We start from the raw sequence: 101,060 nt of genomic DNA, 5'->3' as shown, positions 1-101,060 counted from the left end.
CCGTCGTCCTCAGGGGCATGAGGACGACGGGGGAAACACGTCGAAACGTTGCATAAAACTTTAACCAGTGATTGTTGTTCCATAAAGCTGTGTCTATATAACATATTAGACATATCGTAACTATAATGGTGGTGCAAGGTGTGCTCTAAATTGGTGATGAGTACAAATCAGCTTGCCTTGGCATTTCCATGATTGTCACTAAAATAATTAACATAGAGTAAAGCAAACGAAACGAAAAACACAGTAATATTTTGATCAAATTGAAATAACCTAGCATATATCATAGATGTATAGTATTTTTCAAGCCACTGTGGTGTTATTGTGTTATTTTATATCAAGTAATGTGTTTACAATCAATGTGTTATTTATAATAATAGTTAATCAATAACGACTGATCATTATACCTTTATAATGATCTGATTCTCTCTACTCCCTAGTGCATTATAATAAATAGCACATTATTATTTGACGTTTTCGAAAAATAAAACAAAAACAATTTAAATGTTTGTAACATTGGCCACAATATGCACGAACGGTGGAATTATTGGTTAACTAACATGAATTAAAGATGATATAGAAATCAGTTCAACGGAAAAATATTCTGGCAAACTTTGGGGAATATATTTCTGGAAAATTGACTAATTGAAGTTTTTTTTTATCTTGCTAGATGTACCATTTTTATCGAAAAGTACTACTGCTGCTTACTAACACTAGGTCAAGGTCATATGTTATGTACTCGTGGCAAACGTAACAACAACGGAGACGGAATCTATTTCTGATGAAAGAAATCTTATAAATAACTTTGTCGCTTACTATGTTATTATTTCACTGACAAGACGATGTCACAGCTGGTGAGCAAGGTGGGCTGAAAGGTCAATGGCTTCGTTAAATATTCATTTTGCCCACACAATATAGACTACCAGATGCTTGTCGATATTGAATCAGATCAAACGTGTTTTTTATTATGTTTTTTCTGATGTCAATTAGTGAGTGCATCTATTTCTCCATAGAATCATGAATAATATAAGCATGGCATTTGTCATATCACGAATAATACGACAATTCAGACAAGTTTGATGCTGTGTCTGGTTGCAACTTCCCGTACATCAACGACAGACACAGACAATATCCTGATATCACAAGTACAATCCAGTGAAAGGATTTGGTTAAAAGTACAACAAAAAGCAAAGATAGAGGTTATTCAAAGCTTATAAAGAGTCTCAAATGAGCAGATGTTGCTTTACCTAGAATCAAGTGAGATAATTAATGTCTGCACCCACATATATCTGGACAAAGAACCCAAGTCTGAGATCAGATCCACTGTGTTGCAATTAAGGACACGAGTCTGGATTGCCTTATTGATCATTTTGTCTGGAGTGGAATATATTTCCGACAGATCTTGCCAAGAGCACTATTGAAGACCTATATGGAGGAAAAGCTCATAAAAGCGCGGTCTCTGACTAGCTCCAATGTTTTGTACTGCACAGATGTTAAGCAAGAGTGTAATATATAGAATAGTTTAACCTAGAATAGAATACAATAGACTAGGGTAGATATTGTCGATATAAACCAGGTTTCATTACAATATATCTACCAATACCTTTATAATCAATTGTTTATTACATTACGTCAATCACGCCCTCGGAAAGAATTCCAGAACAATATCATTTCCCTTCCAATCTTTTCGCTATATCTATCTTACTGACATATGTTGAATATTTCACTAGAGTAGATTGGATGTGTTTTTAATTGAATTTCTTCAGAATTAACACGCTCCTCGTTATTGTATATCGGTTGATGTAACACTCAATTTAGCTCATAAACAAGTCTGAGTATATCACAAGTTACAGGTACATACAAACAACATAATAATAACACCACAGGTATTGGTTAATGTGGTATCTGTTCAATGCACGAATGCTCTCGTTTCGTCTTTCGGGTGGTTTAAAATGTAGATATGGTCTTGCCATCACTCTAATGTAATCATCAGTTTATTGTGGTGAACCACCAAGAGCCACAGACGTACAGTTTGACGAGTGGCCAATTTTTTGTATGTGTATGTCTTCATTTTAGCACAATGATGATCTTGGTAATCGAACTATAGTTCTGTTTTGGTTGGTATATCTTGAGCTCCAGACTCAAGAGACTCATTATACAATGATCTAGTTGTTCTTGTGCTGGTTTACTCTGTTCTTTACGTCTGAAACACGTCTGAGTAGCATGAGATGAGCTCTTGACAAATGTCACCAGGAGAGAAAGCCATGACCTAGAGTAATTATGGAATATTGGTGTGATATTATTAAGTCTATTGATATTGACCTGGCCTGAACATATTCTATCATACCAGATTTACAATAAATCTATTGACCTCTATCACTAATTACTCTTTTCTTATAAACCTCTTATAAACACGAACATTAGGTGTGAATAGACCAATAACACGAAGTGGTCAATCATCAACAACCTTCAAAACAATTGAGACTCTCGTATAAATGGCATAGTAAACGAACGTATCGATAATAATTTAGCCTGAATAGAAACTGAAAAGTCTTCCGTTCTACACTTGTGACGATGAATAACATCATACAGCTTGCCAAGACAGCACCAGTTTTACACTATTGTCAAAGGTCTTTGCATCTTCAACGGGCCTAGTCTGTTGCATTTATTGTTCAATCTGAAAGATTTGACGTTTTATCAACAAATGCAGAAAAATATAGAGCTTACAGTATAAGTAAATGAATAAGAAAAGAGTTGTATATGTAGTAAAATATACATCTTACAGTCTCTCTACAAGATATTGATGTACACTGAAGTTAAACTTCCCAGGAATTATAAAACTGAGATTTTATGAACTAGACAGAATTCGATATCTGAAACGGTACTTATGAGGTAATAGGTCAAACGGATGTATTTAGTAGTATACTATTAAGTTCAAATCAAATTAGATTAAATTATATTGAACGTTTGGAAACAATCATAACTTTCAACTCACTTAAAACGTGCCAAGAACAGAAAATTACTCTCTAATTATAATCAATTTAAAACAGATTCAAGTTTAAATTTAGTCTATTTTTAAACTCGGTTAATGTAGACCGTCTGACACAGATTTAAGCCCGCATCCCGCGGCATAACTCTTCAATTATAAAGTGAAAGAAGCATAGCCATTCATGACCAGACTGACTCGTATAGTTCAACTTCAATCAGTAGGGATCAAACAGAACGAAAGAACATGCATCCTTTTCATTAACTTATGAAATAACCTCAGACGATTGAACTAGAGTTGGTCGTATATAAATACAGGTGTATTGACCATTGGGGTGTATGTTAGAAGGAAGTTGCATTCAATAGAGGAAATGCAAAATAGCAACTAATTAAAATAATCCAGAATTCCGAACTTTCAAAGATAATTCTCAATATCAAAAAGTGAGATAAAAAAAAAACAAAAAGTAAGTCTATAATACAGCTCTAGGCATAACATGATGTAAAATCTATCTTTTTATAAAGCTTTACGTAAACTGATGTCTGTCTGAACAAACCATATCTCATTAATTCACTCTCCCCTTAAGACATAATTTGATTTCGTTTGACCTATTCACAAAATACTAAAACTTTCACAAATAAGACATTAAAACATCAAAGTAAACACCGTGTCCAATGCTTTGATTTAATTATTTGATTTTAACACTAACTGAATGAGAAATAGAGTCAATATATTTGATATTAAAATACAGTTCGTCTACTGTTAGACTGTTCACACTATTTCAATGTTGTCAAACTCAAAATAAGTAAATAAACCATTATGTGACATGAATAGGTAGGGCTGCCTCATTAAAAACTGTCTGGTTCGATAACAAACAGTCGCCATTTTCCAACGTGCTGTCTAACAAGCATTAAAAAAACATGGAAGGATAACAGACATACCTTTCAGAGAAATTATATGACATAAACTTGGCTTATAAATAACATAATCAAAATGGCCACGAATCCAAGAGGCGTCTGTCACATACAAAAATGAAACAAAAAATTCTCCACTCGAAAAAAGATCTAATTTACCGATACACAAAGCCAGTTAATGTTTATGTACCATCAGACAAAGCAGTACAAGATTCACCACAAGAGAAAAATGCACCACTGGCAACAATACGACCACGTCTTCCATCTCGAAACTAAGGTGATGCTTATTATTCTTATAGTTAGAGTATGATAAGGTTTGATTTGTGATTACACAAACCAATATCACAGCAACCGGGTTACCGAGAACTTTTGTACTGTTGTTTCCGTGTTCAGAATGACTTGACATAATGACGACCTACTGGGTTAATTTGAATCGTAGCTAGACATAAACTGAGATCATTTTTAACCTACTGAAGAAACGAGAGTGTCATTGTATTAAATAAAGTCAACTTATCATGGCTCTATATGTAATTAACCTCGCCCAAAGGTTTGGTAAATAACAGAATGACCTCATTTTGATAATGTTGAGGTAAAAACAGAACTCGATCAGATCACCTTCATAATATTCAATCAACAATTAAGAGTTTATATATACAAATTTAAAGACTAGGCTACACCCGGAATATTCATTTGATCTGGAAATATAATTGTCAACACACCTTCCTGATGTAAACCTTTACGACATCGTCAAACCGTTCAACCTTGACCGAAATTTTACACATTATATTATATTACATTAGTTGTTTATTAACATATTATAATCAATCATATGTATGCAAATTTCTTTACACACTGAATACCGATTTTTAAATACATGTATAGATCTTCTTAAACTACATTTCAGCATCGCTTCGTAAGAGATAAAATGTTACCCCCTCCAGAAATTCAAAACTTTTTCTGCGCAATTCAAATTCATAAAAATTATTTACATTTGGTTTTACATTGATCACGCCATTTCCACATTTCTACAGTTCGAAATAAAATATATAACGCTTCTTGCTGATCTCACATTTTCTATGAATTCTATCACCCATTGAACTTTAGAACGCAGTCCTTTTGTCGGGCATAATTTATAAATCTTATACATGCAATATTATGCAAGAACTATAATTGGTCGATGTTGTAGTATTGACCAATCAAATTTTCATAACAAAGATTCTTACTCCAGGACCTATTTCATAAATTTTGAAATAGAATTATTCACACATTCTGGTAAAACTTTCCCTAGGGGACTTTCAATGAATTGTGGTTTTCTATTCATCAATTTCGATTAATAAATTCTATATGAGCCAATTCATCGACTTTAACACTGATTTAAACATTTACCTTATTCTCTTAGACTGCCACAATCCACTTAACCTTCTATTATTCCCACAAATACAGCCACCGACAACAGAATGATTTAAATTCACATTAGATGAATATCACACTGTAGCTAGAGATGGTGTTATGTTCAATATAATGGGTTTAGAAATTGACTATTACAGATAATGATTATTATGCATATAACTATATCATGAGTCACTGTCGAGAGAATATTGACAACTTGCTGTGGTAATCTATTCTATTTGTCCATATACGGCTAGTTATTCAGTGCCAGAAAAATGGCTTTATATCTAAATTCGTATTGTTTCTGTTTGTATCTGTTTACATATACTCATCTCTCGTAGAAAACGTTGCGTTGAAAAGAAATTGTACACAGGGACAAGCGAACGTTATTTTTTGGACAGGGGAGATATTTTGAACACTTTACAGACATTGAGACAGCAAATAAGTGGCTGATACTAAAGGAAATCAAGACCTATTTAATTCTGGATCGGTTCCATTAAGACGTATATTAATAGTCATCTGTATATGTACTTTTTGAGCTGGTCAGCTATCCGTGTAAGAAAGGAAATCTAAAGTGAGGTTTGTCTACAATTACACAAGAACTTCCCTTTAAGCCCTCTTGTCATTATATCCAGGAAGTATGATTACTATAATCACTACATCAATTATGTGCTATATGAAGACAATCACTCGATCACTTGTAAGTTCCCACCAGACAATGCTACCAAATGATACAAATCTAAACTCAATTATACATTGATCTTATTGACCTCTAGTGGACAATCTTCTACACGGAACCTTGAGTTATTGACATGTTTTTGAGAGTAATTTCACCTTCCTTGACGAATCAGTTGGATGTCGCTGAAGTTAATTAATATATATTTGACTATCAGAACGACCTGGTGGAGAAATCGAAATTAGTTAGCTTATACCAATAATGGTAGTAGGAATCAATTTGAAAGGGGAAATATTATCATTATGTACCAGACAGAAGTTAATTTGTCAACCGGAATTATCCACCATCCACTGACTTGCACACAAAATAAACAGTTTTTATCAATTTACATAGTGAAAGCAAAGCCTGTGGCCCCTGCTTGCCCTCCTCCTCTAATATTTCCTAGAAACGCTACTGAAGAGAAATGATTTTAGAAAGTTAAGCAACCAGCACTGAACTGTTGCGAACAGTCAGAAAATAAAGGCTTAGGCATGTTTAACCCAGACCATATCAGTGTGTAATTGAACTAGGCTACCCAACTTCGTACGACCTAAAATTGTCATAATATCCTTTAAAAGCATTATTTTTTTAAAATCAAACCACCTATGACGTGGCGTGTCTATAGATGTTTACGCACAAATCAGGTGCGTGTCCAAGCTTGGCAGAATTTAATTACCTAACTTTTTGAAGCCCCAAACAATTATACAAGCCGTATGAAAATATGATGAAAAACTAGCGTCTTCTAAATTCAAGGAAAAAGAATTTAATCTTGACATTGGGAACACCCTAAAGAATACAACTGACGGGATCTGGTATTAAATCAAAGCACTGGGAGTACATAATTCATGATAGAGTTGTAAAGTGTTTCATAGCGTTTCATAGCGTCAATACTTCTACTGTTAAAATATTGATTTACATCTTCAGTTTGTCCTTAACAGTTGGAATTAGGTCACATTAAGACAATGGTGTTTGATTATAAGATCTCAGCATTTCCAACTGTCAGTGCAGTTTTCAATCCAACTATTCTTTGCATACATGGCTACATGGCTGAACGCATTTTGCTGAAGATGAGACAGTCGTTGGTATCAGGGTACCCTTTTTATATAAGAATGCTGGCATTGGTTCTTATCTGAATTCGGAAGCATCATAACCTGGCTTATATAAGAATTAACTTTCAATTAGCAAAAAGAAGTTTACATACACGAAAGCCTTTCCCCAGACATGAAAACCATGATATCGTTTTGTAAATGAGTATTAAAGTATTGCCATGGTTAATATTTCCTTTAAAAGATGACCTTGCACAATTTCGCTTTTGGTTGAAAACATCTTTGAAAGAGACACCGAAGTATTAAAAATAGCTTCAAAAAGAACCCTTGGTGAATTCCATAGTAAGTGAAGTTAAACATGTAAAATCGAAGTGGAAAGATTAGCCTGGTATCTCAAAAGCCAGACATCAGATCAATAAGTAGTTGATCAATTAATAAAATGAAAGTAAAGTGATATTATACAGTAGATATAACACGGTGGTTATTAAAAATTAAAATTTAATATCGGTAATAACTGGTCTAATTATTTGTGATATAAACTAAGAGATTCTAATTCATGATAATTGATATATGATATGACTATTATTACACGTGTTAGCATTATTCAATTCAGTAATCAATATTTAGAGGCGTGGGTGGATGGTGCTTGAGGAGTGTCATTTACAATAATTCTAATATAATCGTCAAGGTTCACAAAGAAAAAATAACAATCCATACCTCAACAATAATGAACTACAGCATACTGAGCTATCCCGAGAGCGTTGATAAATACGATCTGATACGGAAAACCTCTCCAATATTGATCTCCACCCTGAATTTACTTGCTTCCTACTTACCTTAACTTACTACTAGAATGACATATTAGGCTGCGATATAAATGGAGTATTTACCTCCTTAAAAATACAACATAAAATATGCATAGTGATTACCAGATAAAACACACTTGAGTGGGTGAACTTAATAGGTTATGCCAACATTTAAATGGTAATTTCAAAAGATTACACCGGAATAGCATTCTAACATTTCAGAATAGCAGGTGTATTTTTTGGCACCATTTAAAACGCAGTTTACTTGTTTGTAATGATAGCAACCATGTGTGTAATTTAAATCAAAAAAACGTTTTAAAAGAGCACAGACAGTGGTCGTATCAAAAACAAGACTTATACTTAACACAGAAACATAGAAAATACCATAAAAATGCAATTGAAATGATTATAAGAATGAGCCTGAATCAGGTACAAATACTCTCATACCAAGAAAATTTATAGATGACTAAAAAGTGCTTTCATGAATAAAGATGATGCTGGTCTCATTATTATTATCTGTGTATACATATGATATGTATATTATCTAAAACTTATATTATAAATGCATTGAGAAGATGCGATGAGTCATCAGACTCTAGTAGCCCCATACAATATTTTTTAAATCATTTTAATGATGAAAGATGTAGTGTATGTTCTTTACATGTTTGAAATGCGTGATTTGAATGTGTTAACTAAAATTGATGTATTCCCAAGCCAAGAGAACTTCTTTGTATGTTTCTAACAATATGGTGATAAGGCAAGTGTCAGAGATTAGCATAAGTACTGCCAGTATATTTCTGATAATTACCTTCATTATGACAATTAAAGAAAAATCAACTCTTATTTCCATAGTTTTATATCAGGCCTGACTGGCTCCAGTAATGATTATAAAAATATACAAAAGTATAGTCGTCGACAATGTTCATCAATTGACTCAATTTCAGATTAGCAACGTCCAACAAATTGAATTATAAAGAGAAATTCCATTAAAACGTTACGTGGGAATATTTGCAGAATGAAATTTATTTCTGCAGATACAAGTGTTTTTTACCGAAAACTTGTCGAGCTTCTCCCCTTTATCTCATATAAATTGGTGATGGGGTCACTCCCCATATGCCACAGCATAAAAACGTTCAACTTACGTTTGGAAGCTCCAAATATAATCTGCTCCGAAAACAACTTTCGGGAAATCACAATCTTCTGACTGAGATGTCGTTCATAATTTATAGATTCACCACAGTCAAAATGTATGCCATTATTGTAATGTGGTGACTGGAATCAAAGCAGTTATTTTAACTTAAAAATGCTCCACAAGAAACGCAGTCGGGGAGCTAACACAAGTACAATAGTAGAAAAACTTTCTTTCATTTCGCACCTACCTCGTTTGTAAATGCGAAAACTGTCTCTGTAAAGATTATCATATACAAAAGGTTGGCGTCAATCAGGAGAAACCTTTTTATATAAAAGATCTCACATTCAATGTTATAAAATTTCTAGAAAGAAACCAACTATCCTACCTTTACTGACCTAGTCACTATTGTGTTTTGTGACAAGACGAATCAAGAGGGTTGATCTAATTGACCATTGAACCTTTGTTTGACCAAATGTCCCCACTTACAACTAAATACTAAGAACATTGTCGTAACAAGCCATTGAAGCAGTTTAAATACTATAATGTACCATGGCTAAAGTTGAAATTAACTCGAGAATGAAAACAAGGTCTTACCGTGTCAGTGCGAGGTATTGTCCAGTCTTGTTGAAAGCAGGCCAATAATAACTGGGTAGATATTGTACCGTTTTAACACCTTGTCCGTACATACCATCTCTAGATGATCTTACTAATCTTTCAATGTACACAAAAATCACATAATATACGCTCTAATTCATTTCAATATACTATATTGCTTCATTGCGTCTTACTGAACTATACTGTAACTTTATTATTTTCAAATCCTGTTTCCAACTCGTACGTCATAAAATTTACTCAAACACTTTCCTTTATATATACTCGTCGCTCCATTGTCAACTAACCTCTTATCCATAATTTGTTATAAAACATGTAAGAAAAGGTTACAAGATATATTTAAAAGTAAGACACCGTGGGTGTTTGAGATCCAAGGTTAAAGCGACCTAGTCACTATTGTTAAAACTAAATTACTTCAAACTGATTCAAAATTGAGGTTAGGCATAAATATATAAGTAAAAATCTATATTATGCAAATAATAATGTATACCTGATATTATTGGGCAGATCTATAATTTGAATTCCTCGTGTGTTCATTCATTACTTTACACAATTGGTTAGAACTGACTGTTAACCTTTGGCGGGAAGTGTTGTATTTAAAAAAGAGCAGTTGATTATTAATTGCTGTGAAAACCATTTTAGAGCATTGCAGTATAAAAACAGTATTTTGGTTACTGAAAGCACACAATAAAGATGTAAATATTTCTTCTAAATAACGATTTCAGCTTTGAGATCACGATTTTAGCTTTTTTGAACCAAGTCACTCAAATAGCGATAAAATACAACACCAGCTGTAGCTGACATTATCATTGTCAACATCTATATTAACATTTACATATTTCACTGAATAACCCCTGTTTTAAGTAAATATTGCTGTCAAAAGCACTATTGGTATGTATTGGTGTTTGTCAAAAGTTCCTGTGGTATGTATTGACATTTATCGATAGTCCCTGATACATATATTGGTATACTATAAAAGGTAACTTTGTCAATAAACTGGTTTGATTAGATTCAAATTTATTCAATTTATAATAGTTTCACCTTCCAGTAAAACGCCTACTCTCAGGTCAAGGTTATTAAGACCTTTCTACTGCCTATGGTATCTTATTCATGTTTCTTAAATGTAGGAATTAAAAAACGATTCCATTTGCATCTGTAATGGTCCGATGTTAAGTTTTGATTCAAACTTGTTTGTTGTTTGCTATGCCCTGGGGGGTAGATTTTAAATTTTGCAGTACGCTTACAAATAAATCAAATGAATAACAGTGAACCTCACATTTTCAGAAAAATTTATAAATCATACTTGCAAACAAGACATTTTGTTCATACAAATCAAAATCTCACAAAATGAAAGTTATAAGTCACAATTTAACAGCTTTCAAAGTGTCAAGCCTGTCGGTCATATATAACAAGTCAGTAGCCTACCCCTATCTGATTTCAGTAATAATTTAAATGAATATGATTCAGAATGAATCACCGTGAAGCCAATCTGTGCTGGGATTATTTTCTTACTCTCTATCAATATTCAGTAGAGTGCCTCTCTATTAACTTGGGACTGTGCGTCTCGATAAAATTCTACGAGTAGCTCTCATCATCACCTGAGTTCTTGGGTATAGGCTTCATATAATGTGAATCACAAAAAATACATTATTATGCACAGCAACATAGTTTTACTCTGGTACTGCATACGAAATGGTACAAAACGTCGATTTTACTTAACCCAAATTGAATCACTAAATTCAATCCAAGTTAAAATGTATAAGAGGGTACGTTTCGGTCTTTGAGTGCAGTTGATGACATAAACCATATTTAAAGAAGCTTATCACCTCTTCAACGAATGCAGCAAGCCAATTAATTCTACCAGGGCGTGATAATGCAAGGTTTTTAATTGAAGGAAATCGGTTTGAAATCTATTCACGTTTCAGTCACAAAACGACGGATATACAATTGTAGCTGACAGGAACGTGTCAAGTCGCCCAACTGCCTTTTACATGTTTCATTAAAATTATTTCTCTTTCTCGACTTGTTACATCTGGTATCAAATATCATAGAGAACACTTGAAAGAACTACTTTGTTTATTTTTAGAAAGTTCTCTAAACAATAATTAATATCATGTTTTAAAGAATATTTTCAAGTTTTACCAAGTGAATCATCAGTTACAAGGTTAGAAGTAATAGTGTTAATCATTCTCACAGACCCAAAGAAAACTCCTGTATTTCCGTAGGAGACGGATGGAGGGGGGGGGGGGGGGGATATTATCTTTTTCAGCTAGCGACTGGCAACAACCCGAAAACAAAGAAAATACAGGGAAACGTGGGTACAGGTAAATTTCGAACAAACCAGGCTTTTGCATGTATGCCTCACCTAGAGTAGCATGTATATAACTAACATTATTTTAGCAATATTACTAAGTATTTTATGGTTAAGTATATCAGTAATCCACGAACAAATTAAAGCTTCTGTCGCGGTGTTTTCCAAAAGGTTAATGTTTTGGTTGTTCAGATGGTAGAAACTGAACACAGTAACTCATTCCCATGTCTTTTTATGGCCGATTTACAAAAATATGTTTTAGAATATAGACGTTTGTACGCATGATATGAAAATTGATACAATACAAGCAATATAAATTTGCCTACTTTTTTGTCGGCACTTGTATTCATAGCTAGCAGGTGTTGTTATAACTGTTATAAACGTTGAAACGCATCAATTACTTCCACCAATTTTACAATAATGAAATTGTTTTATATTAGCGCGAGGAGAGGAAGTTTTCAAATCGGACAGGACATTGTTTTACTTGTTCTAAAGTAAGCACAAAAACAACTCAAATAGTATGCCATCCACAAAAAACATGTGTTAATTTAAAATCGTAATATAAAAATACATATTTATACCATATTTTATACCATTAACATTTTAACCAAAGAAATCAAAGAACCTGTTCCAAATTTAGACGAAATAGACAATTTAATAAGTGAGTAAAAGACAAATATGGTTATCCCATGTAGAAAGAATTGCGCTCGCATATCTACAACTCTTTAAAAAAATAATTCAGAGATATGATAGAGCGATTTTATTAATTAAATTAATCATATGTTGTCTACAGACGATAATTCATTAGGGATATCAGTAGTCTATCTAACTGGGATATCAGTTAATTTATTACATAACTGATCTATATTGCTTTAGACTTTTATCATTATTAATATGTCTATACCGGATAGAACAGTTATCATGCACCGATGCCTTAAAGAGGGGGAATAGACCAATAGTCATAAATAAACCACAAACTCGTTTTTAATGGTCGAAAAGGAACTCGAATCACCGAACTGTGATGTCTATATTCTACTTATGCAAGACAACCACTATGTAATTGACAAAAACTCGAGTTGGTAATACATTTCATCATCTCAATAACTGGTTAGGATGTGAGATGTCGACCCTGACTGAAAGGGGCAACAAAACAATAGTATGTGGGGTGGGGGTTTCGGGAATATAATGGCAAAAAGACAAGCAACCATGGCGTCCATTCATAACACAGGGCAACATGATTTCCAGAAAAGTCTAGGAGCTGAAATAAACCGTCACTCAAGGATGCAGAAGGACTGTTATACGACGAAGACAACATGATTTGACTAAAACAAAAGACTCTCCATTGCAAAGCAGAAAAGTGATTAACCATTAAGAAATACAGAATGGGATATGGAAAACGCCTAGTTTCATATAATAACGTGATCACGATTTCCACAAGTTTTTACGTCCGATCAGTTGGAACAGAACAATAGCGAACCACAACAAGACTTGGCCAAATTTTCGTTTCGTTCAATCAAAACAGGACACTGATTAAGTCAATTAAGACAAGCCTCCACAAATTCTTATTTCACACAAATAAAACCGGAAACACCTTATAAGAGCAATGCGTTTGTTTTGAACTATATTATATATTTGGTAAATAATTGATATTATGTGAAGAGAATATATTGTAGGTTACCTGGTTTAATCAATACCTTGTAATATATACTACCATTATTTTAATCAGAATATAGATTTATTTTTATCTTAGCCCAAGGTTTAATTGCCTCATGCAGTAAAAAATACTAAAATAAAATCATATGAGTGGTTTCCGAAATGAAATCCAAGAAAACATAAGCAGTGAAGAAAAGGTGTTTCTGAAGGATTACACTTTGAGCGTTTTGGGTGCCGATCTAGGATCTGTTGGCAATAAGTGAATGCCGATTGTTGGTCATACAAGATCGATCTCAACCGTTGCCCGGTAGGACAAATGTCATTGAATGACCAATATTAAGGACAACAATGATCTGTGGAGTGGCCACCGACCAGCTGCAAGATCTTTATGACATCAATTGTAGGACTCATTCTCTGGTTTTATTCCCTGGTTTCGTTAAAACTATCACAATTCATTTCCTGTTAATGATTTGCCATAAAAAGCAAGGTCTTAAATCGATGTATAAAGTATTGAAATAAATATAGTCCCTGCTAATCAATGGTCTAGCGTATTGTACACTATTTATGATTGGTTTAAAATCAATTGATCAGTGACCGAGATCAACAAAGCTTAATAATAAATTACCTTCACCTTGGCATATAAGTTGTTTTGTTGGAAGTAACGCCATCCGGAAACTATATAATATAGTTGCTTTCTCGGCACAAAACACTGAGTTTTATGATGATCTGCCAGGAATAAAATATTAATGAACAATCAAACCTGGTTTATATGGAATTCTATACCAGAGACTGGAACTCTCCTACGTTTCATACAATTCTGACCGTGTGGCAAATCGAAGTCTTTATGCATTTAGGCCATTGTGCTAGGATTGTACTATAAACCGCAAATCTTTTTTCGGTCCGTAAAATACAACCACAAAGTCATTATGGACCACACCTATTTTAGGTGTAAGTCAAGGTTTGGTGGAAAACATTTGCTATGTTTGTTCTGTCTTTAGATTTGTGGCAATGTGCAATTAGAAGAAATAGATAATGTATATTCAATAAAATGTGAAGCCATGTGGATATTTGGTGCATACTTTTGCCTTTTTACCTTTAGTACTTATATGGATATTTTTAATCTTTAGAACTCCAAACTTGTGGGTTCATAAAAAGTAGATTCATAGCGTCGACTCTCTGCTTGAATTTCAATTTTCTTTTAAGTTATATCATCTGAACTCAAGTACAAGCATCTCTAGTTCGAGATGACCCATTATACAATTACCCACATGTCGGGATACCCTATTTATGATTATAATAGGGTACATGACTTATATAAAGTAATATTAAAGAATGTACCTACCATACCCCTCCCCCACTGTTACCTATTATACTAATTTCTGAGTGTAATATGAATCGAGTACAAGATAAACTATATGATATATGATATATATAATAATATTGTTATTCAAGGAAACGTGTTAACATATTGTTATAACCTATCCTAATACTGAACCGACGTAGAACGTTTATAACCATCCCGGTACTTATATATGTTTTCAAATAAAGATGACAGGGACGCACATCTCACTGACGCAAATCATTACCAAAAAAAAAATCAATTTATGGGATTGTGATGAGGTTTTCTAAAAAACGTAATGACCGTTTTATTCTTTATGTCATTTCCGATAGTGCTTCTGGTACATCTTAGCGACAATTTCAATGAAATTCAAAATTCCTGATATAAACACAGAAAGTAACACATTACCTGCAGAAAATATTGAGAGTTTGCAGTTTTCAAAAAGTCAATGGTAATTATAAGAGAATCCCAGATTTATATAATTCAATTTAAACTCAAAATACCATAAGATCTTACCGTTTTAAATTAGCTTAACGTTGGAATAATGAAATAGTAACACTATTACGGAAAACCTGAAAGGAAATACTACTTAACTACTTATAACTGTCACTAATATTACACAAACTACTGTGTCATATTGATGTAATAGTATCAAATCAAACCTGGACTTACCCTAAGGCTAGTGTATTATATCCTTATTAAATTCTTTCAATAAAAAAAACATCTGTTGAATAGATGAAATATTGCAACAGTGTGTTCATTCACTTTATCATTCCGTCATTTGACAGTATCCACGTTGACTGGCTGCTTCAATCAATAGTCAACGTAGTCCCGATTTTTTAGGAAATCTATTGCTTGGATATTGTTTTGATACTTAATACAGCTGGAATAATCAAGTCTACACTTATTTGCCATGCTTTACCGGTATCTTCAAAACTAGTCGCTTATAGTCATAAAAAGGCCATTTGAAATGTAAAGTAATTTTATGCAGTATGCGTTCCTTTACGTTTCGTGAACACATGCAGTGTTATTGTTGTGTTTACGGCAGTGTCAAAAGGCGGGATACTGTGTTGATTTGAAATAAACGACAGATTTGATAGTCCTGTGGACATATTGCCTGTATGATGATGATGAAACTATAGCAACTGAGGAATTTCAGGCAGATGACTCACGCAACATGACAAAATCATTGGCCGTATTCACTTGTTGGTTGTTATTTTATTATTCTAGTACAGAACAAAAAATCGATAAAAAGATACAATTTCTGTGTGAAAATTAGTAGGTCAACTCGAGCAGCAATTTGTATAGTTTGACTACTTGATGCTCTCTCGTTCTGGTCACACGACATGAAAAAGAGCAATTCATCATTCTGATAGTTACAGAATCTCCTCATTGACAAAGTTTACACTGGTGAATGTGAAGGCGGTTTACTTCTCCAGGGAAATAGGCCTACTCATTCCGTTTCTTTGAAGGTCAAACATTATTTTTTTTTCTCATATTTGTAACGTATCTTGATGTTTTACTTAAAGAAAATCCAACCGTTAATTTTTTAACGTCGAAACTATTTAGGTTTACGTCAGACTGCTTTCTTTTAGTCTTTGAACTAACTATATATTGTTGGCTGCTTGTCTAATTGTATTTTCCGTAGTGTAGGTGCATTGTAAAAATATAGTTACAATCTCCGTAGAAAGTTGTACAATGGTTATTGAGCGTGACTGAGTAATAGCCCTGGCGATGTTCATATTGCTAGAATAATGCAAGTTTAACTTTTTAATTCTGTTTTTTAATATATTATCTCCCTTGAACTTGAGACATTTCTATCATTTTAGTGTTTCGACAAATATTAAATCTAAATAGAAAGCATAAGACACTTAAATTGTTGATATATTGCAATCTATGAAATAAACGATTGAAATAACAGTTTTTTAACATAATGTGCTGATTAAAAACAAAAAGATACCAACTGTTAACATCCTATATTCAGGTGACGGGAGATAACTACAATATAAATCCTTGGAAAACTACAACAAATAAACTGTTTGGGGCTGTGTGGACTCGTTGAAATAACACACTTAAAAACTGACAAATTATTGATAAGCTTTGAAAAAGATGATGAAAACAGTCGTGGCAGAATGGTGTAAGGTAGTAATTATTGGTTAAATTCAATTTTGATATCTCTATATGTCCTAGAATTTTCATTTTTTGAGTTCGTTCCCTTTAATAAGAAAGTGAATGAGCCTCACTGAGAATCTTCTTAGTCTTGTTTCTCAACCTTTATACCATTAACATGTTCGATGAAGCTTCTTGTTAAAGAAGTAAGAAATCCACGAAACTTTGGAAAGGGAAGAGAACTACATTTGCTGTATGTGTATGTAGATAAGACCATGGTCAAGTTTGATATTAGCTATATTTCGTTGAAGGGTGGCCTTCACAATGGTCAATTTAGAGACGTTTACTCGCACGCCCAGAGGAGCAGGCTTCAATCCCTGGTAAAACAGGTGAAAATTGGAAAAAGTTAAACCATTGCCTCTATCCTGACAACACTCCCTTCATGTACAGACGTCCAATCAGTAGGACGTACAGATCCATTGTAATTAAATGATTGTTTAATACCACAATATCTGGTTACTGAATTTCTCTTCATTTCACAACCTTCGTGCTTTAATTACAAAGTAATTGTTTGAGTTCAGGTGATGTTGATAATGTCCAAAAAAGGTCATCTTTATTCTATCTTCATGACAGTGTTATTGTGAAATTAAAGGTTTAGGTTATGTATATATATGTAATATATGTAATATTCTGAAGTCTACATCCAAAATTCATTTAAGGCTGCCACTGCGACATTTACATGTAATAAACTTGTAGTGTTGATGGTAATTGAACACGACAATTTCTAGATTTTCAACCTCTACTTTTCGTTTCCATTCATTTTCGTCTATACTATAGAGCTATAGTTCATTTCAGAATAATTATTTTGCTTTTCGAATCTAAAATTTGAGCCATTTAACACGTCGGTCAATCCCATGACATTATATCGATTATAAGAGTCTATAAGGTACAGATAAACTATTTATTATGTTATTACAGGAATCCAGTCGTCATATTATCGTCCTAATAACTGTAACAGATTTAAGTTAATGTCGACATTCTGAAGAACCATTTTCAAACCTTTTCATTATTCAAACAAAATGTCTGGAAAATCATGTAACAACTGTCTGATAGTTCAATGATACTTCGATCAATCACTGTGGATTAAAATTAGAGAACTTCATCCCTTTAAATGGTACTGTTGACTGTGTTATTAAATTTGTATTGATGAAATACTGGTTTGAGTCTGTAATATATTAAATCAGTCGACTCGCCTTTTTTATATCTTGGTTAATACACCATACCGATTGTTTTATTCTAATTTCTAGTTTAGGAAGACTGGACTTGTAGTCTATTGATTTTTATTTCATTTTCTTCGGATTGTTCTTTTTCTATTATTTATTATTTAAAGCATGCAGACAGTAAGATAAATAATTCGTGATTGGCTCTTTATCTTTGATGCACTCGTCAATGAAATGAAGGTGGATCATATCACAAGGAGATAACCATCTCTTACCAAAATCTCATTTTCAAATATTGGTCTAAAACCTATCAATTTTACCGAAATAAGGTGTAAAAGGCTATCTGAGCATCCAGATTAAAAAAATAAATTAATATAGTTTAAAAAATAGATAATAATAGGCTATATCTATGATACAAACTGATGGTATGTGATGTACAACGGAGACAAAGAAATACTTTTCTTGAAATTCCAAGATGAAACCAGTGGGAGTACGACAAACACAACCGAAACATCCGTGGCAATGAACATAATATCTTGAGAAGTTTCTTTAGAAAGTATCACTGGAATTCGCGAAACTGTATACTATTCCAGTTTCCAGCATACAAAAGCCGATTGCAAATTGAAGAGCACAACCTGGTTACTACAAGAGTTTAAATCTATAAATCGAAATGAAACAAAGCACATTCTGTAAGTCAAGGGTGCCAATGTAAAATTGAACATGATATTTGATAGAACTTGTAAATCATGAAATTATACAGGGTAAATCTCTCCAAGGTATTGTTATAATTATTTTGAAGCAAATTATGTCTTCAATTCAGCAATTGATTTTTTTTCTCTCAGGAATTCAAATTCCGCCTCTTGGCCATTAGTACTTCATCATTGTATTATTACCAATCTGTTTACTGTTGACTGGTACCAATCTTGAACAGTCTTAATCCGGTATATCTTGCTATAAGGTTGAATCTACACAGTTTCTAAAGATACTCACATCTTAATGATATACATGATGGCGAGGTTGCAGGATTAATCATGTATAATCTAGTCAGACAATTCGTGGAAGAGACTGAATTTAAATGTTAATGTTATTCATTTATTGTCACAGATCAAAACTGATGATGCCAGATTACGTATCACACTCATATCTTTCCTTGTAGCTATGTTCCTCTTAAACGGCTAACATGGATTAGGCCTAATGAAAAATTTCCGTGGCTTGTTTTCGACTAACGGTCTTTTGACTGTGATAAAACGTATCTACATTATTGATTTTAAGTCTTGGAGTTTAGACCACTAATAACTCATACCATTAAAGTATATTTACCAGTGGAACTTCGATTGTGTGTCGGACTGAAAGTTTTTATTATCGACTTTGTGGATATGGTACTAGCGCCGGTTGGAGAAAAGTGATCATTGTTGGTCTTCCGGTTAGTGATCAAGAATTCTGTTAATTCACAAGTGTAATGTATTTCAATTATTATTTCATTACAGAAAATACAAACGATTCTTAGATTTTTCGGTAAGGGAATCTTACTGTCGGCAACGAGTGCTATTTCAACTTGCAAAGTTTTTTTTTTTGAGTGTTTACTTAAAAGTCAAATCAATTGTGTACGAAATTCAGATTCAGCAGTTTCCAACAGATCGCTAGAAGAATCAATGGACCTCCGATAAGGTCTGTGATATCATTTTAACATACTTCGGTATTTTCCACTTGTTTTCGTTTTCACTTTTCTTATCAATAATTTAGATGAATTGTTATAAGTTTCCAGCAAGCAAGAGTTATTTTATGTGTATCGGATATAAAGTATCGGTATACGAGTTACTGACGGATCGTTTGAACCGTAATGGTTGGATAAGCATCTAATAATGATAAATAGGTTCAAGTTGTTTAACATGAAATGGATTAATATTCCTCGTGTACCGGAATATTCAGACAAGTAAATACAGTTTTGTTCAAGATTAACGAAAATGCTACAAATCTCAAATGATATCAAAATGGACGTGTAAATTCTGCTTTTGTTGACATTTTGAGAGGGTACCTCAAATTACGATTACTTCATAACATTTTGATTCCTGTTAAAAAGTTTGGCAAACCACTGACAGATTAGTAGCATTGCAAAGCTGTTTAAAATGTTTTTGTGGTTAGATGACATTCAGATCTGAACTAAGGTATTGTAGCCATAACAGGGCCTGCCATTTCAACTTAACAAACCAAAAATAACAGAATTATGAAATATGAGATTTCAAATGACATCAAAGTGCTGCAATTGGATATTCTGCTATCAATGTCTTATGATGCTGGTAATTGGATTTGACAAGTCATAACCCGAAGGGAAACAACCAATAGTGTATTGTACCAATAACATTAATGGTCTAACAGTGCTGTAGAATCACATCGTGGAGAAGTTTGAAGCAAATGGAGATCAATTGAGCGATACATGTTATACTGGAATTAAATAGATCTAAGAGATAGATTTCAGTATTTCGTGTTGCTTTATAGTGCTACTATCTATACACCCTTGAATGAAATAAACTGGAGATATTAGATAAAAACTTGATGAGTTTAGTTTTATTAGATATAAATTGAATTCTGGATTAAATAATGTCTTTGAACTGAAAAAATGGTGACGGTTAATGTTTGATCAAAGACTTATAGCGACACCTTGGTTTATATCTTTCGTTTTATTTTCTCTCTCAGAATGTGCTAATGTCGCGATAATCAGACTACTCAAAGATGGATATAATTGGATTTTTCCTTTCAATTTATGTGTTGATGTTGAATGGACTTTCTGTGGATGGCCAATTGATAAGTACTAAACTTTTTGCGGTCATACATCTACGAAGTGATCGCGACTACACCAAATATCTTCAAGGAATGGTTTTCAAGACGGTCAACAATAATCGGAGATTGAGTACTATCAGAACAGTGTTTCAACCATCGTCTAAAGTGGTGTTGTTAAAATACGAGGATAAAACTGATGTGATATTAAAGTTAATGTGTAATGAAATATTAAATAATCAGTTTCCTGTTTTATTACATATCAATAATCCCTATTATCATTTAAATAACCCGTCACAGAATACTTATATTAATATACTAACTAACTATCTAGGTGTTCCCTTACTTTCCTGGGATCCCGATATTACATCATTGGTAAGTAGATTAATTCATTTTAACCCCTGTACTGTTATTTCGCTCACTTAAAATTCAAGAGGAAATCAAATATACTCACGATACGTTTAATATTCGAAACACTTGCCTATATCATTAGATGAACTCCTGTCATGCTGTCAATATTCTCGTTTCATAAATCATGAAAATCTGCCATTAGGATATGTTGGACTTTTCACACTGGAACAAAAAAAATGTGAAAACATAGAACTGTTGGCGGTATTCTTTAAAATATGAGCCTGGCGCCACTAAGTCGAGTATTATGTTTTATATAACTAAATATACAAAAGATATCGTATTAACTTTATTGTGCAACATTATAGTTGCTTTCAGACAACTTCCTAAACATTCCGATTCACTGTCATAAGCCACTTCCGGTTCCAAAGACTACAAAGGAAATTACTATATCTTTTATTTTAATGTTGATGTTAGAACTTTGCTGTTGGTTTTCTCACGGCTGGTGCTTCACAGGGTTAATATAACCGCAGTGGACTTTTAATACACCACTGTACTTCACTTGCAAAGTCATCTTCCTTTTTCATTTCTGTTCCCCAGCTGTAGATGGATTCAAATTATGCAGGAGAATTAATTTTCAAAACAGCAGCTTGTACACTAAACCTGTGTAATTATTTTTGGAGAAAGCCATCAAAACGTCAAAAGTTACCATTATGTGGCAACAGTAATTATCTTCTGGAACACAATTTAGATTTGATGTTTCTGTTGTTGCAGGATGAAGATGGCAACATGTTATTATTATCACCTAGTATATCACTCCAGACTCAAGCAATATTTAGTATTTTACAACGGTATAACTGGTCCGATATCTCAATTGTAACAACTCAACATACTGGTTCTATAGACTTTATTACTTCTATCAGACAGTTAGTCAGACAGAGTCGATCATCAAAATTCAGGTAACATTCAGGGTTATTCCCTTACATAATATAACTTCTGTACAGTAATTATACAATATACTCTCTACAGTCATTATGTAAATAGACAATTTTAAACAAGGAAAAGATATCGGATCCCTTGTCGAAGCCCGACGATGCTTGGAGTATTAGTCTGTTCAATGATAACTGATGTACTGTTATGTTGGTCGTTCTTGTAGTGAACGCTGATTACCTTAATCCCATCAAGGTATCATACACATGAAAGCGACGAGTGAGTTGGCTCAAGATGGCCCAAAACCTTTATGGACCTACCTTCTCCCCTTAATCACATGTACGCAATTATCAAGGCCAAATTAATACGAGGTGGAGATCTCTTATATTGCAATTATTCTGTAACATGTGTGGAGAACTACTGGATCAGAAATTATCTAGTTGAATTTAGGACATTTTGATTCTGGTAAAAGAACATGTAATTTTCTTACATCATCTTGTATTGTTTAAAGAAGATTAATGATGTCTAGGAGACTACAATCAATGTTTTCTCTGATTAATCAGTGGATAGACTTCTATCTCGGGTTAGGCACAGATGAGTTGAGTCACGTCATAATGCATTCTGTGTTTCATGGACCAGAAAGACTATGGCAAAATGGACTTGTAGTTTTTTTTTTCTCAGATAAATAAAAATAATATACCAAATAAAAAATATCGCTTTGTGACTCTTCGAAAGAGATGTCGAGATGACGTGCTCAGTCGCAGAACGGTATAAGTGATCCAGAATAGTGAGCATGTCGTATCCCTCAATTATATATTATAGTGGGGCTTAAATTCAATAACGCACATGGACAAGGACTCAAGAGCTCGAAGCTAAAATAACATTCGTAAACGTTGCATTTATAACGGTCCACATATTTTCAAATCTAGTTTCAGAATTTCCCGGTAAACTTTATTTTGGATTATTTAAATTCATATGAGATTACAGTTGGCATCTAGAACTTGAAACGGATATATATCAACCGATCACAATTCAATACAACTAGCCATTCAACACTTTCGAGAATATTATATATTTTTATAACGGAACATTGTTTTAACGATGATTTACAATATTATTTTTCGTGTACTTTCTTTGAAAAAAACTCTTTTCCAATTTGTGCTAAAAAGGTTTTGTGAGAATAATTAGCATAGAAAGGATGACATTTACTCTAAGTTCTTTGTTGTAGCATAAACCAATTAGGTTTTTTCACGATTTTCAATATGAAATACATTGTGTTCCAAGCTATTTCAACATGGCAGTCATCTCTATAATTTCACATGACGCTTTGACAGCCAAACTGTAGTTTTATAGTGTTAATTTAAAAGCTCTAAAATTGAAGCCTTATGGATGTTTTCAATGAGTAATATTTTTTGTATATTTCAGATATAGAATTATCTGTGAAGTTAAAATAAACAATATGACGACGAGTGCTATTAAAGCCAAACTATCTGACTTAAAGGAAACAGATACCAGAATAATATTGTTTCATGGTAAAAGGTAAAAGTATATTACATGTATTGAATTTCATGTTTTAACAATGGTGTCATAGTTTCCCATTAAGTTTCACTTGCTTGAAGCACAAATTCCTAACAACTGGTAGTTCTAAAATAGAAATAATAGTTGGCCACAAATGAAATTACCGCACGTCGGAACGTTACTGGTTTTTAACAGCAGATCGAGTTTGCGTTTTCACGACTTCTACATGGCGGTCATCTTAGTTAGTGCTGTGATTCTAGTTTCGTATGCGAAACACCCAAAAGCCAAACATTACTCGATTATCTCTCTTATCAATATGTTTTAACTATATCTACTGTTTATTATTACAGCAAAGAAACATCCACAATCTTGGAAATAGCCGATGAATTGGGATTGGTAAGCGAGGAATATGCTTGGATTCTGACCCTTGAATCAATACCCAAAAACAGTGGAATGATTGCTCCTAGAGGATATCCACTGGGACTACTGGGTAAGTAAAATCCATCTTCCATCTGATTTTATCCAGTATCTAGATTATATCTATATAATAGTTTCGTTTTAACATGCCTGTCATGTAAGACATTGGTATCTGAAAGCACCCGTAATCAAAACAACTGAGACAAGAAATCACACACTGGATGTTGATCAGAAAACAATTTTGTCTTTTAGTGTCTTTAAAATATACAGTATATCAACATATTTTTCTTACAAAAGTGAAGAAACTTGAACTGTTCTATAATAAAAAGTTAGTGTGAAAGATTAGAATATAATTTGTTTTTATTGTCTGAAATAATCGATAACATATTCTATATAAGATTCCAAAACCTTAGGTGTAGATATTTTCAGCAAATCTATTTTGGTTGGAAGCTTTGGACAGAGTTGGAAACAGAAAGATAGTTGGAGTTGTTCGAGGTGTGAATTAAAATCTGTAGATGTTATAAGGAGAGTAAAACTACGAGATGTCAGAAGCGTTAGGAGATGTCAGAAGGGTTAGGAGATGTCAGAAGCGTTGGGAGATATCAGAAGCGTTGGGAGGTGCCAGAAGCGTTTGGAGGTGTCAGAAGCGTTTGGAGATGTCAGAAGCGTTGGGAGATGTCAGAAGCGTTTGCAGATGTCAGAAGCATTGGGAGATGTCAGAAGCATTGGGAGATGTCAGAAGCATTGGGAGATGTCAGAAGCCTTGGAAGGTGTCAGAACCGTTGGGAGATGTCAGAAGCGTTAGGAGATGTCAGAAGCATTTGGATATGTCAGAAACGTTGGGAGGTGCCAGAAGCGTTTGGAGGTGCCAGAAGCGTTTGGAGATGTCAGAAGCGTTGGGAGATGTCAGAGGCATTGGGAGATGTCAGAAGCGTTAGGAGATGTCAGAAGCGTTTGGAGATGTCAGAAGCGTTGGGAGGTGCCAGAAGCGTCTGGAGGTGCCAGAAGCGTTTGGGGATGTCAGAAGCGTTGGGAGATGTCAGAGGCATTGGGAGATGTCAGAAGCATTGAGAGGTGTCAGAAGCATTGGGAGATGTCAGAAGCGTTGGGAGATGTCAGAAGCATTGGGAGGTGCCAGAAGCGTTGAGCGGTATCAGAAGCGCTGGGAGATGTCAGATGCATTGGGAGATGTCAGAAGCGTTGGGAGATGTCAGAGGCATTGGGAGATGTCAGAAGCGTTAGGAGGTGCCAGAAGCGTTTGGAGATGTCAGAAGCGTTGGGAGGTGTCAGAAGCGCTGGGAGATGTCAGAAACATTGAGAGATGTCAGAAGCATTGGGAGGTGTCAGAAGCCTTGAGGGGTGTCAGAAGCATTGGGAGATGTCAGAATCCTTGGGAGGTGTCAGAAGCCTTGGAAGGTGTCAGAAGCATTGGGAGGTGTCAGAAGCATTGAGAGATGTCAGAAGCATTGGGAGGTGTCAGAAGCATTGAGAGGTGTCAGAAGCATTGGGAGGTGTCAGAAGCATTGAGAGATGTCAGAAGCATTGGGAGGTGTCAGAAGCATTGTGAGGTGTCAGAACCGTTTGGAGGTGTCAGAAGCCTTGGGAGATGTCAGAAGCATTGGGAGGTGTCAGAAGCATTGAGAGGAGTCAGAAGCATTGGGAGGTGTCAGAAGCATTGAGAGATGTCAGAAGCATTGGGAGGTGTCAGAAGCATTGGGAGGTGTCAGAAGCATTGAGAGATGTCAGAAGCATTGGGAGGTGTCAGAAGCATTGAGAGATGTCAGAAGCCTTGGGAGTTGTCAGAAGCATTGGGGGGTGTCAGAAGCCTTGGGAGGTGTCAGAAGCATTGAGATATGTCAGAAGCATTGGGAGGTGTCAGAAGCATTGAGAGGTGCCAGAAGCATTGAGAGGTGTCAGAAGCATTGAGAGATGTCAGAAGCATTTGGAGGTGTCAGAAGCATTGAGATATGTCAGAAGCCTTGGGAGGTGTCAGAAGCATTGAGAGATGTCAGAAGCCTTGGGAGGTGTCAGAAGCCTTGGGAGGTGTCAGAAGCATTGAGATATGTCAGAAGCATTGGGAGGTGTCAGAAGCATTGAGAGGTGCCAGAAGCATTGAGAAGTGTCAGAAGCATTGAGAGATGTCAGAAGCATTGAGATATGTCAGAAGCCTTGGGAGGTGTCAGAAGCATTGAGAGATGTCAGAAGCATTGGGAGGTGTCAGAAGCATTGGGAGATGTCAGAAGCATTGGGAGGTGTCAGAAGCGTTGAAAGGTGGAAGGCAGAGAGTGAGTTGGTAGAGTGTGAAAGCGGTGGGAGGTGCTAAAGGATAGGGTGATAAATGTTTTGTGAGACATTTGGTGAGAAATTTTTTACACCAAAAAACTACTTGAATTAACTAAGAATAGGCTACTTGATGTTTGTCCGTTAGAAAATTGTATTCATTATGATTTCCATGTAATTGGTAGTGGAAGTACTTCCACGCAATTTTCTTTTTTGTGTCAATTACTGTAACAAAAATGATTGTCAGTAGAATTTTAAGTGGAATTTTCTATAGTTTTTTTTTTCATTTTATGACATGAAACTAACCTGATACACAATTTGCATTCATTATGTCGTAAAGTAATTAAATTTATATAGTTGTATTTTAACACTTCTCATTTTCTCGTGATATCTTCTTACTAACAAGAAATGTGTTAATATAATATCATCTTTACATGGTTCTATCAATTTTTCTGTTGTTGTTTTTTTTCATGTGAGGTCCAGGGCCCTAACTACAAACTAGGGTCTTTTTTCTAAGGGCAAAAATCATGTTGTCTTTGCAGTCAGTTGGTCTTACATCTCAATGTTTCTGGTAGACTTGAAACATTAACCATAGCCATCAATTAAATAAAACGATGTTTTAGCAGATATCATATTCATATTTTTAGTTTTTGTTAAAAAAAAAGGATTTATTTTAAAATATTGCATGAGGCATTTGTCACATTGCCTTAATGCAGTAACGGCTCTGAAATTAATAGAAAAAGCCTTATTTTATGAATAATGTTTAGTTATAATTGTGTCCAAGACAGTCTGATCTTAATTGCAAAACAGCATTCAGTTTAAATCCTTCCTTCCATGATATTAATATTTCAAAATATGGAATAGAAATCTGCAAAAAAACAACATTTCCCCAGTTATTTATGATAGGAAAATAACTATCTCCTTTTAAAAATGATGAATATAATGATATAGGAAGTGATATGTGTATGAGATGAAGCTATAGAAGTAGCATATATAATAGTTTATAATGCCTGTTATTGACATGAATAATGGTAAAACAGATCATTGGTGAAATCTGGTGTCTCTTTGACTAATAGTTTATCTCTTGATTGATCCTTTTGATGATATAATACCACGGTTATAGCATATATCAACCATTATCGGGTTAATCCATATTGCCTTGGTTCGGTTATTGACACATATTGATGTGATTGGTTTATTTTATGCTGGAAGTGATCAATATGGTAAAAAAATGAAAAAATTTCACTGATTCATGAGAGTTAGCAGTGTGCATATTTTAACCTTTAAAGGGATTGTAAAGAGGTATTCAAAGGAAATTATTAAAAAATATACTTTATCACTTTAAGGAACCACAGGAGCCACAGACGTCTGATTAAAAATTGGAATGATGCAAATTGATGATCGGTGTTCTTTATAGAAATCAAAAATTTAGAAAGCCTCTGTACAATCCTTTTAATTAGACTTCAGCTTAATATAGACGTTTTTAACATAAATATGTAATATTTGGTAGGAATATTCTATGAAGATGGGTATGGTAAAACAGCTATGGAGTCAGTATTGAAGATGTCTGTTGATGTTTGGGCTCAGGCTTTAAACAATCTAGCTAGAGACGTGGTGAAAACTCAACTACAGTTACAACCTTTACAGCATTCCTGTAATACAACTGGTAGTTTATACTGGAAAGGTGGTGATGTGCTGTATAGGTAGGGTTGAAAACTGAATATAAAATTTTATTATTGAAGTTGACTGTGGCCATTACTTTCGATTTCTCGTCCATTACGAAGCGAGGGGAAAGGAGAAAGTTAAGATCCGAGAAAGTGAAGATTAATTGAGAGAGTAAAAACAGGTCACGTTTATATTTAGTATTGGCGCCTTGTTGAAAAAAGATATACGACTGAGACACAACTTATATTTCAAATCTCATCACAGCTTTATACAAATTATACGATAGCCACGATACGACATGGTTGTTTTTTAAATTTATGATTTCAGGTATCTAAAAAGAGTGAACATCCGCTTCCCTAAGCCAATCAAGTTCAATGACAAAGGAGTTCTACAGCAATCAGCCTTCAAAATTATTAACTTACAAAAACAGGAGAAGGTTGCCAATCATAAATGGATAGAGGTAAGAGAAGTCAGATTCTTTCATTGGAATATTAAACCTTAAATGGATTTCAAAAATATTTTGTAGTTTTTTTTTATAAAATGGGATGTACCTGTTATTAAAAATATTCTTTTATTCTTCCATTCCTTCATTTTGAGAATTGATTATCATATAGAGTCTACATAGCTCATGAGGTATTTTTTTTTACATCGATACCTACAGAAGCATGATCTATACTTATATAAACGTTTATTTTTAAAACGTTTTGGATACTTAAAGTGCACGTTTATTACTTTCAAGGTATAGATAATATGTCATGGGTCCATAGCATAGAGAATATATGATGAGTCCAAAGCATAGAGAATATGCGATAGGTTCAAAGAAACGAGTGCTTTGGATCTCGGAACATGTAGTAGTATATGGCCACTTCATGCATGCTGTACTTTTAAGGTGGGAAAGTGGAGCAGCTCAACAGGGTTAACTATGAGAAGTATTACATGGATGGGAGAAGCTCTATCACCACCACTGGGTAAACCTTCCAGAGCGTATCTTAGAATAGCAACGTTGAAAGAAGAACCATATGTAAATTACAATAAGATGCCCGAGGAAGGATGTGGTCCTCACGCTGTTACTTGTAGAATTTATCCACGAGATGCCTTTAAACACAGGTAAGCAGATATCGGAATGGCTGCTTCTTCAGATATTGCATGTTAAGTTGGATAGAAGATACAGATGATCCGATTGATAGATGATAGTGTAAAGCTAACAGTACAAGAGACAAATAGTCTTTTATTGGATTGTTTGATTGTGAAGTGCACGTTCCAAGTTATATTGCTGTTATTTTATATAGGTTTGCATTCGGCATGAGTTGCTGATATTGATAAAGGATCAACGAGAAGGTTTAAAGAGCATTTCGATGGTTTTCGGTTTCAAAATAAAGGATTGCGTTTCACGGAATACAAATATATATCTGAATGTGATATTGTTTTTTGAAAAACAGATAGGAAGAAAAAAGAATGGACTCGTTGATGTGTCAAGATGAATCATTTCAGCAATCGGATTCTGTTTCATCTTGAAATTTTTTTTCAGATTCGGATAAGGCTTCCTATACAAATCATTTACTTTGTTCTGATGTTTCAGAGTAGGTGATGGAACTATTAATGTTTGTTGTTCTGGTCTGTCTATAGATCTACTGGTCAGATTGAGCCAAGATCTTAACTTTGATTTTGATTTATTCGAGGTAGAGGACGGAGAATGGGGAGCAGAGGTAAGCATTATTATAACTTTATTGTCATGTAAAGCATGTATGTATATCGAAAAAACGTTGTTGACAGATTCAGAGTGGGTCAGTTATAATGACCAATCAAATGTCTTCATTCTTCATGACTCCGAGGCTGAGATTTTGTGGCAAAATCTCAATACGTAAAGCAGAGGTTAACAGGTTAGGTCAAAGGGTTATTAGAATGAATGTTTAAGACGGTCGTCATTGGAAGTGGTTACATTAAAAGTAAAAGCTAAAAAATACAAAAGTGGATTCACTGGGTGGTTAGTATGGTCTGTATCAACAGCGGTACCTTCCACGTTCATTATTGTATTTCTTTGGTCGGCTATTGTCAGCTTCAGAGTAGGGGTTTTGTAAATTGGTTATCATTCAAAAACACAACCACAATACTAACTGATACACATATATCCATGACCAATTCTGCAATTAATATCCCAAAATTGTTTATATCATTTTATTTCCTTTGTTTATTAAATTTAAATTTAATTCGGTTCTTTTTGTTCGGCTCTTTACTTTAAATTGATAAAGATATTGACTCAATAGCATCAACTAGAATAAGACTAACTGAATTACCATCATATTATACAAGCGAATATGAAAGTTTTATTTGGGATGCATTGAACAAAATCAAATTATACCTGATAGCATTAGACACATATGGACAAATATCCTTTAAACTAATACATTCTACCCTGAATTGAGACTGTAATAATAAACTAATGTGTTACTTTATTGATGTATAATTTCGACTAGCGCATCCCTCGTGTATTTTCCATATTTTATACTCCATGAAATAAGCCATCAATATTGTCTCTTCTGGTAATACAAAATACAGCTGATAACTTATATGAATATAGGAAATAATAGTTCGGAACATTTAATTCGAAATCAGTAAAATAGATCCAAAATTCATCACTATCATCTCCAGCTTTCAGCATCCACATAGTTAATATTGACATTTCCATCAAAATAGCTCAATCTTTCTTTTTGTTTATGTTCTGCTATATTGATGGTAAGAGCGAAATATCTACAACTGTGCTTTAATTAGATTAGTCATTAAATAACGTTTTAGTTTTGCGGGAAGGAGATCTCATGTGTAGTTGTTTCTGTCACCTTTTGGATACATTATATGGGTTTTAATGCTAAATCACCATCAACTTTTTTCTTGTTCGGCAAAAAACCACTGGATTATAATACGTGGTTAGAATTACCTTAAAAATCCTATATAGGCTTTTTCATCTTTCATCATGTTTGAACATACTGCACTATATTACCCAAAGGCTATTATTATGTGTTACAGGATGTGAATAAAGAATGGAACGGATTAGTGAAGGTTTTAACGGATCAGAAAGCTGATATGGTCGTCACTGCCTTTAAGATCTCCCCCGATAGGAATACTCAAGTAGCTTTCTCTGTTCCATATTTAGAAACCGGTATAACTATAATAGTTTCTATTAGAGAAGGCGCTATTTCACCTAAAGCCTTTCTTGGTAAGAACATAATTTTGTGGCCTTCCTAATCCCGGGATTAATCTTGAAAGGGATTAAATGAAGGACAGAGGCTTATAACTACGGTTTTGGAAACACAACCTTTTTTCGTTTCAAGATGAATAGATCTATTTGGTGAAATTATAAAGCTTTATTCGGTCAGGGTTTTATCTGATCGTTCTCTCTGTGAGGAAATTGACACACTGTCCTGAATTTCGGTATAGTCTGTGAGAAATTATTCGGTATACATTAAAGTTAATTGTCTATGGTGGCAATTATTGAATAATATATGGATTTATTTTTTTGATTCAAAAGCACCACTGCGATGATGTAACATTGATTTTCCTGCGATAATTATAGACACGGTCGCATTTCATATTTAAAAGTTTTATCAATCTGAATATCGCTAATTGGTTATGACTTTTTTTATTCAGTACATATTGGCAACATTTATTTCATTAGTTATAGAATGTACATGTACATAACATTTTTAAAGAGATTATCAATACTTTTTATTTTGCCCTGTCGATCCTGACGAGCCCTACTAAAATCAACGCAAGTCCTAGTGAATGTCTTTTGCATCATCTTCACAATGCCAAGCTATTACTAACTTTGTCTTATACCTTGACTGCAATAGTCTTCTTTCTTGATTGAATTGTACACTACCGAATACAGCCAATGAGAGCCCCCGACAGAAAGTCTGCAAACCATAAGCCATAATATTGAAAGTATTTATGTCGAGGGTTCCCATTGACTGTATTCTCAAGAGTGCAATCAAATCAAATCACTGCATTCCGTAATACACGAAAGGTGGCTATTACAGTCAAGGTATAAGACGAAACTCGTAATATCTTGACATTGTGAAGACGTTGTTTAATGTGCCACAAGCAAACTGGTTGTTGATTAAAATCATAGCTATAAAGCTGCTATGGGATGATGAATCCCTCGGAGATGGAACTATCTAACACCAGAAAGCTCCATCATAGAAGTGATACCTCTTTTTACTAGCAGAAAATTGTATTAACTTTTAAATCATTATATTTCAGAACCTTATGACTACCCATCATGGGGATTGATTTTAGTATTCAGTGTACATGCTACTGGTATCAGTATATTTGTCTTTGAATGGTTGAGTCCCAATGGTTTAGATAGAGGACGGGTATCGTCTAGAGGTTTGTTCTGTATTATTATTTTTTAACATATCTGGAAGCTAATGTCCTTATATATTCTGGTGGGAGTTTAGTTCAACAATTATTGACATAATCTATACTGGAGACGTGGATACGCCGACATGGATTTATTGATCAAAATCTTTTTAAAATACAAGTTTTAGAAGCTACTTATCTTGCAAGACTAATCGCATTCCATTTGTGTGACATGCTCCTTTTGCACGATATACTGCGCTTATCACATCTAAGTCGTTGTATGACTTCACCTCGTGGTGCGTTAAGGGGTAGTTAAATTTATAGGTTAGATGGGTGCGATTTTCATGGTGTAACAGACTCACGTAATCGTTCTGGTAGTAATTTGTGCGGAGATCACAAAGTTGAAATAAGGAGATAGACAAGCACCTCAACTAAACAATATAATAAAAGTGAGTCAGTGACTATATAACTCTAGAGAATTCAGTCTAACTAGTAATAATGAGATTATTTTACTGTCACAAATAATACTTGTGGTACTACATTAATACAAATAGATACATTGCTCTTAGCAGAACATATATTTCTCTACGTTAACCATCGGTGGAATTACATAATATACAGTTTGTCTGCATACCATTCAATATAAAAGGAACCATCCACCTAAATAGCACGGTTAAACATCTTTATACCATATCAGATATATCTACTATACTTTAATTTGTAGAAATATGGCGAGTATTGCAGGACATGCTTACCCCGATGGAACACCTGACTGTGACTGAGAGTATTTCGAAAATCATTATTCATTTTCTTTTTCAGATCATAAATTTTCCCTGTTTCGTTCATTTTGGTTAATATGGGCAATGTTATTAAGTGCGGCTGTTTCTACAGATACTCCGCGAAGTGTTTCCAGTCGATTTTTAGCCAATTTGTGGGCGCTATTTGCCTTGGTGTTTCTAGCCAGTTACACTGCTAATCTAGCTGCCTTTATGATAACCAAGGAAGAATTTTATGATTTGTCAGGAATAGGAGATTGGAGGGTAAGTATTTTCTTGCTTATGTATTTCCTTATGCAATGTTAACTATACTTAGTTAAACCGAGTCGAGGATTGATTGTGAAACTCAATATAGACAAAAGTTTTTCTTCGATACAAAGTATGAGCATATGTTACATTGTCTGGCAAGCGATGATGTATATTTATGCAGTATTGCAAAAAAATATTAATGGTGGATACGTGTCAGTCTACTTGAAATTTCTTGATTGGTTTACAACGGGAAGACAATATTTTGAAAGAAAGCCAGTTTGTATATCATATGGATTAAGTCAATATCTATATGGTGGTTTATAAATTTAATATAAAGTGTCATCTGGAGTTTTCAAAGTTTCAACACATTATTGACGACTACTAAAGAAGAGAGACAATTAGTCTCTGTAGAAATTTGATATTTTGAAGAAAATTTGATCAAAAATAAATTAATCAGTAGATCGTACCTGATATAACGAGAAAGAAATGTTGGTAATCAGTCAAACATGTCTCCAAGGAACAAGAAAGCAAATTGGCTAGTTAGTTTGATTAATGTGTTTTATGATTTTAAGGAACGTGGAACCATTGTTAAAGTTTATTAGTGGAGCTATTTTTCAGTAGAATAATTCCAATTACTGATTTCATATCATATTATCTGCTAATTGGAGTTGAAGTGTTTCTTTGCTTCAAAATAGAAATCAAACATATTAGGTTTTTAAACTGCTGTTGTCTAACACGAATTAGTATCTTTGTTTTGAGTTATTGTTATGACAGCTGATGATAATGTTTTTGTCATTGATGTTCTCGGGAGGAATATGGTAGTCTGTCCCATTTCAGTAAGGAATTGACTATTTCTGCTCATTTTTTAGCGTCATCAGATGTTGAATGGATATCAGTTAACGTACAATTTTGGAATTGAGTAGCCTTGTTTTAGATTAAAATTTGTACTTACGGCTTTGAATTTCTTTACTTTGTGTTTCAGCTTCAGAACCCTCAATCATTAAAACCACCGTTTAAATTTGGTACCATATCACAAGGTATAACTGATAGTAATATTAAGAAGAATCATTATGATATGTGGAGATATATGAGAAAGTATAACCAGTCGTCTGTAGCTACTGCAATCCAGTCAGTTAAAAGCCAGTACGTATATTCGAAATATATTTCATCAAATAGAATTGCATATGAAATACAATAATATGTTAGAGGTTTGATTGATCCACCAACACGTGATCGGTCAATCGACAATGGAACCATGGCGACAGATATGTTTTTAATTGATCTAAATCACCGGAAGTGCTTGTAAGCCGGTACCAAAAACCGCTAAACAGGAATGGACTGAGCTGTTTTGTTTAGCGATTGGACCAGTGGGTTTCCTTCGGTCCCCAGTGCCCATATGATCAAGATAAGAGTACATCTCAGTCTGACAAAACTATTTTCTCTTTGGATTTAGACTTTTATTGTATGTTTCATTAAAGATACATAAAAAGTGTTGTAGGACATCGGACCCATCTAGTAAAGCGTGTTATCGAAGACCTTTTCGTGATCACTGAATTTTAGTAATTTTATTGCAGAAAAATCCATGCTTTTATCTACGACGCTACAGTGTTGGAATATGAAGCTGGCAGAGATAAAGGATGTAGATTAAGAACTGTTGGTAATTGGTATGCTATGACCGGCTATGGTATCGGCTTCCCCAAAAATTCCAAATGGATCCAGAAAGTGAATATGGTTCTTTTACAACTAGAAGAGGAAGGTATGGTTTCATTTCACATTTACATATATACCATGAGAGATACATTTCAAAATGATCGTAGAAGTCTTCATTGTATTGCAGAGTTTAAGATTCCTGTAACATTAGATTAAGTATAAGCCTGCTAAGAATTGCTTTTATTAAAGTAATTTTATAACATATTGTATTTGCACAAATATTGCGTTTGGGTAGAGCTTACTGTACTGTGCGTCAGGCCCGTACCCAGCCAAAAACTTCTAGGAGGGGGGCGTGGGGGGCAGTTTAAGAACCCCCGTCCCCTCCCGGAAAGTTTTGTGAATTGTTACAGTGGTGCTCTCTATAGAGTTATTGCTATCTTTATTGCTGCCGAGGACGTCCATTGGAAGCCTGGAAACAGGATTCTGTGAAGTCTGGGGAACCCCTTGGCTATGGGCCAATTATACCTAATTATAGCTATATGAACATTTTAATCTCCAGTGTCCATATAATCCATTCTACTTTACAGGTGAGATGGAGAGATTAAAACGATTTTGGTTAAAAGGTGCCTGTCAGGTGAAACAGAAACCCGGGACTGGAGTCACTAAAAGTAGTTTCAGTGGTAAAACAGTGTCTAGTCATACGCTAGGGATATTAAACTTTACCAGTGCCTTTATTCTGCTAGCCTGTGGAATAGCCGTCGGAACCTTGCTACATATTCTAGAACATTTCTACTTCCGGTGTGGACGTCAGAATCTACAGAAGGCCAATGATAGAGGATTCTTTTCACTTATGAGTTATGTAAGTAGGTGGTGGCGCTAGTGGTGGTACAGGGGGAAATATGCCCCCTAGAAAATTGGTTTATATCCCCGATTCATTTCTAGCAAAATTTTAAAATATGATTTTTGTAGGCACCAATTTCGTGGTATAGAACTCTCCGTGACTTTTGAATCTCAACCTCGACAGTTGACCCCCATTAAATCAATCTGCCATTATTTTTACCCGAGTCTCAGGAGGCTCCCACCTCCTCCATTAGTTTTGAGTGATCAACGCGTTGGTCCCCGTTTTGGATTTTAGAGGGTAATAGTGGCGGTTGGTGGGTCAGGTGGGCCCTCTCCTGGAAAACATTTCCAATCTAAGAAGGCGGGGATCGCGATTTTGGCATTTTTCGTTTTTGCGCCCCACCGTAATATGCTACTGAGAACCGCCTTCAATGTCAACTGTGTGGTACTGCAGATTACTCTGTAGCGAATAATGAATTGCTGTTTTCGGATATTTTAATAGGCATTTGTTATTTTCAAGTTATTTTTGGGGAATTCCTGTTTTGAAAAAAATATGGCCATTTCTGGTAAGTTATAATGTGATAATTGAGTTGTAAAAACTTTTTGTATTTCTAGGCTATGGGTCAACCATTAATGAGAAAAAATACAGTGAGAGATATAGAACCATATTATGTGAAATATAGATGTGAAAATAGAGCTTGTGATATAGAATACTGGAAAGTACAACATCAATTGGACTTTGCTTTATTAAAAATAGATCGTTTACAGAGAACAATATCGTAAGTTTATATTTTGATTTCACTGGTTTCGTATCGACTCAAATTCCCTTAAAACCAATGTTCCTTTAGCATCGGTACGATGATAATGATCATCTAAATAATCATCGCACCGTTCGTAAAGGAACATGCTTAAAACAATGAATATAACGTATTTAAAAGTCTACATGTCTATGATGGTAATATTGGACAATAGTCCATAATTTGTTGCAGAGCTCTTGTGGAACTTTCGGTAGACTGTTGTAAGGCAGTAAAGAAAATTAGTATCACGGTTAAAGGGAAATAATAACAGTTAAATTTGCAGATTGTGACCACACTTAATTAATTCTCCCACATTACCGATCTTGTCTAAGGACAAATTATTAGGCTAAGAAAGACACTACAGGTGGTTGAGCAAACAGGATGATAAATATCTATGACATTGTTCATTTTAGAGGTGTACAAGCGGAGAAAGAGCGGAAAGCTGTATGGAGATATAATCAAGCTATCAAAGGTTATAATGAAATAACTGATATTGGTGATGATGGTGTGAAATTAGTAAAGTGTCAAATAGAGCGAGAAAGTTCATTTTAAACCATTTTTCACAATTTCAAATTTTATTCATTCCTTTATTTCTTTTTTAATATTTGATTTTTTTGATTTTTTGTGTTAAAACATCAAATTAAAGATTGTTATATTAATGAGTTTCAATAAAAACATCAAAATTTATTTTACTGTGCTAAGGAGGTCTTGATGTGCATCTTAATCAGAAATTGGCTCAATAGGAATTCAAAGTGTAGATAGAAGCTGACAACAGGAAGGTTGTGTTGCTGATCATATCAGTTAGAACTAGGTTGACGAATAGATTGATCTTTGGATTACCTTCAAGTAATGGATCGTCTGTTGAAAAAAAAATCATCTTGTTGTTAAAAGATGACATATGCATTCTGACATATTTAGAGTCAAAATCATCTTTTTAAATTTTTTAGAAATAAAATGAGGGTGTAATTGGGGGTACAAACCAATTTTTCACAAATGCGACGCCATCGCTCAGAATAAACTGACTAAAGTCTGCTGGAAGGTTTCGTTTGAATAAGGAAGAGCGTTAAAAATTTCATGGAGGTGTATAATTCCCTCTTATATTGGTGAATAACTTGTGAGATATGTCAACTATTTTAAGTTATGATTTCAATTGAACAAGTAGTTTCCTCTAGTTAAAGGCTTGGTAAGTTTAAAACAGGGCGGATAAATATATTATTGATGAAATACACATTTCCCGCCATATGACGTCAGACTGAGGGTCAGTGTCGTGTGCAAAATTATATAGGTATATTCTCTAGTTAGTCATTAGACCATCACGTCAAGTGAGATTTTCAAGCCGTACATCAACGGTTAATTATCGGAATATTGACAGAAAATCAGGAAAATGTCCAACGTTCAGTATGTGCAGGGAGAAACCCTGTCCGTCCACTTAATGAGACCAGAATCAGGAACATCATGGGGATTTCGACTGCAAGGAGGAGTTGATTTTAGCACACCTTTATCAATTCAGGTGGTAAGTAAAACTTCTTTTCTAATATTTAAATATGATAATCTGTTAAATAGCAAATGTTATGCTCGAGTGATCTGGACAAACATATCTAACCCGAGTGAATATCACTGTGAATTACACTAGTAACAGTTTTAATGGTGATAAATAGACGGTAAAGAAAGTGAGTTATTTACTAAGATAGCTACAGGTATCAAATTACATACAGAATACCGTTATACTGCCAAGTATTTCTGACTAATCGCACCAAGACCTTGATGTATATCATTCAATATTTTTGTATATTCTGATAAACACTGGTCAATAATGCCCTGTATGTAAATAAAAGAAAGTTAAAATTGAGTTATATAGTGAATATAAAGCGATACTTTTCTAATTTGAGCTAAGTTCAGTGTTTACTGTATCTATATATGGAACTGTCAGACATATTATAGCATTACATCTATTCTCTACTTACATTATACTTCATCTTTTACATCAGTAGAGATAGGAGTTATTATTCTGTATTGTTTAACAAGATACTAGGCATACTTTGTAAGTGAATAAAGCAATTTCTAAGGCAAAATCTGTTACAAAAACTAAGGAAAAAATAGGATAAGGGTATGTTCTTTTAGAAATAAATCTTATCAATATGTACAGTAAAAACTGTTAAAAGACTAAAGCAGGAAAATGTTTTTATTGTTCATAATATGACTTAAATTGTCAAACTTGTTCATTTTAATTGATGGCAAATCACTTCCAGTTTTCTTCCATTTCAACAAAAATTAACCCTAGAAATTTTAAATGCTGTTAATTCTAATTTCAGACTGTTACTAACTCATGTTGATTATTATTATGACAGCAGTAAGAATATGGGATGCCCAGGGCCCATGTATGGAAATTGAAACAAATTTTAAATCTCAATATAGAAAGCCTAATATATATCGGCAATAAATCATTATATTAAATTGTTACAGTCTAATATATTGAAATATTGATTGGTAGAATATTTAGATTAAGTTACAATGGCCTATTAAACCAATGTTGAGGATCAGTTTTTATTATAATACAGAAACAACTGTTTAAAGTTGGGGTCCCACTATATTTAAAAGCGAGGAAAGTAAAATATTCAACAAATAGATTTTAACTTTGCAAAATTGATCTGTGGTTAGAATGCCAGGAATCGCTTGTTAGATCTTAAATGTTTAGAATATCATGTAATCTCAAGCATTTAAATAATAAAATGGAAGGACTGTTTTCAATGTATTTGTTAAATGATTGAATTATATTGGTTCAGGTTCCTATAGATTGATTAGAAACTTGCATGTGGCATGTGTCTATTCAATTGCAACCATTCCTAATGCCAGGTTTCTCTGAAACATGTTTATTCATTGTGTTCCAATATAAATATAAAGGCACTTGAAGGTCTTATATAAGTAATTATAATATTTTTATACTTATTATTACAATACATAATTAAGTAATAATTAATGACATAATCCCAGGCATCAGTTCCATAGAGTATGGGTCCCTATAGCACTGTGGAACTATGTAATCAAATGAGATTGATATATATGATTATATATAACTGTAAGTTTTTATTTTTTATCACATTACTGTCATCGTGTTCATAACACAGGTTCACAAAAACTATGAACACGGGGTGCAGATTAATAACTATGCAAATTAGGTAATGAATTCATACATCATGTACACAGAACGACATGGCATATTTTGAAGATGACGACTCAGTTACAATTTAAGGTAAAGGGGAAATTGTTCCAAAAAACCTAAATTTGATTAAAAAGTTCTAATTAGTTATCACATGAAAGTGTTTATCTAGATCGTATTTGTTAAAAAAGGTGACATGTGCATAAAGGTGGACCTCAAAATGAAGGCCCTATATAGAAAAATTGGAAGGAATTTAAGGTAAAAACATGTTTATTGATAGTTTTGTTATAAATAGAATCTTTCACTCGTGCTTATGTAGGCTAATACAAAATTTATGAAATTCGTTACCAGATTAATTATTTCCCTCGCCTTATCTGACAACACATTTGATAAATTTCATGTTACATAAACAATAGTATAAGATTCTCTATATCTCAAGTATAGCAATTGTAGCAATTATATATAATACAGCCTATATCTGTAATGTCAGATTCTAAATACTATAGAGTTATTTATTGAACTCTTATATAAGTAGAGATTAGGTAAGAGCACTGCATCCAGATCCAGATAAATATATCTTAATTGTAGAGATACAAGTTTAAATTCAAGTCAATGATTTTTCAGTTATATTTAAATGACAGTAGGTATTAAGATCGGAAATGTTTGTGGTTATTTAATGTCTATTGATAATAATACAGTTTATATCTAGCTTAGTGATTGATAGTCCTTTCTATAACTAAATCCATTGTTTTTTTACAGAAGGTAAAAGAGAATCATAATTTGTTAAGTTAATAACTCTTGATTCACATTCTTTTGAAATAACAAATTTCAAATTGAATGACAACAAATTTGAAAGTTTTTCCTGTATGAAAGTAACAAATGTCAATATTTATATGAAAAACTTGATAGCACAACTGTTATTTTAAATTTATTGCTTTATTATTTGATTCGAAAGACAACATTTTAAGAAAAAATGTGAATATTTGAAAATATCTCTAGTAGTTAATCATGTTATGACATATTTCTATGATGGAGCACATAACAATGGCAATTAGCCACTCAAAATTAAATCGACTATTTTGAAATAAATTTGAATATTCAAAATATTTAAGGCCAATAAGAGTTCATTATTGAATATTGGCCCAGGATAGCAATTGTTATTAAATAATTTATGAAGATATATGATAGGCTTGTATAACACTTCTATAATAGATTATTATATATAACAGTGGCTATTAACTGTCAATCAAATAAATCATTATATACTAAATATATAGACAAGGTTAAAGGTTAAATATGTCCTCTCAGCTGATAATGTCAATAACAGATATAAGTATGTAGATAAACCAACCATATCACTGAATTAGTTTTAGTTAATTAGTGGCTTTAATGTCTGTTTGATCATTGAGCTTTGTGTACACTCTAATTTGATATCTTTACCTTTTGGCTTTTGTTTCTGATATGTAACAAACTTACAAAACTATTGAAATATTAGAAAATAATACATTCTGGTTGATTATTTTGAATTGATGATCTTGATTGAATATGAATTGTGGTTGATGAATCTGTAGTCACTAAAAATATTATTCATTATTCTGAGTCAAATTTGGTATTTTATATTTCCATAAGGGATTGAGACATGATGAATTTGATGATGATGTGTCTAGTTTTAGAGGTCTCCAGTGAAACAAACTCAGTTTAAGGATCTAGCATGTCTGTGATTGAGGCCTACAACCAATGTCAAATGCTGGGGTCTCTTTCAGACTTCTTTAAAGATTCCTCCAGAATCACTTATACATTACTGCAGATTGCGCAATATTGAAATAATGAATAGCAGTAAAAGATAATGGAGTTCAAATACCTATAGTAACCCGATTATCTGGCAAGGTACCGAACTCATAGAGATAACTAGGCATATTGGAACTATTATATAATTGATAACTCATCTGGCATTCATATAGACAGATTTACCATTCACCTTATAAACATCTTCTTATATATTATACACAAAACAATTGTATTCTTTAAACTATTTTCTCAAGGTTTTATTTGTCAGTCATATTTTAGAATGATGTTACAAATTTAAAAAACAGAAAGACCATAAATACCTGTCTCTATTTCATCTAATGTATGTTAACCATGCAAATAGATTCTGTTATTAATACATGTAATAATACTTTTCACCTTGAATATGCATTGTTTTGGATTTTGAAATTAGTACTCTTATTTGATTAGTATTTTTGTAAGGCAAAGCTCCTGTTAAAGTCCTTTACTGATAATATCCTTTTCTATTAAGGGCCTTAAATGTCCTTTACTGTTGAGGTCCTTTACTGTTAACATCCCTTACCGTTGAAGTCGTTTACTGTTAAGGTTCTTTACTGTTAAAGTCCTTTACAGTTAATATCCTTTTCCAATTGAAGTCCTTTACTGTTAAGGTTCTCTACTGTTAAGGTTCTTTACTGTTAAAGTCCTTTACAGTTAATATCCTTTACTGTTAAAGTCCTTTACTGTTAATATCCTTTACTGTTAATATCCTTTACTTTTAATAACCTTTACTGTTAAGGTCCTTTACTGAGAGTACTACATAATATTTTAGGTTCAACCAAACAGTGTTGCTGAAAGAAGTGGGTTAAAAGCTGGTGATGCTATATTACGTATCAATAATACCAACGCTGACAGTCTGGCTCACGAAGATGCCAAGATGGAAATTGTTCGATCTGGTAATGATATCCAATTATTGATTCAAAGGTAGGTTAAAAATTTGGTCAGTTTCTATTGAACGTGATTGAAATTAGGAAGTAGGAAGTACTCATTCCGAAGAAGTGTCTTTCTATATATTGATAAATGTAATCTTTGAATAGGATGTTCATCCATATTTTATATTTGGTTTCAAGTCCTGCTATCATAGAAATATTTTATGGTTTCTTGGTTTAGGCCTACAGTTGCCAACCATTATTGAGCAGTTTGAACTATACTTTAGTTTGAGCTAATATATTACAATCTATTTATTTTACTGAGTTGACAAATTGATTATTGATGAATATTTATTCAGGGGTGCTGTGAAGATCTGGAAGCCTCAAGTCAGTAATCTATCTGATATCCGTCCAGCTGAACTCAAACCAATAAAAACACAAACAGGACAACATGTTGCTCCAGTACAGAAAACATCATTAGCTGTTAATAAAGGAGATGTAAGTAGAAGAATATGCCTTAGCAATTTTTTCTATGAGTTTGTCAGCTACATGCCTTGTGACTGATGCCCATTTTCCAGTGTAGAGGTTTATATAGGTTTTGCTCATTCTTCATGGAATACATCTATAACCCTGTGCCTATAATGAGCTTAATAGCTGTGTTATGATGTTGAATCCCTAAATTGAAACAGAGTTATCTGTACAATTGAAGAGTGAGAAACTTGACATTAATTCTAAGATGACTGTTTTGTCGACGTTTCTATTCTTTTTTAGCTGATTAATAAATATAAATGATCTTGTTAAAAAAAATGATATGTTTCAAATTTAAACTGAAATCTCTGCCTTCTATTTCTATAAGATTTCTGACCAATAATTCATGAATATATCGATCGAAATAAAAATGCAAGAAGAATTTTTTTCTCTTTACAGCAAGGACCATGTACTATTGGAAGTAGCCACAACAGAGCAGCTAAACCATTTGGAAGTCAAGCAGCGCCAGTTGTAGCTGCTGTACCCAATGTTACCCATTCTCAATATAACTCACCAATGGGTCTCTATTCTGGGTCTAACATTGCTGAAACTTATGTACAACAAACACATGGCATTGCTGAACAAGTTCAAGGGTATGTGAATTCTTATTTTAGAGAGATTTGGCAATATGTCAAATGTGAATGTAAAGTATCAATATGTCAAATGTAAGAACAAAGTCATCTATCCCCCATGTCTATCGCCCATTTAGAAATACTTCAGTTACTACAGTCAAAAATATAGTTTAACATTTTATTACATGTTTAATATTGTTGCAAAGCTCTATCACAAAAAGATTCAATCTCTTCCCTGAGTTAGGATTCTCTAATAATGGGAGCTAGAGATTTGATACAGAGGAAAAGAATTTAAAAAACCTTTGTAATACAATACTTCTATGTGTGACATTAACCATGAAATCCCACCTACAAATTTATTCTAAAGAAATTGGGTGCATTTTTGAATGAAGTTTGTAAGGTTTCTACAGGTGTAAATTAAAAAAAAAACTTCCCCTATTTTTTGTGATAATATATTGAAGTTGTCTCAACTCTATCTTGAGTTTGCTTTTAATCAATATCAGATATTATAAAGTTTATGAACATAATTCTATTCTTTCAACTAAAAAATATTATTAAGTTTATTAACAAAAAGCCTGTTCTATAAATACAGAGCAGTAAATCAAACATTACTATGAATGGGTGAGAAACCATCCTCTACCATATAAGGTGTTTTTAGATGACAGTTAACTTGTTGCATAATGATACAATGTACAACATTAATATAAAAGATATGAATCAGAAAATAAAGAATGAAATATCTATGAAATATTTGTGTGATATGAACAGTAGCCTAGTGGTTGTTCAATAGCCTGATGAATCATCTCAAACTGAGTCTCTACTTGTTGACACAAGACTAGGGTGTGACTAGACTGTACTTGATCTCTATTCTACTCCACACAATCATATCTACGCTTGTTTTAAACAATTTGAATAATTTAATTACAACAAAAAAAAGCTGCAAGGTTCATGAAGACCACTGGGTTTTAAGTATATACATGAACTTGACAATAGTTTTACTATATGAGGTTGTCTATAAAATAAACAAAATTATCTCATAAAAAAAAGACTTATTTATTTCATCATTGTTACTAGCAACCAATTATGTTTCATTAAACCAAAAATTCAATTTTAGAAACTTGGTCCCCTTGCAATAATTATATTATTTTGAATGAATTTCCTTACATCTTTTAAAGATAATTTATTAATTTGGAATTTATTATAAAATAGAGATAAAAGAAAATCTCTCCTATTTTCACTAAAATAATTTGACCTCATTCATATTACAAGTCATTTTTCAACAAAGAAGTTTTGTTAACATGTTATAACTGATTAAAATTGAACTAAAAAAAATATTAATGTTTGTGGTTGAATCGTGTCTAGGGCTAAAACATAATCTGCTGTGCAGTTTATTAATGTATTTGCACTTAAGTAACTTTTTAAAATTTTGATTGTAAAAATAAAGCTCAATCTGCAGTTAACATTTCTACTAAATAATGATAGACAGCACGTAGCCTTGAGCATTTCATAAGTCTCAACTGTTGCAAATGTTTCCCAGTGTGACAAGCTGACACTACATATAGTAAAATTGGCCTAAATTGGAATAAGTCTGATTTCAAATACACCTTATATGTCCAAATTTGTCCTCTTCTATACAATATACTCACCAAAAAAAACTCTAAATTCTCAGAAATAGAGTAGACAAAGCCATAAGTATGAGCATGCCTTGGTACTCTTAGTTCTTTGAATCGCCAATCATGCCAGGATACAATACTTATCCAGATACAAGTGTCACAATACGATACAAAATGTAATATCAAAGTTTCAGTATATGTTAATTTATAACAGTGTTTACTGTGATACTTGGTAATGTAGTTGATAGGAGTTTCTTATGAACAGTTTCCAACAATTTCAGTCAGTGAAAAAAGTTTGATTCCATTCAGCAACTTATAAAAATCTCATTTTTTTTTTGGATTTGAATGAGAGGTATTGTTAAGTATCGATACACGACCCTGCCATACGATATGCGTATTGTGGCATGTCATATTGCCATACATCGATTCACAGATACTTTTGTGTCAGCACTACTCTTTTTATCATATTAGACATCAAATTAAAATCTGGACACCAAAAATTAAATCTAACAGGTTGAAGAATGACATTGATTGTATTTCAGTTTACAACTGGACTCTGCTCAAGTAGGCAGTAAAATGGACGCCATGTACCGACCCCAACAACAACAAGAAGGTGAGACAGAGAGTGCACAGTTAAAAGAATGGAAAGATGGGGAAACACCCCAATATAAAGGTTATACTAATCCGCATGCACAGTCCCGAGCCTTTCACAAAGTACAAGAAAACCTTGATGAACAAGAACTTAAAGAGAGTATGTTTGCATGTTTTAGTTTAGTTATTCTTTTATTGCTTTAAGCTAGATGATATATTTTCTTGTATTATTATTTTTTACTGTTACTTTAAAATTTTCATGGAAATATATGTTTTTTTATAAATTTTGTGGTTTGAATGCGTGAAAAACAAATAGTACTCAAATATTGTCCAAAATACGTGAATCACAACTTAAAGTGAACTTGGCTTGGAAATATATCTTGACAAACATTCCTGATTTTTAAGGTTTGAACATACCAGTGTTATTGCTTTAAAGGAAATTGATCATCTAGCCATTTTATTTTTATTTTATAAATATTTATTTTTTTATGTTTTCTTCACAAAGTTCACTTATTGCAATTTAGATTCACCTATCAGCTTTTAAACACAGAGTTATCAAACAATGGTAATACAAATATCAGAAAATGACACAGGAAAAAAATTGTCCTTAATATCGATGGAAAAAAGCAAATGCCCAATAATTTGCCCAAATCACAAAATTTTAATATATACTGGACAATTACACTGTCTTTATATTAAGTGAAATAATACTAATATATATTTACTGTAAGTATTGAGCATGGTGTAATTACCTGTTTATTGTTGTGTGAGCACAAATACACCTACCTGACTTGATTTTAGAATCACTAAGAAACGAGTTTTTCCTTACCAAGATGCCCACACTGACAGTTCAAAGCCTTTCTCACCAAGTGTTATGACCCTGATTTGAGCTTGAATTTGTTCTCTAATAGTTACTAACAATAGTAGATGTCTTGAATTTTGCCTTTTAATGTTTCAAAACAATGAACTGAAAAAGAAATCTTTCTTGATCAATCCTCTTGGCAATTCCCTGATTATATGTCAACTGGAAAATTTAGCAAAGAGAACTTTTTCAAGGTCACCAAGATAAGAACCCACAAGTTTCCAACAAACAAATAAAAAGCACTGTACTGTACAGCACTGTTTTCTTTATCTGTTTAAAGTTTACAAATAATTACAAAAGTGGTTTAATCAAATCACACAGATAGCCTTTCAGCAACTGAAATGCCTTAAAAAGCTTGAAAATGATCTGTTAGTATCTAATTTACGAATTGTTCAATCAAATGATTGTTATTAATAAAGGGTGATAAAAATATATAAAATTGATGATTTTAGGTGGATTTAGGTCAGTGTCAGCACCAACAGCTAAACCTGCAGGTCAACAGAAACCTCAACAACCCAGTATGAGATGTGGTGGATGTGATATGTTAGCCACGTAAGTTGTAATTTTTGTTAATGCACCCATATAACACCTGGCTAGTAATGTCTGGGATGGTTATCAACATAGTGCTTTATTGTGCAAAAACCATAAAATCAGTTACAAAGTATTACATTTAAGATGAAGTCTAACTGTTATCATGTTACAATCTGCTTATCGGGTAATAGATCTGCACCACATTTATATGGGATGGTGGTTGCAATGATGTCTTTGATTGTTTTCTTTATCATGAACCATGAACTACTTCAACTTGACCTTTACTTGATCATGAACCTTTACTTGATCATGGATTGGAATTCTGATGAAGTTTGAAGGTCTTTCAGTCATATTCTCATGAATTCAAATTTTATTTTTATTTTAGAGGTGTTATTGTGAAAGCTAAAGGTAATCCCTACCATGTTGCATGTTTTAAATGTGCATCCTGTAGTATGAATCTAAAACAAAAAGGTAAGTTCTATTCAAGAGAAGATTAACCTTATGGCTTAGCCTGACAAATCAGGCCCCTCCTAGTTCCTCTGACATGATATTCGGATGGGACATCGGAACTAGGTTTAGGGCATGGTAGCTTCTCTGACCCATTTTTGGGTTACTAGTTTTCACCATGACAAAACCCCTGGCCCTAAACTCAGTTCTGATATCGAATCAGAATATCACAGAGGATTTGTAGGGCTACTTAGGGCTAGGAATATTCAGATTGTGGACAGGATGATTGTTCATTTGAACTGATTCTTGAAAATATACTAAGCAATAACCTTAAAACCATTTACAATTTTTGACAATCAAATCTGTTAATTACAGGTTATTTTGTGGTAGATGATAAATTATACTGTGAAACCCATGCTAGAAGGATGGCTCAAGCTCCGGGAAATGATATGGTGGCTGTACCAGTTTATAGGTAAGATTTAGACGGAAAATAACCCCAAAACTTTCTTTTATTTATTGGAATTTGAAAAAAAAAACAATACTCTTCATTTATTATGATTTTTTCAGCTTAAAAGCTTAGTCTACTGTATTGCTTTTCTCTTTTCATCCCATGCTTCTTTCCACTGTTAGTTTTGAATAGTATATAAGGTCATGATTACTACTGTGTTTCTCTGTAGCAAGTAAACCTAGTATAAGGGGACAAAGTGACAACTATTCATGGCAATCAATACTTGCAATGGGCCATGATTAACTTTTTTTATAATTCTTTCAGGTAAACAGTGATGAGAGAATGGAATGAAAGAATATATAATGTATGGAATCATATTCCAGGAATTTCTAGTGATTATTTTACAGACTTGTTTCACATTGTGCCTTGAAACTATTTCAGTTTGTTATATAGTGAGGAATGAAAAAGTACGCCCTGCCCACCTAGTGATTATCCAAAGAAAACAGACTAACTTATTATTGTTACAAATTTGCAAAGTTTTGTGCCACTTCATCAATCAATATGAATTCAGATTTATTTACTGATTCTGGCATTGTTATTGACTGAAAAAGATTTTTCAGAAAAGGACATTAATGTTATCTTCCTATTTCATGTGTGTTATATTGACAATTGGAAAATACTTCTGTACACAGACTAGAATGAATATATTATATAGAGACACTGATCAGCTTGTTCCTTCTGAAGCAAACTACTAGATCTTTTAAATAACGGAACACAATGGTATACTACTCCTTATATGGAGATTCGACACTTGAAAAACTAAGGAGTAGTATAACATAAAATAGTGTTCCATTATTTAATGTGATTACTACCCTAAATGTCGCTAAAGGATGATTTACTAGATCCTTGTTGAGCTCAGTATATGAAGCAAACTATGCCTACTCGGAATATGAGGAGGTTTCATGTAGTAAGACTCAATTGAATTCAATAACAGCCTTACATTTTCTATGAAATTCACTTCAGTAATAGGCCATAGATCAATTGTTTTTTTGCAAGTAAATGCTCTAGTGTACAAATTTTAATTATTTTGTCTATTGCTCATAGTGACATTTATCTTTTCATGAGTTTTTATTTTCAGTTTGTTCTCAGTAGCCTTTTGGCATTATTTACGACAATAGCTCCCCATTACTTACATTTAGACATTAGCTGGCAATATTATTGTAGATTTTTTATTTTTTATGGCATTTTGTTAAGGGTAATGTAATGCATTTAATTGTTTTGTTTGTTTATTTTTTATTTTGTTTACCTAATATTATTTATGGCTAATTTGTCGCCTGTGACAGGATATTCATAATATTTAATTAATAGGCCTGCTTACAAATATATTTACTTAATGATAAATTTTTATAAGCAGATAGCATTTTGTTAAATTTTGGTTTAAATATCCCCAAGGGATTATGGTCATCTTTACCACCTGATAGATGTAATTTTCATATGTTGCAATCACATATTATTATCCTAATATTATTAATACCTGCATGGGAAACTTAGATTTATAAATTAAATTAGTGGATCTTGACAGGTATGATTGAGCTGTAGTAGGTGCCAAATATTTGGAAGGCAATATCCCTTGAATTAACGGTATTTTATAATTAAACTGGAAGATTTGATCTGTTTACTGACATTGATATCCATATTAGATCTGAATTGAGCTATATTTATTTATTAGTTGTTGATATAGGAGTGTTTTATTTTGATATATTGTTGATAAATGAGTTTACCCTCTTAGATTTATTATTAATTACACAAGATTGAAGATTGCATAATAAAATAATATGTTATCTCAGTTCTTTTAGAATTTATTTACTCGTGACTTACGTTATACTATCAAATTGAGCTAGTGTTCATATTGCACTTAAAGCCTGCCGCAGATGAGAGGAACTAGCTGAGCTGTTTAAAGGCTGTCAGCTAAGCAACATTCTCAATACTTATATCACCGCAGACGGAAGTCGAGAGCTCTCGTCTGAGCTATTGTTTCAAAATCTTAGATGAATTCCGTACGCCAAATAAACACCCGAAGAACGTTCGGACTGCATCCATGTCACATAGGTGATCAAAATGGGCTCATTTTCTTGTTTTGGAATTCTGCAGAAAAAAACAGCATTTCTATTGGTTAGCTACTTTTTCTAGCTCAGCTGGTAGTTTAGACGTCCGCACACAGTGAATTTCTGGCCTCTTGAGGCAGAAAATATCAATCAAGGTAGATATTTTCCTCACAGACTCTCGAGGCAAAAACCTCACTAAAAATTCAGCCCACACAGGGGAAACAGCTCAGTTACCATTCCCTTGAGGCAGGCAGCTCGGCTACAGTTCCTCTCGTCTGCGGCAGGCTTAAGGTATGCAAAAAAAAACAATTGAAATGTACTTTAGTGAATTAATGTCAAGTTTTTCACAAAGGGCAGGAGGGACAGTATTCAGAAATGACAGTTTTGCATCTAAGTATCCCTGATACACATTTAATGGGTTGAAAACCTCAGATCTTTGAATCCCTTTTAATGCTTTTTTTTCCCTTTTCTGGCAAAAATTTGTCGTACATAATATACCATCCCACCATTAGATATTCTAATTATTATTCTAGTGATAGTGTTTATATTATTTATACACCACTCCTTAATATCATTAGTAGTTTTTAATAAAATCTATTTCAATTAAATTTAGTTTCAATTTCAAACTGTTTTTCTTTGTACGGTGCAGATAAAATTGCCAGAGCCCTTGACTCAACCTATGCTTTTGATTTCTGTTTCTTCAAAACATCTACTAGTGGCACTCCCCTCAAAGCTGCTGACCTTACTTCAGCGCTTTTGACAGATGAACATGCCCAGAACTAAACTGTTGACAGAGCCCATGATTTCATATGGTTTTACCAAATCCAAGATTCTTAGATTGGTTGACCTTTCTTCAAAGCATTTGTCTACTTTTTTTCTCCTTTAAGACATATCACATTGAGCCAAAGGTTGAGTTAATAGTGAGTCAGTTTTTGAAGTCTGGGAATTTGAGCAATATTTTAACATGTCTACCAACCTCCAGGCTAATGCAAAAGCATTACAATAACTTCTCTATATAGAACAGGAATGTAGCCTCATTGCCCTAATGTGAACGTAATGTTTTGACAATAGGGCCTACTGTGCTTTGTACATAAGAAAAGAGAATATCAAATAATATGTTCAATAAGGTTCTCTTGATACAACATAGTTGACCTTGAACCTGTGTTCTGATATATAGCCAATCTAGGCCTATCTCTTGTTGGACTACTACTGTGGTTCTAGTTGCAGGATGGCAAGTTATCTTTCCACCTAAACAGTTTTTTCTTGATAGTCTTATTATCAGTATTGGTTTAATAGCATGTAGGCATATGATTATTGCCATGACCAAGCAAATGGCCAATGAAACATATTATGCATAGGCCTACTACACTATAGGCTGTAGCCCATTAGGGTGGGGTCTGTGGGGGCTGGGCCCCAGCAAATGAAAATTAGGCACCAGCAAAACCTTAAATTTTTCTGTTCATTTACAGTGTCTTTCTACAAAATCAAAAAGACATATTTTGATATGTTTTTGAAACCTAAAAATTGTCAGAAATCAGTTCTCAAGGCCGTTAATTCTTCAAATTTTCTGAGTTCAAAATCTGAGCCCCAGCACCAATTCATTCCTGGCGACGGGGCTGCTGTAGCCTGAGCATTAAACAATAAAGCCTTGAAAATAATCAGATACACATCAGAGATAACACAGTAATAACCTTCCACTAATAGGTACATTTTGGCTAAGTACATGATTAATTATCCTTAGAACTCTTTGCCAACATCCATTTCCTCCAGGCAAATTAATTGCATAATTCAAATTTCCCGCCAAGTATTATGACGGTCAGTGGTGTCTTGAATCCTCCGCCCAAGGCGGACTGCATCCGCCGTCCCAACAGGTCATTTGAGACTTGATATTCGCGAATTGAAAAGCACTAATGACGTTATTTGTAGACGTCATAGAAAATCACGTAGTTCTGATGCAGGCTGCAATAAAAAGTTGGAATGTTTTTAATACGTATGACGAAACGAAACAATAAATGAATCTTGTTCTATTTCAACATGCAGAAAAAGCTCTCGGGCGTAGGTTATCGATGTCAGAATAGTCCAAAAGATACTATCGCTAACCTATGCCACTGGAGCTTTTTCTGACATTTTTGACCAGAGCAGAGGCAGAAAATCTAGATATGCTCCGCTTTTATTGCAATGTTACAATTCTTAAAATTCAGGTAAATTTGACATTATCTCTACTCACAAGTAAAATCAAAAATAAAAATAACATGGCGCGCTTACTTTCACTCACGTTCAAACTCGCCACAATGGTATTGCTAAACATTTGCATGTTGAAAAAGAACGATTTATTTAATGTTTCGTTTCGTCATACGTAATAAAAACATTCCTACTTTTTATTGCAGCCTGCATCAGAAAAACGTACTTTTCAGTTCGCGAATATCAGATCTCAAATGATCTGGCGCGATGGCGGACGCGTTCCGCCTTCGTCGGAGGATTCAAGACACCGAAGGGTCAGTGTAGGTGGAATGTAACGTGTGCAAAAATGACTCAGGTAGATTAGATTAACTTGTCATAAAACTCCAACTGGAAATATTCGTCAATATGATCAAGACTACTTGCAATATATCCTAGAAGTTGAGTTGTTGGTTAGTGGATGGAAAGTAAAACTAAGGGCATTATTTTAAAAGTAGCGGCTAACATCTATCGAGTGGACATTACATTGTGAGGAAATGTCGGTCCTGACTTTGGAAGCCAAATTAGAGAGGGCTGAAACTAATACACCATGGGGATTTCGTATGCAGGGTGGAAAAGACTTCAGCAGTCCATTGACAATTCAAAAGGTAAGTAAATTAACTGTCTATTCATTCATTCCTCTGCTATTGTAATCTATTGTATATAAGATACAGTAAGGACTGGGGTATATCACTGTGGGCTATATGAAATATAATGAGTATATTGTATATATCAGGTATGCTATATTGTATATCTCACAGTTGAAGTATGAAATATGATAGAGGGGGGAGGGGGGGGGGGCATTATGGCACTGATAAATTCCTCAAGAATAGGTTTACTCTGTACATGTATACTTACATATCCCAACAAGTCCTGAATTTCCTAAAAAAATAAACTTACTACTAGAAAATATTCAAGTTTTAAAGTAAACAATATATTCAATTTGAATGTTTTTGGATTTAGATTCAAGATTTAAGTATGACTATAGGTTAGGTATTTGAGAATATAAAATTAGAATACTGAATAAAGTGTAGTATATGAGATTTGAACTGGGCCATATCATGATTGAAGTATAGGATACAGATTAAGAATGTAAAACATGTACCATAGTATTGTAAGACAGTTTAAATCTCAACTGTAAAAAACTAACCTATTTACCTACGTCAATAGTGTCACACCTTTTTTCAATAGAATGGCTAGATTTAGGGTCATGGGTAACTAGCCTTTGATATTTGTCTTTTTATTTCCTAATACCACATGTACATTTGACTTATATATCATGATATGGTTTTACTCCATGGTGTCTATAAAAAATTTGTTCCAAAACTTAAATACTAAGAAAATTGAAAATGATTTCACTGAGTCAATCAAAATTTGTGTTTGCTTAAAACTTAACAGTATAGCAAGTTTGTCTCCTTTTAAAAAAGAAATGAATATTATTTTAACAATGAGTTAGTTGTTGAAAATTGATTGAAGTTTGAACTGTATGAACTAACTTTAAAAGTTAGTGTGACATTATAAGCTAATTGAATAAGTTTTAAAAAGATGTATACATTAAAATCAGTATTTTTTACATTTAATTAATTTCTAAAGTGGTATTAAACTTGTCAAGCATTGATGAAAGAGATATATAAAATTTGATTGAAACAGGATTCACAATATATTTCATAGTTTCATTTTGTATAAGTCATTCTATGAGATTAGTGTCAGCTCACAAAGTTGTTATTAAATTGTTTGATTTATAACAGGTAAGCATGTTAAAAGATTGAGGTTTTAATTATGCCTGTATTGTATCTGTGATTTATCCAAATTCAATTTTTAACATCAAACCTGTGTAGAATATTGCACCCCAGATATGGCCTTTGTCTCTAGATTAGTTCCTTTTGATAATTCATGATGTTTCCTCCTCAATTCTTTTTTTTGCATATTGCATGAAGTAATTAAATATTATCTGGGTATAAATGGAACAATTGTATGATAACATGGAAATATAATCCGTAGGAAAAATTAAAGTTCCCTCTTGAATAAGATTTATAATGTTATATGATTTATAACAAGGTAGAATAAATGTAAATAATTCAGACAATTTTAAGTGTCGGCTAAGAGTTTTTTCCTGAGTCGGTAAAATTTATATAGAGTATTCTACCAGTACCGGTATATACTTCAGATCACCTTGAACTATCACAGTACAGGTCTGTTTGGCAGATGGTAATACATCCCCATGGCAACAGTTGCAGGAATCAGTTTTACTTTTGGCACCAACCATTAAGATGAGTGCTAGCTACCTTTTATGGTAGACCTCGAATTCCTTGGCATTGAATGAACTTCATTTACAAAACTAACCTGTCTTACCTTTTTTCAGGTGAATCCAGGTAGTCTGGCAGCAAAATGTGGTTTACAAGTGGGAGATATCATTCTGAAAATAGGGAATTTAGGTGCTGAAGTGTTGAGACATAAAGAGGCCCAAGATACAATAGTGGCGTCTGGCAATAGACTGGATTTATTATTGCAAAGGTAACTAAAAGATATTTTGGATTATTGACAGTGATTTATTTATAGTAGTTGCTGTACTATATTGGTGTTATCTACAGTACTTCGTATATGACATCATTTATTTTTTCAATTTTGAATTAAAAAACTGGAATATGATTATAGGAAAATAATTTTGAATTAAAAACTTGTGAAATATTCACCTGGGTGAATATAAATAGTTTTTAATTCAAAATTATGTTTTATAATTTATTTATATTATATATAATTTATATTCCAGTTTTTTTATTCAAAATTAAAAAAAAATTGTGTCGTATATGAACCACCACAGTTATAAAGTAATCATGAAAATTATTATTGACAAACAAAAACAAATCCCCCCTTCTACACCTCCCATCTCCCATCTCCCATCTCCCACAAACAAACACTATAGTCTTCAACAGCACATATAAATATAAATATTACAACAGTAATATAAATACTTATTAATAGAAACACAAGATAAGCATAAGTTAATAATTGAACTCTATGCAAAGGATGTTGAACAGCAATATTCAGTCATTCAGGAAGGCTGAGAATGACTTGCACAATTAGTGACACGAAGTTGTTAAAGTTGTGGATCTTATAGATGGACACATTTAAGATTTAAACTGAATGGTTATTGGTTACTGACTTAACCTACATCTACTGATCTACATAATCATCTCATAACAATTAACCTATATCTCACATATGCACATGCTCTATCATGTATATTGTACATTTTGTTTGAAAAACACAAAAGAAATAGTAGATGATTTGCACAGACCTACTTCATTTCTTGATGATATTTATATAATCAAAACAAGCAAACAAACAACCTTCATACTTCTCATACAAGTATATATAGCTCTGTCAGAAAAGAAAATGTTTTGTTGATATGACAGTAATGGAACTATTTTTGTGATTATCTAAAAAAAAAACAGTTCTATAAACAAACAATCCACCATATCTCCTCTATTTTGTTTAAAGACACAGGCATAAACCCACTCAATCTGTTATAAAGTATTTTTCTTAACCATGCTTTCTTCTAAAAAAAAAAAAACATTCAAGATCACAGTAAGTAACAGTAACTGTGAAATAGTGTTTAGGGTGATTGAAAGTTACTATTCAACTAAAGGCATTGGAACAGGGTTAATGTTTTGTTCACAACCAAATGACAAATTCCATACATTTACCACCCTGCGGTTGACCACCTCAATATGCTGGGTTTTCATTCACTTAGTTGAGATAAATTGTCAGGGAAATTGAGGTTTTATCTGTGAATCTATAATAGTTTTTTCTCAAATTAAAAGTGTTAAATTTGTATGTTTGTTTTAAAAGGAGTGACAAATCTGTCAGTTTAATAGTCTATGATATCATAATTTACTACCTAACTTTTATAACTAGCGGAAACCAAGTATAGGTGATTTCCTGAATTTTTAAGAAATATTTCCTGCTATTGTAATAGGATTAGAAAGTGTTTAAACCTACACAAACCCTGGTATTACTGAATTACTGGTATAATAAATAGGTCATACAGTACTAAATATTAATCACAGTTTTATCGCCTCCAAACAGAAATTTTTGTGGTTTTTATTGCATTGAAGTAAAAAAACAACAGTGTGTTTTTAATAATGAAACTTCTTTACTCAATGAAAGGTTCCCACCCAAGATTTTAACTTCTATCTTTGGAACATTATTGTTCTTAACTTATATATGATATTTGATTTATTCTCATGTCAATATGGAATCAATTATCTAAGGAAGGTTTTGATTAAAGGTCCTCCACACCTCATTTTCTGGGATTATTCATTTTAACCCAAATGGATGAGAAAATATTTAAACCACAGTGTCAATGGTCGTTTTGGTGTGTTCGAAAAGCTCATATTAGACAAAGGTTATTTTGGTGTGTTCCCAATAGATTATTCTCTCAATGAGTATTTAGGTCCTTGGTTCCCTGGGGGTGTGGTACTAGGGTGTAGGAGAAAAATTTAATTTGAATTGAGAAAGCACCTCACATCATCACATGCTGGAAATGTGGATTTTTTGGGGTGTGAAAGGTGATTGTTCCAGAGGTGTGAAGGTTGAAAAAGGTTGGGAACCACTGATTTAGGTGTTTTCTGGTCTCGATGACTCTTTAGGTGTTTTCCCTAAAGTTTATGGTATCAATGACTATTTAGGTGTTTTCCCTAAAGTTTATGGTCTCAGTGACTATTTAGGTGTTTTCCCTAAAGTTTATGGTCTCGATGACTATTTAGGTGTTTTCCCTAAAGTTTATGGTCACAATGACTATTTAGGTGTTTTCTCTAAAGTATATGGTCTCAACGACTAGGTGTTCAGTGCCAAAACATTTGGACATATCCAAAATAAGCATCAAAAGCAAAAGATGAGCTCTTCTCAATTAGTTTTTGTTTAATCAAACATGTTTGACATTAGGCACAGGCTCTCAGCTGCTCTCTTTTAACCCATTGGGCCATAACATAGCATTGTAATATTCGGTGAACACCCTCTGAATTTGTATCTCCACATGTAAACAGACAAACACCTTACTCCACCCTACTAGAGATGATATCAATAAAGATTTGAGGTTTTCCTTGACCCAGTTAAACTAGAATATTATATACATGATAGACCTCAGTAATAGGTTTATTGTGATTTTGTTTACATGTAGTAAGTCTATTTTATGAGTATGTACATGAATAAATGAATAGAAAATATACAGTATATAGCCTAGGTACACATTATAAACTTTACAGTTACAATTTTATCTACTTGTTTCATTGTTCTTTTTTGTCTAGGGGCCTGATATTTGCGTTGGTTATCAGGGTAATTTTTGATTGGGTATTTTCCTTCAATATTATTACAAAAAGGTCCAGAAATGAAACGCAATGCCATGTTTTATACATAGAAAATGTGATTTTTCTGTTGAAGTCAGTTTAAGATGTTAGCAGTTCTATATCTTTAGGTACTTTTGTTGAGCTCAGACCAGGATTATTTGGAATAGGGTAAATTGAGGTTCTCATAACTGACCTTTATGCATAAAAAGGCCATGCAGGTTGGATAGAGTTCTGGAATGATATCAAATTGTAACAGTTATTAAATCTATGATTTAAACCAGTGCTTCCCAAGGTAGGAATTGGAAAACCATGGAGGGGAATTATTGACATGGGGAGGAATCTACTGACTGCCATTTCCTACCACTTATTTAGAGGAGTGCAGGTTCAGTTTGTTAGTTGAAGATAACTGGAAATAAGAAAAATGCAAACGAAGATTCGGCTTAAGGATCACAATTTGATGTGGAGTAGGATTTTCTATGACCTCACTGAAGGAATTCCTGTTAAAAAATTAATCATGAAACTTTAAGATATTCATTACTAGAAAATATAAACATGAAATATAACAGGGGAACTCCAACTTTAAGATGTTTCTCACTAAATAACAATAATAGCAACAAAGTGTGAAAATAAGAAATATAACAGTTGAACTTTTTATTTCCTATAGATAGATCATGTTTCACTTTGATACTTGAATAACCCTATCCTATAATAACCTAACACTATAATAACCTGTTGAACTCCAGGGTTATTGTTGTGGGTGTTTAATTTCTCTCCATTATAATTAGTCTTACAAGTTTTTATGGTTATTGAGGAAAGATACTCTTAAATTAGACATTTTTGAAATTCCTTAACTTGATGTGATTTATTTTGAAAATATTTGAGTGGATATATGTATGAATATTTAACTTCAATTTAAAAAAAAAAACAATTTAGCCTCCCTAATATATTAGTGGCTCTGCCAGAGACAGAGTAAATTGGAGTGAATTTTTCTTTTAGGGCATGAGCACAATGAACTCAGGGCCTCAACTTATTAATTAATTTAATTGCAAACTAGAAAGTGTTTATCTGCAACTCTGTCTCTCCTTTTACATTGATACAATCAATTGGAAAGGAAGAAATTCATGTAAAGAAAGATAAGATAGGTAGATTTATCTAATTGTCGTCTAAAATTTGAAAATTTAGAAAACAACATTGAAAAATAATGAATACCATAACAAAAATAACATGTTGTATGCATGACTTGACAAAATTTAAAACAAATTTAAATTTGACTGATTATCTAACTGAATGATTAACTAGGCTGCTATAAAGTATTAACAAATTATAAATTGTATTTAAATGAATTATAAAGACAAGTATTGTTGTCTGCTGACTGTCGACTGACTGTAGTTTATCTTGTTTTCTGTCTCAAGTTTAAGTTGAAATTCTATGACTCAGCAGGCACACTTTTTCAGAAATCATAAGATTTTTGAAGTTTTTCTGTGCTTTTGATACAGATAACAAAAACCAAGTTTTAAAATTACATTAAGTTTATATAGATAATACTAGAGAATATACAGCTCAGCAGGAAGAATATTTCAAGAAGTAAGATAGCATTGATGATTTCTATTGACAAGAAAATTTGCTTCATGCTTCAAATATAGATATTTTAAACTTATGTCATGCTTTCAAGATGAAATATAAGGCATTTTGTTTAAAAAAAATAGATGATACTTTAGATTCAATAACTCAGTAGGACAGAATATTTTGGATAAAAATACTTTCTTAATGACTGTTACTGATAGATATATTTTTTTAATAGAAATTTTAAACTAGATTTAGTATAAAGAAATGGTTACATTTTTAACTTAATTACATGGCTGTGTTTTTTTAAAACCTTTGTAACTACCTCAAAACATGTATTATTACTATTATAGTATTTGTCATATTTGGATGGTTTTGTGGCATTTGTACTGTTAAAGCGCTGACATAAATATGCTAAACACCTACAGAGACATTTCCCAATTTTTAACTGTTGATCTTTATTACCTCCCTAGTAGACTTCTTTGTTCTTTTGTTAATTATTGTTCCTACGGTAGACCCCCTAACTTAAATATTAAGGTTTCAAACCCTAGGTTAAGGATAAAAATTAGGCAATGTGATTCACCTACCTGAATTATTTTGTGAAGGGGAAACAGCATGTTAAATGATTAATGTAAAATCAGTTAAGACGGGTTGGTGCTAAAGGCCTTCCAACCGTAGAAATAATTTTTAATCTTATATTCCGCATTAACTTTGTCACTTTCTACTGCATCAGTTATTTGCCTATGAGCTTATCTGGCTTGATATTAAAAATGATGAGAGAAAAGCCTCTTTTACACCAGTCTGCTATAAAGCGTTCCGTTTTCAAATGGGGACCAGGCCACAATAAAATGTGCCCGTTTACATTGCAGTAATTTCAAGTGGTCTGAGAACGGTTCTTCAGTTGTAGTATTAATAAAAAAAAATCATTCTCGGCATTGTCAACTGTGAAACTCTTCTTGAAGAAGTAAGAATTAATCCTTGTAGTCAGGGTGTAATCAGAGCCAGAATTGGAACAGTTTACATTATACAAAATTCATTTGTTCTGAGAACAGACAATTTTTGAAATGTAAATGGGGTTAAAGGCAGTCCATTAGGGAAAGTGTATTTCACCATCACTAACAGTATGTAGTCTGTAAGTCTGATGTAAGTTGTAACAGTAACATGTAATAAGTCAATAAAACACAGAAATCATTTGTTTACATTCTAGTCTATCTTTATACCAACTTTATACCAAGCTTACAGTCAGGTTTAATTACTTTCATTAACTTAACTTACACATTATTTTGAGAGGTAAACTGTTTCAAAATCTACATACATCACAGCTTTATATCTAAAACTTCATCACCATTTATAACAACATTAGATATTTGTAACTGCAGCTTTATATTTGAAAATTCACAACCACTCTGTAACAATAAATATTAGGCAAAACTTACCTTGAATTACCATTAAAAAGAAAACACCTTTAATATGAAATTAATTTAAAAAGTTATTTTTCAATACCAACACCTAATATTATTATTTGGTTTCCTATCAGGATAAGAAATTTGAGTTCACCAGGGTAAGTATGTATATAGAAGAGAATGTTGATGTTGTCCAATAACAAGCATGAATGGGAGAGAGGGTTTGGGTGGACAGTATTAGGTGGTAAAGTTTCCAATTAAAGCTGGTGAAACATCAAAATAATGACAATCATAACTCAATATTGTTAAGAAATCTGATATCTTATGGAGTATGATGTAAGTTCACCACAAATTTGTATCTTTGTCAGTCACCAGTATAGTCCTTCAGTCTGGAGAGCATTGAAACTGATCAATTATTCAAACTATATACAACTTAAAAAACTCAATCCTGTTTGAAATAGTTTACATATTTTACCTATAGACTAGACATATTAACTGATTGAAATAGATTGTTGAGGTCATACAGTTTGATTATTTATGACAGGTGAATGACTTATTAGTCAAGGGATGACCAGCAAAATACTGTGCTGTAAGGCAAGGATTGGAAAAAAACATGTTTAGCTAGAAAATATCCTATTTAAACTATGTATATGGACGATTGATGAAATCTATATTGTGAAAGAAACTAATGAATGAGATAGAAAATAACATATTAGAAGCATGTCACAATTTGTAATAGTACAAGATGACAATTATCATTTATAGTGAACAATACACATACCAACTGAATTCTGAAAGATTTGTTGAAACTAAAATTTATTATTCAGATAAAGTGAAGAATAATTTAGATTAGAACAACACTGTTTAAAAAGACCCACAAGAAATCCGGGTTAATTAACAATCCTCATAATACTATTATCTTGGTAGGAAAGATGATCTAAATATAAAAGTCAATTTCTACTTGATTCTTGTCAGCTGTCAGTCTAGCTCTCTAGAATAAGAGGATTATCCATACTTATTTACAGCTTGCAAACTGGAAAAGTGAGAAAAAGATTCATTCAAGGTCATCAACCTGGTCTTTAAGTTACCAGTTACAGTGCTGTGGAATTTAGAGGACAAATGCTGCAAAAATTCTCTAGCCTAATGTAAAATAACTCGTTATTAGTGTTAAAGTTATTATTTCTGGATTTTATTTCACCATTTAGCAACTCTAGAATTGTAGATTTTTTAAGGGTTTTCATGTTTGTTTTCTTTTTATTTTAGGGGAGGATCAACACCATCTTACGAGACATTTTCCACACCACAAACCAACAGTTTTACACCAAAAATTACACCTGTTAAAAGTGCTAGTCAACCAAATGCAGTAAGTATCAATATTATTGCTTATCTGTCTAATTGTTTTCTTATAATCAAATCCATAGATGTTTTAAGAAGGATGCTAGTCTTTTCGTCAAGAACGTGTGGTGGTATTTTTTTTATCTTTTGGAGAAGGTTTTTTTTATTAAGTAAGGTATATTAACTACATTAATTTTGATTTCTACAGAAAAATAATTCTTGACCACTTGATTCAATGTTTCATGATATCGTGTGTCACCATTGTTTATTAGCACTTGTGAGCCTGATTGTTAATTGGTGAAATTGAAGAATGAAGGTAACTCACAGGGAGATCATTTGTCATTAAAATGTACAGCAGCAAGTTTAAGGTTTCACAGTCTTGTTCTGTCTTGATTAGAACACTGAGCGTCAAATTTTGTTTACAATATATGCAAATGATCAACATTGATTAACATGTGGTGCACCTGATGGTAATTAGAGATTTATTGGAAAATGCATTGTTAACATAGGGTCAAGGTCAAAGGTTTTGCAGGTGCTGCACATGATTACATCTTCTCATGTCAATTTGATTAGCTACTTTCTCCTGCTTGTTTTGGACTATACACAAAGGCTTGGTTTGGTACAAGCTTGGCTATCTCATTGTCCTTGTTTCATTTGGAAGTTGAGAAAAATGCTGGCTTATGCTCGTTTTCTGGCAAAATTGTTCTTTTTGGTCCTGAATGGTATTTCTTGACGTCATTAGCCCCAGCTTAGCAGTTGTGAAGCAGGAAGTAAAACTTCATTTTGTTTCAATCGGCTATCACTGACATATATTAGTCTTATCACTATTTATATACATATATTACATTGATTGACCAGCTCAGACCACTACTATATATCAATCAATGATTATTGACCACAAACTAGCCTACTTGTTTTGACCACTTATCACAATCCTAGTAGTTAGTCAGTATTGGTATTTCTACTATCGATTTCATATAAATAGTAACAGGTAGGTAATAGTCAATTAGTCATGTACTTCCTGGTGATTATTCAGAAGTTATTGGCTCAATTCCCTCTTAATGATTGTTGTTTTATGCCTCTTCCTGTGCTTCTGAGAGTTTTGTTACCCTCTACCATGTGTTTATTAGTTTGTGTGGTATTGTTAGTTGATATTTTCCACTGATTTAAAGATTAAGTATATGATAAAAGATAACTGAAAAGACAGGTGTTACCTATGACTGTAGTTAATTTGGCTTTGTTTCCCTATTTGTCATCAGAGAATGCTTAGGTGTCAAAAGCTTGAATCTTCTTTAATGCACAAGCATATTTTTGGTAATTCCAAAGTGCCAATGAGCAATGAGTTTGAACCCTTTATAACTCTTGTTTGCTGGTAGATCATGGAATTGAATGGTTTTCTACTTAGTACATATAGTAAATGATAAACATACATCAGTAGCCAGGTGTTAACTAAATTGGTTGAACTCACAGTATTTTCAGAGATGATCAAAAAGTAGCTCTGTTAGAGAGAATGACATCGTCAGATCTGAAAACCCAATGTGTTTGAAACACTGGGAATAGACTTTGAATGAAACAACTTGGCATTTTCAGAATCAATCAACCCAGAACTTTTTTCTCAGATTGGATTTTATACAGAATATTGACGCCATACAATATATTAAAACAGCTCTTTGAATATTGCTTCTGTATGTTATGGTCTATGGTATTAGATAAGAACTGTATATATTATAAAGATATACTGGTACCACTTGTTGAAGTGTAGGCATGAGATTGGTGCTAGCTATAAAAGGCTGGATTATTTATATCATATAGATAGTAACATTATACTATACTCTCTACACTAAAACTTTACAAACTATTACATAATATTATAACTTTATTACATACAATTACAGTGTTTTATGCATAAATTTGCATAATATTTACATATGATTAATTATATGTTAATTGCTGTAACATATGTACCTGTTTGAACAATATACAGGTATATGACCTACATATTAGAGTGGAATATTCTCAGGGTTAGTGTAGGTACTGTTCTGACATTCCACTGTCAGACTAACTACCTGGGAATCAGTAGAGACAAGGTTATAGCTGATAACACTACTAACTTTATGGATTATTTTATTTAAAAGGACAATATGGCGTATCCATTCCGGGTAAATATTTATTCAATTGATTTGTCCTGCCTTATGAAATGCTCTAATTAAATTTTTATCTGTGAAAAAAATAAATTGCTTCTGTACCAATCTTATTGGAATGTTCTTGGCAAAATTTCTTGTGATGCATCAGCCTATCTTTCAAATCTGTTTTTCTTTTTCTCTATTTTCTGGTTGGGATGATTTTGTTTACCTATTTTTAGCTAATTATTGGTTATTTTAAGACCACCATCTGATGCTATAAATAGAAGGTAGAAATAAGCACGATGATAAAATAAAGAGGTCTATGTTCCTGTTGAATTGTATGAGGTTTACTGTATCACGTATTCAACTATCTAACTATTCTCAAGCCCACTCTTCCAGCTGTCAATCTTCATTATAATTCTAACTCACACCCTCTAATTAAAATGTCAAGGTGCAGATAAATGTACATTTTCTATGTGAACTTTTGGCAATGTTTGGCAAGTAAGATTTGCCCTTTGACTCCAATGACAAGTTGTTATATGAACTTTTGGCTTTAGCTCACTTTCTAAATAAGGGCTTTTCTGTTCTTTGCAAACATAAGTGTTTTCATACTAATGTTATATTGGAGGTCGAGGCAGATATTTCTCAGGAGCTGGTTGTGGTAGTTGAAATTTGAAATGATTCTACAAGGCTTCGGAAAACACTTTGACAAGCAAAACATATAATCTTCAAGCTTTACAGGATGTAAATAATTCCTCAAGTTCTTAAATAAGCACAATGTTAGAATTTTCCACCATATAGCATGGTTGCACAAACACTATATGAAGCATGAATATAGCACTGAATATGCTGCAATCTCTCAAGATAAATCACACCAACCATATGTACATGACATATCTTGACTCACAATTGCCCTGTTGTGTCATCAAGTCAAATTCATTATATAGTTAGACAGCTGCTGTCTGTAATGTTTTCAAATAACTTTCTGATGGGCCTGCACAGGTTGATAATACTGTCTCTTTTCAATGAATACAAATGAAAATTAAAGAGGTTACATTCCTCGCATATCCTCAGATAAGGTTAAGGTATGCTGACACAGTGCTCAGTGTTTAAGAGGTGAATACCATACACACTTCTAAGATCTTAACTATATAGCCTTAATCGCCTGCATTAAACATAAATGGCTTATACATTTGGTATAGTTCCAACTTCAACAGATTTTGACAAAATAAGTTCAGGATTGACAGCAATTAATACTAATTAAGTGGAATCCTCACCAACAAAATCTTGGCTGTAGTTATTATTTTAAATCTTTCAATAGACATTTAAATTTCTTTCTAAGAAAGCACTATATATCAAGCGGTAATCCCTCTAGGACCTAGAGTAATATAACCAAATGAAAGTCGTGTAAGAAATATTTGTAAATAACACAATTATGTTTTGTTGCCTTTAGTAAATGTGTTTGTTAATATTATTTTATCAGTAAACTAGGAAAGATAAACTATCGTTAATCATGTTCTAAAATGTAAACATCAGGCTAAAATGTTGTTCACATATGGTTTATGTTAAGATGATATCACATTAATTTTCAACATCAGAAAATATTTGCCATCAACCATTATATATATATTATCAGAGCTATGATATCAATTGGTTTAAATTCTTCATGGAATATCTTTTTTAGTAACTCTTTTGATATGTACCAGAATATGATACTTCTAAAATAGTTCCATCATTGAAATAGAACTATATAGAATAAATAGTTATGGTGATAAAAGCACACTTGGTAAAAAACAAGTCAGCATTTCTACATTCCCCACCACAATAGGTGTCATTCCCAAATATATAATCAAAATCAAATTAACGTCTAACCATCTTTCATGCTTTTCTGTTCTCTTTTCAGAATTTCAATACATCGGCCAAGCCTTTTGGGGCTCCTAGTGCTCCTTCCTATGGAGGTCCAGGTGTTGATAACCTCACCAATAGAACACAACAACTTTCAATGTGAGTCAATTTAGTTTTTCTATGAAATTTTGCATCCCCATGGTTCCACTTTGTAAAGAAATCTTGACTGAAATCACCTAAATCATGCAAAGTGTTGATCAATGTTAAGTTTTTGTAATTATTAGTTTATTGACAAAATCTAATAACAAGTTTCTCAAAATTAAGTGTTGCTGATGGATTGAATAAAAAAATTACGCCAAATTTGTAATACTTCATTTATTTGTTATTTGTGAAGCAAACTATTTTTAAGATGCAAAAGAATATAACATTATGATTTAATTTTGAAATGAATTTTTTCAGGGAACCAGATTACAAAGCTGCTGCTCAAAAATATTCCGATTTTAACGACCCACCGGTTTCTAATCAACACCAATCGTCATCTTTCCGTCAACTTCAAAATATGATCGATTCTGGACAAGGTAGGATTTTTGTGGATTTCAAGGATTTTTCACTAAACGATGAAATGGAAATAGGCTTCTATTTTGTGACTTGTTGGGCAACTGTCATGTCCACTTGTAGAAGAATGGAAAAATACAATCGAAACATTGAAGCATTTTCAGAGTTGTTATGATTGCCTTCATCAGATGACATGTTTGATTCAGCTAACAAAATCAAGTGCAACCTTTCCATAGTATGAACAGATTCAGTTTTGATACAGTAGAGTAATATAAGGAACAAATAGAGAGGAAACTCATTTTTTCAACCATTTTTCTATTACTGAACTCTGGTGAAGATAAGTTGTTAAAACAATAATTAGATTTCAGATCATGATGATAAAACCTGTATATCAATAGTCTCTTGTTGCTGTTAACAATTTCTCAACATTTCATCTTTAGGGTTGAAATTTGTCAACTTTTCTTTTTCTTTCCAACTACATAATTGTCAACAGTTAGTTGGTATTAAGTTGGTCAAAGAATTTGAAAATCCCCTTACATAGTTTTATGAAGTATCCTACTTCTACCTATTACACTTGTAGTATTCATTCAGATCATCAATTCATTTAGCTGATCATCATCAACTTATTGCATGCCAACATTTCAGACATACCAAATGCCTTCAGACCTAGCCCTGCCGCCCCACCACCACCACCATCCAACCCCCAAACTTACATAGCTCAACCAGTGGGCCCTGGAGACACACCAGGCACTGTCAAGGCCATTGTATCTCAACGATATAACACACCAATAGGACTGTATTCTGATAGAAATGTACAATCAACATTTAAAGGACAATCTAAATTTCTTGTCAGTCCAGAGGAAGGGTACAGTATTTTATATTCTATGTTTTGTCTTGATCTGTTTCAAATTTAAATTTTTTTTTTTATAATTTCAAACAGATTTAGACATTTTGTATTTTTGATGATGTATAGAATAACTGACAATGGGTTATAAAGTTTCATGTAAAAACACTTTTAACTTTTTATGGTCTTAAACTGTTAGAGTCTTGATACCTTGGAAATGAGTTTCGAAAATTTCACACAGATATTCCATTAATCATTATATTGTTCATATTTCACTGTTGTTGTGATCACTTACATGACCTCAAAATTTAAGAAGTTCAGCAACAAGGCTATAGAGACATTATCAAAACCTTTATATCTCAGTTTGACAGTTATTTTATATATTTCCTATGTTTTAATTTCACATTTTAAAATATTGAATCGGTTTATTTTCAGTAGAATCAGAACCAATCCCACCTTGGAGGAGGTAGCCAAATTCAAATATCTCTTTTGTTTGTGTGTGAACACAATTTTTCCTTTTTCTTGCCTTTCACGATTTCTGATTTTCTTTTCAAATTTTGGAAGGAATTTGAGTTTTATTTCTGATGTGGTGGATGATATTTTTGAATTAGAATAGAATTTTTTTTTATTTCTTCTTTCACATCATTCAATACATATAAAACTTTTTCAAATATTTCCATTTTGATGTACCCTCCAGCCTCCTCCCATTTCCAATTACTAGGGTGGATTTTGATTTCAGATGCATTCTTATATATCTATACAAGCTATCTGAAATAATTATATGTTGTAAATGTAACATAATACTAATAGTTACCTTGAAACATAAAAAACCTTTTATTTGCCTTTAATTAGAAAAATAACAGTAAACTTCCTATACTATATAATTTATATGATGACTGCAGCCCAATTCCCTATAACATATTGATTCATAATGACCAATTTTCATATTTTTACTACAGCTCAATTTCATTAACCAAGTAATTGAATTACATACCAATTTTTATATTTTAACTCATTGTAACATAATTAAGCCCAGCTGAAGTCCATCCAAGATATATATGCAACTTTCCTGGATGTTGAAAACCAAGAGAGGACAGTTGACATTATTTTATAGTGAAATAAGTAGTAATGAACACAATGTATTTTGGCATTTGTGTATTCATTTACCTCAGTATATAATAGACTGTCTGTTTTTTTTTCGTGTTATTTTTCATGATTTGAAACATCCTGGTAAAAATATCTAACATTGACTAAATTATTCCCCTGGTCTCCAGCTATTTATTAAACATTGATTTTAGAATTATGAATGGAAGCCTTATATGCAAACTTGATTATTCCAATATTGATTATAGCTATAATAAGAAAATAATGAATTGCTATATTGTATGGTTTTAACAGAATGCAGGTTGTTTTGTTGTGTGTTCAGGGTACAAGCTTGATACATTAGGTATATTGAATAAACAAATCAGTTAGCTGAAATACTTCTGTCTGGAGATCGCACAGCTTGAAACTCTGAGTGACATGCTTCAGCATCTGTTATAATATTTCTATATCGCTCTACAATTGATGCACTATTTTAACAGTGAAAATATTTTGTTATTGTATCTCAACATTATTCATAAACCTACCTACAATATGCTATACAAATATCTCAAATTGCCTGCACATCAAACTTGTATCCTGTTATTTATATGTGTGTTAGTAAGGCATGTTGGCATGATTTTGTTTTACAGAGAAGAAATTCCCAATCAAGCACCTCCAGAGCCAAAACAAAATGGTTCATCTGAACCGAAAAAATATCAACCATCTGAGACATATAAACTTATTCATGAACAAGAAGAACCGAAAGCAAATCAGCCAAATCCCTCGCGTTCATTTAGATTTTTACAACAGCAGTTAGGAGATGATAGTAGTAAGCCTATTGGAGTAGGGAACAGAAATTCAGGGTAAATATATATTGATAATGGAGTCTTTAAGACAAGACCAGTGGTCTCTAGCAGATAATCAACCAATTAGACCAAAAATCAAAGTTAGAACTCTGATTTTTGATGCATAAACAAACATATTTGAATTCTTTCAATCAAATGTATGGATTTGAGACTTGTCCATTTCTTATAAAAGAAAGCAGACAAATCATTGTATACTTTTGAATTCAACTTCTTGATTCAGAAAAAACTTTTGTTTCTCTCTTCATCAACTTATTTTTAGTTTGTACGTCTGGTGAAGGTGTGCACATGTTTTTAGTCTCCCTGCATTTTAAGCATGATGCATGTTAGATTATTAAGAGTTATTTTGATATGAAAGGAATCTGAATTCCAATGGTCACAGATTTTGTGCCAATGTTCATTGCTTTGATTGAATAATAACCGTTGGATTCCAGATTCATTGAAGTGACTTGATACAATTTAATCAGAATAGGCATACAGATTATAAACATTGAACTATAATTGTCATTGGTTGACAAGAACTTCAATGTGTCCATAAATTTGGATTACTAGTCCAGTCTCCAGTCTCAAAAAAAATATTGAAAAATTCTGTTTTTCAGAATGTGACTGGGTTTACACAATTTTTGGATGAAAAAGATCTCTGAATGTCTTTACATCCTCAAGGTAAAATGATATACCCAAATTTTTCATCCTGAAGATCTGTTAACCTGATGTGGTATATTTAGATGGAACTTATTTTGGATTCTTTTGTTTCAGTCCTGCTTCAGCACCTGCTCCTTTCAATCCACCAGGATTCAGTCCTGCTTCAGCACCTGCTCCTTTCAATCCACCAGGTTTGAGTCCTGCTTCAGCTCCTGCTCCTTTCAATCCACCAGGTAATTATTATTAACGTTTATCTGAATGCTTCATAACAAAATTACAATCTTTTTCAAGAAATAAATGGCACCTGTTTCACATTGATTAAGATTATCAACTTTCAACAACAAGATTCAGACTGAATGAAGAACGATGGGATAAATAAAACACATTCTTTCAGAATACATAATGAAAACTATTATTATATTGAAACTAAAAATTTCTGATAAGTAGCCTTTCTAGTTATATTTTCATCATGGATTAACGTTGTTTTTTCAGTTGCACCTAAAGCACCAACCTGGACACCCAAACCAGCTCCTGTGGCAGCTCCTCAGCCTAAATCATGGACACCAAGTGCTCCACCACCAGCCCTGGCTCCCAGGATGCCACCACCGTCTAAACCATCAGGTGTTGGTGCTCTCCGTGGTAAAAGAGGTGATGCTTCCATGCAGAATCAAGGTTCTGTAGGAGGTATACCTAAAGCTGCTCTGTGTGCTTCTTGTGGAAATACTATAAGGTAAATAACTCGAACTTTAAGTTATTCCACCTTGTTAATTTCGATACTATGTTCTGTAATATGAATGCATCTAATGGAATAGTTTTTGTAACAAATGTAGTAAATAAGCCACTAATATGTCAAAGAAGTAAATGATATCCAAGATTGAAAATATGGCGTTGGTGTTAATGATTTGTTTAGATTGTTTACAAGGCAAAATTGATGAAAGATACAAATCACTATGTGTACGTCATGGTATTGATTTAATTTCTGTTTTGTATATTTTCAGGGGTCCTTTTGTTTTGGCTATGGGTAAGAGTTGGTGCCCTGAACATTTTGTTTGTGCCAATCCTCGTTGTGGCTGTAAATTGATTGATGTGGGATTTGTTGAGGAAGGTGGACATTTATATTGTGAGCAGGATTACGCTCAACACTTTGCACCAAAATGCCACAAATGTACTAGAGCTATTGTAGGGGTAAGTGATTAAATGGACAAGATGACAAAATCATACCTTAGTCTCAGAAACGGAAAGTTTTTTTAGCATGGCCAATCAGAAATAGTGTTTACAGCTCAACCTGAGCCTTCAAATCCATGTGTTTTAAGAATTATCCACTTTTGAATGTTAAAGTATTGAATTGGAGTAGGAATTGATAATAGCATAATCCATTGCCAGTGGGAATTGTTCAATACTTTAAAGAAAGATTACCAGGCAAGGTAAACATATGTCCACTCAACAACATTGTTAAATAAAGAGCAACATGAACGATAATGATTAATCTGTTTCTGTTCAAGACTCGGATAAGTAATCAAGTCCTTACTCAAAACCTTATCAATTCCAATGATCCCACAAAGTTTCAAATGGAATGAAAAATGGACATATTTTAAGTCAAGGGCAATAACTCAAAATCTTTTAGTAAAATGCAAACTTTTCCAATTTATCAAATATATGTATGATCACACAAACTTTTATGTGTTATTGATGTATTTTGACTTAGTCAAGGGCAACTTCTCATCCGTTTAAACATTCCAACAAAGAAATCCTCTAATTCGAAATGTCCAAGATCTTATCAATATATATGATCAGGCCAAATTTCACTTTAATCAGATGGAAACTGTAGTCTTACAAACAAATTTTACGCGTTTTGACTAAGTTAAGGGTAATAACTCAAAACCATTTACTGAAAAATATTAAAATTCAAACTTAACGGGGATCTTATCAATTCAAATGCTCACAGCAAGTTTCATCAAAATCGGATAAAAATTGTAGCTTCGATCGTGCCCACTAACAAATGTTGGTGCGATTTTACTATGGACGTATAAAAATGCATGTGACTCATTTTCAAGAAAAAAAAAATTCTAAGTATGCTATTAGCTTGATTGTGTTAGTTGAAATTATAGGTTTTAATTAGGTGATAGGACTGCACCTACCTAGCAGATAACATTGCAACTTGCTACAGATATTTAATTAAGATTGTTGTCACAATAAAATGGAACATACACTAGGATTTTGAAAAATAACATCATATTTCTTTGTCAGGAATGTGTAAATGCCCTGTCTCAACAATGGCATCCAGAATGTTTCCTGTGTGGTAAATGCCATCAACCAATTGGTGGAACACAGTTTCATATTGAGGAGGGTAAACCTTACTGTGAGAAAGGTATGTACCAGTATCTTAGAATTATATAAAATTCACATTAGTTTATTATTGAGCTTTAACATATCAATATGGATTATGAAACAACAGTGTTATGGATATTCTATTTACCTTACAAGGAATACATTCAACATCAATATTGAGTTGAGACACTATCAGATATTAACCATCTTAAAGCTATATATAAATAGAAGTCTAAATCCATAAAACTTAATGTGCTGTGATACTTCTAAATGTCTTATAAGGAATCAATATGGATGTGTTCAAGTTCATTTTACCTCCGTGTACCATATGAGGGAAATAAGTTTCACAAAGAAAATTTTAAAAATTCTGATGAATAAAACTACCTGGATTGGAAGGATTGAAAAGTTCTAAATATAACATCATATCCAAACTTTATATAGGCTTACTGATTTCGGGTCCGATAGGTACTGTTGCTGATAAGTCTATTAATTTATTCTAGATTGGGGAGCTATGTTCCAAACTATGTGTGCTGGATGTGAATTTCCTATTGAACCTGGAGACAGATGGGTTGAAGCTATGAGTAAAAACTTTCACTCAGAGTGTTTCTATTGTATGGTAAGTATCCTTAGCCTTATTTTCTTAAAAAGAAATTTAATCATAAATGACACTTGTGCATTTATATAAAGATAAAGTGGTCCACCATTCAATACTTTCTATTTTTTATTTAGTTGGAATATTGCTTGTACATGTATATGGTATGCAATGTGAATGAATGTTATACTTATGCTGAAATATCTTTAATGATAGACTATCATGCAAGAGCATATGCCTTGGGGAATGTTAATGGCTGAACTAATCGATGTGTTTGTTTCTTTTTCAGACTTGTCAAGTAAGTTTAGAAGGACAACCTTTCTACTGTAAGAGTGGTAAACCATTCTGTAAAAAACACGCTCGATAAATACAACTCTAGTTAGCTAGATAGATATATTAATAATTGGTGTGATATACTGGAAGTTTGTTGGTGTCTGGTGCCATGATGAATGAGCTTATTGCTACCTAACTCTTTGATGTGGCTCCAGAAATGGAATATTTGGTGTTCCTTGATTATGTGCCCCTGACTCTTTGATGTCTGTTGCCATCACTTCTCTATTTGACAACTTAAGGTTGATGAAGTTTTTTTTATCATGATCAAGTTTGAGCATTAATATATTTCAAACAAGATAGGTCCAATTAGAAATGTGTTGGCCTGTATCCTTAATGAAGTTTAAACAGTTATGTAATCTAATCTAATTTGAAGGCAGTAAGGTAGTTTAATTTGAAAATTTTTCTATGAAATTATTTTTCATGCAAATTTAGCTTTCATATTTTGTAATATCTATTCAGCAAGTGCCATATCGAATATTAATCCTTAGAACTTTGAAGTCTGTAAGCTTATACATCACTCTAAGACTAAATGACTAACAAAAGCTTTGAATTAGTCAAAACAGTCAGATGATGGCTACAAGGTCCAAAAGTTTAGTGTTCGTAGGGTTGATTTAAGACATAATATATGAATGTTCGGCAATATTTTTTCACTTTCTTGTACAAAGTGTAGTTATAATATTTTTATATGCAGGCATAAGTGGAGTGGGCTTTTACACTTTATTTTTAAGAACAAAAGGGTTAACTAATGTACATAGTGTTATATTAATTTGCGTGTTTGTTTTTCTTGGCATAATTATTGTATATAGGTAGGATGTTCCTATTATTAATATTATTATTATTGACCTTGTTAGTTTTCAGGCAGATTTTGCTATAATAATAAATAACATACATATCTAGTGGTAAACAAGGATATATTTAACCTTTGAAAAACACAAAACTTAATTATTGTCAAATGAAGTTCAATTCATATTTCTGCTTTAGAAAATACTGAGCTTTTATACTGGACTGAATAGTTGCATTAGGATAAAAGATCCTGGTCAAGGTTTAACTACCACCAATGTTCTTGTTTATATTTGTAGCAGAATCTGCCTAATATTGTTATTATATTATATAAGAGACTAATTGCATGATAATACAACAGGCTTTCATTAATTATGTTATTTATCATCCACATATATAGCAAAAAATAAACCATAAATTTTACAGATGGGTAAATGATACTGTATCAGAAATGAAAGTAATGTATAGGATACATGTATACTTTAACAGCAGGTGTTTATTTATTTATTTTTTTTTTTATGTAATTTAACAACATATCATTGAATATATTAAAGGTATAATAATGAAGGCATTATATCTGATTCAAATACAGCTCTTTACACTTCGAATTGAGGAACATGTTTCTGAATCAGAATAGCTTTACATGTTTATTTCAATATTACATTTTTAAATAGTAACTCTATATATATATTGTAGATATATCATGCATTTATTATGGCTGTGCTTTATTAAAATTTATTGATACCAACTTTATTACTGCCTAGAACTGCCTTAATTTAGGGTATATACATATTACTTTACTTAAATCATATTTTGATATAATATTTACATTGTGAATGTATTTATATTTTACTGGGAATAAGCAATTTGTACACCTGATCAATCAGCAAGACGTTAATGCCAAGACCAATCATGGTTCTCAGAAATTCTGGAATTAATATCACTCATCATGAAATTTTTGTCCCAAACTTTTACACTTATAAACACAGCAAAATATTATCACTTTTGTGAGAATCAACCATTTGTGGATATTGAATTTTCATGGTATTGCAAGGCAACACTTTAATTTTTTTTGTGAGGTTAGCAAGTTTCCAATTTAGATTAGAATTCAAGTTCCCTAATTGACTAATACCCTGATTCACAATAGTACTATAATATAAGGTTTAGATGTGATATCATTGTTTATTTTACTCCAAATTACATAGTAGGTCTGAATAAATTTGCTTTTCATAAACTATTTGTTGTTATATACCAACCAACATTTACTATTGAAGCATGTGTTTTCTGAATTCAATTTGCATTCAAAGCTGTCCTTGCCTTTGTGAGCATATACTTTCTGGAAAGGGATCCACTGGGTTTTGTTCCCTTAATATTATATTGAAGCTCAATGAATCTTTGCAATGTTTACCATCCCAGTTTCATAAGACAAGGAGCAGATATGAAAAAGCATTTCCTTGACAGTATGAAAGACTATCTGTCAAAGAAACATACAGCAGGCCTGTGCAACCTTTCAACAACAACGTGGGCCGTGGGCCACGTAACCAACCATTAATGAATCATGGAATTAACAATGAGAAACATGCAATTTTTTCAAGTCGTTTATTCAATAACGTATTTCAATGTGCATTGCAAAGAACAGACATATTCGACGTAAAATCACTGTTTCACTCGAGGTCAGACCTCGTTAACGATTTGATTGGTTAGATTCATTTTGACGTCATACTTTGATATAACGGGTTTCGATATCGGAATAAGCAGCGACAATCTGCGGGCCACACCAACAGTGGCAAGAACAAACGAAGTATTTGCTCGCCGGCCGCTTTTTCCTCAAATTTTACATGACACTGCGGGCAGCACGAAATCATATTACAGACCTGATCTACAGACATGTTCAAACACAAACAAGAGCAGTATATATTATATTCTGGTAGAATAGTTAATGAAACACTACAAACTAGAACTTGTACCATTTAATCATTACTATCTAAAATTATATTGGACTGCTCTTACTTATTTATGAACATTTCTTCTTGCATACAAAGATAATAAATTACATATGAATAACATTACAACATACTAGTTATTAAATAATAGTTGTTTTCAAACAAGAGGAATAAGACAAATTTGTTGTTGAGTGTTAAAGACTTAAAGTTGATTTGATTGCAATACAGCTTTACCCAGAAGGAGTATCCCCATCCCATATACTGACGGAGCAAAGCATACCAACTAATTGACAGAAAAGGGTGTTTTTTGCACCAATTAACGAGACAGAAATCAAAGAATGATTGAAGTAAAGATATAATAAATATTTGTGGTTCAGTGACTGAACAGTCTATGTACGAGAGGGTTTATTGGTTAAAGTATATTTTTGAAAATATGATCTATCTAATAAATTATCAGTCCAGGAGGCTGGCAGATACGGCTTTAATCTGGATAATAACTGAAAAATTGAAAATAATAAAATGTTTTTAGCATACTTTTCAATGAAATTGAAATCAAAAGCAAAAATACAAGTACACAAATATATATATTTCTAATATAACAGAATAAAATATATTGCCAGAAGAACAATAAATTTAAAATATTAAACATCAACCAGTATTAGATTGAAAAACTATTTTTTAATATGTCACATGAAAAATTTTGATAATTCTGGCAAATTGTTTAGTATCTTAATTCTTTAGTCCAAATTATCTATCCATTTTCTTTTGATCTTTTTGAACCCAAAAATTAACCGATTACATTAGTACCAGCCAATAATTTGTCAGTGGAAATTACTAAAGGTATAAAAATTGTAATTACTTACATTATTATAATCAATCCAACTGTTACCACCATCTACTAGATATCTTATAGAGGGATTAACATTATTAATACTGTCTTCCATAGCATCAATAACTGGTCCTAATGTTGTACATGTTGTTTTATTTAACGCCAACATTTTATTATATTGGGCTTCTACGTAATCTCCACCGTAAGATGTTTTAACTTCATATGTTGCTGAATCCCACATATCATCACAAGCTTGTCTCATTCTAGATACCTAAAATATATTTTTTCCTTTAATTAAGATTCTCAAGATTACTTTTGTTGTATGAATTCTCAGATTCAACTGGTTTTTTTTTTCATTAATACTATTGCAGATAGCAAGAAACTGATAAGGGAAATATCTGAACAATTTAACTGGAAACCAGTTCTAGTGAATACAGTACCAGACCAGTACTTTGATTCTGGAAGTTTGAGTATACAGACATTATACATATTGAATCAAAAGATCTACACAAATTAGTTAGAGGTTAACAAAAGGGCATTAAAGAAAATATTGATATAACAGTTTCCATTATTACTAGTTTGAATCTGAAATAATCATAGTTGCCCTTGTGGTGGGCGAGGAAATGGGGTCAATTGTTCGCTGCGTACATTAATTTGATTCCTTTTCTTTCCATTACACTACATTTTCATCAACTTACAGATTTTTCTCCCAGCATTCCAGTAGCACCATAGAAATTCCCAGGTTGAATGATAGAGACTTTAACACCAAACTGTTTCATTTCTAATCTGAGGGTATCAGAAAAGGCTTCAATAGCTGAGTTAGTTATACCTATAGCTGACTGGGCTGACTGATGTAATGGTGAAGATGTTGTATTGACTATTCTACCTATAAAAGAGATACCAACGAGTCATTGAAAGAATCTGAGATGAGTTTAAGTAAGTAGTCATTGGGAAGGAAAGTTGATTGCAAGTTAGATTGTGCTTAAAAAGTTACCAAACTTTGATCATAAGACACACACAAATTCTGTGATATTCTACATGAATCAGCTTTTTCATTACTCTAACTAGCATTATGAATAAACTTTACTTACCTTTGGCCTTCCTCACTAAAGGTAAAAATTTCTTGGTCATTTTAATGACACCAAACATATTGACTTCAGCTACCTGTTTATACATATCTTCTGTTGTTAGTTCCACATCACCCACAAAATTTATACCAGCGTTGTTCACTAGAGCCCATAAACCTGAAACACGGAACATTATTGATTCAATAGTGGTTATTTCTGAGCATTCTGTAATTGACTCCACCATCAAAGTAAGATACCAAAAGTGTGTAGTTAGATATATTTATCTTTTAGTCAAACATCTTAGATTAGCCCCTTCTTACAAATGAAATTGTTTCGGTCTAGATCAATTAGGTATTTATTGCAATCTTCATTACCAATAGAATTGGTTGCATATGTAACAAACCACCATGTAAATATTATATAAATATATGTAAATTTTGTATATCGTTCATAATCGTAATGTAATAATGCTTTTGTACTTGTAAATCTCCATGATTGGGGGACATAAAGCTATATATATATACCCTATTAGATTAATAAAATGATAAAAAAAATCATTACACAGCTGATAACATACTGACCTCCAGTTGAACAATCTTTATAAATAGTTTCATAACACTTCTGAACACTGTCATTATTACTAACGTCTAATTCTAGGACATGGAGTCTGCCTGTATGACTAGCTTTTAATCGCTCTACGCCCTCACTATTTAAATCTAAACAACCAGCATATACTGTAAACCCCATAGAATCTAATCTTCGAGCTAATGCATTACCAAATCCTACAAAATATTTACAGAAGATAAATTCATTGCTAAGTTATATTTCATGATGCCAGGGACCGGGGAAGGCATACCTCTTATTTGACACACAAAAAGAATGATGCTCAAAAATCAGATTTAGAAATTTCCTGTCTGTTTTAAGCATAGTCATAGACACATGGTAATGGTAACTTGGGTACATAGTCTCATTTCATAGATGTATGATGTATAATTACTTCTGAAATCTTGTTAAACCACTTAAAATGCTATTGATAGTCATATATTATATGTATAGGTTCATGTTTTAAAGTATTCTATATGAAAAAAGAATGACAAAAGCCTCCAGTGAAATAACTTCTTGATGAAACTAAAATATACAGACCTGAATCACAGCCAGTGATCAAAACAGCTTGACCATCAACTTCTATAATCTTTGTTATGTAACTCTTTATAATGTAAACTGCAGCCACAATACCAGATATAGTAACTATTGTTAGTCCTACTATCTTCTGGGCCAGTACATATGGTAAGAAAGCTAAAACCAACAAATAGATCAGCTCAAATGAATGTAAAGCCACACTCTGTTTTAATTCCATCTTCATCTTGAGTTATAATTTGTATATCTGAAATACAAAAGAAATATGGGTTTTCTCTACAATATCAGCAAGTAGAATGAATCCAGTAGTTTCAAGCAAGGTAAAATGTATTAATGTATACTTTGACAAATACAAAATTGCGGATTTCAGTTATTACCAAACGTCACCATTTTTTATCTGCCGAATTTCCTTATAATCCCAAGCGGTAATCGGAATTCCAAGTGTCGTCTGCTAGAATGTAGTCCAACGAATGAAGTCACATGATCAACTAGCCGATTCCATGTCAGCAGAAAATTTCTATGGAACACAAAGTGGATCATATTCTTATGTTGTTTCAGTGACTTTTAGCAATAAATCACTCTACGTATCTTATTTTGTCAGTCACTATTTTTTTTTTTAAATCGTGGTTCTTTAAAGGAGATGTCACTAGTTATAATGAATTGATATTAAAGATAAATACTTAGAGAAGTTAATTATACCACCCGGTATCCATACGTGTTTTTCTAGACTTATTTATAGATCAAACATTGTACACGAAAATAGGTGACGCATTCTGCCGCCGTTGCCGAGTTGGTTTCTCATGAAATATGGGTCAAAGTGAAGGATTCATAAAGAAAATCGAAATAAACCAATTTTAATTATTTTGTAGAATATCTGAGGAAACATCTAAGAAAAAATCGTTTTTTTAACTTTTAAATTCGGTGTTGAATCCTTATATCCACGAAAATAGGTTACACCAGTCACCACTGTACTAAATGAAGGTGCATATTACTGAACTTGGGAGTAGGCCTATCTTTGTCGCACAGTTTGCAGGATAGCAAAAAAAAAACCTTCAAGCTCTCTCACCTTTTTTACTTGTTGGGTTGCTGGACTTTGATTTACCTTGACTGATCGCTCCTAATTATGTCATCAACAGAAGATAGATAACAAATATCTAACTGTTTCTTTAAAACCCGTCGATCCGTCCAATTGACACTTCGTCATTACTTCAGTGGCCGGCCAATTTTTGTTGCCGATGGATACACTAATTTTTGGATTGATTGTAATTGTTAAATCAATAAAACGAAGAATTTGTAATTCATTTTATTATTCAAATAAAGCCTCTAAAAAGTCGTGCCCTAACTCGATCCGTCGCCCGTCTAGGCTACCGTACATTTCGAAGAATGTGAACAGAAATCATAGAAAACGAAATATATCGTCACACCTGATTGTGTCGCATCACGCTTTGGATACCTTGTCACATATCATTGTGCCGATACAATGGTATGATATATTTATATATTATAAGATGATTGAAATAAAGGTTGAGTCGAGTGCAAATCCAAAACCATATAAACAAGAATAAATTTGTTGAGAGATGGTATTTATTTTTCTAGGAACTGTTATCAAAACCTCTGTTTTCATTTCAAAATAATGAAACGATGTTTTATTTCATAATAAATGCTGGATTCAGTGAGATGATTGAAGAGGTTGTTTCTCCCATTTGTAGCTGTTGAAGCCGTTTGAGACTTGCTCGCTGGTCTGATAAGGTTGATATTGATGTTGAGAGTAATCGTATCCTTTAATTGGGATGAATGTTAAAGAGCCCTGATCTGGACTCACTCCACTAAAACATTTTATGCAAATGATCCAGGCTATTTTTAGAAATCTTCTTTCTCTCTCCCTTTTGAGGTTTTTGCCTGCCTATTTTTGGGTAAAATTTGGTCTAGATTTGGAATTTGATGTCTGAAATTGCATTATCTTTCAGATTTGTTGAGATGATGAGAGACTTAAAGGCGGAAGGCTAATTCTAAAAATAGTCGTTTTGTGAAGTGCCAAACTCTAGCGGATGAGTATAACCGGTAGTAGTCTACTTTCAATTTTAGTAGCTCAAAATTTTCATGGTCATCATATAATGAATTTTTTAGGAAACATTGAGAATTGGTCAGGCTTTCATTCGACATATTGGAAAGCTTTCAACGAGATTTCTGGAAAAAGTTATAGAAGGTTGAATTTCGTGTTTTAACATGGGAAGAGATGGCAAATGAATTAGTGGAGTGAGTCCGTCTAAACGATAAAGGTTATTTGTCGGAGTTAGCTCCCTTCAAATGATGTTGAACCATAGATATCTTATTTATCTACGATATCTATGAGCGTATTTGTTTCAACCTATTCGGGTTTGATTATCTAATCAAAGATTATGTCATAATCAAATCATATTTGAGAGTTGAAGCAAATACGTAGATTAGAAAACCGATATAGAAAATGGCCGCCGTCAGAAAGAGAGTTTGTGCTCCCGTTTTAGTCCATCGTTCTCATTAAGAAATAGATTAAGTTTTCAAAATTGTTTCTGTTTTTTTTTTTTTTTTTTTTTCTGTCCATTCATTTATTCATTTGATTTTTTTATTTTATTTATTTTTTTTTTAAATTCCCACAATTGTACATGTAGACTGTGTTATTCTTCATTTTCTTGTAGTTGTGTCAAAAAGTCATAATGGCCTAATGTCAATAATGATTTTCAAATAAAATCTTTATTTATTGCCTTTATGTGTTCAAGGCAGTAAAAATAAAACATTTTTATTCTTAACAAGTCTCCCTATCTCAAGTAAGTACTCAAGTTGGGTAATAAATATGACTTAAGAATGTGGTCTTCGATTTTACTCAGTAAATTTACTTGAGTAAATTTCCTGATTTGAGAAAAAAATTGTGCTTAAGAAATTTTTGTGGCCCCAGGGCAGGGTGTTTATTATGTGGAGAATAAGGTAGTTCCTAGAAAGCAGCGGATAGCTGTAATTTTTGGATGGGAAAGTTATTCCGAGCGATCAGCTCTTTGTCTTTGAACTCTTTAGATATTTAACCTTGTAATTGTGATACCATTTATACAAGACTGTATAATTACAACAATACACTTAAATTGCTATTGGACTCTCACAAGCATCTGGAATATATTCCACTATCACGTTCATGTAGGATATTTCCCAATAACCAGCAACCTGAATCGTAGAACAATACACATAATATGTGACCAAAAATGTTTTCCTGAAATCAACCAATCAAAACTGTGCCAATAAAGAAATCCACCATGAGTAAGTTTGATTTAATAGTATGAATTAAGACCAAAGAAAGATTTCTCCTTGCACAAATAGAAAATTAATATATTATTTCAAAATTGTAACCTTATTTTGCTGGTACTATAGCAGTTGTTTGCATTATTTCTTGTAGCCACTATAGAAACTACCTTTTTTACCCGATCTTGATGAAACTTGGCATGCCTGTACATATTGATCAGTCAAGTTCGATTCTCTTAAATTTCGAGTAATTGCCCTTGACTTAGTTAAAACGCGTCAAATTTGACTTGAAGCCACTCGAACTTGATGTAACTTGGTATATATGTATACAGCGATGGGATCTCGGTCAGGTTCGAAATTGGTAATAATCGGATGAACGCTTTCGGAGTTATTGAGTTGTTTTTATTTTTTTATCCGACCTTGTTGAAACCGGGTGAATGTGTGTATATACTGATGAGATCTCAGTCAAGTTCAAAATTGGTAACAATCGAATGAACGGGTTGGGAGATATTAATAAAAATGCGTCAAATGATAGAAGCTACGGTTATGAAACGTCTTATACATGTATATATATCGATGAGATCACAATCGAGTTTGGTAACAATACGATGAACGGCTTAAAAATTTAACTCTTGTGTTTATGTCATTGAGACCTTGCCTTGCCTTGACTTATATATATTTTACAGATTATGCGAAAATTCATCACGAAGCCACTAAATTTGGTAGTAGTAGGCGTATGCTACCTCGCCTGGCAAGCTATCTTTAGAATTGCAAGAACCACGAACGTCTGATATTGAAAAGGTGCAAATCGATGATATCATCCCCGATACACATAATTTTTTAGAAAACCTTTTTATATTCCTTTTAAATAACTTGCGAAAATTAAAACGGTCAAGAGCAGGACTTTGCATCCAAATGAGATGTTAATTCTTGTTACAGTTTTTATCAGATTTTGATGAAACATGCAATGCATATATGTATCTGCCTTATCTCACAATATGCAATATGTATTTGCAAGTCTTGATTAACGGTTTTATACGCCCCTATTAATTGTCAACACCATGTCAGTCATGCCAACCAACATTTCTTGGGAGCACAAGAGAGACTATAACAGTTTTTATTGTGATCGTGGACAAGTTTGATTTTGACGAACAGTTTTTGAGTTATTAGTCTTGACCTGGATAAATGCGTCAAAATTTGTTGGTGAGCACAATAGAAGCTACAATTTCCAAAGCATTTTTTTGAAGTTCAAAATTGACAGATTTTTCAGTTTCTATACGCCGACATGGAAATGTGGACTTAAAATGCCGTCGCCACTGCCCGTCGGTGCGTCCACATTTATTGTAGGCGGAATAGAGGCTACAGTTTTTATCCGATCTTGATGAAACTTGGTACGCATGTATATATTGATGAGATCTCGGTCAATTTCGAAATTCAAAATAATCGAATGAATGGTTTCGGAGTTATTCCCCTTGACTTAGAAAAAACGCGTCAAATTTGGCTTGTAGGCGCGATAGAGGCTATAGTTTTTATCCTATCTTCATGAATCTTGGTATGTATGTATTGATGAGATCTCGGTCAAGTTCGAAATTAGTAATAATCGGATGAACCGTTTGAGAGTTATTGCCCTTGACTTAGTAAAAACACGTCAAATTTGGCTTGTAGGCATTATAGAGACTTCAGTTTTTATCCTATCTTCATGAATCTTGGTATGTATGTATTGATGAGATCTCGGTCAAGTTCGAAATTAGTAATAATCGGATGAACCGTTTGAGAGTTATTGCCCTTGACTTAGTAAAAACGCGTCAAATTTGGCTTGTAGGCATTATAGAGACTTCAGTTTTTATCTTATCTTGATGAAACTTGGTATGCATGTATGTATTGATGAGATTTCGGTCAAGTTCTAACTTAGTAATAATCGGATGAACAGTTTGAGAGTTATTGCCCTTGACTGAGTAAAAACGCGTCAAATTTGGCAAGTAGGCACTATAGAGACTACAGTTTTTATCTGATCTTGATGAAATTTGGTATGCATGTATGTATTGATGAGATCTCGGTCAAGTTCGAAATTAGTAATAATCGGATGGATGGTTTCAGAGTTATTGCCCTTGACTTATTAAAAACGCAACAACTTTTTTGAAAGTTTTAACTAAAAAAATCCAGCTGTTTTTAAATACCAAAAATATTTTGAAACATTTCGTAAAGTTTTGAAGTTTGTTATGCTTTTAGGAAGCTACTAGAAAACTACTGTATGTCTCCTATACGTATTATAAAGGTTTCAACTAAATATAACGATATATAGACACAGCTTTATGGAACAACAATCACTGGTTAAAATTTTATGCAACGTTTCGACGTGTTTCCCCCGTCGTTCTCAGGCACATAATGAGAAGAAGTGATGGGCAAACTATATAATACATTATGCTTATTATTAAGAACACACAAGAGATAAATGGTTTATTGATATATTACATTAAATTTTAACAGGTACAATAAGAGATACATAATTCTTAAAATAACATACAGGCTGATTAAGTAAAATAATTGAAATAAAGTCAATGAATTAAAAAAGATTAATTGAAGATTAAATAAACAACTATTGCTGGTATTGGAGTCTTTTATTAATAGAAATTACATTGTTCATATAACTAACTATGCTTAAAGTTGGAAATTTTTTATTAAATACATTTATGAATATGAATAATTACAAGTTGATAAGTTTATCATATGCATGCGATAAACGAACACCTTCATCTCTGTTAAGGTCAGGCTGATATCTTCTGGTGTGGATAGCTTCATGAAGTCTCCTGGTTTTATCTATGTGCTTATTGATTGTCAGTATGTTGGTGTTGTCAAAGTTGACTTTATGTCCTGTTTTCCTTCCCATAGCAAGATGTTCAGCCACAGCAGATGTTTCTTCATTGCCGGGCTTGTCTTGATGGTCTTTGAGTCGAACATCAAGGGGTCTCTTTGTTTCCCCTATATAAGAACTTCTACAGGAGCACTCAACTTGGTAGACACATCCCTTAGGTTTTTGGTTATTGGAGGGATTCAATTTACCACTGGCTCTGAGCAAATCTTTAAGCGTTGAGTTGCCAGAGAACACTGTTACTTTCTTGATGTGTTGTAATTCTTGTTGAAAGTATTCTGGGTCACAAATCCTTTTTGCTCTTCTGACCAGTGCTGTGATGGCTGCCCTTTTGACATGTTGAGGGGTATTGGAATGGTAGTTCACATACTGACCTGTATGTGTAGGTTTCCTATACACGCATGTCTTCAACTGACCGCCTAACCGCTTAATTCTCACATCCAGAAAGGGTATAGAGTCATCTTCCTCTGCTTCCATGGTGAAATTCATCCTCTTATGCTGGGCATTAAGATGCCGAAGTAGAGTTGATGGGTCATCTTCAGCTCTAAGCATGACAAAGGTGTCATCAACTTTCCGGAACCAGCAGATTGGTGAGATCGGAGAGGTTTCCATGGTCTTTTCCTCAAAGGCAGTCATATAGATTTCAGTAATCAATGGTGACAAGGGGCTTCCCATAGGTAGACCGTGGATTTGTTCATAGATCTCATCTCCCCATGTGAAGTAGGTAGAGGACATACACATCTGAATGAGATCGACGATGCTGTCTGTAGTAAGTGTAGTATCTAGTGGGGTCTCTAATTTAGATATCTTATCTCTTATGATACTCAACACATCTTTACATGAGACATTGGTGAATAAGTCGACAACATCATATGAGTACATCTTCCCTGTGGTCTGCAGTTCTTTCAATTTGGTGACAAATTCTTCCGAGTCTTTAATGAATGAGTTAGCTGTTTTTCTTCTTCTCATTATGTGCCTGAGGACGACGGGGGAAACACGTCGAAACGTTGCATAAAACTTTAACCAGTGATTAATTAACAATTTTTTTAGTAACACTTTTAAAACAATTTTAGTTTGATGAAGAAGATACATAAATATCAAAATCATATTTTAGAAATATTTTCAGGTATAGGTTTTAGGGTGATGAAAACATTTTACAAAAAAAGCGGAATGTGCCTTTAATAGAGTGAACATAATGTTTCCTTCTGACACTGTGTCCTTTTAGGAGGACCTGGAGCAGAGTCCGATTATCTGGTCCAAGTTGAGCCTACTACATGTGATCAATAATTACTAAGCTATATACAGATATTCTACTATTATTCACCTTTCATCTGACAATTGTTGTAAAACATGAAAGTACTTGAATAATATATATATATATGCATTATCTGACAATTTTTGACTTTTTTTTTATTGATAAATATATACACAATATATATAATATTTCTACACGAATCATCTCAAACCCATTATTTTGTTTCTTACTTCATGACCTAGGCAAGTGCATTTATGAGAATACTATATTTTCATCTCACTTTAACAAAAATAGCTTATGTTGTAAAATTTATAACAATTCAGAGGGCATTATATTGGCTGTAGATTTTTTGAAAGCACTTGATTCTTTGTAATAGAGGTTTTTATATATCTAAATTGAGGCCATATATAGAATTTTTTTCAAATTATCAGTGCAATGAAAGATCAAATTATAAAGCTATGCCTTGTGTTGGTCAAAATAATTAGTTAAATAATTTTTTTACGATCGAACGTGGCTGTAGACTGGGAACACACTCCACCCTTATATCGCTTGACTTTGCGTGGAAATATTGGGGGTCCAGTTCAAAAAACATATTCAATTAAAAGAACTTAAATTTGGCAAAATTTGGTGTAAAATTATACAATATGCAGTTAATACTACTATTGACATATCTAAGACAAATGCAATTAGAATAGGTGCAAGCCAGAATAATAAAAATACATGCGCCAGATCAAACATGGACTATCACTATCCTTAAAATCAAATTTCATGCACATTTTGGATTAGGCAAAGACAAATGAATTAATTTACATACAATTTTGTTTATATTTTTACTGGAATTTTGTAATAAAAGAATAAAAACTCAAGATTTCAACGTACTTGAAATAAATGAACACACGATGTAAGTAGAAAACATGTCTAAACGAATAAAAGATCAGTACCACATAAAAGGTATATCCCAAAAAAGAACGAGAATTGGCTATTGTTACTGGGCCACTGAAAGTACCTGGCTATTGACACTGTACCGCAAGTAGTACTAGGCTACGTAACTTGAACACTGGAAGTGCTAGGCTATTGTAACTAGACCGCAGGTAGTACTATGCTATGTAACTGAAAGACTGGAAGTACTAGGCTATCGTAACTGGACAACGGGTAGTTTGACTACTAGGCTATTTTACTGGACCACTTATAGTAATAGACCATTGTTATTGGGCCGTTATCATTAATAAAATTCTCTATCGACATATTTATGATTTGTTGTTTAAATAAAAATTGGAATATAACAACATCTTAAGTTACAGATGTAGTTTTAATCTTCTGAAATCTTTTTTGAACTCTTGAAATTAGTTCATTATTTTTTTTTTGGAACGTGTGATCATCAGAATATGGAAGCCGCATATCCGGCGCCATCTTGAATCTGTAATGATGAAGCAAAGCATCCTTGGGATTTTTCACAGGACATGTTGTCATTTTGGAATTAGAAAACTTCTGGACACCATGTATCCACATCTGGTGTATTGTTTCTGGTCGAACTAACAGTTTGGAACGATCTCCTATAGTATGCAGTTTGGTATGAGTGGTTTTTAACAAAAATGTTAAACCCATCTTTTGAGCAATGGTTTTACCAGGGAAATCTACTGCACTATCTTTGAAGGTAATTGGGAAGAAAGCATTCCTGAACGATATGGCACCACAATAAGGGTGTTTACCAAGGATAGAGGAAGTCAGTGATTGCCATGAAGAATACATATCACTTACAACGATTTCGTCTACATCGGCAATAAACACATACTTAGAAACGTACATATTGCGCAAAATGCATTCATGCATATTAGACATTTGTCCAAAATAATGAATATCTTTTTTAAGCACAGGCAAATTCCACTGGAGTAGTGTGAGAACACCTTCATCTTGATACGATTTGAGAATTTGTTGTATTTTAGGTGTCATTCCAGTATAATTATACATTATAAAATGATTCATCCCAAACATTAAGTCACTCTCTAACATTTGTATCAAGGCATTTTGATCTGTGAAATTATAAAAAGCTGGAACACAACGTGTGAAATTTCTCATAAAATTTGACGGATATTGAACTGTTAGTTTATTGTTTGGCGTAAAATTTCTGTTCTTTTTGATTTGGGAATGTAGAACAATGGAGATTGCTTTTGGTTTCTCTGTTTTGGTCAAATTACATCTTATAAATCCTCCTTTATATCTGAAAAAATAAAACATTTAATAATTAGGAATGATAACAATACATTGCACCACACGATTCGCTTATTGTTAGCTTTCCACAAAGGCTAACAATTATACTGCTGTCAAAGGTCAGCAATGGGTCACATGTAGCACCATTACTATATTTGGGATACCTTCGACTTCTGTTTGGGGCATTCCCATTCTTTATCCTATGCCTGTTGTTACTGAAATTCAGAGAGAGATAACCAGAAATGACGCAGCTCCCGCAAAAGAATTCGTAACTATTATATTACGAGACTATTTAAAAGATGTCGATGTCTATATAGAGTTTTAGGCCAACTTTACTGGATCACATCATTAAACATCAAAAGAATCCATAAAGAGCTTTGAGCAAAAGTTGCACTGTATAGCTAACAGCGTGAAACGACATCAAAAATTATCAGATCATCACGAAAGTAGATAGGGATCATCTTCATAATGACACACACAAAATAAAACCAGAAGAATCTGTAAAGAATTGTAGCCGGTAGAGTGAGCACAAGCCAAATGTGAATGTTTTCTGTTACTATTTGTCATTCAATAAGTCAGACATGAAATTTCAGTGAAAATTACTAGACCATCACGAAAATAGATAGGGATCATGTATATAATGACATTGACCCACAAAATAAAAATAAAAAAACTTCACAAATATTGATGGTCCGTCATGGTGTTGCACATAGATTGCATTATTTTGTTATGATGTTGCTTTTTTCAAACTTGTTTTTTATGTTTACACTATATTTTTTTTGTATAACTATTAATTGATGTCAGTGTGTCATCTTTGTATCACTTATCATTGTGTATTATCTTGCATCATGATGTATGCTGCCCAAAAAGGGCGAACAATACAATATATAAATATTTATCTATCTATCTATTTAATATCTAATAAGATACCCCTGGCCAATATCTGCAGTAGTAACTTCGATAGGGCAAGAGAAATGTCGATTTTCAGGTATAACCATGGATTTATGAATAGAGTATTAGGCCTAATTTCATCCTTGTTAGCTATTATTGTTAGCCATTGTTGGCTGCTGCGAGCAGTGGATTATTAGTGAGGGTGACTCAACTAGAAAAGTACTTACTTATAACCCCAATTTGGTTCTGTGATATATTCTAAAGATGCTGGTAAATGGTTTTTAGAAGGGTCAGCAATGCAACTGTATCTATCTGACTTTAACTTTTCATCCAATCTATCTGTCTTTACAATCACAATCACGGTTATAACCGGATTTCCACGACCGTCATAAAAGGCTGAATATACAAATGTTTCTTTGATATCGTCGACAAGCTGGAATCTTGATTCTCTGTATTCATCTTGGTTCTTTGGTTTAGACGTTTGAGACAATTTCGCTAATGTTCTTGAATTTTCTATATTATTTAGAAACAGTTTCTCCTTGAAATAAGTTGACACAGAAACACTTTCGTTCAACCCCACAAGTAATTTTTGATTAATTTTAAGGTACCATTCGTTATATGAATAAAAAAGGCATATAATTAATCCAGAAAATATAATAAACTTAAAAAGGACTTTAATTCCTAGTCCTCTCATCATTGTCAAGCATTGGTTCACTTAAACGCACGACTTCACCTGCAATAGACAGTACATTTTATTTTTATGAATATATCGCTTGATTAATTTCCGCACACAGTGTATATGATATTTATATCATATAATTACTTCAGCTATACGACTGTTTGTTTAGCACGTTTATTTTCCTGATTTAAAGGGGTATTCCGCTTTTTTGATTTTTTTGATTGAAACATTCAGATACGTTAAAGATTTTGGTGTATAGTTTTCACAAATAAGAGCCAAAACATTTTTTGCGACCTGCAGAAAAAAAGCGGAATGTCCCTCAAATGTGGAGAGTTTCCCATGTCAGTCGGTCCTTCCAAATGATAAACCATTTAAACGATTTTATGGTTTTCACCGCCATGTGTTGTGGGTAGCAAACTGCTATTATTCATGTAGAAATAAGTACGACCTAACCAACTTGAATATAGGATTATTGATATTATTTTCCAATACAATAAGACCTTGCGGGTTACTCACAAAACATAGCAACGAAAACCCAAAAATTGTAAAACGCGTTCAATTTTTAGATGCACTCTAGAAACACAATAATTCTTTCAGGATTTTGACAAAACTTTGTAATAGGCTATTGTTCTTTATCACCCCTAAAATTTCGAAAAAAGTGTATGATTGAAGGTTGAATATTTCATACTCGTGATTGTTATTGTTATACCAAATATTCTTATTCAAAATAAAACCTGCCATTTTTAATTTCAAAAAGGCGCCCATCACAAGCCTTCAGACTGTGTTGTGTGTAAAGATACCCCGATAAGTTCACCAAATGCGGTTACCAACCTTTAATAGCTAATAAAGTAGAAGAGTAAGTCGTTAAACTTTATTATACGCCCAAATCGAAATGCGGACGTATATTGCCGTCGCACCCGTCGGTCCGTCAACATTTCTTCTGAACACAATAGAGAATACAGTTTTTATCTGATTTTAATGAAATTTGATGTGATAATGTATATTCATGAGATCTTGGTCGAATTGGACGATTTTTCGAAGAACGTTGCCCTTGACTTAGGAAATATGCATCAAAATTTGTTTGTGAACACAATAGAGACTACAGTTTTCAACTGATTTTAATGAAATTTGGTGTGATCATTTATATTGATGAGATCCTGGTCAAGTTCGAGTTTGACAATTTTTCGATGGACGTTTTTTGAGTTATTGCCCTTGACTTAGGAAAAACGCGTCAAAATTTGTTTGTGAACACAATTATAGAGACTGCAGTTTTCAACTGATTTTAATGAAATTTAGTGTGCAGATTTCATGTGGTGTTTATGAAATGTGTTGTGATGATTTATATTGATGAATGAAATGAAATGAATGGAGTTTTACGTCTTTTTATTTGTATTGATGAGACATTGGTCAAGTTTGAATTTTCAACGATTTCACACATAACAATTGTTTGCCCTTGATATCCTGTGTGATTTAATAATTTGATGTATTTGCCAATGGGTTATTGATATTGATTTTTAAAAAAAATTTGGAATTACTAAAATATATATCATTGAATTTAAACTTATAAAGTTTCTTTTATATGAGAAAATCTGTACTTTAGTCACTAAATACTATTTTATCATTTCTGACAGCTGCCAGTGGGCGTATGTTACCTTTCCTGGCAAGCTATCTTTTACAAACCTATAAATGCTGATTTCTCTATATCCAAACATCGGCTATAAATTTGTTTCCGATGTCCAAAAAAAAACAAGCTGATAGCTGCCAGAAAAAAAAAAACAATCGTACATGTTTTATACACTCCAATTAAGAATTGAATACGGCCACGGGTGAATTCGTTTGTAACTTTGTAACAGACACCAAAACAGGTTAACAGTCGATATAGATCTATAGTAAATAGCATAGATTTGTGATGGGCGCCATTTTGAATTAAAAATTGTTTCTCTCTCAGATGTAATTCATAAAAATGTACGTGTAACACATAATATTGCAGAACACTCACTATAGCTAGACACTGTTATGAACGTCAAAACATAATGTTGGATCCAATGATAATTCTACCTGTATTTTTCTTTGTGCTCGGGTAATTTCCCGATATTTTATTATTTTTCGAGTCGCTACCCCCCCTTTTTTTCTCTATGATTTTGGTGATATCAATTGGTAAAATAAATTTTCAATGTAAATTTAACCCTACTTGTAAAGTAATTGACATGATGATGAAAGCTGTTACATATAACGACCGTTCGATATATCGGGTGATCTTGAAAAAACGATAACACTTTTCATAAAGTATCAAAGTCAATTATACAAGTCATCTTTTCACACAAAATTAGCTTCCTGGGTTGAAACAATTTCAAATGGCAACATTTTTAAAATTCCTTAGCCGAAATTAATCATTGTCATTTTACTACCTACTAATGCCAATAGTTAATGGTGAGCGCAATTTTCAACACAAACTGCCCATGAACACTTTTCCCAAGATAAAATTGCCTGAGGATGAAGAAATATGGGGTGTCTTAATATAAAAAGATCTCCCGATTGCAATCCGAAAGATTACGTTGTGCCGGAAGTTGAGAAAGTTTACAATGGATAATCAAATATCTTTAAGAAACAGGATATCAAAGACATAATTAGGGATTAATGGAATGAAATACATCTTGACGAAATCCTGAAGACAATTCTGACATTCAATGAACAGTTTGTACTGAAATTTGTGGTCACGTAGCCCATTTATTCAATTAAAAGATGGAATTAAATTGAAGTGAGATTACAAAAAGGCTTTCGGCAAGGAATATTTAAAATTGCTGCCATTTCAAGCTAATTTGAAGCTAAATTTTTTGTCACAAGATGTGTCTTATATCCATAATTATGAGGTTTATGACTGTAGTTTTGGTAAATTACGACAAGATACCCTGTGCGTTGTTGTGTCGCACACTACCCGACATCGTGCCGTAGCGTGAGTTTCAATGGCGGATCAAAATGGGGGCAGAGGGATCAGCCGCCCCCTAGTTTGTGCACGACATCTTGGCGAAATCTGCACACACTTAGTAGTTTTATAGTAGGCTATAAATTTATGAAGTCCTACAATTGATTTACTGAGCACTATTTTAACACTGAAAATAACTTGTTATTGTTATTCAACATCTAAAATAAAATTAAACAATTGCCTTTAACGTTATTTTGACAACACCATTCAAACATTTTCATCTTGATTATATACTAAGCTCTGCAACAAGAAAACTATCCTACACATTATTTGAACTTTCTTCTATTTTAAAGAAAACTTTCAAGGCATAATTTTCAATATGAGCCGATCAGGAAAAAACAAGTCCTTAAAGATGGGTTTCCTCATTTTTTAGTCTCAAATTAAGCAAACTTTTTGATGAATTGGTGTTTTTAATGAATTATCATGTATTCTTAATCATATCATTTTGTGCTTATTGCATATAACTAAAGAGTTTTAACCAATCATAAATGTCCATATATGTACAGTCTGGATAAACAAAAAAAGACTTTTTGACCTTTCTTGATCGGGCCACTCATTGGAATTCTGGCGGTAATTCTCTTCTAATTTAGCGAATTATGAATTAATTATGGACATGTGAGACAAACTGATATTTTTGCAAGTCATTAGAATACATCTACTTTCTATTCATATAAGTATTAGCATTTTCATTTTCATAAATGAAAATAAGGGAACCCACCCTTAAGCTTTCTTTAGAATGCATCTTAACTTTAAATAAGTATAATTTACATCTTAAGAGCCATTGACATTAGTAGTAAAATGATCAAAATTACTTAAAACTTAACCCAGCCAATAGAATTTTCTATCTACTTGACACAAAGACTGTTGTCACCAATTTGAAAATCCTGAGCATTATTTACACTTTTGTCCGATACATTCAGATGCCCGTAAAACTACCCTCTACCTGTTAAAACCTACTGATTTTTCATGTTCACGTTAAAGATCCCTCATAATTATGTGATCTAACGACAACTATAAAATGTAGGCTACCAGGTGAAGTAGGCTATGTTAGCCTATTACGTGAAGAAACACGAGATAATGTAGGCCTACCTAAAAAATTGAAAACCCTACGCGGCCAAATCGCATTCCAACTGTAGGGGCGTCCACCGTAGATACCGTGGCGTTTCCCAAACACTTCCCAGTTATTGGGTTCTCAATAGCCGATATCAGACCAAAATATGGAACAAAAGTTTTTATAGAACAGGAAAAGAATGATCGTCATAGGATCGCGGTTCGAACCAAGTAAACCATAATCGTTTTTAGAAAAAAAACGGAAAACCAACAAGCTTATGGTGACCTTAACACCTTATAATTTTCTGTCGCTGCTACAGCGCAGTTAGGTGTCGCATGGCAATCTGCTATAAAGAAAAAAACTGTTGTTCGTTACATCAGGTTAAAGGACAGCTAGTTGGTACCAATTTAACGTGGTGGGATCGGTATGAGACCTTTGGTGGACGCCCCTTCTAAGCCCGCATAGATCTTCATGGTTAGGAAGGCGCCGTTGCGCATTAAGTTTATTAGCTGCTTTTGGTGTATTGTCACATACTGTTTAAGGCCATACCAAGATAATTTTCTGTTTGTCGAGAATTTCATATCCGATATAATGTCTGGAAACCAGATATAAATATTGTTTTCGAATAAAATCAAAACATGCTACACACGCTCCAAATATTAGATGAAAACTGGTACAAGCGTTTCATTATCTGTAATAATTTCAGCAGGCCTTCAAATTAGCTACAAACCTGGTAGAATATTGGTGGGGATTACGCAACTAACGAAGATACATAAAAACGCCACCCGATGATTAACCTTAGAGTTATCCCGACGAGGCTTCTTGCGTAGCCTACTCCCCCATGCTACCCTACTTCGTTAGAAGAATGGAATGTGCTTAGGCCAAGTTTGCCGAAAAGAGTCTTCACATTAATTCTAGAAGCCTAATTATCGTTGTCATATTCGTTAGTAGGCTATTAAGCCCAAGTGTTAAGTCTATTACTTTTGTAAAATTGAAAAAGAAAGTCTTCTCGTCACGCTTCACGTGAAAATCACGTGACTTTTCGGCAAGTGACGATCTCCGAAATGACGTATTATCATATTATATTTACATTTCACTCCCTTCAATAAACCAGTTAGCCAAACCGGCGTTTATTTTCCAATAACTGTAGTTTGTCACGTGACAATAAGGCGTATGAATACATCGAAAACGAAAACAAGGATTGACCCAAGTTTTTTACCTAGAGTCTAATCTAATTTTACAATTTATTTAAATTTACAATTGTTGTTAATATTTCAATGGAATATTAAATATTTGATAATTCTATCATCCAAATAAGACTGTCTATTTATAAAACTATATTGTTAGGGGCGGGTCGGTGAACTTGATTGACAGATATCGGTGAATTAAGCAACAACGGTTTCGGGTATTTTAACAATTAAAAAATAGAACATTTTAGCGTATTTTATCACAAAAGATAAACCAATGTAAATATACGGGTCATTTGTCTTGTCACATGATAAACCAGCGTTTATTTCCCCATAACGATAACAAGATCCACATTCATTCCTTAAATAAGAACCTTTGCGATAGTGACATCATAAAAAGCACAGTAACGGAAAATTGGAATAGTCAAATCGATGCTATCATTTTCCCCTATAGGCCTACGAGGCTACGAATAAAAAAAAATATAAGAAAACCTCTATCTATTTAAACGAACAAACGAAAAGCTAAATATGTGTACCACTTCATAGACTAAGGATTTTCTTTTAAAAATATGATTTTTATACATTTTTTCCTACACCATGAATCTGCAAACCCTAGGCAGGCTATATTTGGTAAGATGAATATTTTTGTAGTTCAGCCATAGGCCTACCATTTTCTCCCTACATTTATGTTATGTCTCCGGTTCCATCAAAGTTTTTTTGGCGAAACTGATAAGCATCGGTCATCTTATACTGCGTTGGCAGCCAAAAGTTCAAAGGTCACAGAGTCACATGATAGCCTACTAACAAAACGAAAGTTGCGGTGATGCCCAACACTAGTTTACAATCATTTTAAAGAAAATTCAATATTATGTTTGATAAAACGCATCTTTGGAGATGAGGAAAATCCCCATTTAACAGGGGTTTTTCTTCTGACTCTAATCCTGCTGACAACAGTCAAAATATCCGTCAAAGGCTGAAACAGAGGCAGATGTTTCGGACTTACTCACTAGATACACTTGAGGATCATTGCTCTCTTTTTGTACCCCCATTCTCTAGCCTACAGGCTAGCACCGTCAGTATACTGTTAATTGATGCGCAGACAAAAAAATATAACATTTCAACACGGTTCACGCTTCTACTGATAGGCTAATTAGGTGAACAGAATTTATATTGATATTTTTTAAACACATATTAGCACTATCTACTATTTAATTGACAATTAGCGCAGATTAATAAGTCGCCAGGAGATAATGTTCACAACTAGGACATCTTTGATAAGCTATGGCATAGATTTGTAATAGATTACAGTTCTAGGGCTACAGTGGTGTTTAGGAAACATCTGGTGAGGGGGTCGAGCACTGGGGCTACAACATTTTGCAGAGGGGCCATATAATTTTCAATTGTTTCTTCAAGACCCGTTACCCGTGTGCTACAGGCTGTGTACGTTAAAGATCCCTCGACAGTTGGAAATCGAAAAAGAGCAGGCTAATGCCGCTGTCTTGGCAAAATTTCCCTCCTCGCACCCTGCATGACGTTGCCCGTCTTCATTAGCCCACATGGTGCAGATAAGTAGAACGTAAAACTCCATTCATTTCATTTCAAGCCCCGGCGGCCCGTCGCCACCATGTAAACATCCGTCGCCCGTCGAGGCTACGTACATTTCAAAGAATTTAAACAAAAATCATAGAAAACTAAATATATCGTCACACCTGATTGTGTCGCATCACGCTTCGGATACCTTGTCACATATTATTGCGCCGATACGATGATATTATGATATATTTAATTTAGGCCTCTATTCTATGGGAAGGTCAGATTTTTTAACATAGATTTATGGTATTTGTGTATTTTTGTGTTATTCTAGAATTTTACTTGTACATTGGATAGCTTCAAAATTATTATTTAGATGTAATTATTAATATCTGTGGCAGAGCCAAAGGGGGTGCTCCAAGGGCATGCTTTTCGTGCAAAACTCTCACAACTAGGTTAGAAATTCGGGCAACCTCAGGTATTTTTTCCCCTCGGACGTAAACCTGTTCCACCACTGATTAATATTAGAAAAGATAAGATGATTGAAAAAAGGTTTGGTCGAGTGTACTAAACTAAAACCATATAAACAGGAATAAATTTGTTGGGAGATTTGGTTTATAGATGCGATAAAGGCTATATAGTTATCGTCCGATCTTTAGGATCCTGGGTCGAGTTCGAATTTCGTGATGGATGACGGTGATAAAGGCTACAGTTTTTATTTGATGATAATGAAACTTGGCATGTATATTATATTGATGGTATTGATTTGGTAATAATCAGAAGAATGGTTTTGGACTTAGTAAAACGTATCAGGCTGTCGTTTTTATCCAATCTTGAGGGTTACTGACGACGGATAAGATCCCGGCGTCGGGCCACGACGATATTTGTTTGAAAAGTGGATTATCGAAGAGCAACAGACGTGGGATAATTGTTAATGTTGTTGAAAAACATTTTTAACATCGGTAGCCAGTGACTAGATTTCGTCGCCTGTCGCCAAATGCTGGTTGAGCACTGTCCGACTGTTTGTCTCCAAAAATGTCATCCTTAGTTTCTTATGGCATAACTGGTATGCAATGGCTCAACTGTAGATGAGTAGGGGCCCGTGGGCTAAAGTGGCTCGACGGGCCGTGGATCCATAATATGTACGCAGCCAATGTAAAGAAAACGCAAATGCAAACAAATAAAATTGTAAATCATTAAACTTTCTAAACCTATTAAATATTCTAATCATGAAATAAATATCTAAATGAAAATCTGAAACTACATCATTTATACTTTGTAGTTTGGCGACGGGTAAGTTATAAAATTGTACAGTAGCCTCGACGGGCGACTGATATTATGATGATATTCCTCGACGGGCGACGGCTCGACGGGCCGTGGAGCCATGATATGTACGCAGCCAATGAAAAGAAAGCGTAAATGCACAAAAAAAATATTGTAAATGGTTAAACTTTCCCAAACCTATTAACTATTCTAATCATGAAATAAATATCTAACTGAAAATCTAAAACTGCATCATTTACGCTTTGTTCTATATTTCACAGGTTTTTGGCGGCGGGTCAGTTATAAAATTGTACAGTAGACTCGACGGGCGACGTACATTATAATGATATTCTCGACGGGCGACGGGTCACGGGCCGTGGAGCCATAATATGTACCCACTCAAAGAAAAGAAAACGCAAATGCAAACAAATAAAATTGTAAATCATGAAACTTTCAGTCAGTTTCACGGGTCAGTTATAAAATTGTACAGTAGCCTCGACGTGCGACGGATATCATGATAATATTCCTCGACGGACGACGGTTGTTTACATTTTTACTGGCGGAACGTCAGCTCTTCGCGACGGGCGACGAGTCTGTGGGCATGCGTAGTGGAGCGGAAGTTCTAGCCAAACATAAACAATGAAATAAAAATTACAAAATGTCACTTAAGAAAACATATTGAATTGAATTGATTGATCAAAGTAAATAACTTCTATAATTAAGCATTACTAAACTGTTATTATTGAGCAAGATGTTTTTATTTAGCTTCATTCATTCTGCCTTTTTAATGATGTTTTGGTAAAAATAAACAAATGTTCGTTTTTCGCTATGTATTAGTTTTGGTTACCTGTTTGTAAGGTAGCCTTGACGGGCGACGGACGACGGGTCATCCGCGACGGGTTAATTGGGTGACTTGAAACCACCGAAAAATAGATTCACTACCGAATAACCTAACCGCAATAGGAACCTGAACAACACGAACTGAACCATCTGTTACAAGCATGCGCACTGAGGTGGTAGATTGATGATAGGAACTAAAATGGCGATACACCAAACGGGACACTGAATTTTATAGCAAAACACCAATTTTTGTAGCTAACCGATCGAACTAAAATGCCTAAGAAAGAAAGTTTGCTACTAGTGGGCATAAAGCACTATTTACAAAGTCAATGTTATATAAATGGTCTTTCGGTAAATGATAAGCGCCACATTAGAAAAAGATGTAAGGACTTCACATTTGTGAATGGAGAATTGTATTTTAAACAGAGAATAGTGTGTGATGGTGTGGAGGCACTGCAGGAGGAGACCACTGAATATGATCATTTGAGAAAGGTCCTCGTGAGAGATGCTGACAAATTAAGGGCAGTAACTGAGCATCATATTGCTGAAAATGGTAAGAAGCATACTTATCCATTATTAGGCCTATTAGGTTTATACTTTTTCCATAGATATTTATACAGATTCTTTTCGGTTTTTTTTTTAAATCTAAATTTCAGAAAAAGAAATTTCAATTAGCTATTCAAATCTTATTGATAGATTGATATCTGATACATCATTTGAAACACAGCTTTAAGATAACCTTTCTGCAATTAAAAGACTGAAAATGAGATGTCTAATTTTTTATTTCTATTTTTTGCTTGTAGGAAGTCATAATGGATTTGAGAGGACTTGTAGGGGAGTCAAGATGGCATATTATTGGCTTGGAATTCCAGCTTATGTTAGAGAAACTATGAGGACATGTGAAGTTTGTATGACCAGAAGAAATGATACAGACAAATCAAAAGTTGATCCTCATAAACCAGTCAGTGGGAAAGACCTAGCAGAAGATAATTCAGGAGATGAATGTGAAAGAGTTAGAAGTGAACTAGATACAAGTTTGGAGAAAGATATCAGAGCAGAGGAATTAGACTCTAATTCTCATTTCTGGAATACTGTAAGTTGGTTTCTGAGAATGGGATTAAATAAAAGTATATTATGTTTTAGATCCTACTTTATTGCTTTAGAGAGTCCAGATAAGGTAAATTAAGATGATGTAGTGTAGTATGTATGTAGTGTGAAGTGAGTTTTCTTCTGCACGGAAAGCTGTAATAGCTTACCTTTTTATTCTATTTCCTAGCTTCATGCTCAAAATTTATCTTTTGAATTTTGCATCATTTCAGGTAGAATTGAAAGTCTTTGGTCCATTTGAAATTCAACAAGGGAAGAATGTATATGTTTGTATTGTGATAGATACTTATTCTAAATGGTGTGAAATTGAGCTGTTAGATGATATCACTGTTACATCTATTAGTAAATTTATTTTCCATCTGATCTGTAGGTTAGTACCGGTTTTTACTGAGGTCAACTGTTTCGTACAGGTTGGATATGCATAAGTAAGGTAATACAGGAAGACCAGATTGCTCAAAGGGAAAGAGGTGTCCTGTTAGAGCACATGGATCTTGCTTCTCCTGTCTGTAAGAGAAACCAAAATTAGATGTATTAGATGTTAAGATAGGATGATAAATTTAGATTACATGGTTTACTGGAGACTCATCTCAGTGTTTCTGTACTCACTGTATCTGTATTAATATGTGAGACCATAGAATCAGAACTTATAAATAGCACCCATGTTATTGATATGTCTATCAAATATTCCCAGATATACTAAATACTCAAATTAAGAATGGAATAAAAGAA

At 33.2% G+C, this 101,060-nt stretch overlaps 6 protein-coding genes across 6 annotated transcripts; 4 read left to right on the top strand and 2 right to left on the bottom strand.

Annotated features, from left to right (window-relative positions):
* Positions 1-21,097: 21,097 nt before the first annotated feature.
* Positions 21,098-36,810, top strand: LOTGIDRAFT_107328 (hypothetical protein; the record flags this gene model as incomplete). Its single annotated transcript, XM_009063883.1, has 14 exons — positions 21,098-21,404; positions 22,131-22,308; positions 24,058-24,287; positions 28,005-28,197; positions 28,487-28,619; positions 29,049-29,266; positions 29,739-29,865; positions 31,181-31,370; positions 32,414-32,539; positions 33,332-33,552; positions 34,520-34,680; positions 35,112-35,298; positions 35,780-36,046; positions 36,643-36,810. 14 exons carry the CDS (start codon positions 21,098-21,100, stop codon positions 36,808-36,810), a joined length of 2,706 nt encoding a protein of 901 aa, XP_009062131.1.
* A 1,327-nt stretch (positions 36,811-38,137) lies between these two features.
* On the top strand, positions 38,138-50,116 carry LOTGIDRAFT_183623 (hypothetical protein). The gene is made up of 9 exons (XM_009063882.1): positions 38,138-38,337; positions 42,578-42,729; positions 43,034-43,172; positions 43,602-43,795; positions 45,930-46,000; positions 47,293-47,392; positions 47,757-47,842; positions 48,194-48,290; positions 48,591-50,116. Exons 1-9 carry the CDS (start codon positions 38,209-38,211, stop codon positions 48,592-48,594), a joined length of 972 nt encoding a protein of 323 aa, XP_009062130.1. The 5' UTR covers positions 38,138-38,208; the 3' UTR covers positions 48,595-50,116.
* A 3,023-nt stretch (positions 50,117-53,139) lies between these two features.
* LOTGIDRAFT_95036 (hypothetical protein) lies at positions 53,140-67,602 on the top strand (the record flags this gene model as incomplete). The annotated part of the gene is made up of 4 exons (XM_009063881.1): positions 53,140-53,196; positions 54,951-55,102; positions 62,166-62,245; positions 67,406-67,602. Coding segments are annotated over 4 exons (486 nt in total), but the record flags the coding sequence as incomplete, so codon positions are not given.
* A 3,487-nt stretch (positions 67,603-71,089) lies between these two features.
* On the top strand, positions 71,090-73,479 carry LOTGIDRAFT_107157 (hypothetical protein; the record flags this gene model as incomplete). Its single annotated transcript, XM_009063880.1, has 4 exons — positions 71,090-71,377; positions 72,440-72,560; positions 73,021-73,136; positions 73,402-73,479. 4 exons carry the CDS (start codon positions 71,090-71,092, stop codon positions 73,477-73,479), a joined length of 603 nt encoding a protein of 200 aa, XP_009062128.1.
* A 3,591-nt stretch (positions 73,480-77,070) lies between these two features.
* Positions 77,071-79,274, bottom strand: LOTGIDRAFT_55406 (hypothetical protein; the record flags this gene model as incomplete). Its single annotated transcript, XM_009063713.1, has 5 exons — positions 77,071-77,268; positions 77,696-77,879; positions 78,085-78,241; positions 78,646-78,846; positions 79,208-79,274. Coding segments are annotated over 5 exons (807 nt in total), but the record flags the coding sequence as incomplete, so codon positions are not given.
* An 8,608-nt stretch (positions 79,275-87,882) lies between these two features.
* Positions 87,883-90,388, bottom strand: LOTGIDRAFT_154681 (hypothetical protein; the record flags this gene model as incomplete). Its single annotated transcript, XM_009063879.1, has 2 exons — positions 87,883-88,810; positions 89,919-90,388. The coding sequence occupies 2 exons, from the start codon at positions 90,386-90,388 to the stop codon at positions 87,883-87,885; spliced, it is 1,398 nt and encodes a 465-aa protein (XP_009062127.1).
* Positions 90,389-101,060: the final 10,672 nt, after the last annotated feature.

This window comes from Lottia gigantea (genome assembly GCF_000327385.1).
Source record: "Lottia gigantea unplaced genomic scaffold LOTGIsca_6, whole genome shotgun sequence".
NCBI lineage: Eukaryota > Metazoa > Mollusca > Gastropoda > Lottiidae > Lottia > Lottia gigantea.
Note: the sequence above shows the minus strand (reverse complement) of the source record. Positions and strands in the feature narration are given on the sequence as shown.

Coding starts and splice junctions, on each gene's coding strand:
- LOTGIDRAFT_183623 (XM_009063882.1), top strand. CDS start 38,209: ATGTCCAACGTTCAGTATGTGCAGGGAGAAACCCTGTCCGTCCACTTA. Junction 43,796..45,929: donor ATTGCTGAACAAGTTCAAGG/GTATGTGAATTC, acceptor ATTGTATTTCAG/TTTACAACTGGACTCTGCTC. Junction 46,001..47,292: donor ACCCCAACAACAACAAGAAG/GTGAGACAGAGA, acceptor TGATGATTTTAG/GTGGATTTAGGTCAGTGTCA.